The following is a 137866-nucleotide window of genomic DNA, read 5'->3' on the forward strand; positions in this document are numbered from 1 at the left end:
TATGTTTACACGATATTTGATTACTGAACTCGCTGAAACTTGAACTTGAACTTGTGAAACTGAAATCAGATGTAAGAGTGACAATTCTTGGCAGTCACCGGAGCTGGATGGTGTGAAATGCAGCGTGCATGTTTAGGTAAGAGGATCCATCGGTGTATCATGTTCATGTTCGCCGGCAGCCAGGTGGGTCCAATAATGGCAGCCCATCTGTAACATGGGAAGGTTCTGAGAGGAAGCCAGGGTGGGCGAGTAATTGGAGTTAGGGAACGAGGGATCATGTTATTTGTTGCGTAATTGAACTACAAAGGGGGAGGATTAGTTGTGCAGGATAGTGCACTTGATAAAGTGGAAACAGTTGAGTCAGTTGGAGCTGACTTTTTGAAGGGAGGACAAGGGTCCTGTTGCTGCCTGTACTTTTCAGGGCTTGTTTATAACCTGGATGTTCCCCAGAGCAAAATAATGGCTGCTAGACGGCAACTTTTTACATGTCTAGCTACAGGATGAAGGATGACTAGTACTCTAGCTAGTAGTATGGTGCTAGTAGCTACAGGATGAAGGATGACTATAACCTGGCTTGTTTAATCTTCTTGCATTGTTCTTGCAGTTTCTTTCCACTTTGATTCATCCTCAAAATGTTATGGACTTGTGCCAAAAGCCCAAAACTGTTTGATGCAATCATAATTGACATACAAGTATTACAGACAGCGTAATGCTGATTTCAGTGCAGGAGTAAGAGTAACCCAGATACCCAGTTGCTATTTGCAAAACCCAAAGTAAATCAGCAAATTTTATCAGCATAATTAAAATGATTCAGCAATTGCCCATTCCAAGAACGAGAGATTGATATTTTATATTGCAGGTGTGTAACATCAAAGCAAGTCATCCGAGCTAGACTCCCCAAGCACACAAAAGGAGGCAGCTCATGAAAAGGAATAGACGACATGATGACGCTGATTGAAGTTCTTGGACTTGCTTGGGTGCTAGCTTTGCTTCATCATGTAACACCTGTTACTGCATTAGTAATTTACTCCTAGTGCTTCGTCATGCCAGATTTCCAGGATTCAGATCTTTCCGGAGAGGACCATTTACGATAAACTTTACAAGATAAAATACTGCTCTGTTCATGCAGATAACAGCCGTCTCATTCGTAGGAACGTTGTTGAGTGTGACAATTGAAATTATATGGAACTTATCTAAAGCAGCTACCACTAATTAGTGCACACGCTAAAAATAAATACATAGAAATATGCAAAAAAGAAAGAGGCTAATCTAATGAAGGCTGGCTAATTAATCAAGTATTTGCATACTGTATAACCAGTATTTGGAAGACGCACGAAAAGATCAAATCAATACCTAGGTGTCAAACAGTATTTTAATCTCTCTTTTTTTTTGCGAATTCTTCTTTTCTTAAATACTGTTTATGAAAACAAAAGTGTCGAAGTGCAGGACAATGTCTTATTAAAGGTAAAGATTCCCTAAAATTGACAATGTAGCACACCTGTGTGCTACAGGAAACTAAAGCCTGATGTCCTCAAGAATCTAATCAATAAGAGAGAATAGGGCTTTCATGTGCTGGAAATAATTTAGCCTGGTCAAGTTGTGCATATGCTTCTGTACCTTTATCGTTCAATGACTAACTAAAAAAAAATCCTAAATCTGATGTCCTTCCATGCCACCTTTTTTTCAATCGTTTGCAAATATGTGCAATTTCGCTTGAAAACTTTTACAGCTCAGATATAACAGGGCAAGTTTGCAACAAGTGAAGCCTTGTATAACGTGCTTTTTCATTAGGTGGTGCAGAAATATTTCTCGGAGAGGTACCTGTAAAAAGTTCACACCACTGTTGTGGCGTTGAAAGAAACAGGCCACAGATTACTGCATATAATGCGTTATGAATCACTGAAATGGCTCTGCAATGGATCGTTACAACCTCAGTATCATCGCTGATTAATTGATTTAGAATAAAGCGTGATTCTTTGTTACCAGCAGGACAGCAGGCAAGCCTAACCAGAAAAGGATAGAAGATTCCTGCTCACTTTTCACTCCTTGTAAGCTTGTATCAGAAATTTAAAAACATGTCCTACTGATGACACCTGGAGCAGAATCTTACAGTGCCTATAGATTTCCAACCTGCAAGGATCACTGACACAAGTTCCATTGTACATGCAAGATGAGATTAAAGTACAAGGTTCAGAATCAGTGATTTGTTAAACACCCACAGCACGCTTGCTGCTCTTCCTATGTAGCTTTGCCTCCTTTGAGTAGTACATTATACTAACCCAGAGGCAACTAAAGTAATCTTGGCGTTAACCATGCCTGCCAGAACTCACATTGTTCAGATTGGAAGTGTAGAATGTGGATGACAACGCTTGTTCAGATTTGTTTTTCCAAAGCTCCGATCGAGTTTCGTTTCAGATCTTAATTTCCTCCGAAATGTTGATAGAATTGGTTTGTTGCCAATATCAGTATTTGAAATGTTGATAGAATTGGTTTGTTCCAAATTCAGGACATAATATAACTACTTTATTACGTACCAGTAATGTCTCATTATGAAATTTTAAAAAATTGAATAATCACCAAACTCAAATTCCGTAAAATAATAATTGCTGAAAATTCGGGGGTGTACTTCAGATCTTCAGCAGAACACAGTACTCCAATTCAACAGCATTCGTAGCTGAAAAACAACTATGCCTGCAAGAACACAGTAGGGAATAAACTCCAATGGAAGCCCCCATGTTCTGTGTTACACAATCATTGCAATCCCCTTTGTTTAACCCAGCAAGACAAATTTCTCTCTCCAATGACGAGTGACCAATCTGCCTTTCACACATTCCCTTCACCACATGGGCCATGTCTCCCCAAGCTCTCAATAATTCCAAGAGCATTTCCAGCCTATGTCCATGCCTCCTCCCAACCTTTACACTCTCATACCAAGCTGTTCTTGTGCTATCCCCAGGCCCCACAGAGGCTACTGAACCATGTACCTAACACTACAGCAACACAGCAGTATACCAATGCAGTAGCATGCCACCATGCAGTATTTTTTTTAATCACCCAATCCCTCTCCAAAGACATAAATTAGTCCATTAATCTGATCCTAATCATAGACATGGACACAGGCTATATACTTTCCTGCAAGTTTCCCTCCATTTCTCTATTGCTTCAAACACGGCAATGAAAACACAATACTGCTAGTGAAGGAGAGCAGGAGACGACGGCAGAGGAGTGAAGGAGAAGGGAAGAACTGAAGAACCGAGTATGACAAGTGCTACACCAAGGCTTGGTAGCACTTCAGACTTGTTCTTCCCTTTATCCTTCTCCTTGGCCCTCCTGTGCTGCATTGCCGTGTCCAATGCCACCGGCGACGAGGCCGCGGCGTTGCTTGCCATCAAGGCGTCGCTCGTCGACCCCTTGGGGAAGCTCGGGAGCTGGAATTCGGCGTCGGGCTCGTCACATTGTACCTGGGATTGTGTGCGGTGCAATGCCCGGGGCGTGGTCACCGGCCTCAACCTCGCCGGCATGAACCTGAGCGGCACCATCCCCGACGACATCCTCGGCCTCACTGGCCTCACCTCGATCGTCCTGCAGAGCAATGCATTCGAGCACGAGCTGCCGCAGGCGCTCGTGTCCATCCCGACGCTCCAGGAGCTCGACGTCAGCGACAACAACTTCGCCGGCCACTTCCCCGTCGGCCTCGGTGCATGCGCCTCATTGACATACCTCAACGCGTCGGGAAACAATTTCGCCGGCCCGCTCCCCGCCGACATCGCCAATGCCTCCGCGCTCGAGACGCTCGACTTCAGGGGTGGCTACTTCTCCGGCACGATCCCGAAGTCCTACGGCAAGCTCCGGAAGCTCAAGTTCTTGGGCCTCTCCGGCAACAACCTCGGCGGCGCTCTTCCAGCCGAGCTGTTCGACATGTCGGCATTGGAGCAGCTGCTCATTGGCTACAATGAGTTCTCCGGCGCCATCCCGGCCGCAATTGGCAAGCTTGCCAACCTCCAGTATCTCGACCTGGCGATCGGCAAATTGGAGGGGCCCATCCCGCCGGAGCTCGGCCGGCTGCCGTACCTCAACACCGTCTACCTCTACAAGAACAACATCGGCGGCCCGATTCCCAAGGAGCTCGGCAACCTCACCTCCCTCGTCATGCTCGACGTCTCCGACAACGCGCTCACCGGCACCATCCCGGCGGAGCTCGGGCACCTCACTAACCTGCAGCTGCTCAACCTCATGTGCAACAGGCTCAAGGGCGGCATCCCGGCGGGCATCGGCGAGCTCCCCAAGCTGGAGGTGTTGGAGCTGTGGAACAACTCCCTCACCGGCCCGTTGCCGCCGTCGCTCGGCAGCGCGCAGCCGCTGCAGTGGCTGGACGTGTCGACGAACGCGTTGTCCGGGCCGGTGCCCGCCGGACTCTGCGACAGCGGCAACCTGACCAAGCTGATCCTGTTCAATAATGTCTTCACAGGCCCGATCCCGGCGGGCCTGACCACGTGCTCGTCGCTTGTCCGCGTGCGCGCGCACAACAACCGGCTCAACGGCACGGTGCCCGCGGGGCTCGGGCGGCTCCCGCGGCTGCAGCGTCTCGAGCTCGCCGGCAACGAGCTGTCCGGGGAGATCCCAGACGACCTGGCGCTCTCGACTTCGCTCTCCTTCATCGACCTCTCGCACAACCAGCTCCGGTCCGCGCTGCCGTCGAACATCCTGTCCATCCCGACGCTCCAGACGTTCGCTGCCGCCGACAACGAGCTGACCGGCGGCGTGCCAGACGAGATCGGCGACTGCCCGTCGCTCTCCGCGCTCGACCTCTCCAGCAACCGGCTTTCGGGCGCGATTCCGGCTAGCCTCGCGTCGTGCCAGAGGCTTGTCTCTCTAAGCCTCCGGAGCAACCAGTTCACCGGTCAGATCCCGGGGGCGATCGCCAAGATGTCGACATTGTCTGTGCTCGATCTCTCCAACAACTTCTTCTCCGGCGAGATACCCAGCAACTTCGGCACCTCACCGGCACTCGAAATGCTCAACCTGGCGTACAACAACCTCACGGGCCCCGTGCCAACGACGGGTCTTCTGAGGACAATCAACCCCGACGACCTCGCCGGGAACCCGGGCCTGTGCGGTGGCGTCCTGCCGCCGTGCGGGTCTAGCTCCCTGCGGGCTTCTTCGTCTGAGACGTCTGGCCTCCGGCGATCACACATGAAGCACATCGCCGCCGGGTGGGCGATCGGAATCTCGGCCTTGATCGTCGCGTGCGGCGTCGTCTTTATCGGCAAGCAGCTGTACCAGCGGTGGTACGTCAATGGCGGGTGCTGCGACGACGCCGCCCTCGAGGAAGACGGGAGCGGTTCATGGCCGTGGCGGCTCACGGCGTTCCAGCGGCTGAGCTTCACCAGCGCCGAGGTGCTCGCCTGCATCAAGGAGGACAACATCGTGGGGATGGGCGGCACGGGGGTGGTCTACCGCGCCGACATGCCGCGGCACCACGCCGTCGTCGCCGTCAAGAAGCTGTGGCGCGCGGCCGGGTGCCCCGAGGAGGCCGCCACGGCCGACGGGCGGCAGGACGTAGAGGCCGGCGGCGAGTTCGCCGCCGAGGTGAAGCTCCTCGGGCGGCTCCGGCACCGCAACGTGGTGCGCATGCTGGGCTACGTGAGCAACAACCTGGACACCATGGTGCTGTACGAGTACATGGTGAACGGCAGCCTGTGGGAAGCGCTGCACGGGCGGGGGAAGGGTAAGATGCTGGTGGACTGGGTGTCGCGGTACAACGTCGCGGCGGGCGTCGCCGCCGGGCTCGCGTACCTCCACCACGACTGCCGGCCGCCGGTCATCCACCGCGACGTCAAGTCCAGCAACGTCCTCCTCGACACCAACATGGACGCCAAGATCGCCGACTTCGGCCTCGCCCGCGTCATGGTGCGCGCCCACGAGACCGTGTCCGTCGTCGCCGGCTCGTACGGCTACATCGCGCCAGGTCAGTAGCAATTGCCACAACATGAACAGCAAGTTAGCCTCGACGCGCTCGTACTGATTTTAATCTGCTGGTTACAGAGTACGGGTACACGCTGAAGGTGGACCAGAAGAGCGACATCTACAGCTTCGGGGTGGTCCTGATGGAACTCCTCACGGGGCGGCGGCCGATCGAGCCGGAGTACGGCGACAGCACGGACATCGTCGGGTGGATCAGGGAGCGGCTGCGCAGCAACAGCGGCGTGGAGGACCTGCTCGACGCCGGCGTCGGCGGCCGCGTCGACCACGTCCGGGAAGAGATGCTGCTGGTGCTGCGCATCGCGGTGCTGTGCACGGCCAAGTCCCCCAAGGACCGGCCCACGATGAGGGACGTGGTGACCATGCTCGGCGAGGCCAAGCCGCGCCGCAAGAGCAGCAGCGCCACGGTGGCCGCCACCGTCGTGGACAAGGACAAGCCGGTGTTCACGACCTCACCGGACTCCGGTTACCTATAGATGAGCCCGTGACCAAAGACGACTCTGGCGTTAGCGGATTTGTATGTTCTGTATGTAGTTCATGCCACTGTACAATCTTTTACATAGTTTTGATTCATACTTTGGTTATGTTTAGAGGGAAAGGAGATTAATGTAACCAATGTTTATACTTTTACAATTTTAGGATGTAAAGCAATTGGTCCCTTTGAATAATAGAAAAACCATTTTAGATTACAAGCCGATAACACTTACTGCGCTCTGTTGCTGTTGGTGGACGCTGGGTCTCGGGCTCTCGTCGTCCCGCCACAAGAAAACATGCTCGCTCCATCAGACAGTCTGCAGCTTTTTCTCCTTTCCTTCGCTTTTATTTTTGAGGGGGCATAACTCTTTATTCATCAACAGAGTTATAAGAGTTACAAACACTTGAAATGGATTTAACAGCCAAACTTGCTTACCAATCTCAGCATAAATCATATTCAGAGTATCCACATTGGAATGCATGTTTTCATGAACAAAATCAGCAGTGTCAAACTGCACTGTTGTAGTCTTTTATGGGGAAGAAGGTCCGCTAGATGGGCTGTAACACGGTGGCTCTGTTCTCCTACGGGCTCAGCCCATTATTCTTTTTAGGAAACGGCCCATTGTTCTCTACAGGCCTCTTGGGTTGTCACGGTCAGTATTCTACAATTACAGCCCGTTCTCTTATCACGATGCCCGTGCAAAGTTACAAGTTAAAGAATCAAGCTGCGACAGGGAGCTGCTGCTTTTCCACTGTACACCTGTTAAGCATCACGCTAAAACACCTCCTGAAGAAGATAGAAAAGAGCGGTGGGATAATATATCAGTCAACAGCATAGTGACATAGTTCTCCTGTTCCTCCTAATTTACGGACTTGAAGCAAACACTATATATATCACAAAACCTCTTAAAAACATATCCAGATTCAAGGTTAGAGCCAAACTTGGATCAGTAAGGAATGTTAAAAGCAAATGATTGGCCTAAAAGAACTACCATGCACAATAGAATAATAATCCTTACGCTTTATGCCGTCAGTTCTCAGTTGGATCCATGCTTTCAGATGACACCATCCCTTGCTTTGCATGGGTCCAAATTCGAGTCACAAACATCGGAACAATGCCGTGCTTTTTGGTGCCAAACTTCAGCAGCAACCTGCCAACATGGAGGACATTATTGCCTTTACTAGCTTGCGATGCCGACGGCCATGTGGCCTTTTTGACTTGAGTCTTGAGCTCCTCCACCGACCGATGACTGGTTGTTCATCAGCAACAGACCCTGAAATTCCTCATGAAAGGAGACGGGGCACCTGAAATTTTTGGTACCAAAAATGTGCTCAAGGATTCTGCGCAAATTTGCATATATTAAAAATAACAATACTAGGAAAATAATCATTTGCTGCAAGAACAAACAATATGTAACATCATGCATCTATTTGCAGAGCAAGAGTACAGTCCATGGCATGAGGAAGATAGACACAGAAGGAGGAGGACGGCAGTCAACATGAAAGTTGAAAGGTGTGCCTAGCTAGTACTCCTGAATAAATGAACACACTAGATTCTTCTAGACAGTGAAACCTTCAACAATCCTTACACAGAAATTTCGGTAAAAACAATTTTCACAGAAAGCATGCCGTCGTCAATTCATCATCTGTAGAAATTGATTGCCAGTAGTGTACAGTACCAACTTCAAATAAACCAACCCACATTTATATCAGCAAGGACCACATTGAAGAGAAAAGAAGAAACAGATGACCGACAGTTAACACGTCACCCGACAAACCAACAGCAAATACTGCACTATGGGTAAATAGAGAATTAAAATTCAAAATACCATATCCTTGTCAGTGGTCCATGTCGAAGAGAATTAAGGTAATATTGCCATTATACATGGCAAATACATGTACTCCTAGGCAACTCACGGGATACTGTATTTCAGCTGTTGTAACTATTTCTTTGAAGTAAGATTGCGTGTAGTAACTTTTAGTAGAGGAAGTTCAGAGATGATGTACCTGAGGTTTAGGATCATATTTTCTTCTACTTCGTCCTTCACTCCTGACATCTGGGAGCCATCATGTGCTCGTTGACGAACCACACATTGACAAAGAAGAGTTAAAAGTTTGTACCCAGCTTATTTGAAAGAAGGGGCGTCTTGGTGAAACAAATTCAATTCACAGCAAGATAACGGGAACTTATATATGCTTCTGATTCTTCAGTTAGATGAAAGCATAATTTGACGAAAAGAGATAGTTTCAGATGAGCTGTGGTCCAACATGGTCACATAGATCTTGCATGATCCAAGCAGGCAAAAGAACTCGTCAACAAATGATGGAATTTTGCCCACTCTTTCCACTTACCAGTCCCAATTAATAAGATCAAGTCATCAGTACTTACAGAACTAGCATAGAATCATCAATCTGAGAACACTACAGGCAGGCCCCTAGTCCTGTTAAAGATTAATAAGAATAAAAAAACACAGGCTGGCAAAATTATAAGATAAATAGTGATATAAGTTACTACAAACAAACAAGAAATGAGCTGCCATTTTGTAAGCAGAGTTATCTCAAATCTCATGTTTGCAAAACACTTCCTTCTAACTGAACATCAGAGCATCTTGTATGAGGAAATTTGTCTCCATGTGTCCCTCTTTGATTGATTACATACTAACTGAACATATGAACAGACTGTAATAGTGTATCCACAGATCCAAGACATAGCTCTAAACACGACAAAAAAGGTAATACAATAACAAAATCGATATACCTCTAAATCCTGTAAGAGCTTACAAAGGATTATTGAGCAAAAACATCAAAAACAAAAATTAGTGTGGAAAATGGTATTTATAAAGGTAAGCAAAGGGTGTGTGCCAAATTTCCCCGAAGCATTTTTGGTGGAATGGCTTCGTACAACTGTAGGGTGAACTAGATCATCAGTGATGCTCATGATCACCATAACTACTGGATCTTGACCTATGTGCAATGTATTTGCATCACAGCATCATCAGAGAGTGTAGCTAACTCTGCCCCCTTTATCACATCTCCAAGATGATATGGCTTGTGGTTTAATTCTGTCCTCTTTGTTCACTTTTCCAAGAATTCTTGGCAGCTTCAGCAGATGAACTGCTAGAATCTCCACCTTTTTCTTTGGGTTTTGAGAAGAATGGATCCCATTCGTGAGGTCCAATTGTGTGCTGTCCATCTTCTAACAGACTATACTTCCAGCTATTCTCTTCAATAAAATCTTTATCTTCGTGGCCTGCGATGATATCTCTTCTCAACTTCGTCACTTTGTTAATGATTGCCTCTATGGAAACATCAAATGCATCTTTCAAGGTTTCCAGTTTCGATCTTGGATCAGCATATATCACCCTTGGTATTAGATTGATGACCTCCTCTCTCATGTTCTTGACCACATCTGGGTGAAAACTTTTTAGCCTCTCCTCAATGCTGGCATTTCTCGTACGGATGTCATCTTCAGGGATGAAGACAGAGTACCTTGTATAGTTCTTTGGAAGATGCCATGTATATTGGACGTACGCTGAACCAGGATGGAAGAAAACAGGTATGCAGCCAGCCAACATGGAGTCAAAGGCAGATCTTCTTGTGTAGGAGTCACCCTGAGGCTGCAAGCAGAACAAAGAACTCTGAAACATTTTCATGACTGTGCTCGGGGAGTGGCACTTGCTCTCCCCAAGGTCACACTCCAGCAATTTACAAACACTTGAGCTCCTGCATTGATCTATGAGTTGTCCCCTGATGGACATTGGATCACCAGGACGTGGAGCGCCTGCAAACGAGAAGAGCCATGGGCGTTCCAAGCTCCTCATTCTATCCTGCCAAAGGAAGACATCAGCATCCTTGGCAGGGTGGAAGTATGTAGGATATGGTATTCCAAAATCATTTGAATTCCACGGGCTCGACTCCACCACAAGCATCGACATGTTCTTTGCAGCCGGCAAGAAAAGCAGCTTGCTGCCCCAATCCGACTCTTCCTCCGTCAGCCTTCTGAAATCCCAAGTGATCCTCCCTGCGACCAAGAAATGGTCACGCCCACCCATCACATTCCACTCAGGCTTCTTCATCAACCAATCCACCAAATCAAGCGACGCGGCGTCCCTCGTCGAGATATTATAACCCCAGAGATATCTTGCGATATCGAAGCCAGCATAGAATGGCACAAACACCGCAGCGGCAATGGACGAGTCCTTGGTCAGGCACTTGTACTGCTTCATCCTGTTGCCGAAGATAACATCCACGGAAAATTGGTTGGTGCCATACCACCCGGTGCTGGAGAAGACACCCTCATCGTCGCTCAACGGCGGGCCAAGCCCATCGTTGCTCATGAACCTGCACATGTTGGTCCAGACGCTGAGCTTCTCGCAGTCCCGGAGCATGTCCTCGTTGAACCGCGGCGGCAGCTCGTGCACGTAGATGTACCGGCCGCCGCACGGGTCGCTCTTGTTCTCCGCCGTCTTGAGCGCCCGCTCGAACGGGTACGACACCGCCACCTTGGGCGGCGGCTCCTCCTGGCGGGCTCCGGCGGCGGGCTTCACCTCCTCCTCCTCCTCCTCGGGGGGCGCGACAGAAGGCGGCGGCTCCGACGCACGCGCGGGCGGCGCGAGGGGCAGGTCGAGGCGGTCGGCGCCGTCAGGTAAGGGGAGCTGGAGGCGGGCGCGGGCAATGCGCACCTCGGCGGCCTGCGCCGCGGAGGCGTCGGGCTCGTTGGAGACGACGGCGAAATGGAAGTAGAAGATAAGTACCCAGAACATGGCGCAGAGCGTGGCGAGGAAGCAGAGGCGCGAAGACGCCGGCTTCCCGCCGCCCTTCTCCATGTCGTCGTGGTGGGACGGCAGGACCGGGCGCCGCCTCATGGAGGGCCGCCGCGCCCGCGCCAACACCACAAGTCCACCACCACCCACGCACCGACAGCTTGAAATCACCGCCCGGCGCCCGAACCACGCCACATCAACGACACCGGCGGAACGCCGATTGCACCCAGAACAAGCGGCGGAATTGGGGTCGGATTGGCGACCGGGCGCGGAGAAACCGGATCGGCGGATCGCGCGAGAGGAGGGACTGAGGGAGGGAGGGAAGGGGAGCGGAACGGAGGGGGAAAAGGGAGGTTTTGGTTTGGCTTTACGGGGGGCCGGACCGCCCGGACGGAGGCTTATGACGAGCGCACAAGGCTTTCGTTAGCGGCCGGCGTGGGATTTTGTATCTTTCCTCGGATTTGGAGGGGTTTGAACACGGGCGGTTTATTATTGCCGGAGGAGGGTGATGGCGTTGTGGGGGCCGGGAGAGGGCGGAGTGGGGACGGAGGCGGGGTAGACGTGGCGCCTGGCCGCCTTGGGTTGCCGCGGAGGTGGGGCAGTAGTGGCGTGCGCGTAGCCGTGGCCGCGCTGGATGTGGCGGTGGCAAGGGGGACGGCAGGACGCAACGAATATGTGCGCGCGCAGCACAGGTGGAAGTGTCAAGTGTGTAGGTGCAGAGATTACCCGAACTGTTAAATTTTGCAGTCACCTGCGTGAATCTCTTCACTGATTATACTGTCTTGTCTACTAGTGGTCCACAGCTGTGACATGCGAACCAGCTCATGTTCTGCGACGAAATGTGCCACCAGAAATTGGCCTATAAGATAGAGACTTCCCATACTGGGGGCTGAAATTTCAGGACAACGACAAGGCTTGCAATTGCAAGGTGGTGGAGTCATAGACGAAGGGCAAGTGTCAAACAGTGTTTGCCACTGGAACGGCGAGCGGAGTTTACCCGCGAGCGCGAGACGCGAGATAGCAAATCTCCTGAATTTTAGTGAACGCCTTTTATGCGTGGTTTTGTTGCGTCAAGCTTGATTTAGGTGGATTGTGGTTCAACAGGATCGTCGGAACGTTGGTGAGGTGCAGACCCGACACCTCTTTCATGACCCTTCTCATGCGCTGACCACCGAACTCAATTAATGGAGCACAATGCATGTATAGTTTAGCAGCATCTGTAGGTTGTGGCCGTCATGTTAGTGACAACTGACAACAAACTCTCCAAAAAAAGTGCTTTCGTCGTTAAACATTGCAAATTGCACCCGAACACATACGCATGACGCATCATCAAGTTGACCTAGAAATTAAGCAAAATAAAATGTATGGAGTACGAATTAGTAGTACTATAGTAGACTTTCACGTTTCACCGACCTACATTCTGTCTCGGACTTTGTCGTACGAAGAAAAGAACAATTGATCGCTTTTTTATCATTGCCGCTGCGCTTTGTTTACACCTGTTTCAGGGCGGCAAACAGGCGAGCCGGTCACATGGATCCAAGGGACAGGTGCGCGGAAACCACAGGCTCCGCGAGGCCGAGGCGACCGACAAATAAACGGGATCGGGACGCGGCCGGCGCTCCCCACGCAGACAAACGTGCGGACGCCGGCGGGTCCGTCGGTGGCCCGTCCTCACAGCCGCGTGGCAGCGGTCGCGAGGCCCGCAGGCGGTGACGCGCCGGCCGGCCGCAGGAGGCTGGACTGGAGCCCAGGAGGAGCAGGGCAGAGGTCACGCCCACGCCGTGCCGGATCCGCCGCACCAGATCCCGAAAGGAAATGGGGGCAAACACAACGCTGTTCTGCCGACACTGGCGCTGATGATTCCCGTTTTTTTTTTTCAAGTTGAAATATGCCTTGGTCTATCTGTGACGAGCGATTGACTCGATGATTTTGAGATTTTTCTGATTGAGTCCATATTTTATATGTGCATGATTATACTAGCGACTAACCGGAAGTGTTGTGTTCTGTGTGCTGTGGTGTTGTGTGTAAAACATATCTTATGTGTTGTGTCTCTTAGCTTGTGATGTGCACGTGTTGAATGTGACATGGTGGTCGGCGGCATGAGGTGAAGGTCAAGCGAAAGGTTCGTGCCGATGTATTAGGGCTGTGAAGGGTAGACACGAGTAGACTTGTACCAAGGGACCTGAGAAGTCCGGGCGGGGTCACGGATGATCCACATGGTGCACGGAAGAGCAAGAGTACACTGGGATGAAGACGGTGTCGGTCGAGTCAAGCAGGATGGAGGTGAGTTGAGTAGGCGTCTTCAGAGCCGGGAGTGAAGGACTTGGAGGCGTTGAAAGCTTAGTGGAGGCCGGACACGCGTCGAAATCGGTGAATCATGTCGTGCGAGGTGTGCAACACGCCTGGCGGGGCGTGCGAGAGGGTTCGAGCGGTTTGGCCTCAAAACAGGGGCGAGTCTGATGCGGCCGGACAGCGTCGAGTCGGAGTACGCGTGGCACCATCACGAAGCTTGCGTCGAAGCTAAGTGAAGTCGTGAAGGTGCCGAGTGCGTTCAATGTGTTGGACGGTTTTACCTGCTGTGTATTTGTTTTGCATGCTTCGTGTATATCAGATGCGTAAGATGAACTATCTCGAGTGAAATGTCTCTTTCGCACTACAGTAATAGATGATGAGGCAATCATTGCATATTGTTTTAGGTTACTGCTTGAGCATTGCTTTCAAGCATTGCTTATTAGCTTTTGTCGGTCAGCAGCTTGGCTGCTTGTTTTGGTCTCTGTTCTTGAGCAGTTGTTAGTCTCTTGATTAGTTCAGTTCGCAGTAACTTCTTGTGCCTCCTGCTAGCTCTAGTTCTTAAGCTTTTGCTAGTCTACTAGACTGTACAACTGCTTCTCTGAAGTAATGCTTTTAACTGTTAATTCCATCATCTTAAATGGTGGTTTTAGTAGTGCAGCAGCAAGGTCTTATGAGCGGCTCTTTTCCTTTTCATTCAATTTGTTTCCGTCACGCTTTGAGCTATTCTAATCGTTTGTGCCTCCTTCTAGCTCTAGTTATTAAGCTTTTGCTGGTCTACTGAACTGTACAACTGCTTCTTTGAAGTAATGCTTTTAACTGTTAATTCCACCATGCTTCAACGGTGGTTTTAGCAGTGCAGCAGTAAGTTCTTGTGAGCGGCTCTTTTCCTGTTCATTCAATTTGCTTCCGCTACACTTTGAGCTATTCTAATCGTTTCTAGAATGAGTTTGTCATGAATTGACTTGTATCATCTCGGTGATTAGAAACGAGGTGTGTTTGGAGTGGCAATCGGGATATAGACCTTGTTCTCGGAGAGAATTTTAAAGGTTCCCATTCACCCCCCTCTAGTCACCCGTCCCGAGTCTTCAGTTTTTGGTTTTTTTGAAAGAACGATGCACAAGATCGTACGTGTTTCGTTGATATAGTAGAAAAGTACAAGACTAGTAGTCTTGGGAGGTCATAGGCATGAAAAGTAAAAGAAAAGAAAAAAAACTCGCCCGGTTGTATTGGAACATCAACGCAGGTAACCACTCAACTCAAAACTGTCACTCCCGGCTGGTTGGATTGGGATATCAACACGACCTCCCGACTCCAGTCACCACGACGGCACCCACCAACATTTTTTGGTCTGGGGTAGAGTAGAGTAGTTTAGCTTTCTTCAGCACCGAATTTTTTGGCCCCGGTGCAAGGCCTGCCGCGCTTGACCCGGGTCGGGTCCGTCCCGGTCGGGGAGGCCCGTCGTAAACCGGGAGGGGAGTTTTTTTTTTAAAAGCCATAAAAGGCATGTGGGCCCCGGAGTTCCAAGGGGCAAATGACGTGTTGGTAAATTTCAAACTGCTGTACCCAATTTGATTGTTTTGGACCGAGCTGCTAATGCTCTTTGTCTTGTGCCATGCAAATGGCCCCTACCGAAGGATGCAAGTCTTTGTTTCATCGGATGAACGTCGCGATCGGCAAGATACCGGGCATGATGACGAAACGAGAACCGGAGGAGTTACTAGGTTGATCAAAGCTCCAGAGTCCAGAAGATAATCAGAGGACACCGTAGCATAGCGTCCATGACGCATTGACGCATCGCGCTGCGCATCTGCTCCCCCATGCGGCCATCTTCCCCCATCATTTCGGGTCCCCGGGCGGGACTGTCCCCTGGCCTGATGGAGCCCCAAAGCATTTATCATCTTCGGATATCCGTGGCATCTCATGGCTCCGTAGTGGGCCTCACGTACGTGGGTACCGGGACGTCTCCCATGTGTCTGCGACTCGTGGAGACTGTAGAGCAAGTCTCTGGGTTGAGGGTTGCCCTAATTGCACGGAGAGCCGCCATTTGTCAACCCTGCAACCTCCAAATGATGGTAAGGTTTAGGAGCATAAAAAAGTGTCATCAGTCAGGTGCGGACCTACCGGAAACGGGAAAAACAATGGCACTAGGCGACGTGTGTTGGGTGCACGATCACCGGCGCGCCTATGGGCTAATGGCAGCGACTTCAAAGCCACAGGCCGGGCCATGTTAGCGTGTCGAGGCGCGACAGAGATGTCTTCAGATTTACTGCTGCTTGACGGGATTCTAGATAGGATGTTGCTACTGGCTCGTACTACTTGTATGTAAACTATGTAACCAGTGCCGCCTCGAGATTTGGTTGCAGAGATGCCCCTCGGTCCCCGTTTAATTTTCTTTTGATTGGAGATGCTCATGAATCCTGATGGTTTTGGTACTTTTGCCTCCTATATATACCTCCACGCACCAAGCTCGATTGATCAGGTGTCAACCTGCTCATCCAGCAGCCTTAGATTCAAAGAGGTATTTGTAATTTTTTTAGCTAATTGTTCTTTTGGCGGTAAAGTGTTCCTTTTTTAGCTAATTGTTTGTAGTAACTCGTTTAGCTCGACTGGATCCTCTCTTTTTCAGTTAGCATAATAGACAGCTCTCCCCGTCGTTTTTTTTACCTAAACATGTACCGTAACTGCAGGATGAGAAGCAAATCCTGACCACATTATTCACTACTACCAATTAAACAAACGTTGATATATGGTTACCACTGTAAGACAACTGCTAGACCGATAGCATCACTGCAGCCAGCCAGCAAAGCCTGCTGCGGTGTGTGGTTCAAATCCTATTGCTCACAGCCGTGACTCATCTGCGTTAAAACTGTTGCCAAACAGTAAAGCAACCCATCGCATCACAGCTTTTCTTTTTAGCGAAAGGCAGGAGCTTATTCATTGCTCGAAACATTTTTACATGTAGATCAATGATACATTGTAGGCTCCAGCATCCGATCCATACATGGCGAAGTGGACTGAAAGAACAGGCTAGCTTTTGCTTTGCTGTAAATTATGAGCAACACTATTTGATTTCCTGCATTCGTGACTGGAACTCCACATGCTTGAAGCTTTCTCGTCTGGACCTAAACTCCTCCAGGACTGCCTGCCATGTACTTGCACTTTGGTTTTCCTTTCATGCTATTAATTACCTCTAGGACGCATTTCTATTCGCGAGTGTGTATGTTTTTATCTTACCCCAAGCGGCCTGTAATTATTTTTTCCCATCTAGGAACATCTACTTTTTAATATAATTGACAGCTCTCCTGCTGGTTCGTTTAAAACAAATTAATTACCTCTAGGGCAATCTGAGGCCACACGGAAAAACTGTTCATGTCGAAGTTTTGCGCTAAACACATAGCTTTGCTCGCTGATCCCGGCTGGCTAACCACCCAAACTGTTCCCTTGATACCAAACCCTGAAACCCAAGCTTTGCTCGCGTGACTGCTCCATCAACACTCAACTTTGCTCGCAGACTCGTAGCAGCAGGCTCCTGGTAATCAGACACATCCGCCGCTTCTTCAAGCTTGGACAAGTACGAGTGGACGAAATGGAAGGTTGAGAGCGGGGTTTGAAACACATCGCTAGGAATCACATCAGGAACGCGCGCTAAAAATAAGAAAATTGACAACATCACAGCTCACAGGATACAAGCAGCGGGCCTGTTTGCCGAACGGTTGGTGGGCTTTTCGCGCCGCATGTACGCGTGGATGATGATGGGTGGGCAGTATTGGTTTGGGCCAAAAATAGGCATTCACGGTCCGTCCTCCGCAATGGACCAGCAGTGAGCGGATCTGTTTGCCGAACGATTGGGCTCCTAAATCCAGCAAAAACAGGACTAAAAAGATCGGGCCTGCTGCGTGCGTATTGAAATGAAGTGCACTGGGCCTAGTGGACTTATTTGGCATCGAAGCCTTGCTATACTACCGAAGTGAACCGGGCCCAGTGGACTCCCTATTTCCGCTAGCAAAGTAGTCTGCGCTGCCATCGTCATGGACTATGCACCGGTCTCTGCGGTTTACGGACGAGAATGAAAGGTGACTCACGATTCACGATCTAATTATTAGCTAGCTGTAGGTTTTTACAGAATCCAAAATTTGCTTCATCCATTCAAAGCCAGTGTCAGTGGTACAGCACGCCTCTGCAGACTGCGACAGAAATACACTGAAACCTCAAGAGCGAGCATCGCGTCCTATACCCGTCATCGGACATTCGATCTCCTTTCCCCCTTTTTTCTCAATGTGCTAATGCATTTCTATCAGCTGATAATCTCTCCCCAGCTAATTTTCCGATCTAACTTTGCTGAGCACTTCCGCCGCCCATCTCCTCCCTCAGCTTGTTGACCCTGGCGACGATCGCCTCCACCGTCACGTCCACGGCGTCCCTGAGCGTCTCCAGCCTCGACCTCGGGTCCGCGTACACCAGCCTCGGAATCAGCCCGATCACGGTCTCCGTCATCCGCTCCGCGACCTCCGGCGGGATCCTCCGGAGCGTCTCCTCGATGCTGACGTTGCCTGCGCGCACGTCGGCCTCGGGGATGAGCACCGAGTACGTCTCGTGCGCCTCCGGGAGGTGCCACCTGTACTGCGTGTGCGCCGAGTCCGGGTGGAAGAACACCGGCACGCAGCCGGCCATGATGGCGTCGAACGCCGACCGCCGCGTCATCGTGTCCCCCGTCGGCTGCAGGCAGAAGCGCGTGCCCTGGAACACGCGCATGAAGGTGCTCGGGATGAGGCAGTTCCGCTCGTTCTTCCGGCACTGGACCAGCTTGCAGAAGCTCGACGACCCGCATTGCCGGATGAGGTGGTGCCGGATCGAGTAGGGGTCGTTCCGCGCGCCGCCGGCGAAGGAGAAGAGCCACCGGCGCTTCATGGCGCGCATCCGCCGCTGCCACTCGAGGATCTGGGCGTCCTTGGCCGGGTGGAAGTAGGTCGGGTACGGTATGGCGAAGTCGAAGTCCGTCCACGGGAGCTTCTCGACGAAGAGCACCGTCATGTTCTGCACGGCGGGGAGGTGGAGGAGCTTGCTCCCCCACTCGGAGTCGCTTTCCGGCTGCCTCTGGTGGTCGTACGCCGTCCTCCCGGACAGGAAGAAGTGGTCGCGGCCGCCCATGGCGCGCCACTCGGGCCGGCGCGTTAGCCATTCGACGAGGTCGAGCGACAGGGCGTCCTTCTCCTTGGCCGTGGAGTTGACGCCCCACAGGTGCTGCACGATGTCGAAGCCGGCGTAGAACGGCACGAAGACAGCGGCGGCGCGGGAGGGGTCGTCGGTGAGGCAGTCGTACTGCTGGACGCGGCGGTGGAAGATGATGTCGAGGCCGAAGTGGTCCGTGGCGTACCAGCCCTTGTCGGCGAACACGCCGTCCGCGTTGTCCACCGGCTCGCCGAGGCCGCCATTCTCGAGGTACCCGCACATGTTGTGCCACGGGTACCAGTGGGCGCAGTTGGCGAGGATGTCCGCGTTGAACCGCGGCGGCAGGTCGTGGATGTACACGTACCGCCCGCGGCAGGCGGCGTCGTCGCCGCCGCGCGGGCGCCGCTCCGCCACCGCCGTATGGAGCGCGCCAACGCTGGTTGACCCGATCTTCTTGAGCTGCTGCTGTTGCCGGAGTAGGAAACGCTGCCCGTCCTCGGCGCCATCGGACGGGACGGCGACGATGGACGCGTGCGGCGCGCTCACCAGCGGGGCGCGGAACACGGCGAGGTGGAAGTAGACCATGAGGAGCCACGAAAGGGCGGCGAGCAGGAGGAGGCGTGGCAGCCACCGCTTACCGCCGTGGGCGCCGGTCTTCTCCATGCTTACTGCTAGTCTGCTACGCCGTGTCGTCGAGTTCCTCGGGTGAGCTTATTAGAGTATAGTGTAAGCATGCGGAAACCGGAAATGACAACACATGTGCAGGAGAAGGCTAGTGTCTGTACAGTGCAGACCAGTTGTGAAGAATCGAATGGAATCGCGCGTCAGGAACCGGAGACTGCACGAGCCACGAATCATCGGACCCCCAATCGAAGACGAGGCAAATAAGGAAAAAAAGAATGCGTCTGCCGACGGATCTAATGCAAGATCGTACTGATCTGATGGAGCGGAACACGGAGAGGAATGGAGAGGAGATCCGCGCGTCGGCGTCGCACTGGAGTCATCGGCCAGCGACGACTCGCTTGCCGCCATGGTCAGCATCGCGAGGGCTGCACTGCACATGGGTTCGGGGCAGTCGCGCTACTTGAGGAGTTGACGCGGGGGTTAAAAAATTCCATTAGCGGATCGTGGATCAAGGTTAATAATGGCTTAGCATTAATCAGGCCTGCTCAGTCCTCGGGGCGCGCGCCATCGAGCGTTGCATCGCCGGCCGGGCCGCGTGTTGCTGAAGCAATGGAAGAAGAACGGAGTGCTCCGACGCGCGACAGCAGCATGCACCGTGCAAGAGAACTACAGAAGCATTTGGATCGAATGGCAAGTTACAAGGTTCAGTATACAAAATCAGGCGCTTTCTGCGACAGTAGTCTCATCAGACGTTTGGGCCCTGTTTGGATTGAAGGATATCAAAGGGAAATCATAAGAATCCCAAAATGGATGAAAGGAAGATAAATAAGCGTTAAGAATGGAGGAAGCGGCGATTCATTTCCTTAGGAATACTGTAGCCAGATGCTCATGTCATAGGAATGAGAACATCCATTCTAATATCTTGTTTTTCATTTCCTTGGCTGAAGCCCGAGGCAAAGCGCGTGTAGAAGAGTGAAAGAACAAGCCAGGCAACATAGCGACTAGCAAGAACTTTGGTTGTTCCTTGGTCGCCAACCGTTTCGTCCTCATGCAAATCGGTCTCGAACGCAATTGTTGCTGGGACCCAGGACTACCGCTCTTTTCCGGCGTTGGTCTCCTCATGACGCACTTCAGCACCCGCCTGCCCTCCCCCCCCCCCCCCCCCCCCCCCCGGCACCAGATGCTAAAACAGAGAGAGAGATGCATTTGCAATCCACAGCTTGTTGCATGGTTACTAGCAAATGCTATTCCTCGCTCGAGTGATTTGATGCTGATCCTCACTCGATTTTAATTCAACCTAGCTGAAGGTTGGATTCGAGCTCTAGCAAGTCGGCAAGTAGCTTCGACGAGATTAGGGGTTCAAGGTTTATGGGTTTGGGTTTTCGGAATTGGGAGCTCACCGGCATCCCGCAACCTTAGAGGGAAGGCCCGGTAAAGGTGGCGGGCGCACGGCGGTGAGGCATGACGACAATGTTACTGCCGGCCGAGCAGTGGAGGAGGTCGGTTGGGCTGGGCCAGGACGTGGGCAACGATGGTGGTGTCTGATTTGGTAGCCCGTCAGTCCACCAGGGGGTTACCCAAGTGGTTGATTTGTAGGCGAGGGCGATTGTGAAACCAAGAACTCGAAGGTGATCACGAGAACACGAGGGACACGAGGATTTTAGACAGGTTCGGACCTTCGGAGAGTAATACCCTACGTCCTGTGTGCGTGGATTGTATTGCCGATATGAGATAAGATGCCCTCAGGAAGCTCCCTTGGCCGTCTTATATAGGTTGACGATATAGGGTTACAAGTCGGTTTGAATCTAATCTATTCGGTAGTTACATGGAAATTAATCTGAGTTGGACCACAATACGCTTTCCATGATATCTGGGCAGATTTGGACTGTCTTCTTGCCTTGACGTGTACTCCAAGCAACTTCATGTCCTTGGCCCGCACGCCCTGGTTGGGCGGGCCTACTTGTCAGGTTCGGCTAGTATCCTGATCGGTAGTAACCCATAGGGTACCCATATCCCTTATGTGGTGATAGCTAGCACGGTGATGCAGTGAGACCCTAGCCCGTCTGTGGCAGAGTGGAGGCACATGAGGCGGTGATAGGGGCAAGGGAGCTCGGGGAGAAGAAAAAAGGCTTCGGTACCTGAAGGTTGAAGATGATAGAGAGATGTCGGATGTTCATCCAACTGCTGAAAAATTCAGGTGAGGAGGATCGTTGTTTCACTCATGTGACACATGAATTTTTTTTCTTTATGAGTCTAGTTTAAATTAAGTTTCCTCCTATGTTCCAAACACCTAATCTTTCTTTATTTTGCCATATCATTTTTTTACTATTCATGTGTCTTTCAGTTCCTATATTTTTCATTCATTTTGTTCCAAACAAGATGTAAGGTTGACCATATACTACAAGATTACATGGACTCCGGTATTTTGACGATTCTCTTAAGTTTGCCATTCTAATTTTTTGGTGCATATGTTTTTCTCCCTCGGACATGTTTCATATTGTCTTTTATGTGTTAATTTTTTATATTTAAAAACTACATGAGTGAAGTTGTGTGGAAATATAAATTTCATAAATGGAAAATCGCATGCTTCCTCGTGCATCAGGTCTATCTTTGTCTGCGAGCGCATCAGAATCGGCCATTTTTAATGGGAGTTTCATACTTATTTAATAGAGTATCGTGATAGCATTTTTTAACGTGGCAAAGAGTTAACGAAGAGATTGGTAAATTGAGTTCATGTATACACTATTTTCAAAATTGTTTGTGTCTTGTATGTGACCAAGGAAACAACAATGAATAAATTAATGCATTATATAAAGTTCTCTCAACTACGAATTAAATAGTTTTTTTTTGCTTATGTGGTATTTTGAAAGGGGATTGCTAAATCATGTGTGAGTATTTCTTACCTTCCCACACCTGAATTTTCTTCTCTCCCTGTATAGCTGAGATTCACCATCTCCGGCAAAATTCAAATCGTCTTCCACTTCTCCGGTGAGCTCTGGCGAGGACAAGGAGTTAGGATTCGGGTTAGATGTTGGGGGTTTGGGTTTCAAACTTCGGCAAGCTTTTCTCTTGGAATCTTTGGGCATAGAGGGATGGTCGAGGAGGAAGGTGGGTCCGGTGGTGGTTGCAGTTGGTGGGCGGGAGGCGAGGCGGCGGGGATACTGCCAGCCGGGTGGTGGAGGATATCTGGTGGGGTGAGGTGGGGCAGGAGGAGCTCATCCCAATAGGTTAGCATGAGGAGGGTGGGGGCGGGGAGTGCTGCAGGGAGCTGTCACCAATAAAAACTGGCTGCCTTGAGGTAGAAGAGGATTAGGTGGAGAAAAAACGCGTGGAGTGTTGAATCTTCATCCTATAGCTACAAAATTCGAGTGTGCAGGGTTGTCAAAGCACTCGGGCACCACCTAGACAGCCACTTTTGAAAATATGAAATCCCTCATTGAAAATGGCCTTAGGGACGTGGTAATTTAATCGGTTGTTAATTTTTGAAAACTCAGCATTTGAACTGGCTGTAGACATACTCCTAGTTCGTCGAATAAGAAAACGTTTCGCGACCTCGAGTGCTCAATTTGGGACTGAAAACTCAGCTGAACCCAATATACGATATAGAACAATAATGTGTAACATTGTACTCACCCAATTAATGTGTAAACGACTAATCTCGTGAACTGATTCGACTATCCAGCATTTCCCCCCCTTTTTACACTGTCAGCGTTAGCGGCGTCCCTGAATCCATTGTTTAAGCGTCATCATTATTCTGGAAACGACGGATTTAGGCCCGAACCTCGACTCCGTCGAGACGTACAGGTTCGGCGGGTCCTCGCTGACCGGCCGGCCACTGTCCACGTACTCACCTTTCTTGATCCGCGCCACCGTGTCGAGGACCCCCTCGACGGCGACGTCGAACGCGTCCTTGATGGTCTCCAGCCTCGACCTGGGGTCGGCGTACAAAACCCTCGGGATGAGCTTGATCACCTCCTCCCGCATCCTCTCCACCGTGTCCGGCGGGATCGCCCGGAGCACGGCCTCGATGCTGACGTTGCGCCGCCGGACGTCGGCGTCTGGGATGTACACGGAGTAGTTGAGGTGGTCCTTGGGGAGGTGCCACCGGTACTGCTTGTACGCCGACGCCGTGTGGAAGAACACCGGGATGCACCCGGCCACCATGGAGTCGAACACCGACCGCCGCGTGCACGAGTCCCCCGGCGGCTGCAGGCAGAAGGTCGCCTTCTGGAACAGCCGCATGATGTCGCCGGGGGCGTGGCACTGGGGGCTTCCGGGGGCGCGCGCGCACGCAAGCAGGGCGCACGCGCTGGACGCCTTGCACTGCGCGATGACGTGATCCCGGATCCGGATGTCCATTCGAACGTCCGGCCGCGGCGCGCCCACGAACGCCATGAGCCACTCCCGCCGCTGGCCGCGCACCCTGTCCTGCCACCGGAGCACGTCGGCGTCGGACCTGGGGTGGAAGTAGGTCGGGTACGGCACGGAGTAGTCGTTGCTGTGCAGGAACGTGGACTCGAGCACAAGCACCGACATGTTCCGGCCGGCCGGCATGGCGAGGAGGTCGTTGCCCCAGTCCGGGTCCACGTTGTTGCTCCTCCGGAAGTCCCACCCCGTCCGGCCGGCGACGAGGAAGTGGTCGCGTCCCCCCATGCGCCGCCACTGGGGACGCGCCATGAGCCACTCCGCCAGGTCCACGGACGCGGCGTCCCTGGTGGTGTTGTCGTAGCCCCAGTGGTAGCGGGCGAAGTCGAAGCCGGCGTAGAACGGGACGAACACGGCGTTGGCCACGGCCGAGTGGTTGGTGAGGCACTCGTACTGCCTCATCCGGTTGTGGAAGATGAAGTCGAGCGCGAACTGGTGCGTGCCGTACCACCCGGCCTCGCCGGTGATGACGCCGTCGGCGCGGTCGGCGAGCGGCCGGCCGAGGCCGGCGTTGCTCACGAACCCGCACATGTCGCCCCAGTGGTCCTCGGTCTTGCGGCAGTCGCGGATGATGTCAGCGTTGAAGCGCGGCGGCAGGTCGTGCACGTAGACGTACCGGCCCCGGCACGGGTCGGCGCTGTCGGCGCCATGGCTCACCTCCTCCACCTCCACCGCGGCGCTGAGCACGGAGAATTGCAAGTAGAGGAACAGGGTCCATGCTATCACGGCGAGGATGGCGAGGAGCCGCAGCGGCGGCAGCGCGCTCGCCGCGGCCTTCTCCACTCCCTTCGCTCCGCCGACTGCCCGGCGCGACCGAACGCCGCCGCCTTTCGCTGCAGTTTTGGACAGCTGCAGGCGAATCAAGAAGCATTGATATAATCCGGGGAAAAGGCAAAGAGAAACAACTCGTGCTGATGATGAAGTGCATTTCAAGCATGGTATGACCAATTCGAAACGGAAGTAGGCTCAGCCAAGATCAGAGGAAGGGAATTGAGATGTCTCTCACCAGTTGTATGATGGAGTTAGCCACGCTTAGTTGCATGCTGAAGTGTAGCTAGAATCATGCACAGTATACTATAGCGAAGGATCACTCTGGAGTCTGGACTGGATGATCAATTCCAGTTGAGGAACTGAGGATGACGAAGGAATAAGGATGCAGTCTTTACAAATGCAGACGAGTGACGAACTACACACCCTATGAATGGCCTACACCCGTGCTCTGAAGTTTCTGGAATTCAACGGGAATACCGATGCAGATCAGTCAGCTTTCCTGTGCAGACTGCAGAGGCGGGCCGCGGTTCGGAGCAGCGTTGACAGCGGAGTGGCATTAACTGCAAGATTGTTTAAGGATTTTTAATCGTCCGATTGTTCGGGTAATTATTTTGATAATTGATTGGTCAATGGTAACACTTGTGCACTCCCTCGTATAGTATGTACATCGGCTACGTACTGTATGAACTTGCACGATGGCAGTTTCTGCACAAGTGCACATGCGTGCTACTCGAAGGTCCATTTTGTGCTCCTTCTGTACATTAAATAGGCCTGGTTTGGTTCCATTTGCTTATTTTTAAGCAAGTGTCACATTAATGTTTAGATACTAATTAGGAGTATTAAACGTAGACTATTTACAAAATCCATTACATAAGTGGAGGCTAAACGGCGAGACGAATCTATTAAGCCTAATTAGTCCATGATTTGACAATATGTTGCTACAGTAAACATTTGCTAATGATGGATTAATTAGGCTTAATAGGTTCGTCTCGCTGTTTAACCTCCACTTATGTAATGGGTTTTGTAAATAGCCTACGTTTAATACTCCTAATTAGTATCTAAATATTGATGTGACACTTGCTTAAAAATAAGCAAAGGAACCAAACGCCCCCTAATTATTCCGCTGTTCTACTGGATCGTTAGGTCCACCGGTTGCTAGTTTTACATTAGGGGGGATCGTTGACCAACTTTATTCTTTTTCATTTTTCTTGTTAGGAGATGGTCATTAGGTCCTGTACGTGCTGCAGTACACATGGCAATCTGACATGAGTCTATTTTTTCACTAGAGACTTGCGCCGACCATGTCATGAACAGAGATCTACTTGCAGGCTTTCAAAGTTTGCTATACATAGCATCCCTTGCCATTTGCTGCTGTACGCTTTGACGTTAAAAAAAAATACTGTTACAAAAGTTGAATATGCTTAGCAAATAACAAAATAGGAGTATGTTAATAGCACTAGGGATCCCATAGTATACTACTGTGACAATGCTAATTCACAGTGGCTAATTAAGAGAGCGTACATTTCTATCTGTAGGCTGTAGCTAGGCCTACGCACGTTCCTCCTCTCCACAAATTTCGCATAGCTTTCTGACAATGGCTTTCGTAAACAAAGCGTCGATCTCTTAGAGCGCTCTCACCATTGCATATTTCTGCTAGCAACTTGCTTGTCACCAAGCAGGACGTTGAGCTTGAGCACGAGACGAAGACGACGTTAGGCCGAACGGGCTGATAGATAGTAAGGCCCATTAGTATTTAATTTTGTGGTTCAGGCCCATTGTCCGCCGCCTCCACCGCAACGACAAGCCCAAACTTTTATTGAAGTAAATAGCAAGCCCAAACTAAGAAATACTTTCTCAGTCCAATTAATAGTGGATGGAGCGCGGATGACTAACGGAAGAGGCGGGAAACGGCAAAACCAGCCAGCAGCCACGCGCCGTCCCGGGGGTGCCAGAGCGAGCGAGCAATGGAGGTCGACGGCGGCGGCGTGCCGGTGGGGAGGCGTGGCGACCTGGAGTCCCTCCTAGAGACGATCAAATCCTCCGAGGTACGCCATCATCTCCTTCGCTTCTCGTCGAGGCGCCGATTTCGCGGTTCCGCTTCGTCCGTTCCGTCCCGCCCATTCCCCTCCCCCTAGGGTTTGATTTGGTCCAGGCCGCCATGAATTCGCGGTGGTGCCCTGATTGGTTACGCGCTCGTGAAACTTGGAATTAATTGGATTGCCAATCAATAGACGCTAGCAAACGCGTTTTGCGTGGGTGGATGTGAGTAGTGTTTTCCGAGCTCATTTGGTAAGCTCCCCATTTGTATTGGAGGTCTCATGTCTTATTGTTGTGATGCTAGTTAGCGATTAATTGTTCTGTTCATTTTTATTTGCTTTCAGAGTTCAGACATTGCGTTTTTCTTCTGAAACAGCGAATGTCATGTTAATATGAGGCTTAATATGACGTTTGTGCAATGAAGTCAATTGCAGCATGCTAACTTTATATCGATTTTTAACAGGTGCTGGAGAATAGAATTGCCCTTATCAACCAACTCGAGAGTTCCTTTGAGTATTCTCCAGATGATCTGAGCCTAATACTTGACAGTCTTACTGTATCCTTGTCCCCCTTGATTATTATTTCATTTAATTCTTTAGCCTTTACTATTTGCAAATAGAGATCAGATGACAAGTCTCACCACCTAGAAGCTGCTGCTGATTCAGTTAGTCCTAGTTGATGCTCTGAGCATTTGCTGTTACTGTGCTTCGGTGTATTACCTTCACAGCATTTTAGGTATCTTGGGATGATTCTGGATGTTCAGGTGTATTGCACTGCGTGCTACACAAGTCAATTTTGCAGGTTGCTCTGAAGTGCTCATGTATAGATACGACTGATTGTCTGGGGCAATTTCTTGCTCTTATTTCAAAGGTAATTTTTACATTTTTTAAGTGGAGTTCGTTAGGGACCTTGGGAGGTGTTTGCCAACTGTAGTGGCTATCTGCAATCTTGTTCAACCAATGAAACCAAATTTAATTGCTCGTATATCTATACTAGGCCAGCTCATGGTGTGGGAAGCATCTCCTGTGGTCTGTCGAATCTATTGAGGAATCTGAAGAGGTCCAAGAGGAAGAACACTCCAGAATTCTCCCAGAGGTCATTTGAAATGTGGAACTGTGCCTTTGACATTGCTTAAATTGTTTGTGTTAATTTGATGGATTATAACAATATATATTGATATATAATCTGCTACCCCTTTCCTCTGCCCTTCTTCTGTAAGGTTGTAGCCTAAAGCAGACCATATATCCATACATGTTTATGATATAAACTGAAATCTTATACCAATGCTCGTGTATTATTTGTGATTCCACTTTATTTCCAGAGTTCCAGAAGAAATCACTATTAAAGACAGTGGATGGTAGAACCTTGCAATTAGCACATGCCAAGTTTCTTTGTAGCTATCACTGTGGGTTATACAGTACATATCATATAACTTATTGACAGAAAGTTGCATTACGACATGAATTTAGTTACAACAGAACTTGTGGACAGAATCTTTGTAAGGCAAAATAAGTGTCTATAAGCAAAAGTTGAAGCTAATTGTATAGTAGGACTATAAATTTTCACATCTCTTCACTAACTTGGCCATTTTGCTTTTATACTTCATGTTACTATATCTGGAGTGCCACTGCATCCTTGATTCATTTCTGGTATCCTTCTCATGAGAAATCTAATAGAAACTCAACTTCTGAACTCCAGATAATTTCAATGGCCTTAAATATCTCGATCAAGCTCCTTCCTTCCGCGGCGAAATGCATTACTCTAGATATGGTGCACACTACCGGTGATTTTATTTCAGAGTTGCTAAGTCTGACGGAAAGCTCAATAGTTGACAACAAGGTAAACTTTTATCTAGTACAGTGGTAGAATTAACTTGTTGAAATGGCAAAGCCAGTGGCAAACTGGCAATATATCCTGTATAAGTCAAAAATCAATTTACTGAGAAAGAATTCTTTTAAACTCTTTCGCTAATCAGTTCTTTAGCAGAAGTATTGGCATATATGTGTATGATTTCAGCCACACTTTGCCTAATCTTGTATTATACTCCCTCCGTCCAAATTACTATTCGTTTTGGCTTTTCTAGATACATCACTTTTGCTATGTATCTAGACATAGTATATATCTAGGTGCATATCAAAAGGAATGTATCTAGAAAAGCCAAAACGAACAGTAATTTGGGATGGAGGGAGTATTAGGTAATTGTATGTGTTATCTTTTCATAGATATTCTCCCCTTTCCTAAGAGTAGTGCGCTGCTTATTAGAGTTAAATTTGTTACCATTCATTTGATGCCCATATTCAAATTACTTACATATCTTTTAGCAATTTCAAATGGGATATTACATGGAATATTGGAAATTCATCATTGTAATGAACTTCCTAATCCTTAGTCTTGATATATCTTATCAGCATACTCTGATCATATGAATATGAGATAGTGGCGTTCTTTTCAAACTCTTGCCGTGTTAATGTTGCAGAAATGATGTCATTGTATATCTCTCTGATGGATATATGGTCACAGAAAATTCATGGAGCTGCACCGGATATCGCTAGGGCTGCCCCTGTTTTTCTAGATGAAACAACCAAGCTGTGCCGGGCATACTCTGAGGCTGCAAAAGCAGATAACTGCAAAATGAGCATACCTGATGAAGATACTACTGTGAAACACATTGAACAAGGTCTTGCTAGTGATGTGACCAGGATTACATCATCCACTATTCAGACTTTGTGTAAATTGGGAACCTATGCAGCATCCGGTGGTGGAAGCCAGGTGACTTTGCTGAATGTATCATGGAAGGGTGTAGTCTCCTTACTGCAAAATGGTAAAGGAATGATTGAAGAAAAAATAAATGTCAGAGAAATCATCCTAACCCTTCTCTCTCTGTCCATAGAATCTCTGAGAGTTGCTGCCGAAACATGGTGCACACCGTTACCAGAAGCCATTGGTACCTCTGAAGCCAGAAGGGCATTCCTACCAATCAAGTTTTTCTTGATAAATGCTGTAAGGATTTGTTCGGCATATCCATCTGAAGCGATGATTATACACAAGAATATAATCAGGTGTGCACTAGTGATCACATCCGCAAGCATTTTATTCAGCAAGAAGCCACAATTGAAAGCAGCAAATGAGGCACTTGTTGAGTTGTTGGAGCCAACTTTATTTGTTTTACTAGATACACTTATGAAGTCATCTGAAGTAACACCAGATTCCAAATGTCAGCTTGCACGTTATTTTTTTGAAAACGAAGAAGCTAATAGTTCAGATCACATGAGACAAGCTAATCAGATAGAGATAAATTTGGCTTCATTGGATTGCATTTTCTCTACGGATTCAGATGTTGATCATAGAAATAGAGCACTTTTACCTGCTGAGTTAGTTGTGTTTTTGCACCTTCTCAATGCTTCCTCGTGGTTGACAGAAGAGGTGGTAATTGAGTTATCTAAAAAGCTACAAACTCTTCTTAATATCTTAACTTCAGAAGACATCTACTCATATGTCCTTGGCTTCGACATCCCTGCCTTATATGGTGCAGACCATTCTCCTGCAGTAGTTTGGCAACCTGTGTATACTTCTCTCATACAAGCCTTGAAGACTTTTATGATTTCTGCTGTTGCCTCGAGTGCTGCTTGGAATGAGCTGGAAGCTTTCTTACTTGAAAACCTTTTCCATCCCCATTTCCTTTGTTTGGAAATCATTACAGAACTATGGTGTTTCTTCATGCGTTACGCTGAAACTGAGACTTCAATTAATATGGTTAGTCAACTATTCCTCCTGTTACAAACTGTGGCATCACCAGAGGAAGTTCTTGTGCCTCTCAGTACTTTGCGGAAGGTTGCACGTTCATTGTGCATAATCTTGAGCTATGCATCTTCTGCAACTGTTGATCAAGTATATACATGTGTGCTGAATGATGAAAACTCTTCCAAGTCCTCGATCTTACACTTAGCATTGCTGATGGAAGGTTTTCCTTTCGATTCATTATCTGGTGGTATAAAGGAGCTTGCTGTGAAGAAAATGTTTACCTCTTTTGCTGGTTACCTGGAGAACTACTCCAAGAATCATCGAGCAATCAATGCTCCACCTTCTAGCTGGGGTGTGATAGGATTTCCTGTACATGCTCTAGCCTCTGTGTTGCAGCGTTGGTAAGTCCTTTCCCTTACTGGTAGCATTTTTCAGTCTGATGATGATGGCTTTCTTTTACATCTGTACTGTCTTTTTCACAGCGAGATAAAGGATGTTGGTATCGTAGACGAGAAGAGCATCGCCGCTATGTTTAAGTTCACCATCTCTCTCATAAACATGTATGGAACTGCACCAGATAGTGTTAAGGATCACCTTGCCAAGCACATTAGCTCCATGTTGGATATTATCTCAAACACGAGGCATCTCTGCGCATTCAGTGAGATGGAGAAGTTGACTTTGCAGTTGCACACTCTGTTCTTGTCCACTTCAGATAACTCAAATGCAGTGCTGTCTCAATGCAAACCATCGATGGCTTCCTTCATGGCAATTCTTGGTCACTTGAACGTTACTGAAGATGACGCTAACGAACTTTGTTCTGCAATGTGGGATCTGTATCATCTCCTGCTGAAGGAACGGCACTGGGCACTCATTCACCTTGTAATGGGTTCCTTTGGGTACTTTGCTGCCCGCACATCCTTTACACAACTCTGGAAATTTGTTCCTGGAGATGCTGCCCTTTCATACAATGCAAGCACAGGGACGAGCATAGAAGAGAACGGATTCATGCTGGAGCTGAGGGCTTATCTTCAGAAAGAGGCTGCCTTGCACACTGACAGATGGTCTGAAGAGCAACTCCGGTTCCTAGTTTCAGAGGGGAGATCGCTGAAGAAACTGGTTGAAGCTTATTCTGAAATAACAGTTGTCTCTGAGCCTGAGAAAGTGGTGATTACGAAGGATGCCAGCACGAGGAAGAGGAAGGTGCCGGATGGAATCTGCGAAGGGATGCTGTTGCTGCAGAATGGTCTCAAGGTTATGCGAGGCGCCTTTGATGAAGCGGATTCTGCAGAGCTGAAGGATAGGTTTGCTGCACACTTGTCTCGCCTTGAGGATGCAGTTTCCCAGATTGCTACTTTGTCTGACGAAATCTGATATGGAAGCGTACCGTCTCAGATGGCATTCGTTGCCGTGCTGTAAGAATGAACTCCCCTGTAAATGTGATTGAAAAACAAATACATGTCGACTGGTGCATTTCAATTTGCTGCAAATCGTTCACTGGTTCTAGATAGGCGAAATTGTGAAGATGCAGACAGTGTAACACAGGGGATGGATCATGCATGTTTGACATGCATGTCGGAATGTTGCAAGCAGGTGTACGCGAGATCTTTTGTATAAGTAACCACACAACAATTTTTTACTGCTTTCATAATTCGTACGCCCCGCAGACACAAATACATACTTGCAGTTACAGCATCATATGATCCATGAGACGCGAACACTGCACGCATGCACCGATATGACAGGTTCGAAACAACCAACTCAGGCTATTGCTCGAGTACAAGTGCAACCACGAGAAACGCAAGGCTTGCCACTACTTAAGCAAGATGGACGGTGATCCTCAGCAGCGTCTCCGCGCCGTCGGTGACGTGCTGGCCGGAGGCGATGAGCGGACGCACCTCGGCGAACCCGCAGGCGCCCTTGAACTTGCCGGTGCCGCCGGTGATGGACAGCCGGCACAGCGGCGTGCCCACCTTGTACACCCCGAAGAAGTTGATGGTGTCCCCGTACTCGCCGCCCTCCATCATGGCCGTGAACGCCATCATCTGCGACGACCCGTCGGCGGAGCTCGCCACGTACACGCCCTGCGCGCGCCCCAGCGGCTGCGCGCCGAGGTCCGGCCCGCTCGTCAGCACGTCGTCGATGACGGTGATCGTGCCGAACCCGAGGCTGAGCCCGTCGGGGCCGAGCTGCACCTGCGCCGGGGCCGCCGCGGCCGCGGCGCCGCTCCCGGGCTGCAGGAACCCTGCGCCGGACAGGCCGGTGTCCAGCGGGATGCCGTTGTTGCCGTTCACCGTCGGCACCTGCCCGTTGGCGTTGGGGATCGCCACGCCGTTCCGGGGCGCGCTGAAGCCGATGGGGCGCGCGAAGGGGACCTGCCCGTTGTAGATGTTGCCGAGCAAGCCCGTGATGGGCCGCGCCGTCGGGCTCGAGCCGCCCAGGATGTCGTGCATGTAGAGTTCCAGCGGCGCGTCCGGGCCGCCGACACCGCCGGCGCTGCCTGACTGCGGGTTTGTCGCGGCGACCGCGGCGCCGGTCGTTGCCGCGGCAGGTATCTGCGCGTGGACGGCGGCGGCGTGGAGCGTGGCGATGAGGAGGACGGTGAGAGGAACGGCTGGTGATGGGAAGCTCAACATCTTGGGGTTTTGTTGGTTGGATTGGACGTGCTCGTTTCTGGAGCTCAGCTGTGTATATTTCTATGTGTTTCTTGGTGGTTAAACGATTGGTAAGAGAAGGTTTTTATACATGTTGTCATGTTGAAGGATGTTTGCATGCAAGTATGCATCTGAAGGCATGAACGAGTGAAGTAGTTGTGTGTTCTTCCCAGAACATCTGGAGCAAGAGTGAAGCAGTTGAGTTGTGAGGAACTGAAGTGGGTCTACCTGAACCAACAACCCTGAAATAGTAGCCGGTCTCATATATCAAATAAGGAAACACTGAAATAATAGCTGCGAAAAACATGCTGGCTTCAACGGCCTGGTGAGACGCTGAATGCTGAAGCTTACTCGTCCAAAAGCACTTGTCAGTTGTCACTTTGTCAGTGACAGCGATCTCAGAAACTGGAATCCTTGCGGAGATTAAAAGGCCGTCGTGATTGGTGTCTGCTCCCGTGCTCCGTATGGCAATCTAGATAAAGTCTGAAGTGAAGATGCATAACTTCGCTAGCAAGGAAATTTTGACATGACCAGGATTAGTCAAATGCATGCCAGCATGACAATGAACACCCCTTATCTGTCATGTGCGAAACTTTGATCTCAATGTGCGACTATACTTGCAGCAAAGAGGCCGTATGTGTTTGATCGATTCGTTTAATAAAACATGTTGCGAAGAGAGCCCCATGTATAAGAATGATGGGAAGTGGTTAAGGAAGAAAAACACACGTCGAAGTGACACGAAAAAGAACCTCTCAAGAGATAACACAATTTGTTAAGCTAATCTGTTTGTCAAACATCAAATACGCTTTGAGAGCAGTTTGAGAAATACGGACATAACAATACCCATGAACTAGCTTACTAGCAGTGAGTCTTCTGGCTCAGCTCTTCATCTGTGTACATTTTGGTTTAGTTAGTAAAATCTCAAATTTGATAGTAAAACTTGCCAACTCAGGATCATGTTTTCTTGAGATCAACACTGACCCTAATTTAGATATACAACAAGCAAGCGCATTCTTTTATTCAAGTCCAGGGTTCACCATTCATATGACTGCAACTACATACTTTACAACTAGCTTACAACAACATAACATATGATCTATCTCACATACAAGAAAGAACACATCCACCTGGGAAGCCGGTCAGGTGGCTCTTTGTGGCAATGTCTCGAAAGCAGAAACGGTGTTCATAAACTTCATACGGTGAAGAGGTGCCCCACTTGGCTTGATAGCACACGCAACCTTGTCCTCAAGGGGGCAGCGTGCCCTCAACATGGAGAAAACATGGTTATTGAGCCTCCTAGCTTTCCTCATTGCTTCAAGGATGCCCTCATAGCCCTTCTCACACACATCATATGTAGAGCAATGAATTTCCAAATCAAAGTGCAATAAAGTATTTAATAAATTTCCTATTTCAGACAGGCACAAAAAAGGCAAATAAAGTAACATGTGAGAGGCGCCGATTACCTATGGGGCATATGCTTTGTTAACTATACGGCTTTTGGACACCCGTGGACCAAGGGTAAAGTATATAAACATTTTTTTAAAAAAAACAACTACCAGGCATACAGCAGGGCATGGTCCACACCCGTTCAAAATTTTCAGTTGGGAGTTCAATAGCATTTGGAAGATATGAAAAAGACAAATGATTACTATCCTATCCATGCATGACTTGTCTTTCCAATACCTTGCGAATGGAGATGAATCCACCAACATGTCCTCCCTACATCTAGTAGTTTTTGTTGGGAATTTTTTTTTAACATATGTCCTTATTTCTATGTCATGACCTCATGAAGCACAACCGTTAAAATAAAATTAAATAACTACAGAAAAGTAGCAAGTTTAAACCAATAAAATGGAAGTTCCCATAATAAATACAGTAAGAAATGATCTCACTTGCAACAAATTTGGACTTTTAGTCCTCTCTGATGATTGATAATGTGAAATTGTTGCGCTTTCTACTTCTGCCACATTGAGAAATTGATAGGAGAAATCAAAAAGCTCGAAGTGCTGCTGCTGTCCCAGTAAGTACATGATTGTACAACCAGCCCATGCTACAGAATCGCCCAGCATTTCTTGCTTCTTTGAGGGATAGTTAATGCTCTCTTCTAGGTAGCTCTGGATGGGAAAAAAAGGAAAATCTGTCAATTCAAAGCATGAGGAAGAAGCGCTAAAAGTTTAACGCTCATGGGAACATATAAAAGCATAAGTAGCGTGGAAGCTACATTATACACCAAAAAAGAACCGCTAAATGGAAGAATACTGGAGAGTAAGGATCAATTGCTTGATGATAATATGCCCAAAAAAAGAACCGCTAAATGGACGAAGACAGGAGAATGAGTAAGAATCAATCTTTTGATGATGAAGTCAAAGACTTCAAATAGCAATATCCAAATTCCTGAAAACCCTTGCCCACACACCCACCAGTAGCCTGCTCCTTAACTGTTAGGTGTTCAGTTAGCAAGTAACGTACTTCCCAATAACAAACAACCAGAATCAACCACAGATTCAGGATGCTAACATTTGTTAATGGTACAGGTTATGGTTCTAGTTTCTGAAGAAATACAGAACTTGAATTAGTCAAAGAAAACCACTAACAGAATTATTTCGTAAAGAAAATATTTGTATTATTTTTAAAAATAAAATTAGCCCATAGACATGAAGTGAACAAAAGGTTCATTGGTGTCCTTAAAGCGAGAGAAAACAAAATAGGATGTTTTCATCGTGTTCATTAATCAATCCATATTCTTATGACAATAATAAATGTGAAATAAGAGTTTTTTTAAATGAGATATGCGGTGAGTAGCTGAAAACATATAATAGAATAAAATCTTCTTTTACTTACATATTGAAGACCACTAAAAATGCGATAGAAGTCCTTTGAAGTGGTTATGTCAATAAAACCTGTCTTTGGAGTTGCACTCCATTTGCTGTAGTGTCTATCCAGGGCGGCACTTGTGAAAGCAAGAGCATACTCCAGCACACTACCAGAGTTGAGATTTGATTTGTACAGTAGACCTGTCGAAACATTTTTGTTATTGAAACTGATAACAGGGTATAACAGTGAGATGGAAATCACAAGTTTGAACACTTCGAGGTGTCACTTGTATGGGCCAGCATGGTGGGGTTGCAACCCAGTCCATTTGGATCTTAATCCATTCTGGTAAGGCCTAACTAAGCATAATTGATTTCACCAAAGGTAGCACCATTCTTCCTATGAATAAAATAAAATAACCAATGCCATTTACAGCTAAGATGGTCATTTGCGTGACATTCACAACCTGGAAGGCAACAGCCACGAATAATGATCGACTTTTCTGAAAATTTCAGTCAGCATGCAAATCACTAGAAAACACAGCCCAGTAAGTTATGTATGGACTTACTGGCAGCTTCAGCTTGCTTTGACATCACAAGAAACGTAGATGGATTTGGGCATGCAGGGCTTGATGTGACAGCATTGGTGGCAGCATTTAAAAGTGTGGTAAATGGAGTATTATCAGAGTAGGCATGCTTCACTTGTCCGTCATTTCCTGGAACCAGTCCCAGCCATGGAGCTGACTGCATGAACTGTGTAGTATCGATTTGTCTCTATTGGAGAGAGAGAAAAAACATATGCATGTCAATATTCAGTAAGATAAAGAGAATGCATTGCAACAGTACAGTATGAGAAAGGCAGAAAAATGTGACTGAGTCAAGGGGGAATCTGTGACTGAAAGACTGAAGCTTTTTAAGTATATGCAAAATACACAAATCAATGTCAGCAATATATTATGCTATTTACACAGAGCATCATAAAAGTGCAGAATGCACAGAGAACATTAGTGCAACAGTTCTGGCACTGAGGGGAGCGCCACATAAACTTGTTCCAGAGAAACCTTCTGCTCCTTGTGTAGCCAACTAAACTAACATTCAGTAAAGGATTCAAAGGATCCTGAACCTCTTACTTGAACTAGATAATGATAAAATATAAATACAGGATATATTGAGAAAAACAAATGCGGCTGAAACAGGGGAGACTGTTAGCATCTCCATGACTGGGATGAAAACATCATTTGGACTGTCCTACGCACGTCACGTTTAAAACTACCCACCTTGGTGGATCTGACTTTTGTACTTGACATCCTTTTGTGCATGGATCAAGGAAACTTATGGCCCGCTCTCAATAGGTGTACTGCAAAATTGTGCCACTTCTCTACAATGGTACTGTTTCCAGCCGCTTTACTAAAGTACCTTAAAGTTTTCACGACAGCAGAAGAAACAGAGTACCAGATCACAAACTGAACAATCTGCTAAAACACCCCTGTGAACAATATGCTTACCAAAACAATGTCTAGAATGCTCATCCAATACAAAGCACTTCCAATTTCCTTAAGGTCATGAAGAACTTCAGTTTTCACTTCAGACTTCGCTTCCCATGTCAATATTTCATGAATTATTTTCTGGCAACCTACAATAAAGGCAGAACACAATTCATCCTTCTTAGAACTTAAACTAGAGATGTTTTGTTGGCTTGTAACTATTGCATGCTGGTGTATGTACTAAATACACTGGAAACTAAACATATTGGGCTACACAACCATGCTTGCGAGCCCAACCTGTACATGATAGCTAAGAGAGTGTCCTACCAAAACTAACATGACGATTAATGAAATTGCGGCCAGTAAAAATTCTAAAATGGATTTACCAAATGTACCCCAATGTTTAAATTAGAACACATACTGTAGCTAATAGCCTAACACTGCCCACCACATTGACAACAACAAAAGAAAATATACTGTCAAGATAGCTTTGTTCTGAAGGGGAGATGCTCATGACTAGCACATGATCAAAAATAGAACTTCTGTAAACATATATTTTACTTGTAAAATAAACAAAAGTAGATAGTTTTGATTGTACAATAAGCGGAGGCAATAAATGATAGTGTAGTACATTAGGCGACATTTACAATGGGATTTAGAACCACAATTGCCACCAGCAAACATTACCTGCTATACCACCATCAAATGAAAGAAGTCCAATAGATTTTGGCAATGCTTCTTGCAGTGCAGTTATTTTCGGCACCATACCTGTAATCTGAAGAGGAAGAAAAATAGTTAGTTTCTTAATAAATTTGATCATTTCTAGGTATGTCTTCTTCTGGTGCATGACATAATAAAATGATTCTTACTACTCACTTTACTTGATATATGATCCAGTAAAGCACGGATGATTGCAGGCAAGGATCTGGAACCAAGCAGTTTAACAACAGCGAACATATGAGGGACTCCAAAAAAGTCACGGTACAACCCAGCAAGACCCTGGTATGCCATGGTCAAATCCTACAACGGAAATGAGAGCATGCATTAGCACAAATTAAGGTAAAGCTTGTTGGCAGGTATGGATTGGAAAACTTCGGTAAAAATGGAATAGTAAAGTCCAAGATGCTTATATAATATCTTCGAGATTCATGGTATTCAGCTCCTAAACTTTGAAGCGTGAGTTTCAAATTTATACCATGTGTGGTTAAGCATATCCGTCAACCCAAGAAATAGATGCCCAAGAGCAGCAATAGAGTACAAGGCTTAATCAGCATATGTTGTGTTGATTGTTGCATTACCAAGAATTTGAATTCACAAGTTGACAACTGTTATGGCAACCTGCCGATTTAATAAAAAATGCTTACATATGACCCACAATAGAAGTAGGGCTTCCCAGTAGAAGCACTTGATCTCTGAGAAGAGTGATGAGTTCCTTTTGTGGATCGAACAAACCGCTGTGTGGTATTACATAAGATGAAATTGGGCAAGAAATCTGTCTGCATCTCACTCCATATCTGGACACCAGAAAGGTTATCAAATTAGAATAAAATTTAATTAGGTGAAACAGCCAACTTTGCAAGAATAAGCACAAACATGCATTTCATAATGCAACACAACCCTTCATAATGTGATTTCCGAGTAAGATTTTGCTATCAAATTGTTGCTTTTTAATTAGTAATTGCCAAAAACAATACACATCATTCACTGGTTGCACAATCCAATAATTGAAAAACCATCAATGATCGGTAATTTCCATGCCAACCAAAGAAACTACTAGCTGACACAAGCACATTATAGATCATGACCACCAGAAGTGGCGAGATGAAAACACTATCGTGTGTATAGTGACTTAAAATTGGAATCATGAAAGTAACATTTTTTATAAGGATAGTAACATTATAGGGCCCCAAACCTGAGAAGAGATGCGACTTGAATAAGAAACCAGAGAAAGATTCTCCTGCATCTCACTAAGCATAAGGGAGTAAGAATCCAATTCAAGAAATCTTGATATTGATTGGTGCGTAAGCTCCAAAATATCCAATAGTTGTTGCAGTTCCTAATTTGAAAAGACAAAATGAGGGGTTCCAAAAATTAATTTATCAGATCAGCACGTAGATTGCATAAAAAATCAAGAGAGTAGGACTACAGACTGTATAGATGAGAATAAAACATTCTTACCACAACACCACACAGATCTCCATTTTCAAAGCGCTCAAGTAGAAAATCAATATTTTCCCGGAATATTTTGTTCATTCTCTGAGTAATTAGGCTTCTTAGGTCAATTGTCCTCCCCAAAACCTGGGATGTAAAATGAAATCCTTCAGTAATGATGCAATAAAGTAGAGGCCAAATGTTATAAATCTTCACAGGAGAGTAATTGCATGCACTTGGAAGAAAATAAGTTGAGCTTATAATCAAACAAATTTGTTTCCTTGGAAAATAAAAAAAAGGAACCAAATGTTATCTGCTGATTCAGATTTCAGAGGCTGCAGCAAAGTTAAGAGTAACAAAAGGCCAAACTTAGGCTGAAGCTTGATACAATGGTCCAAATTCAGGAATGCACAGCATAATCATGATACAAGAAATCAAATTAAGACATCCAATGAGAGCACCTTTGGTCCTAGTATCGTTACGGTATGTAAGGTATGAGCTAGTTTTTTTTTTCTCTTGAATATGTAGGCGAGCTGTGTATCTTTATATTAAGAGAAAGTTAAAAGGTCTGATTAAAAAAAACATCACCCCATCTTGGACAAGAAATGGGAGGCGCGTGAAGTCTGCCGGAAAAAAAAGTGTTATTGAAACACAATTTTGGAAACAGAAGTGTTATTGTTGCACTCTAATTATAGAAGTAACTGTACAACCTCATATTAAGAAGCATACCAACCGACTAGATTACAGAATATTGAACTCTTGGAAAAACTACATATTATTATTCCAATTTCAAAACACAGGAAAAAATTGTTATTGATAAAATAATTCTGGAAGGCATTAACATAAATGTCAGGATAATTTTATTTTTGCTATAAGGGGACCCCCAATTTTGCTTCTGCCATCTATTTTTATCACCTTTGGGATTTTCAACTCGCTTCTCATTTACATGTTTGCAAGAAACGTCAACAGTCCAATTGATAGCAACGACAAAAAACAAACAGGCACCAAATGGTATAATCCAAAAAGGCAAAAATGACAGGTGATAAAAATGGATGACAAAAACAATACTAAGGGCCGGCTTAATGGCAAAAACAAAATACCCGAACCATATTGTATGAGCTGAGCCCTTACCATTACTCTTCTTAACTTGAAAATCGCATCAAATCGCAAAGGTTTGACAAAGTACTTCTCACCATCATCGCATGCATAAGTAAATGAACTATCAAGAAGAGTACTGCATATGAAAGTGAAAGATCAGTACAAGAGACATTTAGACTCGATCAAATTTTTATACAAAATTCTTGGTCACATTTTTATATAATGTTGAAGTACAACTCCTTTCTGTGTATGCAAATAGATGAAACAGATGAAAAGGTTGATACCTTGCTGCACAGCTCTTGTAATATGTAAAGATTATCTCATTAAGCTTCTGAGCAAGAAGATCGAAACAGAGATCAACCTACAAGTCAGCGCATAAGTAGTACAGGTAAGATGTTTGCAAATGCCAAAACAGCAGAATTTTGGATGTATCACCATTGGTAATCCCAAGCCATACCAACACCAAGCTTTCTTTGCTTAAAAAGAACTGGTTCAAGATGGTGATTTGTATGCAACTAGACTAACTACATGGGACTTCAAACAACCACTCCCAGCCAAACATGTACCGAAACGGGTCTGGATGCTACATCGCCGAGTGGACTAATATTGTTTAAATTGGTTGAATATGTTCAGCAACAAAGCTACAGTCACGAAGAATGCAGTCAAGAGGGGGAGCATGTCTTTTTTTTACGTAAATACAGCGAGGGAGGCCCCTGCTGTGTAGGATTTTATTTAAACAAAAGAACTAATGAGGGAACCAGAGGGGTGAGCTGATTATCTATAGGAGGTCTATCTCCAAAATATGGCAGTGAAGGAATGGATAGGAAAAGTGTAAACTGTAATTGCCTACCTCAGCTTCAATTTCATCATAAAGAAATCTCTGCTTGAGACAAGTTAGTGCATGTTGAGCAGAGTCATTGTAAAGGTCAAATGGTATCAAAATGCTTTCAAGAAGACCAGCATCTTGTGATTCAATGACGTGGTCCACCAGCATCCATGGGAGTGAGCATTCAATTGGAAACTGTCACCAAGACATAAAATTAGTATTGGCCTGCAATATAATTTACAACAAGCTGCATAGACATAAATTCTACATCCAAATTCTCACTAATTGTTCCTCCCATCTAGAATTTCATTATACTTCACAAAGGAATACAAAATGCTCCACCTGGATAACACGGGAAGATTCCAGGTAAAATTCTCTGAACCAAAGAAATCCAAGATCAGTTAGAGTACCAATAGTCGCTGCATGCACCCCAAAAAAAGGTAGGAGTTAATTGCACACTCCAATGGAACGAGTAGTGAAATGAAGGCAGGCTAAATATGAAACATATAAAATGAACAGCAAAACTCTAAGCGCATGCACCTGTATAATCCAAAATATGCAAGAAAAAACTGAGCTTGTAGAAAAATGTCTCTAGTTGTTTAAGATCTTCCACAGGTATTCCGGAACCACTATTCCCAAATAGCCCTCCAGGTTTTCTCATATTACCACCAGATACAAGCTCACAGATAAGAAATTGCAAACAATGAATCTGTTGATATTGGTAACAACAATAATAGTTAAGTCAGTAGTACAGTGAATAAAAGATACTTTAAGTAGAATAGAAAAGAACAGTGAATGTTACAGCACAATATATTGTAAAATTTAAAAAATAAATGAAATTTTACAGTTGTCATGCACCACATTCCTACTAAAAATACTGGTGCCACATGAAGCACCAAAACATACAGATTCAAAAGCGTAAAATAATAGACCAAACCTATTAATTTACTTTTCCAGTGAGTGCAATAAAGATGTGCATTGAACGACTTTGACAGTTAAGAGAGTTTTCCAGAACTCAAAAAAGATTAGTCAATTCTAGATGTTTTACATCCTTCTCTTGTTTTTCCATTTTATACTAATGAAATCAATAAAACAATAATGCTGTTTCGAGAAATCATTGCCACCTAGGCACCTACAAAGTTGAAATCTAGGATTGTATTAACATTGGAAAGAAAGTGAAATTTGCCAGGCAATGCAGGGATAAGAACATAACAAATTGATAGATGATTGCATACTAGAAAACCATGATTAAAACCTGTGCAGCTGTTGGTGCAACTGGTCTAGGGTAAAATGTGTTTTGTCTCATCTCCTCAGTTTCTTGGTGTAGCGAGTTTTGCTCTGGGTCTGCGTTGCTAGTCTTGGCCATCCAATCTGCTGAAAGGGTTCGCATATCAGAGAGAATCCTGAAACAATACAAAGGAATATGAGAAAAACTTTTTGGTTTTCCAAATCTGTTCTCAAAATAGGATTGCAATGTCACACATGATCAAGTTCAGATACTATCGATCACAAAATAAATAAAACAGAGAACCAGAACCATCTGAACCTCTTAAAATTTTTAAAAAAAACTAGACCAACCTAGGAGGAACTAAGTGACTTTTATATTAAGAAAATAGGCACCCAAATTCGCCACGACAAGGACTTTGAACTTGGCTGGTCCGGGCGCACGTCCACACCCACAACCAACTGAGCTAGGCTAAGTTCCTCATCTGGCATCGTATTTTACTATTTTTTGGATATTAAAAATAATCTCAACTGTCAAGTAAAAAAAGGATGGTTGCGAAAGCCAGAATAAGTTACCGAGAAAGGTCCTTCTTCTTTCTAAATGTTGTACGAAGCATAGTATCTAGTTTATCCTGTACAAAATCTTGGACCTCCATATGTATTGTTTCCCACAAAGCTTCAGACACTAGAGTATCACAATGTTGCATCATCAATCCGACACTCTTTATGTAACCAATTAATTCAAGCAGAGCCCTTCGTTCTTCTGCAGTATAGTTCCAACGTACTACCTGCATTGCAAATAAGAAATAAATATGAAGTCATGAACACAATAGTGAAAAACTCATATTGTTTGAGTTGCGAGGAATAAGGAACAATTTAACACTGCGCCAAAAATAAGTTAAGAAATACAAAAGAGAATAGCACAAAACTAATGAATTTCTAGCATAACTTCTCGAAAATGCATGTTTAAATAGCAAAGCCCGCATTGGAGTGGAGTAAACTATAAGCAGCAGAATGACAGAACATTTAAGATGCTATGAGGGGCCCATCAAAGTGAAGGCACAACATTAGGAGGTTTACTAAAGATAAAATCATTCATGTAAATAACTCCCAAGGTTCATAAAATATTGTTGAGGCCTCAAGCATGTTCTCAAAGAAAGAGAGACGCATATATTCGGATAAAAGAACTAAAGAATTAAAAGATAGAAAATAAAAGAGAAAGATTTCTTTTTTGATTCTAACGGAATGTTATCCCTTCATAGGGATGGCTTGACCTGGACCTCAATTAATACTCACCTATAATATAGGGAATTATTTAGAAAGGGAACAGACCCAATAAATAAGGAAACTAATTACTATGAATCTAATTCCCAGTTCGCACTGCACTGGTGCATCCCAAATGAACAGTGGAGGGGTGCCATAGTCCTTAACAGCAGCAATTGACTAGAAGGAAAGGGAATGGCTATAGTACATAATTGTTTTCCTACAAAGGTTTTCCACTTAAGCATCCTTTGCTTAAGCAATCGGCAATGTAAGGAGATGGAAGTTCTGTAGATTGCATTAAAAGACAACATAGTAATTCAAGAAACTAAAAAGAATAAAAGCTTCAAAAGCCAAAGCATAAGTTGTAATAAAAGGTAAGAACGGCTTGCAGTGAAGAGGGGAAGACCTTTTCATAGTCAAAAAATGTCGTGGAGTTTTGTTGAGAATCTGAAATAGGTGGTTCTTTACAGGGGCGAGAGAATTTCCAAGCACACTGTTCCCAAATCCTGCCAGTCCAACGACTAAGAAGCTGGAAGCCTTCCACGACGATATCATACATGTTCCCTTTAATATCCCTAGACCAGTCATTATCTACACCATCTGATGACTTTAACATTATCATCTGAAAGAACAGATCAATGTCAATGCATGCAACAGTGCATCAAATAAATATAAGTCTCATTATTTTAAAGCTAAATGAAAGATTTTTTTTAAAAAAAAATCTTTTGCTGACTCAATGAACATTGTATACTGCACTTATATGTTTTGTCAACCCAAAAGGTAGAGAACCCAGTTGAAAGGAATATTTGGAACAATGTTTTAACAGTGATTACTATGCATAAGGACAACAATTATGGCTTGTCGTATATCAATTTAAAGTTATCATAGAAAAGACTAAGGGGGTGTTTGGTTCTTTAGTCCGGACTAAAGTTCCTGTCACATCGAATGTTTAGATACTAATTAGAAGTATTAAACATAGACTAATTACAAAACCAATTGCACAGATGGAGGCTAATTCACGAGACGAATCTACTAAGCCTAATTAATCCATCGTTAGCACATGTTTACTGTAGCATCACATTATCAAATCATGGACTAATTAGGATTAATAGATTCGTCTCGCAAATTAGCCTCCATCTGTGCAATTGGTTTTGTAATTAATCTATGTTTAATACTCCTAATTAGTATCTAAACATTCGATGTGACAGGAACTTTAGTCCGGACTAAAGAACCAAACGGGGCCTAACAAAATAATGGAATGAAAATTCATATGTTCAGTGTTACCTGATTCATAGCTGAGGCAAAACGTATAGAGAAGTCGTCATGCTCGGCTCTGATAGTTCCCATGTGATTCAAAATCAAGTAATGCCTCTGATAAGTGGTTTAGTTAAGGAATTTCATGCATGCTATGACCTGCCATATGCTGATCTAGTTCATTCTGATGGTACTTCATGCTCTAAGAAAATCCCATTTGATTTTTATGTGGAATAAAGTCATTGGAACATGCTTTTTGTAAATAAATATATAATAGTTCTTCTGTTCAAAACCAACATCTGTTTGAACACATTTGTGAAAACATGCTTAGAAAACTTAGCAGAAAGGATATTCTTGTAGCTCTCGAGGAAGAATTTCATGAGGTGCTGGAAGAGTAAGGAGACGAGTTTGACTTGAAAAATTTTGAAAATATGATGATAACTCCTTCAAAATTGCAGCGGGAGAGAGATGCAGATCTGGAAATGCTGGGATAACTGGGTCATTCTGTAAAAAGAGAAGGTAAGAGCAATAGAAAGTGAAAGTGTGAAATATTTACTAAATAACATAATGAAGTAAACATCAACTCCAAATATTATAATAATAAGTAGACTTAAGTGGATTTCTACAAGGAGAAACCAAACCTTAAAGATGTTTAGAAGACGATTTATCTTCACCCTCTTATAAAGCGACTCGCCCTCCTTCTCTGATGAGGTTGCTAGAACAACCAAAACTGGGAGGACACGAAGTAGAGTATGACGCTCAGGGAAAAGGAGAGCAAAATCGAACTCCAATGACTCCACGCAAAATACTATAAGAACCTGTAGGATATCCTCGACACTATTGTTATGGGTTAAGAAAATCAATACCAGAAAGACAAATAAAATGAAGCAACCATGGTTCAGAATATTAATTTGTTCTAGTATAGAAGAAACATGCAGAGTTTATAGCCATATGAAATTTTACATGACTAACAGTCACCTACTCAGACAGCTCAAGTGCTAGTACAAGCGCACAATCTACGAGACTGGTGTGCAGATTTGTGTTATCGGCATATAAAGAAGCTGTTTGAATAAGTGAGCTTGCAGTAAAAATTTCAAGTGCAGAATTGTGTTGCTAAATTCTTATCATGCTCTGAAAAAAAAAACATATTTAACTTCAATCAACCATACCAAGTAACTTATACTTCCAACAGCAAAACTTAGCAGAGACATGATCTTTGTCATAAACATATTAAAAAAATAACAATTTTGGAATTGCGTATTTTTCCTTTTACAAGCAACAAAATCATCTAAAAACTCATGTAGAATGTTTATAAAAAGCAAACAATTGTGATACTCAAACACAGAAAGTGGGATACGTATTCGTCCGAAACATTTCGGCATGTAAGTTTAACAAGATGGCCCATCTGGTGCTCAGAAAAATCTGCAGATGTGAGCGAGAAATCAAGTTAAAAAAAATGCATATATATAATACATATCATATACCATGATAAAAACTTGCATATGTCAAACAGTTCACTGAGAGGCACTTGTGTAGTCCATTTCTGTCCCTTTGAAAATTTAAAGTGTTTTTTCCTATAAGTATGTTTATAAAATTGATTATATTCTATTAAAGATACTTCACAAAGATTTAACCCATCCGATGGACCAGTAAACAATAGCATCACCTACATTGTCAAGAGAAAAACATCTTACTACGGTTCCTGTAATGCATGTCCATACATCATATTCCTATAAATTCTACTGTTTTTACTGCCTTAAACATGGTATTGTTGAGCTTAACACAGTGGGTACTTAACTTTGTAAGAAGTACACTGACAATGATGGGAATCAGTTCATTAAAAGGATGCACAAATAACCAGGAAAGATTTAAAAGTTCCAATATAACAAGAAACTGTAATAAAGAGATATGACAAACCAACAACCTGAAGGTCATCTAGCTCTTCTCTCATGGTGTCAGTATCCTGCCACTGGCAGCTTACTTGAGTAAATGTTCTGCATGAAATATTAGAAATAATCAGTTGCTTGCTGCATCTATGAGGACATGGGCTAAGAATTAAACATGAATATATTCTAGAATCCATAAATCAAAAGAAAATAAGATTTGCCATCAAAATATCAGGATGTTGATACATGATCATGCTCTAATAATTAAGTTGCAAAGTGGTAAAAGTGAGAATGCATTAATTACTATATGATATCCCTTTTAGGCCTTTACTGGAAAGTATAGCATGTCAAAATTATGCTGCAAGTGAATTCGTAACTTTATAGCATCTATAATAAATTTAGTCCATTGAAAGTTGCACGCGTTACTCTACGCCACTTAAAACAGTGCCAAGAAGTCACGTAGGTTCCTAATATCCACTCGTAACCAGTTATTTGGAGATCAAATAATTTGACTTATCCAAAGATTAGTGTCATAGCAACTTGAGGCAATACTTCCGATACAACTGCATACAAACATCAGATCACACTACAGCCACAGAAACATGGATATAAGAGCATGTCATTCTTTTATGGTAGTTTGTGAACAAAGTAAAGGGGAATGCTGACAAGCTATACTTACTAACTTCAAGAAAAAAAAACAACAAATGGGAAAATATAGTATCGAGGTGTGAAAACTTTGGAAATCAACTTCGTACACACGAATTTTTTGAAACGAAACTTGGTACACAAGAATTGAATAGCAAGGTAATCAACTGGCAGTCAGCAAATTTTAGAGCAGACACAGTTCCACATTCATTTCTGCCACTCTGCTACAGATGCTCTGAAAGACTGCGTGACCATGTACCTCTTGTACCATGAAAAATCATTAGGTATGCTTGCTTTTGCATTCTTGAGATGATCAAGCTGCAGTAGGACGTCAAGCAACTTCAGCATAGACCTGCATTCGCGGAGGGAGTATTGAATATATGTTGGCTTCAAAGCTATGTGTTCCTATACAATCTGAGACAATATCCAAAAAAAAACATAAGCTAAGCAGTGGTGACCAGGAGAAATAACAAACCAAAAATGAGTGATCGTGGGTCCATTAACCAGTCTCTCTGGCCTAGAGAATCTCTGCATGTCAGCTGCCAACTGCACCAGATGATACAATGGTGCGAAATTCAGAAAGAAGTGCTGTGAGAAGTGCCTTTCAAAGGAAAATACCCTATAGAAGAGATAAGTATCTTAAAGAAATTCACAATGCCATCTCTGGAGCTATTACCTTAGAAGCAGCCGATGCTTGCCATCTCTGAATTTCACGTAAACGACTCATTTCCAAGTCAAGAACTTGATAGGTTTCCAGATACAAGTCTGCTTGGCTATGCTTCATTGAATCAGGCAGCTGCATTCAAGGTTATATAATATATTATTCTCATGGCCATAGAAACTGATAGGGAGTTATATGCCTCATGTTGGAGAATTTAGGCATCTCACAAGAACTAGATAACACATACCAGATAGCAGTTTGGCATCAACAATAGAGATAACAAAAGAAGTAACAGATGTTCTGAAACACACTTAGTTAGAAAGAAGAGATCTAGCTCCAAAACCAACAAGATGGCACTTCAGCAGAGTAGAAAACTCAGATCAGAAACCAGTAAACACCTCGCGGTGGATGTGATTCAATCAACAAAAATAAACTGATCGAAGGTTACCCAAATTTTGATTGATTGGCATGGAAAGTGGAAAAGAGACTAGTTGTATGCATGCAAAATGACTTCACATACTTCATGAACCAAAAATGGCATTGGGATAAGAGAATCACAGCAACAAAAAAAAGGAAAAGGTAGAAAACAGGGCATGGCAAGTAGTTTCTTTACATAATTAACAGTGTATTGGCCTAATGCAACAATAACTCAGACACAATAAATGAAAAGAGAAAGTTAACTAAAGCTAACCTGAGGTAGCGCTTTTACACAGCTACGGTATGTGTACAGCAAAGATGCCATTTCTTTTCCTTCTTGAATCAGCGTATTCTGCAATTCATTTTTCCATCCACAAGACAGTGGAAGAAAAAAAGTAAACATGTTACATGTCTCATTTAATGCAAGATGAAGAAGCGCAATTACATGAAGCAGAGGGGATGCGGATTAAAAAAGAAAATAAAGGAATGTGCATATGCCTTAACTAAATTCATGAAATGAGTAAATTAGTAAAACTCTGCACTCCAGCAAAATCAAAATATACAAATCTGTTACATAAATATTTTTGTTCCTCCAAATGGTCAGACAGCACAAGTTTTTCTCTGACAAAATAGGGACCATTTGGAACGCAAGACCTTCACAGGAGAGTTATATTCCCACAGGAACGGGAAATAACTCACGCATTCCATATTTCATCAAAAGGCAGTAAGGTACTTGCTAACCATTTCTACAGCAATTAAGCCTAGCTCTAAGACCCAGATAAACTTCAAATCCTCAATCATAAAAGAGAATAAAAGATGCCAGCAGAGTTCATACAAGTGGCATTAAACCTGTTGAATTGATGTACATGCTGCTGGAATATAGTGGTTACAAGAAGCAGGACAATGGAACATTTTCGAAAATCATGATGGCAGATAGTATGTAATACACATTAGCCCATATATTCACAAGGAATTGATTATCATAGAAAGAAAATTTGTGTCTGCGCGCTTGGGTGCAATTTCATGATTGTGTCTGTGTTATGTGCTCTAAAAGGGGAAGGGCACAATCCAAACTGAAACAAAGTAGTTTTATCAAGAAGGGACATCCTTAGGGTGCCTTGGGTAGGCAACAGGAGCATAGACTATATTGAGTCAATGACTGATATTGCCTCCTTGATTAAAAAGTTCATGCTTTATCTAGACAATTAGCAGCGTAAGTTTGCAACGACATCTCTTCAAGATGTCGGTTCCCAAACAGCATTGAAACAGTTATGGATAGAGAAGCAAAGAGGATGTTCAATGCAATCGCGGAGAAAATAAGGAACTACATACCATCTGGTTGATTGCTTTTGTATCTTCTCCCAGTGATAGACGATAAGCAGCAACATCGCTGTACTCTGGACACACAGTTACAAATTTCAGTTGACAATAGGGACATAAGAAATTGTGGGAAAAGTTAACATCAATTCAATTACCAAAGTTTTTGCTTAGATAGTATAACATTTCTCTAAGCTTAGCACAACAAGGAAAAGAAATATAGCGTGATGTTTTGTTCCATCAGCCTACCAGACATCACCATGACAACTATGTAGTACTTCAAACCAGCAGTATGAAAGGCCTCATTATGCTTATGTCACATACCAATAGGACTATTAGTTGCATATCTTTCACTAGATAGGAGCACAGCTAATCCCTGCACATCTGGTTGCTCATCCTGAAATTTGAGATATAGCAAATTAATTTGAAAGCTGAATCCAGCAAATGCAACACATTCATATGGATACAAAGAATTCATAGCACATACCACAGGATACCAATCACGGGAGGTTAGAAAAATGTATGATCAAACACAAACTACAAGTGGGAATGCCAGCATGCTCCCAATCAGTTCAGAGAACCATCAATTGAACTTCTCTATAACATGATTCGAACCACTGGAATACACCTAATAGTCGCTTGGATTGACAATGAGGAGCTCCACAACCACAAGAGTTGGCAAGCATTACAAATCTCTAGAACAGCCTTCTTCTTGTCATCTAAACAGTGCACTACAAGTAAATCATTGACTAGGGGGTGGATATTAGCAATAATTCAAGAGTGCAAGCATGCTTTTCTATTTTTCCCCATCACTGCCTCACAACACCTTTACAGTATGATTAAATCTAAGAAAGTGTAGCAATTCACAAAAATCATCCTGGGGAATAAAACTGAGCATCTCGGTCAAAAGCTGCGAGCCATTGGTCCAATTATCCCCGCATATTCACGTGAGCGACCACCAGGCACTCCTTATAGTTCCATTCGGACTTTGCGCTAACATAATTTTAATGCCAAAACCCCTCCCACTTCACCGAGCGTTCCAAACTTTGAACACAAGCAAGCTACCAAAGACAATTCGCAAACCCCACGGCTGGAGGAGACGCACGGGCACCGCATTTCGCCTACGCATTACAAGGATGCGCAGATCGGGTGCGAAATCGAGGCGGGGGCGGGAATGGGGGCGAGAGGAGGGGGCGGGCGTGCGTACCTCGAGGGAGAAGGTGGAGAGGGCAGCGATGGCCTCCTCGACGGGGATGGCCATGTCGCCGGTGCTGGTGCCGGCGCGGCCGAGGCCGCCGGAGAGGGGGCGCGGGGCGCAGGCGAGGCAGTAGTGGCGAAGTGGTTGGGAGTGGGAGCGAAGTGGTGGTACCGTGCTAGGGAGAGACGAAACCGAGTTCGTGCAGGTGAAGGCGTGAAGCAGAGGGGAGGAGACAAGGAGAGATGCACCAGCACCAACTCGTCCTCTACCGTGAGCTGTGGCAACGGTGGGCCAGAGTGGAGAGGTGAAGAAGACGTGAAGTGCACTCGAAGTGAAAGGGGGAAAGAGAAAGTTACCGAGTGATTACGGGCCGTCCGAATTCCAGTGTACCGTAAAGTGGGCCTATTTTGTTGGAGCCTATTTTAGTACGGGACTAAATGAAGTTGGTCCAAAGTGGGCCTTGGTTTTTAGGGACGAACAGAGAGAGTTCTGGGGCCACAAAAGGACCAAATCAGGTTTGGGCCCATTTTATTTTAAGAAAGGAGGAAGTCCATCTGAATTCCATTAACTATTGGGTCTATCGCCTCGAGCCAATTTTGCGCAATGTTAATTCTACGCTCGGTCGTTGCTTTCCTTCCTACCGATCAGCCCGGGGCTTTCCTTCTCCTCTCATCTTCCAATTTCTACCATGAAGTTTAATTTCTACCACGCACTCTCCAGACTATAAATATTCCGATATTTCATCAAGCATGGAGATGAATCTACCGGAACTCAACGAAACCAAAGGCGTACACCAGAGGGAGCTGATGGCCGCTGCAAGTCCTCGAAGTCACCTAGGAGATAGCTTAGGCTAGACCCTAGCCGCCATGATCGTCCCTGCGCAATGAAGCTATGGTGGAGTTCTAGAGCCGAGCCTTGTGATCACCAAGGCTTATGTACACACGATAGTGATATCAATCTAATTTTGTCCTTACTTTGATCTACTATGATGCATGCTTATTCTCATATGTTTAGCTATCGTATGTTCTTAGTAGGAATAGATGTAATCGTGGTGATTAGTCTATGTCTTGCGGATACATCTTAGTAGTGCATGGGAAGTTGGTGTGTTTACCTTCGTGTGATGACAGCATGCGGGTAGGGAAAACGCTGAACAATTGCATAATATCGAGTAGGATCGATGGCGAGTATTGTGAGAGTCGTTGGGATAAAGCTTTGGGAAACCGAAGACGTCAACACACACACCTCGTAGTGACGACCACAAGAAAGTAGGCTGCTTGCGAGCCGCCTTTCTGAAAGATGACTCTTTATCAAGATACGAGATACGTTGGTTACCACTTTAGCTAGAGCAGCAACTAGAAGACGATAGGTCCTTATTGCCCCTGGTAGTGTTATTTTATTTATATATATGGATGTGATCAATCTTTGCTCTATCATTCGTATCTATTAAGGTTACCCTTCTTATGCAATCTATACTTCATGTTAGGATCAACGGATTGATAAACCTTGGATGGAATTCTCTAAGGGAAAAGTTACGATGATCCGTGCGCTTGCGGTTCACAAATTGATGTGCTAATTGCCGTCAACGGCGTGCGCGTTAGCAAGGCCCACAATTTTGTCCCCTCAACTGCAAAACCACTTTTTTCGCAAAATACAATACTAGACGCTCATTTACATGCATTTGTTAGAATAAATTCAGAAAAATACGAGCATCCGTACCAAGTTGAAAAGTCGAACCTAGGTGAACAGGTTTCACCGCAATAAATATTACCAACTCAACGATTGTCAATTTGCAATTGCAAAACCACATTAATATGGTGCTAGTGGATATCATTGAACCAATGAAAAGTAAGCGCATATAGAACATGCTATTGGACATTGCAAGCAAAATATCAAGTTAATAGAGGTTAGCAAACATGAAATATACTATACTTACAATAAGCGATATATCAAAAAAATATACTATAACATTGCTTGATATATAATTGTGATCGGTAACTTTTAGTGTATGTAGCAATGAGTGAACGAGGGATCCAATAAAATCCAAATTGTAGATCTGGATGAAATTTCGTTCTCACTAGCCACTTCTGAACTCTTGCATTTTTTAATCATTGATGATGCATCTCGAAATGTTACCATTGAGCCGTTTGACTCTCTTCATCTTACTTATGCATTACCGATCCATCAATTTTGTGAGACTAATGAAGAACACACGTTTAAGCTTCTCATTGAACAATTCGTGTCACCAGCGCACCTCTTCAATAAGGATGAGGATGGGATCACGGGTCTCTTTTTTTAAATAATGGAAGAAAATTCTAGCTTCAACATCCTCAAAGAGAAGGAATCAGTCCTGGCTAAATTCCACCGACACTAAATAATTGAATTTAACAAAATTTCCAACTCAAATACAAATTCGTAAATTAAAAGGTCATCCATGGGAACTAAGTGCAGAATCTGCAAAAAAAAGTTTTAGATTGGTTTTTATCAAAAACAACATCATTTCTCATTAGCCATACGGCCCAACACAAAGTGACCCTCAACAAGCTAGTGTTCGACTCCTATCCCCCTTGCTTACCCATAAACCAAACATGTTAGTCACTGATGTTGGAGGAGCAATATATAAAAAAGATGGTTAATGGTAGTCACTGATGTTGGAGGAGCACTATATAAAAAGCACGCCATAGAATTTTGGCATAATGACATTTAAAGAAGAGATAGTTGATGGTTTCCTCATTGCTACAAAAGCTGCAATATCTGTTCCCATTTCGATTCCTCTTAGCTAGGTTGTCCTTCGTGAGTATGACTTTTTTTTTAAATACCACATGAAAATTTTAATTTTAAGTGGTAATTTAGTTTTCCAAAATTCCCGGGTCTCTAGTGTTAGAATTGGATCCCCGGTCCAATTTCCCCAGCCCCAAGCCGAGAAGAAGGCGTGAGGAGATCGAAGAAGATCGATCATGTTCCCTACACTCGATACCATCACCAAACACGAGATGCAGATGGAGTTTGGGTCTCTTTCTCATTAGCAATTAGATGATACATGGTGTAGTACATATACACCACGCGACAGGAGCGGATCCACACTGGGGCACAGAGCCCAGTATGAGCATATGCCCCCATTTCGATTTCGATTTTTAGTGGACTTACCAAAGGAACCTCGTACATTAGCAATTTAGCATTCCCTCAATCTCGGGAGCAGCTTACCAGCTGATAACTTCCCGTCCTCGTTGCCGGCTCTCTGCCTCTCTGCCCTTACGTTGCTGTCTTGTTGATCTCAATCACGCTTTCTCCTCTTCGTGCTCTCGACGTTGCCGCTGAACGTTCGTCCACCGTAACACCACTGGATGCGTCGCCAACTCGCCATCTCGTGCTTTCCGATTCGTTCAAGTCACCCACCCCACCTCACACCCCTTACCGTTGCGTTCCAGTCCTGCAGCCAATTGATGTGCATGCAGTGACGCCGGCCCGGCCTCTCCATTCCAGCCGGTGGCAGCAGCGCAGCACTGCACATTGCAGCAGTCGCCCGCCGCTCCATGCATGTGGGATGTGGCCCCGTTCCACGCTTCGCGATCAGGCAGATGGGCGCAGCAAAAGGACCTGTACCTGCGAGTGGATTCAAGCCCGCTCTGGCGTCGGGGCCATGCATGATATGTCGATCGATGCCGCTGTCGGGCTGCACGGTCAGGGCATTCAACGCGGGTCCGGCGCAGGCTCTACAGTTCCAGGATGGTCCTGAGCATGTTGCTCGCCTGGACCAACAGTGAGATTAGTGCTAATAAAGACGTAGTGTGCTGATATTCCACTGACAAAGCTAGGTTTCATTGTAGATTTCATTCATAGAGTGCAGTTGTCCACAATACTGTTGACCCATGACTTCACTTCATTGCTGAATCACAGTAGTGTGCAAAGCTTTGTAATTTCTGAAAGACCTGCAGAGCAGATTATAACACTCTGTTTTTCTACTAGTCAGGCATGAACTTCAGAAGGAACCTTTTTTCAGTCAGGCCGTAGAATCATCTGAGACCAAGTTTTTATTTGCTGTCCAAGATCTTCAGAAGAAACCTTTTTCAGTCAGGTCGTAGAATCATACGAGACAAGTTGTTTCCTCCAGTGACCCTGTCCAAGAAGCTGCTGAGGAATGAGCCGTTGTAATCAGAAGAGCAGCTAGCCCCAGAGAACGACATGGAAGAGGAAGACGACGATGCTTTTTCTCTTTTTTTTGGTCGGAAGACCAGCCCCGTCCACAGCGGTCCTGCTCATTCTCCCGGGTGGAAGGAGAGCACTGATGCTTCATCTCTGGGTAACACACTGGCAGCACCGCAGCAGCAAGGGTAAAACAGAAGTTCAGAGGTGAAGTAACTTGCTGCATGAAGCCATACGTGGGTAACCGCAGATTCTTCTTCGGATAAAAACCAAGATTATTGGCCCAGACCTTCATTTTGGAGTAAAACGGTAAGAAACTGGCGTTGGCGTCATTTTCCTTTGCTGGATGCTTCCACGAAACACGAATTAAGTGTTTCATAATTTTCTTTCGTCATCTCACATGCTCCACAAATATATAAAACCAAAATTCAAGCATCGTAGCCATCTAAAACACTCGATCGACTGTGATTTATTAGCTTTCCTCGATCTTCTAATAAATTAGTAACTAAAAAAAGGAAGCGAAAGAAACTAGTAGGTCAATCTGCGCCATCATGGCATTATTAACATGCAATCCGGCCGTTGGCGCACCTGCTGATCGATAACACAAATTAAAGCACGCCTTCGACCATGTTAATCCATCAAACAATGCAATGGGAGAATCCGAGTCTGCGTAGCTTCTCATTGGACTCCTCCCGCCGCCGGATCATCTCTGCCATAAAGATGGGAAACCGGACCTCAAGAACGTCGCACCTCGCGAGCAGCTCGACCAGCTCCGGATCCTGTCGCTCCGTATCCGACTTGCCGTCGTTGCCCTTGGCTCTCTTGCCCGCCTCTGGCCACGTCCGTGGGCATGTCCAGGTGTCGCCGAAAGCAACAATTCTGCTGCCGTCGCCTTCTGTCCAGCACCCGCGAGGGGGCGCGGTTATATGTCGCGTCTGAATCTGCGTTTGTCACCTTCTAATTAGCGCGTCCGTCCACCACACGTACATATGGATTGGTGGGCTACTTTCAGCCAATAATTAGCGGATATATTGGGATCTAAACAGGACCACTAACCTCCGCCTTGCGGATCTTTTCCCGAAAAATATGCACAAATATATAAAACAGGGCCAGGCCCTTAGGGTCGACCCTCTAAACAGTCAACCCGTGTCGACTGAACCTAGCACTATGCGAAGGTCCTACTCTAGTATACTCGTTCGCCCACCTTGGCCCCTTGGGATGGATGACTAGGTTCAGCTAGCGTGGTTTGAATCAAGGCCTCACATGAACGGGCACTCCTGAATGTTGTACCTTTTTGGCATGTATAACAGTATGTGTCAAAAGAAAGACTCTCCCAATAAACTAGTACTTACATGACCAGGGTAAGCGTTAGGGTAGTATGTCCTCCAAGAGGTTGTCCTCTTACCCGCGGGCCCAAAATACACCCTAGGGTTTAAGTTACTATCATTTTATAATTAACTCACATCTTCCCCAAAAGGAAAACCCTTCCTAAGTCTTTTATAGAAATATAAATTTTATGGTGGGGTGTTAGATCCTCCTTGTAAAGGATCCAACCATGTTTTTATCTCCAATTACGAGGTGTGACTCAACTTTGCCTAGCATATCTACTAAAAGAGTGGGCTTGATGAGGAGTGGGTTGCCTAGGAGGTTTGGCTTGTGGTATTTCAATAGTAAAAAGGGTTAATCTAGCGAGCACGTATTTCTAAAGAAATAGTTCTTAAAAGACAATAATGCAGTCCGTATTAGGTTGGTAATATTATAACTCTCGCACTCAATAGGATAAAGTATGCGCTAGGAGTCGGGACTTGCCTTCATCGAAAATCCTCAACATCTCCTAGGGTGACCAAGACCTTGGCTTCTCATCTTCTGGATCCTTAGCTTCGGGGTGGAGTCTGGTCAACTACCGGCTGATAAAAGCGTATAAAATAACAATCAATAAAACAATACACCAATCAATTCCTAAGAAATGAAAAGAAAGGAAAAATGATGAGTATTTTGGGAACTACCTGATAATTAAAGGTGAATTCCTGGGTATTCGAAGAATAATTCATTAACTATTTAGAAATGGTTTCTAAATAATTAATGGGTTGGTAGCTGATTTTCAGGAAATTTCTAGGGAATTTTATGATTAATTCCCTAAGGTTTTAGTTGGGCGGCATAACGGCTAGGTTTTGGAGGTGGTGGCCCGTGAATGGTTTGAAAATGTTTTCTATTTGTTTGAGTAGAGTTTTGGATTCAAATTTGAATTGTATTTCAGATTTGAAATAGGGTTTGGAGCATGGACTTAGAAATGTGTTCTTCTAGTGAGGTTTGAGCTCTAACAAATATTGTTAAGATTGAGAAGGGACCTTTTGGAAATATGGATGTATTTCGTATTTAGATTAAATTTGATTATTAGTTCTAAAACTTGTTTATAGGGCGAATAAATATTATAACATCATGAACAAATATTATAACATCATGAACAGATTATTTTTATTATCAAACAATTCATTATATAAAGCAAACAAATATTATTTAGCAAATCCACAACTTCGAACAACTTAGTCTACAAAACTCAACAAATTATTTAGCATCACAATAAAATCAATCTAAAAAAACTAGAACCATATGCAAACTAGTTATTATTACATACTAATAATTTAGATTGTATAGAGAATAAATAATTAATATCGCGAACAAATATTATAACACTGTAGAACAATTTAGTTTATAAAGGGAACAAATTATTTGTACTATTGAACAATTTAGTATATAAAGCAAACAGTATTATAACATCACGAACAAATAAATCTATAAATGTGAACAAAATGTATACACGCGTGAATAGATAATTTTATGTATAAAACATACATGCGCATTATAAATAAATTATTTTGATACATGTAGAACAAGTTGATATATAAATAAAGATAATTTTTTTTGAAGAAGTGAAGGAATAAATAAAAAAATAAATAGAAAGTTAAAACTTAAAACCAAAATATAAATATAAATTAATAAATAAAAAATAAAGAAAATAAAAAAATGAAAAAAGAGTATGGAATAAGAAAGGGAAAGAAAAAATATGAAAGGGAAAAACAAAAAACAAAAATGAAAAAATGGAAAAGATTAAAAAAAAGATTTGAAGAAGTAACGGAAGAACAAAATAGTTAGAAAAAAATGAAAAGAAACGAAACGGGAAAAAGGAAGCGGAAGAAACCTAGGCCATAAATACGAAAAGAAAAAAAAAGAGCAACTCAGTCTCAAAGAAATAAAACAAATCAACTTAATGTGAGCAAAAAAATAATAAAAGAAATCCACCTACGCATGCATGCATGCATGACATCTCTGTTGCCCCAGCATGCATACAAATAATGGGTCCGACTGTCCTGACACGCATGCAAAGGCCTGCTAACTTCCACCCACGTCCGCGACGTCCCTGACCTCGTCCCAACCCAGGACGTTGGTCTCCGTCACGCTCCTCTTCTTCCTCGTGCTACTGCTGCCGCCGTCGCTCGTCGTGCCCACCTCCATTGGTCGCGCCGCCATCTCGTGCTTCCTTGCTTGATTTGATGCATGCTAAGCGCTGACGTTCTGATCGATCTCATGGACTCTTCTCCCTGCAGCTACCCGCCCGACCCCTCTCCTAATTTTATCGTCAGTTTCTATCCGTCCCGTCCCGGTCCCGGACTCGACTTACAATCCCTCTCCATGGCTCCATGCAATGCATATCCAATCCGTTCACTGATCGACTCCGACACTGCTCCAGTTCGCCCGTGATTCGCGTCCAAAGAGCTGCCCGGCCGGCCGGTCCATGCATTCCAGCCGGTATTGGCATGCGGTGCATGTAGCCCTGTTCAGTGTTCACGCTTGGCGAGGCTGATGGACGGCAGCGAAAGGCCGGCCCCATGAGGTCATGCATGATTTGCTGCTCGATGGCGCTGTCGTTGGCTGACGGCTGTACGCTCCTGCTTGCTCCGCATGCACGGTCAGTGCATTCAGCAGCGAGGGCCCGGAGCTAGCTCTACAGCTTCAGGACCTAGATGGTCCTGATCACGTGGCTCGCCTGGACCAACAGATTAGTGCTAATAAAAGACATGTAGTGCTGATGTTTCACAGTAAGTCATGGGGTTGCAGTTGTCGACAATGCCGTTGAGCCATTGGTTTCACTTCATCGCTGGAGCAAAAGTTATGTGCGAGCTCTGTAATTGCTCCTCTGCTTATTTGTAATACTCTGCACAGTACAGAAAATATTACACTGTATTCTGCCGCGGTGATGAGATCTGAACTTCAGAGGAACACAACCGTTTTTTCAGTCAGGTTGTCGTAGGATCGACCTGACAAGGTTTCTTTCCTCCAGTGATCCTGTCCAGGAAGCTGACGGTGCCGTGCTGCTCATTCAGACAAAAAAAAAAACTCTTCACTCGGTTTCACAGATCAGATCTTCACAGCAGTTCGATGGTGTCGTGGAGAGAGCAGCCACAGCCAGACCGCCTACGGCCTACCCACCTGAGGACATTGCCACAACTGTGCAGAGAGGCACGTCCTGACGAACGCCCAGCACTGGACAGACAGGACGTGGAATCTTCACCGTCGTGCCAACGAAGGACGAGACAAAGCGGAATGAGCCGTTGTAATCAGGAGAGCAGCAGCAGCCCCAGAGAGCGACCTGGAAGGAAGACGACGATGTTTAATGTTTAGGAAATGTTTATCATCGAAAGATACAGTCCAGCAGCTCACTCTGATCTGATTCCTCATTTTCTGGATGGATAACGCTGAGGCAGCAGCAAACGCAAGTTCAGGGCTAACTTGCGACACGCATGAAGCCAAACATTGGCAACCGCAGGTTCTTTCTTCAGATAAAAAGCTCGCAGTACTCTCACCCCTGGACATTAACTGAAACCAAGATTGATGAAGCAGTAATTCACTTGGAGTAACACAGTAAGAACTCAAGAGCAAAGCACCTGCCGTTGGCGTAATTTTCTGTTGCTGGATGCTTCCAAGAAACATGCATTTAGTGATTCATAAATTGCTTCACGCGAGTGGCATGGGCCGAACGGAAGTCGGAACCACAACCCCCCATCCACAATTCTGTACTTGCAGCTACAGCAAGCTTTTAAACAGAGTACAGTAGCTCGTTATTTGCTAGTCATATCTGCAGTGCAACTGCCCATAACCTGACTAGAGAGTATACTTAATCCAGTTAATTACTGCACAGTAAAACTATATGACAAGCTGGCGCCGTAGTTAAAGAAAGAAGTTTGCCAGGACAGACGAAAACAACTGCTGCTATTGCCTGTCTTATCGAAACCAACATTTCAGGTAAGCATCCAAACGAGCAGGTGAAAGTTAAGCTAACCGGAAGCCAGTTAACCGGTGCAATTATTCAGCCTGGAAGGGACAGAGAACTTGTCCAGGGCATACATAATTAAGCTGTCATATAACACGGCATGGTTAGTTGCAGCAACCAAAAGATTCAGAAAGTTGACCAGTAGCACCGCGTGTACAGCAGAGAACTGGAACTCTGGAAGTCCTGCATTTTTCATGGACCGCCACCGGCCCACCGCGACCGCGAGGCCCAGCGACCAGCGCTCGACAGATCACATTGCGGGACCACACCCACAGCAAGCAATGGCGCCGAGCTGGCACGCGAGTGACAGCACTTGGAAGAAGGCAAAACAAAACAGATGCTACTCAAACAAAGCACTAGCCTAAAGATGCTACTAGTAGTACTACAGATCAAGGCAAAAAAAAAAAAAGCAGCTTAAAAGCACATCTGGGAGGGTAGCCATTGGATCCATAAAACAATGCAGGGATTCCCCCCACACCAGTAAAAAGGCTGTTATTCCCCAGAATGTCAATGGATTTTGCTGCCTGCATGCCCTTTATTAAATTCACCCCCTCAAGAACTTGCAGATTGTAACCTTGCTGCAAGTTGGATTAACAAACTGATCAAAGGCAGAAGAGGACAGCAGGATCAGTAAAGAAATGCACTGAAAGGTGGTGCATTGGTTGGACTGCTGTAGGCTTTCAAGGAAGGAGGCACATGGCCTCTAATCATGCTTGCTTGGAAGTGATAGACAAAGGTAATTATCCTCTAGGAGCCTGCAATTAGCACTAAGGCTGCACAGCACAGCGCTTGAGGCCTCCAGCTTTACATACATCTATATTTTGTCACCACATAGCAGAGAACAGAACATGTGGCGTAAAGAATTTGAAATGCAGCAGCTGTATTCATAAAGTTATTGCTGTGAATGGATCGATGGTGATGAGGAACATTTGAGCGGCATACAAAACAGTTATGAGGGCAATATACACACAAGAACAGCTCTGGGTAGTGCAGATCAGCCTCAGGGGACGGTCTCCACCAGATTGGAAATAAAAGCAACAGGTGGACGCCACAAGCAGGGAAAATAAAGCAGCTTCAATGGCACTCAGCATCAGCAAGCTCTGAAAATGCCTCCCCAACCAACTCGCTCAGGACATCCCCGCATATCTCCTTGCTGATTTCATCCACCTCGGACCGCAGCATTTCAGACCACCCTTTGCCATGAATCTCCTTATCGACAACCCAATCCGCTGCAAGGCCTGCATTGTCTCCCAAACCGGCAATATCGTTCTCATCATCGAAGAGCCAACTTTTCACTAACCTCCATGCTTCATCGGTTACTAGCACATCACATGTAGCAACTCTCGGTGCATTGGAATACCGTGCAGTACAAGGGTATGCACCCCAAAGTTTACGTTGGCCAATGTCTAGTAGAGCAGCATTGACAGAATCGATGAGGAGCCTCTGGTTTGACCGTCTCTCTCTGCACTTGGCATCTTCCACTTTGCGCTCCAGCAGTTGGTCAAGCACAACTGGGTCCAAAGGGCAGTCAAGTGAATGCCACCGGACAAAGATGTCTTGGGCCTTCTCATTACAGAAGCCAACAGACGTTAGAATCTTCTCAACAAACTCATACTGTTCTTGCTCATGGCTATCATCTTTGGTACAGCACAATGAAGCCTCTTGAGAAGCATCATCCCATGATAAGGTCCTTGCAATTGATCCAATTGGAAGCGACCTAGATAGAGGTTCTGCAAGCAAGATAATTGCACTTATTGACCTAGCCAACAATAATTAAGAACATTATTGATACTACAGCCATAACTTCATGCCCAAAATAAAACAGCTCATGGACACGCCAATAGAGTTAATCATGGCGTTCAACAGTTAGCATGCTAGAAAAGCTGCAATGATGCTTTACCTTGCTTAACAGTAATTGCGCTCTCTGATGAAATGGGAGATTTCTCATTGACATCATCAAATTGTGCATCAAGAACTGATGTAGGGCTTGGCTGATCGAAGTGGGAATTGCGGATCTCAAATGGCAGTGCTTTCTCAAGGGAAACTGGAGACTGCAAAGTGAAAATACAAGCATCCAAGTTAAACCAATATTAATCACACTCCAGATTGAAGAAAGCTAAACTTATTGTGGGTAAGGAAATGTACCTTAGAAGTAGAGGGTGCTTCGAGTTCATCAAGCGGAACTACAGTTGGTCCATTCTCGAACCGCTCTTCCAAATAGCCGAAAGCAACACCGTTTTGTAAGTTAGTACAAACATGTTCTGGAACATCTGATTTATCAATTACAACAGTACTGGCTGACAGAACTTGACTATTCGGGGTTCCCAAGGGAGATGGGTTAACCTTCTCTTTTTCTGTTTTCTTACGTTTTGAGAAGAAACTTGAGATCTTTCCCTTCAGAGATGACTTCCCATTCTTAGGTTTGACATCCTTCGACGCTGTAGATTCTTTGTGTTGAGCCTCTGAACATCCACCATCTAACCTTAGGCTGTCAAAAGCTGATGAAGAGACCGGAACAGATCTTGACCTTGAGATCTTCCTGAGAGAGCTTTCTCCCTCACCATCACCAACAGCACAATTAGATGATACACCAACTGTTGGCTCATTGCTGCACAATTGGCTAGTAGCATCCGGAGATGCTTGATCAGCAACCTCTTCTTTCTTCATATCAGGCATGGCAAGCATTTCACCAAGTGTGCTCAAACTTCTTCGCACTAGCACCTTTCCCTGGGTTATCTCACTGGACGGAACAATTGCCCATCTGTCAGAAGTATATTTCTTAGCCTCCTTAGTCACATGTGACTCGGGAGAACAAGAAGCATGGCTCAAAGATGAGCCAAAGTAAGGATTGCTAAACCGGTAGATGTACTCCCAAGAATGACGTGATGTTGGAGTTCCAATATCCGAGTCACTTAAGCTAGCGCCCTCTTCTTCAGCATATTGATCATATGGTCTATATGCGCTCATAGGATTTGATTCATTGTGGCGTCGACACATCCCATGCACTGACCAATCTATCTCATCACTCAAACGCCTTGATATAGCAGGTGCTTCAGAATCATCCAGATCAGCATGATAATTTTGGTCAAATTGCTCCATGGAAGCAATTGCTGAGGTTGGTTTCAAGACCACTATCCGGGTGTGTTTCGGAAGCCTTTCGACTTTCACATGAGCAGCATCAGACTTGTGACTATTGCTTCTTTCTACCCTGTTTCCATCAACTGCATGGTTTTTCTGCCTTTTAATTGCTTTGTCATCCCTTGTGTCCACTGATTTCGAGGGCTTCAACACGGTAATGCGCTTTCTTTGAGGTGATGTTGGTGCAGAATGAAGTTCTCCAGATTGCTTTGCAAAGAGCGAGTTAGGTTCTTCGAGAAATTTGAGAAACAAATCTTTGTTTGAATTCAGAACTTCAAGAGCATCATGGAACTCTTTCGACTGGAGGAGATTATCATGTGATGCTAGCTGCTTTGCTTCAACAAACTTCTGGCGGACAAGATCCATCCTTCTCTTGTCGTGATCTTCATTGGGCCTCCTTCTTGGAGATTCATTGCTCAGACATTCACCTCTTGGTGGCTGGTATCCAACTTCATATACATCCTTATACTCCACATCTTCCATGGAACTTGCACGCTTCTCAAATGACATTTGGTTGTTAACTCTTGCCAATGTAGCAGATAAATGGCCATCCGGGAAAGTCCTCCTGTTTGAAGGCAGAGGCTTAGGAAGATCCGCATTATCGTCAAGCCCCATCAGCCTTGCTACAACATTAGTAGTCTTCTGATTTGCGTCCCCCTCCTTTGCCATTTCCTGAGCTATCAGCATTTTCATTGGCGTGCCACCTGACCTATCCGACGAGCTCCTCCTTGTGCAGCCAGTCACCTGCCGACATGGATCATGCTGTGATCAGCAAGTAGTAAACATTTCACAGAGAGCGCTGACAGGTACAGGGTCGATAAAAATCAGTAGCAGTAAAAATTGCACTTACTGTCTTTGATCCAGCGTACTCCTTCCGTTCTGATTGAGTTCCTCTCACCGGAGAGCCTGCCAGGAGAAGATAAGATCCATAATTAGGACATCTATATCCCACTAACTGAAGAATTATCACGGAGCTAATCATATGGGCAACTGCTGGAAGCAAAATCATTGTCACTTAGTTCGGCAGTTGCATAATAATACCATCTCTTGAGGCGACCTTGGCGCTGGCTCCAACGCTCAAATCAAAGAGGTTGATCATTCTTTATTCCTTCAGTCCACCACCCCGGAAGCAGCTGCGAAGAAAATTGCCTCCGCTAAATCATGGCAAATGCCTGAGAGAGAAAAAAGCGCAAACAAGTTAACACTTCAACCAAAGAACCGAGCGGCTGGAAAATGGAAGGGGGAATTGAAATGACCATCAAAGCATAGAGGGTGGGATTGAACACAGACGAGCTGAGCAGACTGAACGCAGAAGAGAGAATTTGAAAGGCATCGACGCCCGTGAAGCGGCCGGAACAATAGCGAAAAAGAGGCGGCAATTTTACCGCAAAAAAGTGTCCAAACGCGTGCCAAGCCGGCAAGATCCCATCCCCTCTCGGGCCAATTGGCCACAATTCCGCCCGGAGGAGCCCCAAGTCACAATCCCAGGGCGGAAGCAACACAGCTCAGCGAGCAACGCGCAACGAAACCGGATCAAAACGTCCCCCCGGACGGGCGAACGGGAAGAAGCCAGGGAAAAAAAAACAACAATAAAGAGGCGAAGAGAGGCACGGGGCGCACCAGTTCGAGAATGCGGGGGCGGCGAGGAACGACAACGGCGACGGCGGCGGCGCCCGGTCGCCGGCAGCCGCGGGGGCCCCCCACCGGCGCTGTAGCGGGAGGTGGGGTGGGGAGAGCGAGACGTGGGGTGGGTGGGGTGCGCGCGTGCGTGGGTTCTTGAGCTTTTGTATTGTAGTGGGAGGGGGTGCGAGGAGGAGGGGGGCCTGATTGCCTGATTAACGGTGCGGAGGAGGGTTAAAATAAAAAATTAATTAATTAATTAATTAATTAATTACCGTTCATCAGTGATGGTGTGCGGTTGTGCAGGTGGCTGTTAGATGGTAGTAACGCAGAATTTCCAAGCGTAGAAGAAGTGTGCGGTGTATTAAACGACGTCGCTGTAGCTTAGCGGGACAGCCCAAGCAACGTGTGGATTTGGAACACGTGTGACGGCGACTGCTGTGGGAGGCAGCTAATCCGATCCACACCGTCAAAATGCAGTTGGAAAGTGAAACCATAACGAACTAAAATTCCATGTGCCACAAAAAAGAGTGAGAGAGGAAAACACAGCTGAATTTCGTGTGAATTCAATGAAAATTATCCAAATACTACAACGAAAGGAGTATGTTGTATCCGGCACGATCCAGATGGGGTATCTGCCGCGAGGAGTTGCGTGACAGGTGGATCACCTGTCTCCATCATATACGATGGCCAATGCCATATACGAAACGCAATTGGCGTGTTGTCCGTTTGTTAGTCTACCTATAGCAAGGCCCAAGAGTGGTTGGTTAATCGCTCACCGGCTCACACCGCTTGCAGCTACAGGCATTGCCACTATTTTCCATTGGCCTTCCTTTGGCCTTACGTGAGAGACAACGGCGAGGCCAACACACAGCGCATGAGCGCAGCATGGAACGAGATCGGAATATCTTGACGGTGACCCAACACTGCCTTCTCCTCTTGTAATCTCACACAATCTCCACGCACACTGCGATTGAAAAGCCGAGCACGCTGTACGGAATGGGTAATTTTACGCTGTACATATTAGTTTTTGTCGGTGGACATCACTCAAGGCTGTTTAGATACTTAGATTAAATTTCAGCTCTTATCACATCGAATGTTCAGATGCTAATTAACAGAACTAAATATAAGCTAATTATAAAATTAATTGCAGAAGTCCTAGGCTAATTCGTGAGACGAATCTATTAAGCCTAATTAATCCATCATTAGTAAATGGTTATTGTAGCACCACATTATCAAATCATGGACTAATTAGGGTTAATAGATTCGTCTCGCGAATTAGCCTCCATCTGTGCAATTAGTTTGTAATTAGTGTATGTTTAATACTCCTAAGTAGTATCCAAACATCTAATATGACAGGAGTTAAAGTTTAACATGGAACCAAATAGACCCTAAATCTTGTCACACGTCTTTCAATTGTGACCATTTGCTCCTCATTTCTTGAGGTAGAGGAGAGATACAAGTATAAAATGACCATACAACCCCTAGCTCAAAAACAGTAACCGGCTTATTTTGACACACGACACACCTCACCCGATGCGCAGAGCAAGTTAGGCCTCCTTTGGTAGGCCTTCTCGACCGGTTTCACCACCGACTTCTTGAGAAAGAGCTTCACCGAACAAGCCCCGGATTTTGCGGTGACTGGAGCCGATTGAGGGAGCGGGAGCTAAAAAAAATTGGTTCCCCACGGCTCCATCCTGTCCACAGGGCCACTCTTCCAAATTTGCCCAAGAAGACGGGCGAGGTGGCCGGCGAGGGTAGAGAGGTGGCCGGCGGCGCGGGTGAGCCGAGCCCTGAGGTGGATGGCGGCAGGGGTAAAGTGGGTGCGGTGGTCGGTGGCGGCAGATGCGAGGCGGGGGAGGAGGTTGACGGCGGCGTGGACGAGGCGGGGACAGAGGTCGACGACGTGGGGGTGAGGTGGGGATGGAGCACGACAGCGGCGGGGGCGACGGTGTGGCCCGCGGGGAGAGGTGGCAGCGAGCGCGGAGGCGAGGTGCGGCCTCCGGGGAGAGACGGCCGGCAACGAGCGCGGAGGGTGCAGTGGCGAGGCGCGGCCTGCGAGGGAGAGGCCGCCGGCAGGGAGGTGGGAGGGTGCAGAAGCGGGGAGTGGCCTGCGGGGGAGTGGCTGTCGGTAGGGAGGTGGATGGCGTCGGAGGTGAGGGAGAGCTGAAGAAAGAGATGAGGAGAGGATAAGAAAGAGAGAGAAAGAGTGGGAAGGAAAAAGGAGGAAAAAAGAGGAAGAGAAAATTTGGAAAAAGAAAAGAAAAACCTTAAGGCTGGTGAAGCCGTTTTACCAAACATTTTTTCAACCAGATGAGTTGAAGAAAAAAAAACTGCTCCACTGAAGAAGCCACAACCGAAAAACTGGCCTGCCAAACAACCTCTTAGGGCGCGTTTGGCCGGGTTCTGGGAGCGACTCCTCGAGCAGCTTCTCTCGAAGCCGTGCCAAAGGGCGCGGGACGTCCGAAATGGCTCTGACTCCGCAGGCGGAGCCCCGGAAATCTGGCTCTCTGGAGCCGTTTCGGGCCGACGTAGCCAAAAAAAGAGGCTCCCGCGGCTCCTCCTCCTCGTTGCCCACCGTTACCCTTAGGGAGGGCCCGCAGGCAGGTGGAGGGACCTCTGGGCGGGCGAGCGGCGGCAGACGGCAGAGCTCCCGCGGGCGGCGACCGATGGCGACGGCGGGGGCGGAGACGACCGGGAGGCGGGGGTGGAGATGCAACGGCCGAGAGGAGGCGGGAGGCGGGGGCGGCGACGGCCAGGAGGCGGCGGCGGCGGCGACGGCCAAGAGGCGGCGGCGTCCGGGAGGAGGCGGGAGGCCGGGAGTGGATAGGAGCGACGGTGGGAGGATAGGGAAGAGAGAGAAGAATGGGAGGCCGGTGGTGGGAAGATAGGGAGGAGAGAGAAGGAGAGAAAAAATAGGAAAAGGAATGGGAGGAGAGAAAAAAAATAGGAAAAGGAAATAGGGAGAGAAAAGAAGGAAAATAAATAGGAAGAAAAGGAAGAAGAGGAAAATGAAAGATATTATGGGTATTTCATCTTATCTAACCATTTTAAACTACACGGAAGAGCCATTTTGCCAAACATTTTTTCAAACGGAGGAGCTAGAGTCGGAGAAACCACCCCACCAGATGAGTCAAAGTCAGAGCTATTTTCAGAAGAGCTGGAATCCTACCAAACTTACCCTTAGTCCGCACTGGTTTGATCGCATCGAGATGCAACATGGCCTACGTAGGCACGTAGCCCTTATTCAGCTTCTAACATGGGCCTGCAGGAGGCATTTCAGTCTTTTCTCATGTTTCCTCTCCCCTCTTCCTAAGAAAATTATATTTTAATAGTCATAGTGTTCAGGAGCAAATAGTCACATTTGAACGGGGTGTACTGGCAAAGATAAACTTGAGCGATGTCCTCTACCAAAAACAAAGATTGATGAGTGTCCTACAAGTTTGGCCCACGGGAATAGCTCCATGAGCACGAAGAGACGAGGGGCAAGGCGATGCTGTTGCTGCTGTCTTTGCAGTGGGTTTACTGTTGCGGCCTGCGTTGCTGTACGCAGGAGCCGACGACGAGCGCACGAACCAATGCGTTCAAATTGGCTGCTGCTGCTCGCTGCATTTTCCCTGGGCGTTGTTGGCCTGGCCGCCCCGCGCCCGCGACACAGACGGTGCCTTTCTCACAGTGTCGACTACCGCTGGGCCTCTTCTGTGTTTCTGCTCAGTTCTGTCGCTGCAGAGAGCCAGCGAGGCAGCAGACACACCCGTCCGCAGACTGCAGGGTGCAGACCCGGACGGGAGGGGAGGCCAGACCAGAGTCATCTTTTTCCAGAGTACTACCCCACCACGAAGCTCACTTTTTGGCCACTCCCCTCCCGAGATGACTGCACAAAAACGAAAAAAAATGCACGAGCTTTTCTACCTGCGCTTCTGCCTTGTCTTTTCAAATAGGTACACGAGTGCTTCAAATTGAGTCAAATTGTCGCATCATTAAGCACATGCTGTATTTAACAATTAATCCCTTCAATACAACCTTCAGTACAAACAGGCGTTTAAAATCACCTAATTGGCATACCTTAAGGCTTAAACATCCATGCAAATTTAAGTATTTTATTCACCTTATATTTTTCTTTTTGAGAAAGGGTTGGATTTTATTGATATAAAACTATTACAGCCAGCCCCTTAACAAGACACCCCTGACTAACAAGAAAATTACACATAGATCCTCTACAAGAGCAACTTGCGCCCGTCGCCGCCATCAGCCTTCGTTGCCGGCTTGCCGCGGTCCTCCTCCACCTCCCGCAATGAAGAACTCACGGCCGATACTTGTATCCAACAGCCTGCCTAGCTGATTATGGCCCAAAATAAGCCAGCCCTCTTCTTCTCCCGCCCAAGTCCAGCCCATGTTCAGGTTCAGGCGGAAGTTGCTATCTTCAAACAATGGAAGTTCACAAAAGCTCGCGGAACTTCCAACTGAATATGTTCATTGTTCAACCCGGAAGAGCCATCGAAAGAAAAGCAGAGTCCGCAGTACACCAGGATTCAACCTTTCCTCAGAGACCAGTAAAGTCAATTGATTGCACATGGCATGCTTGAAAACCCATACATTGCAAAGGGCAGATTGAAAAACCGAGTTCCAGACTACCCAATCGCCAAAAGGCAATGAAATCACTCACCGACTGCATTGCATGGTCCTAACTCTAAGAGGTCTAGGGCACTCCTCAGCACCATAGGAGTAACATGTACAGATCACTGGATCTACAACGGTATGCACTGTCACAAACAGCTAAGAGCAACAACATTTGTTACCCAACATCAACAACCAAGGTCTACACACTAGTAGAGCGGCATGAGGAGCGAATATCATTTGCCCTTTCGCTTCTTCTGGAATCCGACACAACTTGGGCAATACCACTTTCCCTTGGGCAGCTCTTTCACACCCACACAGCCAATGTGATACCACTCGATCTTGCACTGCCAAATAGATATGAATGTGAATATGTGATATAAACCAAGCATGAGTATGAAAATGGAACACATCAAACTGGAGTGTAGCAGTGAAACAAAGGAGGTGTTACATACATTAGGATTGTCACATGCGACCATCTCACCATAGCTGACTTGGTTGCAGATGCAGTATGTTGGTTCATTAGGATCCACAGGCAACTCTAAATCAATAGGCGGTGCTGGTGGCTCAGTGGGTACCTTAGCCCTGAAATGAGAGTTTGTGTGTTACACTGAGAAACCATTACTGGATTGAACTTACTCTAGATGCAAAACATACTTCTTACGACCCCCTCTGCCTCTTTCGCCAGATCTTCCAGTTTTTGGAGTAGCATCAGCAGTTGACACTCCAGCACTCGCAGCTGGAGTAGCAGCAGCAGGAGCAACAGTGCCTGCAGCAACAGCTGCAGCTGCCTCCTTTTCTGTTAATCAGACCACATGGTATACAGGTAATCAGTATTTTCTTTCTAAAAAGGTAACTGATAAGGTATGTAACTCAAAAGGAAACGTAAAGTACACGAAATTCAAAAATAACCAGTGTCATGCAATGGGTAATTGCATACCTTGTCGAATTTCTTCAAGCTTCCTCAAAAATTGATCTAGCTGTTGGATATGAGCATCAACCTATAGATCAGGACAATCAAAATCCCGCACATTCACAATTTAGGAACATCGCAGAGGTGTCATGAGACATGTTTATGCAGCAGACCTAGCAAAGCATAAACTAGTAATGTAAAATTATTGACAAATCTAATTAAAATGGTATATACTGTTACATGGAACCTGAAGTGCTATTACAGGAAATATGGCAGATATGTTGAATTCTGGATTAAACAAACAAAACTTGGCAGCCTATCTTTGCATATCGGTGGAGGAAAAAAATCACAAGCACAAATCGATAGCTATCTCTCCAGAAATGATGAAAGGAGAAATAAATGGAAAAAAAACAATTCATAAGGATTTTGTACCAGTTTCCATTTCTTCTACACAGGACTATAAGAGGAGAGAATTAATTCTCTCTGTGTTCCAATTCATCCACCGAAACTAGAGCAATAATTAGATGCTCCTGGAGCAATCACCAAAATTGATAGTGGACTTACCAGGTCATAAGTCTGAGTGGCTAAAGCCACCTTCTCGTCAGCGATTCTAACACAATGTTTCTGCTCCTCAATAGCTTCTTCAGAAAATTTCAGTTTTGCTGGGTCATATGTAATACTTCCAGATTCAAGTCCATGCTTAATATCCTCTATTTCTTGCTGACAGCGCTGTTCATTTTCAAGTTGCACACCTAATGAGAAGCACAAAAGGGAGGGGCTATTATCAGAGCCTAAGGCTAAAAAACTTTAGTTAAAAAAAGATTGCAGTTCCTATTGAGAGAAATAAAGCTAGTTGGCATTTCACTCACAACAGCATAAACAACTTTCAACCTAGTGCATAGTCTGTACAATGCTATTAACTTCCCAAATTATCCCATCAAAAGTTTATTTGCAGTGAATTGTAGGTTGCCATCCCTTGCCACAGCCCATATAAACACTACATTCTTCAAATATTGGGAAATGAATCATAAATAACAGTCATTTAACATGACATGCAATTGAGAAGCAGTTCAAGTAATGAAATGTAGTCGTCTACAGAAGAATCAGCAATCCTACATAATACTTGTGCATCTATCTGTTTTAAAGCAAAAGTACACATGTAATCACAAATAGAGCAGTATATTGAGCATTCTTCCAGCCAATGAAAACTTATACATAAGGTAGAACCACCTTTGCAACTTTGCAAGCATGGGTATAAAATGTTCTCTTAGTGCATCTGGGCACTGAACCTTTATCGTGGTTGGATTTTGTTTCATATGTATATTTTTAGAGATGAAGAAGAGTTGGTAAAATAATATATCATTCAAAAGTCGAAATGCTGCTACCTTGCAAACTTTTGTCTAACTCTCGCATTAATGAATAGTTCCGGTGCAGCATAGATGGCAATGATTCAACACCTGAGAGTAATCAATCAAACAAGGTAATTTGTAAAGTGGTAATGTTACCATCTGAAGGGATAAATCAAATCAAGAAAACGAAACAATATTTACAAGATTCTAGCATATGTTATATTCTCTTGCAAAACAATACTCCCTACTACCCAGTTCAGCTATAACCTCCACATTTCAGTTTATCAATAGGTGCAAGGAAACATGGACTATTCAATAGAAACAGAATTGAATACCCGTGAAATGGTGCATGGAACAAAAACCAGGGCTGCTAGTGCCACGTTGCAATAATTAATCAAATCTAGCAACTAATGAAATAATTGTTTTGTCAAGGCACAAGTGATGATTTCCATCAAGGAAAGCTAATGGCTGTATAAGTTGCCAAATAAAAATATACAGCTGGAAATTCTAACAAGAGAGAATTTGCATAACCACTATGCAGGTAGGCTAGTCTTAGGGATCATTTAGCACGCCCTTGAAGTACTGACATGGCAATATCATCTAATCATGAAACTCAAACACTCGTGTATGCCAAATAAGCAAACATCCGGAATTTCTAGGCTAAATCCCGATTTATTTTTTTTAGGAAAAAATCTGTGTGGCTGAGGAAGCTCGCGACCTAGGCGGGCGGGCGGGCGGGCGTGCCCTAGCGGGAGGAAGAACACTCACTGGCTTGGAAGTCCTCGAGGAACCCCATAGCGCCGGAGATCGGTTGCCGCGGCACAGATCTCTCCGGTTCCCACCCTCTCGCAGGCCCTCCCAAACACAACCAGGAAATCGATGCGATGGGAAGGGGAAGGACCGGAGGAGAGAGGAAGAGGCTCGCCGGCCGGCGCGATTCGGAGATTCCTTTTTTTCTTTCAGATAAGCCCTCGACGCGAAAAGGTAATTTCAGTTTCCGCCGCGTTGTGGCATTTTTCCTCAGGCGAGCCCATTGGTCAACACGACCTGGCCCACAGCGCTCGGCCCACTTTGATCGCTTGGCGGCCCAGAGACCTCGAGCCACGGCATTATTAAAACCCTAAACCCCTGCAAAACAAATGCCTCCGTCCTCTCCAATTCTTTCCTCTTCCTCAAGCAGCTCTCCTCCCCTCCTCCACCTGTCGTCTCCTCCTCTCGCCCCCAGAACTAGCACGAGGGCTAGAAGCAAAGCCTTCCGTCGCCATGTACCGCGCGGCCGCGAGCCTCGCCTCCAAGGCCCGGTGAGTGATCAGCCGATTCGTTTCTTCCTTGTTCCGCGCACGCTTTCTCTCGTTCCGCACTGGGGGCATTCGGAGTAATCACTCGTGTCGCTGAAATTTGCTGTTTGCCTTTTGGAGCAGGCAAGCTGGGAGCGGCGCTCGCCAGGTGAGAAGATTTCTGTGGTAGTGATTTGGTAATGCGGTTTCGGTTTGGCTCCGGCCTTGTGGTTTGGGGCGTCCTGGTCCTGTGCAGTTCAGTGATCGGCAACGCTAACTTGCAAAAAAACTCTTTTTTCAGCGCTTTCCCGTTGATTCAGATTTGGTTTATGACTGACTTGTGCGCTCGGTTGTTTTGCATGTGGTGCGATCTGATAAGGTGGGGAGAGGTTGGCCTGGAGCAGAAACTATGCAGCCAAGGACATCAAGTTTGGCGTCCAAGCTCGGGCCTTGATGCTGAGGGGTGTTGAGGAATTAGCTGATGCGGTCAAAGTGACAATGGGCCCCAAGGTATACCCTTGTGCATAAGCATATGCAGAGTTCATGATCTCTGAATTTTGAATGTACTGGAGATTTACATGCTGTTTATTTGAGTTCATATAATTCTGTTTCCAGATAATTTGTATGCTACCACTCATAGTGGCACGAATCATCACTACCACAATAATTGGACTGTTTGCTATGCCTATTGTTATAGCCAATATGGGTAGTAATAGTATACACTTTTTTTTTGTGTGCGATAAATTACATCTGGTAATTATCGAGATCTAAGTGACATTGATGATGCTTGTATGTAGTTAGCTTACTTGGATGATCTTATCTATAATCCTCTTGTACATGCTATGAGACATCGATGATGCTTGGGGCCCATGGTAGTACTTCACTGTGTTTTTCTTAGTAGCGACCGCTAAAATAGCTTTATTTTAACAGTATGCTATGAGACTTATCATGTTGACATTATCGGGCTCAATGTATTTATGCTACAGGGGCGTACTGTTATTATTGAGCAAAGCTTTGGCGCTCCTAAAGTTACAAAAGATGGAGTGACCGTTGCCAAGAGCATTGAATTCAGTGACAGAGTAAAGAATGTTGGTGCAAGCCTTGTAAAGCAGGTCGCTAATGCTACTAATGACACAGCTGGGGATGGTATGCCATATGCCTGTCAAGCTTATGACTTAGAATTTTCTATTGGCTTCTCTTCTGAATGCATCATAGGCAATGTTCAAACTTGAAACTAGCAATATTCTGCATTAATATGTGAAAGTTTTTTCAGTTAAATCAATGTTTGTGGTTGTTTTCGTTAGACTTGTGTTTTTGACAGACTTTCAACGCTGTACATATCTTTTATTTCTAAGAACCATCTTGTAACACATGTTGTAAGTTATCCACTTTGACTTCTCCGGACTGGATGATTGATGTACTTTGCACATTGCATCGGTCTTGGTCCTAGGGTTACTGCACTGTTAAGTCAAATTCTTGCTGTCTTGTCATATTATGTGGTTCCCTCCGTTTAAGTACTCTCTGTAAATATTGCTTATTTGTGAGCATTGGTAAATTGTTTCATTTCCCTGTTCTTATGCTCAAACACTTTCAGGTACTACATGTGCTACTGTTCTGACAAAGGCTATATTCACTGAGGGTTGCAAGTCTGTAGCGGCCGGAATGAACGCCATGGATCTGAGACGTGGCATCTCAATGGCTGTTGATGCTGTGGTCACAAACCTAAAAGGCATGGCGAGAATGATCAGTACATCAGAGGAAATAGCACAGGTATTTGTTGAACAACAAGTCAAGAAACTAGAGAGCTTTTTAATATGTTTGTTTTGTTCTCCCTAAGGCATATGTGCTAATTTTTTTTATTACTCAAGGTGGGTACTATATCAGCCAATGGGGAAAGGGAGATTGGTGAGCTAATCGCAAAAGCTATGGAGAAGGTTGGTAAAGAGGGAGTTATCACCATTGCGGTAAGTAAAAACACTTTAAAGAACTTACCTTAATGCATTCTATGAATCTCGTCATCTCTGTTTATTTTTTTTAATGAGTATTGGTGAAGCTTCTTAAATCTGTCTTTGGATGTATTGTCCTTACTGGGAGCTCTACCAATATTTGAATTAATTTTTTTGGCAGTTCCAAATATGATTTACACACTCCCATGATGAGTACCCTTGTTTATGTGCCCATTTTGAAACATATTGGAGTACACCACAAGGGATTGTTATCATTGTTTTTTCATTGTTCTTATAACTAGCTGTGAGAAGATTTCTATGCCAACTTTTCTCATCTGGGGATTTGTTCTAGTGTATATTCTGTTTATGAGCCATAAAATCTTGATAGGATGGCAACACTCTCTATAATGAGCTTGAAGTTGTGGAAGGCATGAAGCTCGACAGAGGTTACATCTCCCCGTACTTTATTACCAACGAAAAGAACCAGAAATGTGTAAGTATATCTTTTTTCTTTCTTTATTCATCTACTGCAGTAACTTCGATTTGTTTTATTATATCTTTATTTTATTTGTTGTAGGAACTAAATGATCCCTTGATACTGATACACGACAAGAAAATATCAAACGTGCACGCGGTGGCCAATGTCATGGAGTTGGCTATGAAGGTATTTCTTTAAACTTTTATTTTCATGGGTTGGTTGATGTTGGGATGTACTTATCTTGATTGCAATCTGTTTGTTCTTGTGGGATCATGGCTGATGTTTGTTTGTCTTGACGTCAATTACAATCTGATTGCCAATGATCTATTTTTCTGCTTCTACAGAAGCAAAAACCTCTGCTTATTGTTGTGGAAGATTTGGAAAGTGATGTGTTGGGTACCCTGATTCTTAACAGGCTTCGTGGAGGCATTAAGGTTGGCTCTGTCTCTCTATATGTTTTTGTTGCTTGGACTTTCCTTCAGCTCTTTCTAATTTGACATGAAATGTAGGTCTGTGCGGTCAAAGCTCCTGGTTTTGGGGACACCAAGAAAGCCAACTTACAGGACCTTGCTATCCTTACTGGGGCAGAAGTAAGTCATAGATCACTTTGCCTAAGTCGCAGTTATCAGATATCCAGATCCTCATTTACACCTTCCTTGAACTAGGTCATAACTCAAGAACTTGGGATGAACCTTGAGAACTTTGAGCCTCAGATGTTTGGCACTTGCAAGAAGGTAAATATTTCCTGTTGATGAATCTACACTTTGTTTCAAATCCTATCAAACTGAACTGTTGTCAGTATAAAGTATTCACCTGTAAAGTAGTTATGTTTTAGATTACATGATTGAACAATAATTTTGAGCTTTTAATAGCTTCAGTAGATTATCATACAACTATTCATTCTTCAGAGGGCAATTTCTTTTATTAAATGAAGTGATTGAAATGCAGGTTACAATATCCAAGGATGACACTGTCATCCTGGATGGAGCTGGAGATAAGAAGGCACTTGAAGAGAGAGCTGAGCAGGTTCATTCTATCAGTTTAGCTTCCATGAGACAATTTGGACTCTTATGTGCTTATTGCCATAAATTTCTTTTTTTTTCCAACAGCTGAGATCTGCGATTGAGCAATGCACTTCTGACTTTGATAAGGAAAAGCTAAAAGAGCGATTGGCAAAGCTTTCTGGTGGTGTTGCTGTTCTAAAGGTGAAAAATACTATCCATTTTAAATGATGTAACTCCAGAATGTTGATGTCAATATTAAACTGATCAATCTATATTACTTTAATATTAGTCAACTGACAGATTAGGTAATGTGTAAATTGGCAGACAGGCTGGAGTATAGGTTCTTAGTTGGTATAGTATTTCTGATAAGAGAATTGGCACCGCAGTTAATTTTGATTCGGATGCCCTGTGTATAAGTAGCATTCTTTATTTCAATCTTTCTTTTAGATTGGTGGAGCAAGCGAAGCGGAAGTTGGTGAGAAGAAGGATAGAGTGATTGATGCACTAAATGCAACCAAAGCTGCAGTTGAGGAGGGTATCGTGCCAGGTACTGTACTGGAGCTCCACTGTTGAGTTTTCTTGTGTAAGCATGTTTCAGCATATCAGCATGAGCAGAAAGTCTTATTTGTTTATGATACACATAGGTGGTGGTGTTGCCCTTCTCTACGCGTCAAAAGACCTGGATAAATTGCAAAGTGCAAACCTTGACCAAAAGATTGGTGTTCAAATCATCCAAAATGCTTTGAAGGTTTGAAAGTTGATTCTTTTTTTAAATGATTCTCTCATGTTTGCATCATCTGACAATTGGAGGATTTTGCAGACGCCAGTCCAGACTATTGCTTCAAATGCTGGCGTAGAAGGAGCTGTTATTGTTGGCAACCTTTTGGAACAGGAAAACACTGATCTAGGCTATGATGCAGCTAAAGGTAGGGTGCATTGTTAATCACCTTGGCCCTTGAGGACTCAGGTTAAATCGTGTTTCTAACTTTGGTTATGCAAACTGATTTAACTCTGGTTATGCAAACACTTCCAATGTAGGTGAATATGTGGACATGGTTAAGGCTGGTATCATTGACCCTCTTAAAGTGATCAGGACAGCCCTGATGGATGCGGCAAGGTCCTCTCTCTAATTTCATACTTGTTTTCTTTTTTTATCAAATACCGAAATACATATGGGTTGTGGTTAAACCATTTAAATGTGAAGAGTAACATAGTAACTCCTCCAGTCAGAAATCTAACCGTCTAGGTTTCTCGTAAGCCAAGTTTTTTTACCTTTGACTGTGAGAATAAAAAACTCGTATTGATTTATAAAATCAGTTTGGTATTTCTAGATTCATTATTCAAAGATGTTTTCATGGTATATAATTATTTCCACATAAGATGGTGTACTTTTATAGTTTTATAGATACCGTTAGTCAAAGTGCAATATTAGAGACCATCGATGCCCTAATGGACTTGTACTTCCGTCGAAGGAAGTACATTTGAAAGATAGTGAGACTGCATTGAAGTAGCTGAACCAGATTACTGAATTGTCAAATGTTAGCTTCAATTTTCAGGCTGTTGCATACACACTCAAGCAGCCTGAATCTTGGTCTTAAAAAAAATCTGTTATGATATATTTTCCCCTGCTTTTCATCCACTGACACACTTTTGCCTTCTGTTTTCTATCGCAGTGTATCATCTCTGATGACTACCACAGAATCTATCATTGTTGAGAGCCCTAAGGAAGAGAGCAGTGCACCAGCGGGTGGGATGGAATACTGACATGCCGATGAGGTTGTCCATTGCAAAGAGGATTGCTAACTTTAGGTAGCGTTTGAAGTTGGGATGAACACAATCCCCTTATACCACCATCACCGGGTTAAATTTTTGGGTCAAATCGCGGTTGGCCCTTAGCTGATATCTTCTGTTTCATCGAAACACCCTGTAACCGCACGGTTTTGCCACTTCTCCCTGGAAGTGCACTTGCTTACTGGATCCGGTGCGGCACTGGTTTCAAGTTGAATGTTAGGAGTAGATGTTGACTCGATGGTCCGGGATCCGATTTCCCTCGTGGTGATGGTTGCAGTAATATATGCTTTATGCTTTCCATTTTGTTTGTGCGTGTGAATTACTCCAAACTGTACGGTGATCAACCGAATGTGCTGGGAGAAAAGCTCTATAAAACCTCAGGGTTCTCTTGGTAAAGTTTATGAAATTTCCCGGCTGCACAGATTAAGGATTAAGGGTGTGTTTGGAACCGCGCCGCTCCAGGTTTTGCAGCTCGGCTCCGAAGTTTCTGGACAGGTCACCAGTGCGAATTTACATCTGTCCTCTGCGGCCGTTGGCTGCTAGCCCGTTGCCGTGATCTCAGCGGCTTCAGCGCGTCCAGCTCCAGCCTTCTCTGTCCCTTCCAACCCAACCATGGCGGCGAAGACGACGCCGGATGTACGTCTGCGGCCCGCCAAGCACGGAAGCACCCGCCGCGCCGCTGGTTCCACGACGCACGCCGACCTCACTTGTGCGCCGTGCAGCAGCGCGGGCGAGGGACGCGGTGCTGCTGCTGATGGTGCACGTCGTGGCGGGGCTAGTGGCAAGCCTGATGCACCCCAGGGGTCAGGGCTGCCATGAGCGAGAGCGATGAGCCCATGAAGAGGGGCACCATCAACGGCGCAGATGCACTCAGGGTTCGAACCGGACACGCCTCTGTTTTTTTGCAAATACTAACAATTAACAACCAAACCATCGAACTACGTACTTGGGTATACCCTTGCCCTCGCCGCCGCCACCTAGCCCGCGATGGAGACCCGCGTTCCCTTCCACGCCGCCTCCGTGCACCCCTCGGCCATGCCGGCCCCTGGAGCAACCGCCGCTCGGCCACGCGCAAGGCTTCACTTGCGCCGGCCATGCCGTCCAGGTCTCCTTCTGGCTCGCCGACCCGCCGGGCCACTCGCATCTGTGCGTCCACTGCCCCGGCCTGGAGTCTGGAGAAGAGCGACTTCGCCGCGGAGCCCGCCGTCGTCTGCTCGGAGAAGGACATCGCCATCTTGCATATCCAATTCTCCTCCTCCAGCCCCAACATCAACGCGGCCCACCGCCGCCACCAGCCGGGGCAGCACCAGCACTTCGTCTACAAAGCCGACCACGAGCACCCGTCGCTCGACCTGCTCCCCGTCCCATCCCCGATCTGCTATGGTAGTGATGAGTTCGACCTGTTGCCCGGTGCCGATGGCGAAGACGGCTACCGCATAGCTGTTCTCCGCCAGCATCGGCTGGCGCCACTGGGTACAGGCGATTATGAATACGATCTCCACACCTTCTCTTCCAAGACGTGGACATGGAACACACGGCTTGCGCAGTTGGCGCTGAGGGCCATGGGTGCTTCCCGGCTGTGCCATAAAGCTAACAAGGTGATCGTGCTTGATGGGAGCACGCTGGTCGATGATGAGTCTCCTGTTCTGCCGCTGAGACACATCCGGTTGCCCCCTCCAATGCACATCAACAGGGGCATGTCCAGTTGTTCATCGGGTATCCGGGATGTCATTTGCATCAATGGTGTGATCAAGTTTGTTGAGATCGCAAACAGGAGAAGGATGCTTCTCTGTGAATCAAGTAATGATCTCAGCCACGAGGGCGTACTATGGTAGTGATTGTTTTCCTGCACAGACCCGGTAATGCAGCATGCACGTGATTGGATGCCTGCACAGCTCCTAAGCCTGGCTCCGGTAGTGCAAAAGAGGGGGCATTGCCCGGCTTCCTGGGAACGCAGCGAGCGTGCGTTTCGACTAATGCAGGCTCGCACAAGCCCCGGCGGTTCAAGTTGACAGAGTCGCCTCACCCTCCCGTCTCCCCTGCTGGAATACACCGTGTACCTCGCCTTCCCGGTAGACCTACGCGAGCACCTGCGCCCCGCCATCGGCCGCGACGGCGGCGGCCCCCGAAGCTCCTCGGCGCATTAGAGCTCCTGCGTGCGTCGCAGGGAGGCGGCGCTGGCCGGGACGGAGGTACCGTGGGTGGAGCGAGTGGGGCATGTGCCGCCCGGCTGGCTCGTGGCAGTGGCGGAGGCCGCTGACTTTGGGTTCGGCAAGATGATGCTGGCGGGGGCGCGACGGCGAGGCGCGGCTCGCGGCGGCGGGGCGCGACGTCGAGGCGCGGCTCATGGCGGTGGGCGCCTAGCCGGCGGGCTGGCGGCCCCAACCGGAGGGAGCAGGCGAGCGGCGATGTAGGCCCGATTCGACCATGCTTGAGGTCGATTCGACTGCGGCGAAGCTCAATGCGGACATGAATCGATCCATCACCCAATTTTGGGGTGCTTGATAGCTACGCTCCGCCGGGAGCAGGCCCCGAGGGAAGCCTCGGAGGCGGAGCTCGTCGTACGCGGTGGTGGTGGTGGCGGCGGAAGAGAGGAGGAGTCCGAGCGGGCGAGCAGGAGCAGGAGCGACACCGCGAGGAGGACGGCGATGCGGCAGCGCACCATCGGGGTTGGGGATTGGGAGGAGTAGTAGACGCGGGGAGGGACCGAGGGAGGAAAGGACCGGAGAGGACGGGGCGGCGGTAACTTCACCTGCAAATACAGGATCATCTTATTATAACCAAATATGAGCATAGCAAATTAGAATATCTTTAGTCATCCAACCAAATATGAGCATTTTGTATTGTTTTAGCCTAGTTAAAATTGGTCTGGATTAGAGAACTATACAACTCGGATTTAGTCGAGTCGCCAACAATGTGGTTGACACCGAGGATCCGTATGCGTATGCCTATGATGGTTGGGTGGCCGTCACATGGGACAGGCAGACCGGCTCGGATCACTGGCTCAGGGACTACGAGGTTGATGTCGATGATGTTACGGTCAGCAACCCGAGGCATTTAGCCCTTGTTTAGTTGCTAAAATTGGGAGGGCCAAAATTACTGTTCCGGCACTGTAGCACACTGTAGCTTTTCGTTTGTATTTGTGAATTATTGTCCAAACATTGACTAATTAGGCTTAAAAGATTTGTCTCGCAAATTACAACAAAACTGTGCAATTAGTTTTTAATTTCATCTACATTTAGTACTCCATGCGTGTACCGCAAGTTTGATGTGACGGGGAATCTTCTTTTTGCATAGTGCCAAAGTTGGGAGTTGGGGGTGAAGTAAACAAGGCCTTAGACGGGTGCGGTTGGCTGAGCTGTTAGAGTTGATTCTCTGCTGAATCTAGTAGGAACTCTGCCAAACAATTTTTCAGAGAGAAGTGATTATTTACTGATTTTGTGAAGTGATTATCTGAAATGAACTAAGAGACTGGGAGCTGAAAAAATTAGTTTCTCATGATTATGTAAAGTGATTCTTCATCTTAATTTTAAGAGTTTATGCTAGAGAATCAAAGAGAATCATTTTCAGCTACAGAATCATTTTTCTCAGAGAATCAACTCCCATAAAAAATTAGAATCAGATGAAACTCTACCAAACAGATACCGAGAACATCCCAATGTCTGCCCCTACCTTTGTTCTGCAAGATGTTGGCGTTGTTTATCTGATGTGCCGCTTGGAAATCATGGACAAAACTGCATGTGTCGCACTTGCAATCAACACAAGGGAGAAAACCTTGGAAGATCTGTTCTTTTCCACATAAGGACACTCCTACTTCTATAGGACCTACAGTCCACATGCACTCTAGAAACATATGAACATGGCTCCACGTAATTGTAAAGGTACTTCTTCTCCCCTTTGGGCGGCTTATGATTGCATTGTGTGAATGGTTTTCCTTCATTATTTGATTTTACATACTTTTTTTCTGTATATGGACTCTATCTTGTGCTAGAACAATTCATATTCCAATATCTCGTGTTGTGTGTCAAACAGCGATGCAAATTGAGTATGTTGTGTTTTGGTGTGTCTATGCTCGTGTCATCATTGGCATTGGTGTGCATTGAGCGATAGCATGCTGATTAGCAATTGAGCATGGCTTCTTCATGCATCGGTGCTGATATTTTCTTCATGTGTGGGCGCCAATGCCATCACCGGGCTTTAGGATTGAACACTGACAATCTTTTTCGGTGTATCTTTTGAATTTCTCAGAAGTATTTTTAATTGGTTTGCTAACTGTGTTACGCCAATGCATCGTAAGCTAACCAATTTGAGATGGACTGCATCTTTGGCACGGCTTAGTCCGCTGTGAAATCCTTGTTTGTTACCATGGTTGATATGAACTGATAGTTGTCCACATGTCATCATTGCAGTTGGTTGCAGTGTCAAAGAAAGAGATGATGCTAAAACAGTTCCGATTGACACAACTGTAAGTACCTCACAATTCTCGATCCCCTTCTGGAATTGAGTCATTGCTGCTTATTAAGTTACCCTTTCACTGCTGGCCAGATCCTTGTGCACGGGTTAGATGCTCGTTTTACTGAAGACCAGCTAGTGAACATTCACAATGTATGGAGAACTCAGTAGCTTGAGCATTCCTGCAAACCAGCCTTATGCATTGGTCCGATTTGTTACCAGGTTTTCAAGTCTTAAGCCCTTCACTTGTTAGTTTGCCATACTGTTTCTGTTTGAGGTATTGGCTTTGACCGTGTCGCTTCTCTTCAGGGCATGTGCTGAGGAAGCCATGCGTAGAATGAACGAGAACAAAATTTGTGGGCAGGAAGTGGCTATTTCCTGGGGAAGCGACACTCGAGACAAAAAGGTAATGAATAAGGATATACGCAATGATGCTGATGCTGCCTTAATGTCTATTGACGATGAACGGTGGTTTCAGCAGATTAACTAGGAGATATGGATAGCGTTTGCAGCCACTGCAGGCCAGGGCAAATGCCAACCAGTGTAATGGAGACGCAGCTGAAGCCACCAAAACCATCTTACAGCAGCTCGTCTAGTGTTAAGGACGAGTCCCCGCCGGATGCATTTCACCTGCCTGCTCGCTCATTCACCGAGCCCGTGCACCCATGGCCAGTTTCTTGCCTCACCGACGAGTTTTCGTTTGTTGAGTGGAGACATGGATGAACATTACGGCAGCTCACAAAAAGAGTAGGCAGTGTGGTTGGGTTAGGCGTGGGTGACGAATCAGCAGCAGTGAGACATGGGACGGGTCGGATGCTATATTCCGATCGAATAATTTGCCTGTGACGTTCTGATGGGCTGCCACTGTTTCTATGTAAGCTACTGCACCAGCATTTCACTGAATGTCTTGAATGGAATGGCCTTCATCTGCGTGCTGCTGGTATGCATACAAGTCATAAGCCGCCACACTAATTTGTGACAAACTCTCGTTTGTTTTTAACGACCCTGATCGGTTCTCCGTTTATTATTTTGATCGACCGATGTGGACTTTGGTCAACTGGAGGTAGTAGAAGCATTTTATAATAAATTGTCAGTTGAACATGCCAAAAATGGCCTGGCTGCATAAGACGGTTGAGGCCAACAATTGCAGCGCGTTCTGAAATCATTCAACTCCCTTCACCCTAACCTTTTTTAGGGAAACTTTTTTTAAACAAAAGGAGGAGGAGAACCTTCATTCTAACCTAAGTCATCTCTTGTTACAATCCAATCTCCACTGGCTAATTGACTGAGAAACCTGCAGCCGTTGTGCTTTCCAACTGTTCAAGGAGTCGTCGACAGAGGTGGAAAAATTGCCTCGTGCATTACCGATACCACCTCAATTTAAGTGACTGCAAAAAGACGAAGAATCAAATTAATGGAAGCAGTGGGAAAACATAACGAAATAAGCTGCCTGGGTGTGAATGGAATTTGGTTTTGCTGGCACCGGTGCCGCAGGTTTGGATCGGCAAATAAGCAGTGCAGTTTCAGGTTTCACAATGGTGCTGATGTTTGTACTGATGCCTCGATCGATTCAGTCTCCTCGACGGCGCCACGACGCCCCCACAATCTCCAACGCTAGGGTGCAGTGGCGCACCACCATCCGCGTCTCGGTCTCGGCAGCCGCCGTGCCCGTGGACGCTAATCCCGGTCTCCGACGGCACCGCCGCCGTCGTCCGTCGGAGGCGACGAACGGCGGCGTGCTCCACCGTCCGCTCGTCCCGCTGTACTCGGACCCGATTTGGCAGGGAACTGCACTCCGACCTATAGTAGCCCCATCCACTGATTTTCGCGGCATTCTCCAATCCACCGCAACGCAGCCGCTCCCTTTCCTCCTCGTCGTCCTCGATTTTCGCGGAGGTGGTTGGACAACTCAGCGTCGTACGGCCACCGTCGGAAGTGCCTGCTAAAAGCTCCGTCCCCTTCCGCCGACGTCGAGCTCTTCTCCGCCGTCGACATTACTGGGCTTTTTTTAAAAGATTATTGGCGGAGCACTGCCTTGCATTTAAAGGAAAAAAGTCCAGATTATAGATAATTGTCAATTACATAAATGAGATAGTCTCTCTTGAACACTAGAACATAAAGGTAGGCAAATAACAAGTTCATCTCCTAACAAAGAATTCCCACACGCTTGCCGGCGTGCATTGATGTCATCTTGAATCAAACCGAGAACTTAGTCAGACCAAAGATATTTGTTGTCGAAGACTCTTCGGTTTCTTTCCTTCCATATTTGCCACGTCGTGTACATCATGATAGCTGCAGTGGATCGTCGTCGCTTGTCATTCAGCTTGGCCAGAGATCTGTTCCACCATTCTTCAATTTCCTCGTCATCCCCTTCCTGCATTGTTGCATCAGCACTTGTCCAATTGGCAACCAGAAGCCATACTTCCTTTGCATATGAGCATTCTAGACATAGATGAGACATTGTTTTTGGAGCTTGATCATATAAAGCACAAATTGGTGAGCATGGCTAGTTCCTTGCCATGAGTTTATATGTTGTGAGGATTTTGCTCTAAACTAGCAGCCATGCAAAGAACTTATGCTTTCCTTTTGCATGAGCTCTCCATATATTCAGGGCTTGAAAGGATGAGTACATTCCTTGTAATTGTGCCATATACGCAGATTTTGAAGTGTATGCACCAGCTGATGTCCATCTCCATCGGATGCTGTCCTCCTCACCGTTTAACTGAGCATTCCGAACCAAGTCCCACAATGTGACGAACTGAATCATTTCTTCAAGCGAGTTCATACGCCATAGTCCTCTTGTCCAATTGTGATTAGTTAAATCTTCCTGCACCGATCGATTTTTCCCCGAAGCAAGCTTATAAAGGTTAGGTGCTATGTCGATCGGTGTTTTGCCATTGAGCCAGCTGCAATGCCAAAACTTTGCACGTGTTCCATCTCCAATTGTCACAACAATGCTTGCTCTGAATAGCTGTTGATCTATGTTGCTACAAGGCGTTGTAGTTCCTACCCAAGACCTTTCCGGTTCATTCCATTGATACCACAGCCACTATTGGCCTAAACAGCCGTTTAGTCCGTTTAAACAGTATTTAAACGCTAAACAGAGGCCTCTCGTATTGTTTAGATCCTCAACGGTGAATTAAACGGACCAACCGTTTAAACTCGTTTAAACCGTTAAAAACCATCTAAACTGTCTAAACAGAATTGAGCTAAACATGATTAGATGCGCTAAATGACCATTTAATTCATAATTTAGTCAATAGGAGGATTACAACTACCACAATCAACACTAAACTAATTAGCATCATAAGTATATGAAGTGTTGTGGGATTTAGATTTCTTCCAAAAAGATTATTTGGTAGAATACTTACATTTTACATTTGTAAATATGTAGACTTTCTAGCATATTTGACTTTTATATACATAAATATGTATATTTTAGTGTTATTATAAAAAAAGTGTTTAGGTCGTTTAATCCGATTTAAACACCGTTTAAACAGCCTAAACGTTAAACAAAGGGTGACCGACTGTTTACCGTTTAGCGTTTAGGATAACATTCCCATAGCCACCACAATCTCAATGCCCTACTGAAAATGTCCAGGTCCAGGATTCCAAGTCCACCCTTGCTTTTAGGCAGCACAGCCTTTTCCCATCTCACAAGACAGTGACCTCCTTATGTACTATCAGAGTCCTTCCATAGGAAACCCCTTCTCAGCTTGTCAATCTTTTTGAGAGCTCATTTTTGCAAGGAGAAGACCGAGAGAAAATATATAGGCATCGATGTAAGAACTGATCTAACAAGAGTTAGTCAGCTGACCTTATCAAGAAGTTTGCCTTTCCAAGCAGGTAGCTTTGCTGCAATTTTATCAATGATAGGTTGCACTTCAATTCTCATTATTCTTCTAAGACTCAATGGTAGTCCCAGGTACTTGCATAGAAAAATTTTAGCTGGCAAGGCATGTTTTGCAGCACCTACTCCACTTGAACGCCTTCACATCGAATAGGATATGCAGCACTCTTGGCAATATTGATGTTGAGCCTTGACACTCTACCAAATGTTTCAAAGATTATTCTGATAGTGTCAATTTCTTCCTTGACAGGATTGACAAATACTGCTGCATCGGCATATAAACTAACTCTAATTTTTGCAGCTCTACTGCTTATAGGAGATAGTGCAGAGCTTTTCTCAGCCAAAGCCAGAAGTCTTTCCGGTGGCTCTAGGGTCAAAATGAACAGAATTGGCGACAAGGGATCCCCTTGTCTCAGCCCCTTCCTATGTATGAATTTTGCTAATTGGGAACCATTTACCAATACTGAAGAAGTGGCAGTGTACAGGAGTATAGTGATCCATTCTCTCCATCTTCTGCCAAACCCTATGTGTCCATCACCTCCATCAAGTAATCCCACCAAACCGCGTCAAAAGCTTTTGCTATGTCTAGCTTGGGAAATAAAGCCGGCCTATGTGTCCTGTGTCCTCTTATGAAATTTTGAGTGTAAAGAAAGTTGTTATGAATACTTCGTTTCCTAATGAAGGCACTTTGGTTTCTTGACACCAGCACATTCGGTGAGTGTGAGAGACGGTTGGCTAGAATCTTTGAAATTAGCTTTGCTATGCTGCTTGTTAAGCTGATCGGCCTGTAATCAGTTATCTTTATTGCCTCAACTGTTTTCAGTATGAGCACAATATGAGTCGAGTTCAGTATGTTAAAATGCTGCCCATGTAGGTTTTGAAAGTACTGAACTGCTAGAATGAGATCATCTTTGATAGTGTCCCAACAGGTTTTGAAGAATATCCCATAAATCCATCAGGCCCTAGTACTGACTCCGGCTTCAGGTCTATTATAACCTCTTTAATTTCTTCCTCGCTGAAGTCAGCTTCTAAATGTTGCAAGTCTTACCTTAGCAGGTTGACTAGTCCCAGTTTAGTGTTTCATTTCTTGCTATTGTGCTCCCAAGCACTGAACTGAAATGATCCAATATGGCTTCCTCTTTCTCTTCTTATCGGTGTAGTACCCTGACCTGTGTGCAATGTCTTGATAAAGTTTTTACTTCTTCTACCATTAGCACTGAGAAAGAAGTATTTGGAATTTGCATCTCCTACTTTAATGAAGGTGATTCTTGATTGTTGTCTTGCTTGTAGTTTTTCAATTGCTGCTATGGCTAGGATTCTATTCTTCAAATCTCTATTTAGCAGTAACTCTTGAGGGGTTAACATTCTATATTCCTGGACAACATCGAGGATCAATATCAGCTGCTTCGTAGCAGCCAACAGGAGTCTGTTATCTCCAATTCTTGATCTCGCCCAAATCCTCAGCCTCGTTGCAGTACGCTGCATCTTGGTGTACAATTTGAGGAAAGGGTTATGCAGTGATAGCTGCTTGTTCCATATATCACTTACTTGCTCTCTAGATCCTCTTATTTTCGGTCAGAATGATTCAAATCTAAACCCTTTGAATATTTTCAAGTTATTTTCTGCAGTCATCAACAATGGGCAATGATATGAAGATAAGGAAGAATCTACTTGCAGTATACAGTTAGGTAGCATGCACTCCCATTCCCCTGAGCAAAAAACTCTATCAATTCTAGCATGGGTTACATTATTTATCCAAGTGAATTTCCTTCTTCTCAGGTGAATCTCCTTTAATTCCATGGCATCCACTGCTGTTCTGAAGGCTCCCATGATCCTCCTATTAATGTTTGTGTTGTTTTTATCTTCAGTATTTAGGATCATATTGAAGTCCCCTAACAGGAGCTATTTATCTGAGTTTGCCGACTTACAAGATGTGATCTCATTCAGGAATAGAAGTTTGTCATTGTCATCCTGTGGGCCATACAGTCCTGTTATCCACCAACTAATTGGTGCCGTTGTAGCTTCTAATTGAGTGTGAGTGTATTAATTTTTGGTTCAGGATGGGATAGGCTGTAGTAATCCTCATGCACTGCAAGCAGAACCCCTCCTCTGGTTGCTTGAGCCGGCAAATAAGTGTAGCGTCTTGCAAAATGTGCCCCTAAAGTCTCCCTTACCACAAATTCATCTATGATTTCTATCTTTGTTTCTTGGAGGCACACAATAGTGCAATTGTGCTCTTCCACAAGATCCTTTACCACTTTTCTTCTAGCTCTTCCATTAAGTCCCCTCACATTCCAGTTTAGAATGATGTATTTCTATTCATTCATTTGTAATTTGGTTCCCTTTGCTGTCTATGAGTGTCCTTGTTTGGCTAAGAACCCCTGAACCCCCTTCCTTGACAGCCAACCTCATCTTACTCCCAAGAGTCCATACAAAGTAACCATAAAAAAGACAGCCCACATTGGGCTCTCCCTCCATCCACAACACCAACTCAGCTCTGAACTTCTGAACACCTTTCCACACTGGACACCACAAACACCACATCCACAAACACCATAACAGAAAACACATTGAACTGATACAAACACACACACACACACACCCCACCCCCATTCTATGGATGGAGTGCAATTATTCATTTACCTCCAGCGCCACTGTGCTAAGAGGCCCTCCCTATGGATCATTTAGACCAAATGCATCTCGAAAGCCATCCACTGCACTGTCTTGGAGGGGATCCAGAAGCTGAGTCCTAAATCTGTGGTGATTTGCTTCATCAGCCACCTTTTTTGGATTAAGGATTCCACACTTCTTCATGAGCGACTGTGCGGCCTGTTCTTGCATAGACAGATCAGTCTTGGGCTTGTTGGCAATTCTTTCGCTCTTCCTCTTGGATTCTGTTGCACCTTGGGACAGTGAATAGCTACCCTCATTTTCTTTGCCAAACCCCCTTCTATCGGTTTTTTTTATCTGAGGTGTTGATAGGCTTCCCTCTATGCAGGACTTGTCTTCATTCAGTCCCCCTTCTTCTTCATTTGTAGATTGTTTAGTTGCTGAGTCAATTGCTTTGATAAGTTTCTCTTCTGCCTTCTCTTTCCCCTTGTACTGGTGGGGCATCTTTTGCTGAACCGGTAGAATCACATGTGGCTTAAGGATTCCTTTTGAAACCGGCTTTGTAATAGGGGTTTGCATTCCTAGTAACAGGGTGCCCGTGTTGACTGTAGCTTATTTGACAACTGGCGGCTGCTCAGCAGGAATCAACTCTGGAGCAATCCGGACTCCTGCCTGGGTTAATGCCAGCTCGTCATCTCTTTCTGTGAAGAACACTTCATGAAGAACCAAATCACAGTCAATTAGCTGATGATCCTGCACCTGGTCTTCTCCCATTTGTCCTCCAGATTTCTGTTGGCCCTCCCTGGTTTCCGTTTGCTGCTTCCCTGTCCGTTGTGGCTTGTCTGCACTGTTCACCAGGCTGGTGTGCACTGTGTGGTTTGCTTCCCCTTGTTGCGTCAGTTTTGTTGTCTTCTCCCTGTCTCCTAGTCTCTTGTACTTATACTTGTAATCTAACGCTGCACAGCTTTGCCCATGAGGCTAACCTCCTCTCTCATTGGGTCGAAGGTGGGTCCGTGCACCAGACTTTCATCGGAAAGGAATGCAGGTTCTATGTTTTCCAAAGGTGGTGTTAAAACCTTCTTCTTTGGTTGTATCTAACCTGCTCGCTGTTTATCTTTCCGGAGCCCCCTTTATGGTTACTGTTGGCCATGAGGAGAGTGCCTTCACCGGCACGCTGGTGACGGTGACCATGAAAGCTCCTTCGCCCATCGTCCTGACTACTGCTACCACCATGGAACCCTCGTGCCTCGGCCCTTCTCAAATCATGCCAACTTGGATGTGGCTGCTACATTGTCCCCCGGCCTCCTGCACCTCCTCATCCCGGTGGTGATCTGTCTCACCGCCCACCAAGTCTCTCTTGAACTGGCACTCGACGCCTGATAACACGATCATCAAGGACCCCATATTGCCACACAAAATGATGTTTCACTAGCCATTCTTCCTCATAGAGATCATCAGGCAGACCACTAATCCCATTGTGAACACTTTCATGTGAGGGACTGCTTGGCAAAGGCGAGTAATCCAGAACCCTGTCTAGATGGATAATCACATGGTACTCTAGCATCTCAGCAGGACCAGTTCTAGTTGTTGGCAAATCAATTTCCCCCATTTGCCAATAGTACTCCTCTGGAAAAGTTAGAGGTTTTGCAACTTGTAAAGAGACCATTTTTGCTAAACCATCAGGATTAGCTATCCATACCCATAAACATAGACAATTTCTCGATTTCATGCTCATTATCAATCTCCTCTATGAATGTTGGGGCATTGAAGAGCTTAGCTATGGTTTTAATCTGCTGAGCATGCTCTAGTATCCCTTCTATGCAAACTCTTGCGCGATACATGAGCTTGGCAGCTGAGGCGCTGACCTGACACGTCCATGGCATGAGCCGCATAGCGGTTTGCTTGGCAGCCAATCCTCCAAGGCGAAGCATCGCGGTGCGTCGCTCCAGGGTGGCGAAGTGGAGGAGGAAGGTGGAAGGCGTCAGGCGCTTCACCCCCAACTTGTGTGCCGGGATGCGAAGTTGTTGTAGAGCATCCCGGCGCACCACTTCGTTGGAGATCTTTGCCCGAGCATCAACCTACACTCCGATGAGCGCGGTCAGGGAGAGTTGTCGCTCCTCCTCCCTCACCGCAGTCGAGCGTGGTACACAGACCGAAATATGGTCCGGTCTGTTATGTGTTGCACCAGGGATGAGTGCTGGGTCATCGTACTCCATGGCGACCTTCGTCGTGGCACTCTTTGGCACAGTTGCGGTGCTCGACCGTGGGGGAGCAGCCACAGGAACTCTGGGTTCTTGGCAACGAGTGATGCTGGGGAAGGATGTGGCAAAGGATACAACAACAGGGATGGCGGGGGAGACGGAGGTGGCTTGGAAGCGGTGGGAGCGACAATGGCGAGCTTTGTGTCCTGAGCACAAACACAGAAGGCCTAATTCAGAATCAGGGTTTTTTTTAAAAAAAATTTGGATCGTGATTATTAATAGCGATCCAATTTAGGGGGTGTAAAATATGGATCGTGATTATTAATTGCGATCTATTTTAGGAGGTTTTATAAAAATATCTAGAGGTGCATATGTAAAATATTTATCGCCGACCTCGCCGTCCCGGTCCCCTTCCGCCGCGATCGCCATGACGGCCCTCAACGCCGGCGGCTTCGATGGGGACAACGACTATTCGCCGCGGACAACGCCGGCGGCTTCGATGGGGACAACGACTATTCGCCGCGGACAGGCTCCACTCATAGCTGAATACCTCCCTCGCCGTGGCCTTATCCACTAAAACCGCCTCCCCGGTACAGCCCCCGCCGTCGCGGGCTCGTCATCGCCGCCGCCTCTACCCGCTCAAACCTTAGTCCTCCTCTCTGATCTACTCCTCGTTTCCCTTACAAGCCAAGGACCGAAGGGCGATATCCTCCGCCTCCGCGAGGAGCTCAGGCTCATACAAGATTCGAAGGTGGACAACTCCCATTGCCCGATTCGTGTGATATGAGCTGAGATGGGGGCACGGGGCGCGTCTTGGCGATGGTGATCTGCACGTTGAATCGCAGGATCTTCTTTCCGCAGGAGTTAGGGGATTGGAGGGGTCTTCGCCGCTGCTAAACAACTCCGTGACGTCGGATCTCTTGCTCGTCAGCGTCGGCCAGAGGACTCCATGAGCACCGTTTCTTGGTGCCCATGTCTAGTCGCGGCCTCACCAATCACACACCAAATTAAATCACACTCGACAATGCAACCTTTACACACACATACAGTCACAGATCTCTCTTGCACCAATCACAGATCGAAAGAACCTTTTGCCCTCGTGACAAGAGGAGAAAAACAGAGACTTATGTTCTCAAGTAGTACGGAGATTTTTTTTTTCTTTTTCAGAATGAGAAAATCTGAAGACAATCGAATAGCCAAGAATTAGACTTGCCTATAGCTTGCTGCAACAATACATCGGCTAGCTCTTGCCTCTCTTGTAACAACTCACTGCACCATCTTCTGGTTCTGCAGCGGTGGCCTCCATGCAAGACGGTTCCCGTCGGCGGCAGCGATGATGATCTTGGCACCTGTCCAACGACGCCGGAGCTGACAGCGCCGATGCCATTGACCAGGATCAGCGAACAGGCGCAGAGGGAGTCTTCACTCTTCAGAGAACTTGGGATAGAGAGCAGGTGGTGGCCTCTTTCTCGCTTTCCTCAAGTGTCGCGCGCTCTCAAGCCAGAGGGAGAGGAGCAAGTGAGGGTTACACATCACTGCTGCAATTTAAGGGCAACACATCACATCATCTACTGTAACTAAATCAGGTATTCGGTCCTGACATTTCTGTCAACATGAATGCAGTCATGTTGTTTAAGAGCAATAATGGATGGAGAGGGCACCAAACTTCTCCACCAGGCTCCTGCTTTTGGAATTGTCAAAGCTGCTGTTCTTCAGCTCAAGGTACTCGGTGAAGATTCTTTCGTTTGCCAAATAGCAATCTTAAATGTTTGTTTCTTTAGTCACTCCTAAAATTGATGTCATATCGAATGTTTAGATATAAATTAAGAGTATTAAACGTAGACTAATTACAAAATCAATTGCACAAATTAAGACTAATTTGCGAGGCGAATCTATTAAGCCTAATTAGTCCATAATTTGATAATGTGATGCTACAGTAAACATGTGCTAATGATAGATTAATTAGGTTTAATAGATTCGTCTCGTGAATTAGCCTCCATCTATGTAATTAGTTTTATAATTAGCTCATATTTAGTCCTCCTAATTAGCCTCTGAATATTCAATGTGATATAAATTTTAATCCGGATTAAAGGTCCAAACACGCTAAGGTCTGGGTCCTCTCCTCTGTGCTCTATGTTCCGTACCATCCATCCTCTGTGCTTTGCGTAAGGTCTGGGTCCTCTCCTCTGTGCTCTGTGTTCCGTACCATCCATCCTCTGTGCTCTGTGTTACAAAACGTAGGTCATGTCATGTCCTTGTTTGGTCCTGCAAAGTTTAATGCAATCTTGTTTAGTTACCTAAAATTCCAACTTTGGCACTATGTAAAAAGAAGATTCCCCATCACATCAAACTTACGGTACATGCATGGAGTACTGAATGTAGACGAAATCAAAAACTAATTGCACAGTTTAGTTGTACTTTGCGAGACGAATCTTTTGAGCCTAATTAGTCAATATTTGGACAATAATTTACAAATACAAACGAAACGCTACAGTATGCTACAGTGCTGGCGCAGTGATTTTGGTTGTCCAAAATCGGGCAACTAACAAGGCCTCAGAGTAATAGCTTGGCTTCTCCTGAATATGGATCTCTGCCGAGAATCTTTGCTAGATTTCACAAGATCAATAGTGATGCAATGTGTTTCCCAAGGGATCTTATCTTCCTCTGAAGAAATTGCACATGAGAACAGTCTCGTAATGCAGCGGTACCCTCAGGTGGACCTGTGCTTCAGTACATGCTTGACAAAAGATTATCATCTCCTTTTCCACTTGATTATCAAAGAACAGATCGACACTACTATTACAAAATATTCTAGACAAAGCATGGCCTCTGGTTCAACTTGCATTGTTATCAATGGGCATCGCAGAATGTCTGTGTAAAGGCACTTGTTAATCTTAACATGCTTTTAAAAAAAACGTAAAGCTGGCAGGAGATTTGCCAGATGCGTTCACAAAAAGAATGGATGAAATGGCAAGGATCCCGTACTCTCAATCACAAAGAGAAAATAGAATCTTGGGTTGAATACTTGAATTCATCAGCTAGATAAACACAGAGAACTCGATACCCTTGGGTATCAGCAGGTTATCATTTCATTCCCACTTCAGAAATAAAAGCCGAACCAACCGGTGAAGAAACCAGGTGCTAAAGCTGCTGGATTACCACACCAGGAAAGAGCAAATTGAACAATCCCTGTTTCTAGCCGCATTGCATAACTAAAGTTTTCTCTTTTCGGCGGATCTCAGCCGATGTAGGGTCCGTTTCTGATCTCTTGCAGATTCTACGTGGGTCATCTCTGAAGTATATGTGGCGCCAGCTGAAGGGAAAGCTATGCCATGTGTGTGTCAGCGTGTGTAACCTTTTCAACTTCAAGTAGCTGTCCCTTTTTTTAGTGCGGAAAACAATGAGGGCTAGAGCATGGTCACTTTGGATCACTAGGACAAGTGAGGATCATCAAGGTAAAGTGCCGCGCATTTTATCCGGTTCAACCTACTGCTCTCCTTTTGCCTTTGGCTGCACCAAGAGCCGGCTTCTTCTGAACCCTGGTTGGCAGAATTGGTGGGTGTACTCGTCAGAAAATTCTGAAATAAGGGTGGATGTTGACCACATCAGCTTGATACAAGTATATGTTTACAACATACTTTACAAGAGCTTTCAGTCGCATCAGAAGTAGGCATAGCTAGTAAATGAAAAATGGTAAAGATTTCTCGATCCGTGTCTCTGAAACCGCATATGCGGCCTGAACCTGGTTCAGCTAACAACTGCGTGGTGATAAAGGGAGAACGTGGGCGGCAGCTCCATCAAACAGCAAGTCGTCGTCGTCGTGAGGGATTGGATATAAACCTACTGGAGGTCTCATGTCATGCCGTCCCGTCATCGCTTTAGAAATCCAAATCAGGCCGGGACCCTCGCATTCGGTGGCATTCCCTGTCCTCCTTTTTCACGCCGCTCCGTGTCAGGTGCATGAGGAACGCCGCAGGTGGCACAGGATTTCCGCTGTGCTATGCACATGCACTGTGGGCGCCCGGCGCGCGAGGACGATTCGAGGATAAGAGCGACCGTGCGGAGCGCGTATGCTTGGCACTCGCATTGCATGATCCTTAATTATCCGACCTGCGAGGACGATTCGAGTGTGAGAAAGTGAAGTGGAAGCATGAACTGATGAACCTAGCTTGGGTCTCGATGGCGTTCTGTAGAATCTGACGACTATGTCCAAGCATGGCCTGCTGGAAACGATCTGTAGCCGTGAAGAAGAAACGGCACCTTTTTTTTTTGGAGGAAAAGAAAAAACGAGACCTGAGAGGGCGGAAGAACAGAGAGACACGATCAGCCCATTCCTGGTCACTTGGCCCAACTAACGGACGATCAGCCCATCTTGGCCCACTAATCCTGGCCTATATTATCTTATGTCTTTCTGGGCCAGGCCCAGCGGTAAGGAGGCCCCCGTGCTCTACTGTTCCATTTCCAACTGTTTCTCCTTCTCAGCCGTCTCAATCCATCTGCAGCGTCTAGCAGCACGGTCATCCCCTTCGCTTCGCCTTTTGTCGGTCGGCGAGAATAGCGGGCACGAGGATGTGTACGAAATGAGTTACTGTAAAAGACGAGCGCGGAAAAGATTCACCTGAAAAGGAATCTCGTGTTTTGCACCCGACACGCAAATTCAGCTACTGAAACTCGCAAACTCCTGATGCGGTAAAACAATCAGGTCCTGCGGCTTGCTGCAGGGGCAAGATCTCCCTGCTTCTTACTACAACCCATCAATGGCAACCGACCCATGATACAGCGTCGCCAGATGCTACCAAGGGGGGCGAATCGTCTGCTACTCCACCACCCAGGTCACGGCGATGGGGCTCCTCACGACGTGCTTCCCTTCCCCGCCGCTCTGCTTCCACACCAGGTACCCCTCCGCGCTGTCCTTGGCTGCCGGCGGCGATGGCGCCTCCACGTTCACCCGGAAGCTCCGCTGCTCGCCGAACTCCACGAACGACAGCGTCGTGGGCGCCACGCTGATCTTGACCCCCGGTGGCGCGGCGACCTGCACGGTGTACGCCGAGTTCGGCGTGCCGACGTTGGTCACCGTCCGCTGGAGCACGGCCGACTTGGCGCCGTTCTTGAACGCCACGGCGATCGAGGGGTAGTTGAGGCTGAAGCCCCTGTTCTTCTGGAGCACGGCGCTGCAGTTGACGCCGGTGTGTGAGATCTTGAAGATCTCCATGTGCGTGTACCCGAGCGTGCACAGGTGCGTCACGTAGTCGCCGGGCTGGATGTCGTAGACGAGGCCCGGGTCGACGGCGCGCGCCGGGTTCACGTGCCCGGCGCCCATGGCGAACACGTCGGCCCGGCCGCCGTCGCCGTCCATGATCGCCTTGCCCCTCCGGTCCGTTATGTCGGCGGAGGTCATGATCGCGGACCGGACCATCGCCGGGCTCCACGACGGGTGCGCGGACCGGATCAGCGCTGCGATGCCGCTGACGTGGGGCGCCGCCATCGATGTCCCCGAGAGCACGCTGAAGTTGGACCGGCGGGCGTCGCCCTCGAGCCCCGACGGGCCAAGGTTGCCGGGCCATGCGGCGATGATGTTCACGCCGGGGGCGATCACGTCGGGTTTGAGCACCGACGGGTTCGTCAGGCTCGGCCCGCGCGCGGAGAACAGCGCCACCGCCGGCGCGCGTGCTTGCCCGATCCGCGTGCCGCCGAACACTATCCTCGCCACCGGCCGCGGCGTCGAGCTGATGTACTTCTTGAGCTCGACGGCCTCTCTGTAGCCGACGAGCGTTGCGGGCAGGACGTGCACGTCAATGGAGTCCTCCTGCCGGTTTACCTCGGTATTTGCAAGGATCATGGCCGCGCCGCCTGCTTCTTTTACTGCCTCGCCTTTGTCCGCGCGGCCCGTGATGCCGCGGTTGCATACGACCATCTTTCCGGCGACGGCGGCTTTATCAAGGGACCCCTTGAGGCAGTACTCCGATTCCCGGGTCCCACCGACGGCGTACACCAGCTCGAGGTCCTTCCCGCCTTTTTTCAAACTGGTTTTCACGGGGTACATGGACTCCCCGTACAAGACCCGGCCGTTGCCGAGCCGGACGTATGCCGGGAAGCGGCGGTCCAGGGTGGCGGCGCCGACGGTCAGCACCCACGGCGCCTCGTTCGCCACTGAACTCCGCGCCGGCCCGTTGTTCCCCGCGGCGCACACGACGGAGACGCCACGCGCCGTGGCACGGAAGCTGCCGATGGCGATGCTGTCCTCGAAGAGCGGGATGGGGAATCCGCCGAGGGAGAGGGACAGCACGTCGACGCCGTCGCGCACCGCGTCGTCCATCCCGGCCAGGATGTCGGAGCTGTAGCACCCGTTGAACCAGCACACCTTGTAGGCCGCGACGTGCGCGCCGGGCGCCACGCCGCGTGCCTCCCCGGCCCCGGCGCCCAGGACGCTGGCCCCGGTCACTGCCGCGCCCGCCGCCGTCGACGCTGTGTGCGTGCCGTGGCCGTGCGCGTCCCGCGGCGACACGTACTCGAGCAGCGACACCGCCTCGGACGGGTTGGTCGGGTAATTTGCGCGGTGGCCCTTGGAGTAGAACCGCGCGCCGATGAGCTTCCGGTTGCAGTTGGAGGTGTTGAAGTGCTCCCCGCCCTGGCACACGCCGGTCCAGCGCACCGGCGCCGGCGGCATCCCGCGGTCGTCGAAGCTCGGGCTCTCCGGCCAGACGCCGGTGTCGAGCACCCCGACGATGGTGCCGCGGCCGTACCCGGACCGCGCCCACGCACCGGCGGGGCAGAAGTTGAGCCCCAGGAACCTGTACGAGTAGGTGGTGTGGAGCTCCAGCCGGCGGTCGGCGCGCACCGACGCGACCCCGGGCAGCGCGCGCAGCGCCGCGGCCTCGGCGTCCGCGAGCTGCGCCGCGAAGCCGTCGAACACGGTGTGGTAGGAGTAGAGGAGACGCGAGGACGGCCGCCTCTCCTGCTCCCACGACACGGACCGCTCGAGGAAGGAGCCATGCCAGTCGAGCCTGGACTCGGCGGCGGCCACGGCCTCGCGGCCGCCCTCGTGCGGGTGCAGTTGCACGATGTAGGTCTGCAGCGTCTCCGCGGCGGCGAGGACCGGCAGCAGCAGCAGCAGGAGCGAGCGGCAGATCATCAACACCCCGACGGCCTCCATTGCCGCCGCTGCTGCTCGAATATTGATGGCTGGTTTGGTCTGCGTCTTTGTTGGCGATGGTTGGGGAGACGATGAAGAGAATTCGGTGTGGTATTTGAAGCGGGGTTGCGGAGCGCGGGAGGGGGCGTGAGAATTTGAGACGGGGAGGGAGGTCTCGTGAGGACCAGGCTCGCGGTCACACGGGATGAAGAGGAGGGAGTAAATTCCGCGCCTCGGTCACTGCGGCTGCACACCTCCGTGGGCTCGGCCTCGGCTCCTCCTCTCCTCTGACTGAGTTCCATAATTACGCGGGCGCACACGGGTGGAGAGAGACGGGGAGCGTATCCGCAGTAATTGAAGGATCAGCGCGCAAAACGGATACACACTGTACGCTGCTGGTACTGGCTCGTATGCCTGGCATTGGCATTGGCTAGACGACGACCGTGTTCTCTGTCTCGTCGTTCTGCCGTCTCTCACGCCATTGGATCATGCCATTTATGATGTTCTCCTTAAATTTGCTTCTGTTGCCGAGGTTGCACGCCTCACAGCACCAGCCAAGGGCATTCAGGGATTGCATTGCAGCGGAGGGGAGCTGGGAGCCCGGGATGCGCGAGCAGGGGGGTGGTGTGCGTGCAACGCCCGCGGCTCATTGAATGGTGCGCTTGCGCGGCGCGGCTGGCCGGCCGGCCGGCCACAGCCACAAAGAACTATTTACGCCGATGGCCACAGGCCGGCGCGCGCGCGGCAGGACGGCAGGGGGAGAGGAGCGCCGAGCCCGCCTCTCCAACGTCATGGGTGGGCCGCGGCCGCGGGTTGCTGCAATGCCATGCATTCAAGTCAACACCAGCAGCGAGCGCTCCTCGCCGACCGTGCGTCGCGTTGCTGCGTGTGCTGCGGCTCCGGTTGATCCCGCGCGCCTCGTCCCCCGGTCATGGGTTTGTGTTTCCGCTCCTCATGGCGCTGTAGAGCTCGGCATCTGTATGACTGTATGTCGGTATGCCATCGGAACTGTGATGGGTCGTCAAGCTGTCCTGTGAGTCCACTATGCGTGGCGTGGTACAACAGTACAAGTGTGTATTCTTCAGCCTGGCGCGGTGGCGCCAATGCTTGTTTTTGTCAACGAAGCAAGACTTGTAAAACACTTGCCAGAAAAATCTGGGCACCGTAAGATGGACAAGCAAAGCAAATACGAGTATGTTTCTAAGGGCCGTTTGGCTCCATGGTGTTAAAGTTTAACACCCGTCTCATCGAATGTTTGAATGCTAATTAGCAATATTAAACATAGACTAATTACAAAACTAATTGCATAGATGGAGTGTAATTCGTGAGACGAATCTATTAAGCCTAATTAGTTCATGATTTGACAATGTGGTGCTACAGTAACCATTTGCTAATGATGGATTAATTAGGCTTAATAGATTCATCACGCGAATTAGCACAGGGTTCTGCAATTAGTTTTATAATTAGCTCATGTTTAGTTCTCCTAATTAGCATCCGAACATCCGATGTGACACGGTTAAAGTTTAGCACCTCGTATCCAAACACCCTATTTAGGTGCTCCTTCATGTTTCTTACATGCGTGAATATCTGATACTGTAAACTACTTTCTTCTTTTCGAACAATTGAACAATTCGTACACTAATATCTTACGGTAATGCTAAATATTAAAAAAATCGGACGGCTCCACATATGTTGCAATAGTTAAGCATCGATGTTGCAATTATTGTTTCAGCATGTTTCATGATAAATGTTGTATGAAACATAGTGTTCATGTTGCAACGGAAATTTTCTATCCCAGAGTCGAACAACGTGGTTATTTTTTCGCATATTTTTTAATGTTGCAACTATAAATTTTCGATGTTGCAGATACTTTGGTTTGATGTTGCAACGAAACGTCCGATGAAAAAATTCGCATCAGACGTTCGGACGCTAACAGTGCCGAATATCTTATTGACTACGTGTAGGAGCTGTTGGTATGCCTCCACCATATGCAAGTAACTGCTGAAGTAATTCAGGCACATGTTCTTCTCGTTTTGCAAAGAAGACCGAGTAAAATAATTGCCAGAAAATCTTCTAGAAATGAATGGATTTCCATCAGAAACTTTACGGTAGCGTGTGCATAACTGCACGCACTCGGCAGTGGGAGCATGGTCTCGCGGGCCGTGGCTAAATAGCACGGCCTTTAGTTTTCTCTAGAAAATATTGGCCCAAGCTCCAGATAAGCAGATGGGCTAAATTACATACACGACAGGTTTAGATGGGCCAATTTTCCGTCTCACTGCTCAAATTTCCCGGTCCAGCACGAATCGATCCGCGACTCGCGAAAGCCCCGCGACGAGTCAGTCGATCCGGCAGACCGCCGCCGCCGCCGCCGCCGCCAACCCTCGTTCCAGCGAGCGCCATGGCCGCGGGCGAGCAGCAGCCGCAACTCGGCGCCACGCGGGTCTCCTCCTCCGCCTCCACCGGCTCAGGGAGGCTCGTCACTCCCTTCTGGAAAGGTTCGCCGCGAAACTCAAACCAACGTTTCCTCTGTTGCGAGAACTGCTTCCTCGCCGTGTTTACATGCTGTTTTTCCTACCGATGCAGAGAAGTACGAGAGGGATGCTAAGAGATACTGGGACATCTTCTACAAGCGCCACGAGGACAAGGTTACACTCCTGGCCATGCTTCGTACTTCCTTAGCTAAAGCTTGAGCTTGCGATGGAGATTTGGAATCTGGAGTCTTGTCGGATAGGATCAGCCGAGGTGTTAGGAAGGATGTACTTGAGGAAAGCCACATTCAATTGTTTTGTTTATCAGCATGGGTTGAGCTGGCATATGGTGCTTGAGTAATTGTCTGAACTCTGAACAGCAGAGATTGTGGGGGCATGACCTTGTTGTTACTACCTAGACATGTTGCCTTTTGCTTGTGCAGTGCCACTTATACTAATTTATCATACTTATTCATGGTTTAAATATCAATTGTGGCTGTGGGCTAGGTTTTGCTTTCCTGATACACAAAATGCCATCCTCGATTAGTCCCTACAAATTCTGGTGTCTGAACAAACTTCCTCTATGTTCAGGGTATAATACCTCTCAATGCTAAATTTGTTTTGATGAATCTGTTATATAGTGAATCATGTGAACCTTTGGACCTTGGTTCAAGTTTGCTGTAGCTTTATGTTGCCATTGTCTAACTCCAGTACTTTCTCATATTGCAAACTTGTCCTTCTTTATATCTGTTCTGTCATGTAAAATTTGATTTTATCCCTTGTATTTGTTCAGTTCTTCAAGGATCGACACTACCTGGACAAAGAATGGGGGAAATACTTTGAGGTAAACATAAGAAACAACAGTTTGCCCCCCAATTTTGCCTTAAAGTCCATAATATACATGAAGCTAATATAAGTGTGATCAACATAGGGACAAGATGGAGAAAAGATGGTGATGCTAGAGGTATGGTTGCGTTCTTGTTGGTAATATCAGTGGTCAGTGATCCTGTAAGATTGTTTTCTGTAATTATTGATGTATTGTTGTATCTGATAATCGAACTGTGCAGAAATTTGAGTAGCATCATAAAGAAACGAAATAAATTTGTATATGAACACTCTTTAGTATGAAATTTGGAACCTGAGTGTCTGAATCTTTAACGCATTCCACATTCAGAGCAGCATAGAACCTATAACATTCAGCTTTCAGTCAGTTTTATGCTATAACTTATTATTTCATACCTGCAAGTAGCAATTTGTTGTTATTTCTTGCTTGCATAGAATGTTAGCTTGACTAGTGTGAAGTTCAGTGCAGGTTGGTTGCGGAGCAGGAAACACAATCTTTCCGTTGCTGTCCATATATCCCGATATATTTGTTCATGCCTGTGATTTTTCTCCACGAGCTGTTGACTTGGTCAAGGTATTTGTTTATATAATTCACAATAGGAGCTGAGACGCTGAACAATTGGTCATGTGCTTAGTGTTGTTTTGCCTATTGATGTTATGTCACCATTGTCGGAATGGTGTCTGCAGAAGCACAAGGACTTCAGACCTGACCGGATAAATGCATTTGTTTGCGATATTACATCAGAAAAACTAACCGAGAGTATGGAACCCTCTTCCGCTGATATTGTAACAATGGTAACATGCTATACTCTGATAATGTTTTGTATAATCCATTTGACATCTATGGCCTTTTTATGCATTATTTTCAGTATTTATGAGTGTACAGTACAAACAACTAACATATTAAGCAGATCTTTGTGCTCTCTGCAGTCGCACCAGATAAAATGCCTTTAGTTCTGCATAATGTTAGAAGTGTCCTAAAAGTAAGTACTCCTTTTACATGTAGGCCTTAACCTTTCATTTCTCAGAAGTTATCATATTGACCTAGGGAACTGAGCTGCTGTCTTTTGTATCAGCATGGCGGACGTGTTCTCTTTCGGGACTATGCCTTTGGGGACCTTGCACAGGTTTAATCTCTTTCGTGCTTATTGATATCTTGATATTAGAAATTTATGGCTTTAAAAAAAATCTTATTCTTCTCCTCTTGGCTGTGTGCATTTGTATATCATCATCCATAATCGTGTGTTAAAGGACAGTGTTTGGAAATAATTGAAAGTATAAGCCTGCTTATCTCTATGTTATTTTCAGCTGGACTTCTTGTTAGAAACATTGCTTGAAACACAGGAGCTACCTTATTTTTTTTCCTTTGTTTTCTTTCTCCCCCTTCCTGTAACCTAGCCTTCCCTTAGGTAATCATGCATTCAGAAAAAAAAAATTACCAGAAAACTGTGTGTGTTGCCTCTCTGTGTGTGTGTGTGTGTGGGGGGGGGGGGGGGGGGGTATGCAAATATATTTTCAACCACGCCTTTTAAGGCCATTAGTTGCTCTACCCCAACTTGCTTGGGACTAAAAGCCTTTGTTGTTTTATGTCAAATTTGAATTCATTATGCTCTTATAATATCTATGCTCATCTTGTTAACCAAAATGTAGGAAAGACTTATGTCAAAAGGCCAGCAAATAAGTGAGAACTTCTATGTCAGAGGTGATGGTACGGTGAGTGGATCTCCCAGCATGTATGCTAGTTTGCAAATGATTACCTTAATCATTGAAACACATGTTCTGTGCAGCGTGCATATTACTTTTCAAATGAATATCTGGTTGACTTATTCTCAAAATGTGGGTTTACTCTTGAGGAAATATGTGTGCACAACAAGCAAGTTGAAAACCGTTCACTAGACTTGGTGATGAACAGGTGATTTTTTTGCTAAGTGTTGCTGATGATTTTTACTATATATCTTCACTTGTAAATGAACTCGTACTGAAATGAGTAATCTGTATTCTTTATCCCAAATAATGATATTCTCTGTAACATTTTTAGAATAAAAATTTAACAAGGAACCAAAGTCGCTGATCGTATATGCATTTCAATATGGTAAATTGAATTTGCAGAGGGCTGTGTACATTCTAAAAAATGTGTTATTCTATTATTTTCTTTTGCTTAGTCTTTGCTTTCCTCTATCATCAAATTGCATTATATTAAGTTTTACGTAGCATAAGGGGTTGAGGAAATCAAGTATCTAGTATAATGTATATGTATTGTGCTGGGTCCTAGCTTGCTTACATTTAATGATTTAAATATGTCAAGTACCCTTCGATTGATAGTAGATAGCATGTACCCGGTTCCTTTCCTGCATTTGCCAGTCTTTTTCATGCGCCACTGTTATTTTTCTTATATTTATATGTGCTGTCTGCAGTTAGTTTTACTAACTCTTTTGTCTTTTCTGACAAGTGCCTGAAATTCTGTATTGTTTATCTTATTTAGGAATTGGATCCAAGCTACCTTTACCCTCAATTCAGCTGGTCCTCAAGGTCTGAATGATCAACATGACCTCACCGATGTGTGTGAAGGAAAAGAGGACAAGCTAGTTGCTGACTCTTCTGAGAAGAAAAACAGTAGTGAAGAAATTGATCTTTCCGAGGATTTTTGCAACATGTTTGGGGCATCACACAACCTTGACGAGGTAAACAGTATTTATGGTTCCTGTGCTTTATTGTCGTCAAATTCAACCTTGTACTGCGGTGAAATTATTAAACTGCATGAAGGAACTAATTGAGGACCACATTATACCGGTCTCGTCTAGACTAAATATTTAAAGTCAAAACAAAGATCTTACTAGGAACACTTTGCCTGAAAAAGAGCAATAATTCAGGAAGTTTGGTAAGTGGCTCTAAAGACAGGAAGTTTGGTAAGTGGGTCTAAAGAAGCAGAACAAGAGTTTGAAAAGATAACCACAAGAAATAGGAAAGAAACTGAAAATTTCTGTTCTGAATCCTTCCCTGTTCATCCGAAACACGTTAATGAACACAGTAGATTTGCTATTAAATTTGTGGTTTGGGGGATGATGACTCACTTATACAATGATACATGTCCCTCTTTGGTTTGCACCCCCATGGGCTATGGCTGCCAAGGCATGCAGATGCAGGCAGCTGCTGATTTTACTGCAACTGCAGTCTGCTGTCTTCTAGATCCTTATTTTGTCTTGAGTCTGTTTGTACTTACAGCATTACTTCAGTTGTTGCAGATCAAAATTCAGCACCATATACATAAAAGTTAGATATCCATTTCTGCCAAAAAAATCTGAGTTATTTTTCGCTTTACTTTTCCAGGTTTAACACTGTTATTGTCTTTTGAAGTTATTTCACATGGGCTGTTTTATAGGTACAAATCATTGGGGTCAAAGCAAGAGGTCATGACTTCAAAATAAAAATGCTCACGAAGGAATACCAGCACACCTGCAAATTAACTGGCTTAATGCTTTGGGAATCAGCTCAACTCATGTGCGGTCTGTTAGCAGAGAATCCTTCCATTGTTGCAGGCAAAAGGGTCCTGGAGCTGGGCTGTGGCTCGGCTGGCATCTGCTCGATGGTTGCTGCAAGTTACGCTCAGTTTGTTGTAGCTACAGATGGGGATGCAGAATCACTGGACCTCCTTAGACAGAATATCTCCTCTAATTTGGAGTCTAACTTGCTTGACAGAATTATGATTAGGAAGTTATTTTGGGGCAACAAAGATGATGCGAGGGCAGTCAGAGAGCTTTCTGGCAATGACACAGGTTTCAATTGCATAATAGGCACTGACGTGACCTACAATCCCGATGCTATACTTCCTCTCTTCAAGACTGCCAGGGAGCTCATTTCTGACAAATCTGACGAGGATTCAAGGGCTGCTTTTATTCTCAGCTACATTCAGCGCCGTGTTGATGAGAATTCTATCCTTTCTAATGCAATGGCCCAGGGTTTCAGGCTTGTGGACAAATGGATAAATGGAGTTCATGACAGTAATGGTATTATTAGCTCCTGGTTCTCCGGTAATGATGTTTGCAGTGCTTACCGGAACATAACACATTCGATATTGTATTTTGAATTGTGAGAGAGAAGGACGTCTACCAGGATTCATGGTTCCTGTGTAATCTGAAGTATATTTTGTACCAACTGCACTAAGCATATGGGGAAACGTTTTGAGAACTGTTTTAACAACTGTATTGTTACTGTAATTATTTTTTCTGCTTAAGTTAAGTTATCGGTATCATGTACGAAATGATTTCTAAGTAGTTTGATTTTACCAAGTTTTTTTAATCAACGTTCAGGTGGCCGGGACCTATACCAGAAGACATGCATATGCAGATATGCTGAATCTTTGTTGCGTGCTCAGAAGTTAAAATGTTTTTGTTAGGATAGATTCAGCGTCAGTTTCTGGAATAAGACATGCTTATGCAGATGATCCTTTGTTAAGGTGTTTGAAGAGAGGTCAGGTAGAGTTCGTTGTAACGTCGACAGGTCCAGAAAGGCTAACTGAGTAGAAAAGGCAAAAGCACACGAAGACGTTGGTGTTTCATACTTCATTGATCTATAGAATGGAGATTATTACAGAGAACAAGAAAAACACGGAGGAAATAAGATGAATAAAACAACTACCCTAATGTCAATACGTTACAGAAATAAAGGAAAACGTAGAGTAATCCATGCTGATCGCCAGCCTATAGTACAGGGATCAGTCGTAAAGATCATCTTCGGCGTCGGCGTTGGCCGTGGCAGCAGGCTCCGCCGCTTGGGGCTGCTTGGAGAAGCGGAACTCGCTGCCGAATCCCCGCGACTGCTGCAGCGTCTGCGCGAACGCCTGGTACTTGCGGACGTCCGCGTAGCTGACGCTCCTCCGCGCGAACCTCATCGACTCCTCAAAGTGGATGGCCTTGATCTGCGCCGGCTCCTCGTCCTCGGCGCCGTCCACCGCCATGTCGTCCGGCCTCTCCTTGGCCTGCCTCTCCCGCTCGATCTCCTTCTCGATGTCCTCGCGGATGGCGTACTTGCACGCCCTCTGGCAAATCTCCGTGATGTCGGCGCCGCTGAAGCCCGCCGTGAACTTGGCCAGCGCGCCGAGGTCGACGTCCTTGGCGACGGGGGACTTCCTCAGGCACGCCTTGAATATCTGGTGCCGCGACGCCTCGTCCGGCAGCGGGATGTAGATGAGCTGGTCGAGGCGGCCGGGGCGGAGCATCGCCGGGTCGATGATGTCCGGCCGGTTGGTGGCGCCGATGACGAACACCGTCTTCTTGGCGTTCATGCCGTCCATCTCCGTGAGCATCTGGTTGAGGACCCTGTCCCCGGCGCCGCCGGCGTCGCCCACGCTGCCGCCCCTCTGCGTCGCGATCGAGTCGAGCTCGTCGAAGAAGAGGACGCACGGCGCGGACTGGCGCGCCTTGTCGAAGATCTCGCGGACGTTGGCCTCGCTCTCGCCAAACCACTTGGTCAGCAGCTCGGGGCCCTTGACGCTGATGAAGTTGGCCTGGCACTCGTTGGCGATCGCCTTGGCGAGCAGTGTCTTGCCGCAGCCGGGGGGCCCGTAGAAGAGCACGCCCTTGGAAGGGGACATGCCGAACATCTCGAACTTGTCCGGGTGCTCCACGGGGTACTGCACGGTCTCTTGAAGCTCCCGCTTGACGCCCTCGAGGCCGCCAATGTCGGCCCAGCTGACGTTGGGCACCTCGACCATGGTCTCGCGTAGAGCGGACGGGTTGGTGCCGGCGAGGGCAGTCTTGAGGTGGTCGTTGGTGATGGCCATCGAATTGAGAATCTCCGCGTCGATCGTCTCGTCGTCGAGGTCGATCACGTCCATCTTCTCCCTGATGCACTGCAGGGCGGCCTCGGTGCACAGGGCGGCGAGGTCGGCGCCGACGTAGCCGTGCGTGTCCTTGGCGACGACCTCGAGGTCGACGTCCTCGGTGAGCTTCATGTTCCTGGTGTGGACGCGCAGCACCTCGAGGCGGCCGACCTCGTCCGGCACGCCGATGTCGATCTCGCGGTCGAACCTGCCGAACCGCCTGAGGGCGGGGTCGATGCTGTTGGGGCGGTTGGTGGCGCCCATGACGATGACGTGCGCCCGCGCCTTGAGGCCGTCCATGAGCGTCAGCAGCTGGGAGACGATGCGTCTCTCGACCTCGCCGTGGGTCTTGTCCCTGTTGGGCGCGATGGAGTCGATCTCGTCGATGAAGACGATGGACGGAGCGTTCTTCTCGGCCTCCTCGAACGCCTTCCTGAGGTTGCTCTCGCTCTCGCCGGCCATCTTGGACATGATCTCGGGCCCGTTTATGCAGAAGAAGAAGGCCCCGGTCTCGTTCGCCACCACACGGGCGATCAAGGTCTTGCCGGAGCCGGGCGGGCCGTAGAGAAGGATGCCCTTGGGAGGCTTGACGCCGATCGACTTGAACAGCTGCGGGTGACGAAGTGGCAGCTCGACCAGCTCCCTGATCTGCGCCAGCTGCTTCCGCATCCCGCCGACGTCATCGTAGCCGACGTCGTCGAGCCTCTCCTCGTCCTCGCGCTTGACGGGCTCGCCCTCGCAGACGATCTCGGTGTTGTTCGCGACGATGCAGTACTCGGCGGCGGGCTTGATGTCGACGACCTTAAAGTCGACGCTCCTCATGCCGCCGCGCACGAGGAAGAGGTCGCCCTTGCGGACGGGGCGGTACGCGTCGTCGAAGTAGGGCTTGAGGTAGGCCTGGACGAGGTCCCCCGTGATGCCCTCGACGGTATCGTCGAGGGGGAGGACGTGGACGGCCGCCCCGTACCTGGCGTCATGGCACTGGTGCACGGACACGACGTCGGCGAGGCGCACCCGGAGGTTGGAGCGGACCACCTTGTTGATCCTAATCTTGTTCTCGCCGCACTCCTCGTCCAGCATGGCCATGCAGATCGTGTCGCGGCGGCGCTTCCCCTTGAGCAGGATGATGTCGCCGGAGAAGATGGAGAGCTCCTCCATGGTTGCAGGGTGGAGGTTGCAGACGGAGTTTTCGTCGGTGGTGGCCTCCTCTACCACCAGCCGGTTCGCGGCTCTCTTCTTCGTAGCGGTAGGAGTAGGACAGGACGACGCGGCGGCTGCGTCGTCGGCCATGGTGTTGTGTTAGCGAGACAGGCTTTTGTTTCTCGACGCTGCACGCTCTCTTTTGTCAAGCGCGCGCCTCTCGAATCCTTCGATTCTGGCTGCGTTTGGTAGGGAGGGCTGGGGGCTCGGGGCTTTTTATTGCGGCTGGGCCTCCGTTGGCAAGCCGACTCGGAAAGGAAGAGAGAGGAAAGGAAGAGAGAGTAGTAGATCGGGAGACGGCTGGGCCGGAGGAGAGGAGATCAAAGACGTTCTCGGACACGGCTGGGCCTCCGGTATGCAATGGCGCCAAATAAAACTCCGCCTTCTTCTTGAAAATTATACGTGTAAGTATTTGTCATCGTTCATATACTATTCCACATTTTTTTTGAGCGCTCATATACTATATTCCACATGTGCGGACGCAATAGCGCCCGGTGGATGGCAGCGCGAAACACGAACAATTAGGGGGTGACACGGACTCGTTACCAGCTCCAAGTCCCGAGGGGGATCGGAATCACACACGTTTCGCGAGCTGACGCCGACTTGCGAAAAATCTCCGATGGCGTCGGCGTCACACATCGCCCGCGGGCCCGCGTGACAGAGTCCCTTGCACGGCACGCGCGAGCATATTCCCCCCAGCCCCAGGCACCCACGCATGCAGACGGACGGCTGAGCACTGAGCAGTAGGCGGCGCCGATTATTTCCAGGAGAGCCCCACCGCCGAGCCTGACCCGGGCGTCGCCATCGACCCCGCGGCCAGCCAATGGAGCAGCCCGTCGCGCTGGACCGGAGCTCGGGGATGCCGACCCAGCCGCCGCAGGTTTGACCTGCCGAAAAAATAAGAAGGGGAGCGGAGGGGGTGGACTGGGAGAGGAGGGGAAGCAAGGAGCGAGTCCGCGATGGGCGGGTGGGAGTGGTTCTGCTGCGGCCGATCCAACGCCGGAAGCGCCGAGGTCCGGCTCCCCGAGCCGTTCCACCTGCCGGCGACCTTGCCCAAGTGGCCGCAAGGTTTGGGGCTTCCTCTCTCTCTCTCTCTCTCCTTCTCCCTCCCTGCGCCTTTCCTTTCCCTGCTTTCGTTCACTGAGCGTGATGATTTGGTTGTGGAACCAGTTGGTGGGTTGCTGCTGGCTGTTGGGCTGGGTGTGTGTTTCGTGGTTGAGTTGCATCTGATCGGTATGAATTACTGCTAGATTCGTTGCGGTCCGTTGATAATCAGCCGATTCTGTGTGTTCGTTTCCCCTGTTTCTCACGGAGAGATTGATCCATTATGACTGGTAGGATTGGTTTGGTAGTTGCTTCAAATTCTTCCGATCTGACTGCAGTATGATGAAATCCACTTATTGACAAGTTCTTCGAAGTTAAGAGCGTTGACTTAACTGTAGTTGAACCTATGGAAATAAAATAAATACAAACCCACAGAAGATGCCAATCTTTGCAATTTGAGTGATATTTTGGCTGTTTGCGCCATCGATTTCCTTGATCCATGAGCTTAATATACATGAATTATTGCAGTATTATCATGGTACTGCCTTGTTCCTATGTTATTTTGTGCTAGCTAGCGACAAAGATGTTAAATGACTGAATAAAGTGGTGAAACAGTTTGGCTATGATCAGTCTGCTTTACTTTGAAATCTTGGCAACTATCTTGCAAGGTAGCAACTAGCAACCTGTATACTCAAAGGTTTCGCTCCTCTTGAGGGGGTCTGAGTATTTTTTTTTTTCAATCATATAGTATCACTGTATAAGAAATATCTACCTGTTTACTTATTTGCAGGGAGCAAAATATGTGATTAACTTATTTTGTACATGCGACTCAGAATCGTTTGTTTGCATTGATTTAAAACTGGAATCCTGTTCCTAGTCAGCCAACAAAAAAATAGATATATGTATTGCAGCGCTTGGCTTTATTTTGCCGGATGGATTGCTTTCCTGAGCATTAGAATCTTTTACTAACTTTCTTGAGCAACTCCTTAACAGGAGGGGATTTCGCTAAGGGCACAATCTGCATAGGAGGGCTTGATGTTGTGAATATTACCAAATTCCGGAGTATATGGAGCTGCTCAGGAGCTTCATTTTATGAGCCAGAAGGAGTTCCTGATGGTTTCCACTGCCTTGGGCACTATGCCCAACAGAATGACCGACCCCTACAGGGATTTCTTCTTGTCGCAAGGGAAGCGGCTAGCCACCTACTGATTAGTAGCAAGCCGGCCCTTGAGAAACCATTAGATTACTCCCTTGTTTGGACCAATGCTGCCTTAAATGAAGATGACAACAGCGAATGTGGTTGCGTCTGGTTGCCATCTCCACCAAATGGGTACAAAGCCCTTGGCTATGTGGTTACTAAAGGACCCAAGAAGCCCTCGCTGGAAGCAGTTCGATGTGTGCGAGATGACCTAACAGACACGTGTGAAAATTTCCACTCAATTGTAAATCTGGAAAATGCATGCCAAATCTGGAAGACAAGGCCTTGCCACAGAGGGGTGAAAGGACATGGTATACCGGTCGGTACATTCTCATGTGAAACTGATCCAACGGAAAGCGAGGAATCAATAATTCCCTGCTTAAAAAACTTTGACTCGAATTTGAAAGCCATGCCTAATTTGGAACAGATCAATGCTCTGATCAAGCACTACGGCCCTACTGTTTTCTTCCATCCACAAGAGACCTACTTACCATCATCAGTTTCTTGGTTCTTTGAAAATGGAGCGACACTGCACAAGAAAGATATAAAAATGGGAGATGCAATACTCCCTGGTGGCTCGAACCTGCCTGCTGGTGGGATAAATGATGGTGAGTATTGGATCGATCTCCCTGATGATGATAGGAATGAGTATGTCAAAGTTGGCAATCTGAAGAGTGCTGAGCTATATGTTCATGTGAAGCCAGCTCATGGAGGGACCTTCACTGACATTGCAATGTGGGTATTCTGCCCATTCAACGGGCCCGCAACGATCAAGGTTGGAATTGCAAGCTTTGCTCTACAGAAAGTTGGTAGGCATATTGGAGACTGGGAGCATTTCACCCTCAGAGTGAGTAACTTCTCAGGTGAGCTGTCATCTATCTACTTCTCGCAGCATAGCGGGGGTGAATGGGTGGATGCTTGCAAGTTGGAGTTCATCTCAGGAAACAAAGCAATTGTGTACTCGTCGAGGAATGGACATGCAAGCTATGCCCACCCAGGCTGCTATCTGATGGGGTCTGAGAAGCTTGGTGTTGGAGTAAGAAACGATGTGGCCCGAAGTGACTTTTCAGTTGATTCAAGCACACAGTATAAAATCATCTCTGCAGGACATCTGGGAGACGCTGTTGTCGAACCATGCTGGCTGCAGTACATGAGGGAATGGGGACCGACCATCACATACAACTCGCGTTCAGAGATAGACACGGTTCTTAGCTTCCTACCGTTCTTCCTCCGGTTCACAGCGGAAGCAATATTTAACAGCCTTCCGGCGGAATTGTACAAGGAGGAAGGTCCTACAGGACCTAAAGAGAAGAACAACTGGGAAGGCGACGAGAGGGGCTAGTCTTTGTGGCCTTCATTATTTATCCCAGCTACCTTTATCTGTACCTTAAAGATGTATTTGATGAAAGATTGCTGTGCTATGATAGGACATTTTAGTTTGACATATTTTTAGGCCAATGGTGGTACAGCTTGAGGATACAGTGCGCTTGTCAGGTTAGATACATTGCACTGTTTATCTAGCTCAACACAGTGTGTGACTGCCAAATTGAGCCTTGTATTGTACTGCTACTATATTTTATATTTGGCAAGAGCCACAAATGTAGTTTGGAATCAATGATCTTGTGAGTTCTTGTCTTCGAGTAAAACATTTTGCAAAGCCTTTCTCTGATGCATCATCAGTTTTTTTACTGGGATGGTTAAATAAACAAACAATGGATTGGTTCAATGCTATAATTTGAAATTCTAACAAAGGCACGTAATAGAACGGCAAAAATGACGAGTACACAAGCACCGCGCGCGGTGGCCTGCGTTCTCCGTGGGTGACTGGATGTGGGTTGCCTCGTCTCCCTCGCCAGCCATACACGCTGCCCACACTGAGAGGGTGTTGGGATTCCCGAGCTAAATTTTAGCTCCTGTCACATCGAATGTTTGACACTAATTAGGAGTATTAATATAGGCTGCCCACACTGAGAGGGTATTTGGATTCCCGGGCTAAATTTTAGCTCCTGTCACATCGAATGTTTGACACTAATTAGGAGTATTAATATAGTCTAATTACAAAATCAATTTCACAACCCCTAGGCTAAATCGCGAGATGAATCTATTAAACAATTAGTTCATGATTTGACAATATGGTGCTACAGTAAACATTTGCTAATAATGGATTAATTAGGCTTAATAGATTCGTCTCGCGATATAGACTAGGGGTTCTGCAATTAGTTTTGTAATTAGCTCATGTTTAGTTCTCCTAATTAGCATCTAAATATCCGATGTCGGACTAAACTTTAGCTCCAGGATCCAAACACCCCCTAAGGGATGAATATCAGGTGCTAAACTTTTGATGTGTCACATCGGATGTTTGGATGCTAATTAGAAGGACTAAATATGAGCTAATTATAAAACTAATTGCAAAATTCCTGGACTAATTCGCGAGATGAATCTATTAAGGCTAATTAATCCATCATTAGCAAATGGTTACTGTAGCATCACATTATCAAATCATGGACTAATTAGGCTTAATAGATTCGTCTTACGAATTAGACTCCATCTGTGTAATTAGTTTTGTAATTAGACTATATTTAATACTCTAATTAGTATCAAACATATGATGTGACAGGTACTAAAGTTTAATACGTGAGAGCCAAGCAGGCCCTAAGACAATTCACGAAATGGCATCAACCTATCGCACTCCATTGTTGCATTACGGATATTATTTAAGGAAGTTGCCTTTTGCATCTGACAAGGGCAGAAGTGATATGTTCGAATCCATGTCTTGTTGTCCCAGTGCCTGCTGAATCGTCCCACACTATTCTTTGCTAGCATATTTTGCAGGCTGTAACCTGGTTCCTGCTCGATCCCAGTCAGAGGCAAAGTACTGTAGCACCAGTGTCGCTTTTAACTTCACCAGATGATTTGGTTTACAAAAAGAGAGGTGATTAGCAACGGAATCCACCCGTCGGCTGCACAGGAAGTATTGTATTGTTTTCAGGTCTTGATAGTGAACCTGACATTGATGATGACTCTATTTTACAATGGATGAGTTATTAACCTCGGTACTGAGTCAACTGCGCTACTAACCTCGGCACTGAGTGAACTGCTGATTCATGAACCTTTACCTTCTGACTGGGTGCTTAACCTCTCATGCAAGGATAGTGCATTGACCCCTGTGAATTTTGGCAGTGAAATACACTAATGGACACAGAGAACAAGCACAGCAATCTGATGCCAAAAAGAAATCCCTTCCACTCTTATTACGCACGTTATTCCATTCATTCTCCACTTTGCAAGGGAGAAAACAGTATGCTATGCATTGTTGTTATACATACATACATACGCATCAGCTTCGGGTAATGTACTAGTGTCACCAACTTCTCCGGTAGCCGCGTTCCCTCATCGATTCCATGGTGGTTCAGGTCAGGGAACGCCCAGTGTTCCTCCCGCACATATACACCTCGTTTTCTATCTCGCCCTATGGTGTCGGTACGGACCTCTATGGTGTAAGTACACTGGCAGATATGGCTATTTTACCTCCCAGACTCTATTTCTTGGTTTGGGGTGGGTTTAAACTAAAGCCTCTCTATATACAGCTCGACCGAGTGGAGTATTCAGATACTAGCTGCATGAACATAGATGACTTGTCCTCTAAAAGCCTCTGGGGCGTGTCGAACTCTGCAACTTTACCTGAAATCAAGACAATGAGATAAGTTATTTGTAAAGACTTCAAATTCACGAATTCAATGACAAGTGGCAAAGAAGTGAGCTCAAGAAATCAAGCTACGGACAAGAAAAGGAAGCAAGGTTAATTCGTGAAAGAGCTCGTACCATCACTAAGGACCAGGACAAGGTCACTGTCAATAACAGTGGGTATACGATGAGCAATGGTACAGACTGTGCAGTCCTTGAATTCACTACGAATGATCTTTTGGATAAGATTATCTGTTGCTGTGTCAACAGATGCTGTTGCCTCATCAAGCACCAAAATTTTTGCCTGCTTGAGCAGCGCCCTACCCAGTGCAATAAGTTGGCGCTGTCCCACACTCCAGTTATCCCCATTTTCTAGCACTGCAAAGGTAAAAAAAAAAAAGAAGTCCAGGATGAACAAATTTTGCATGAAAAAGCCACACTCACTCTTCAAAGAAGTGCTTGGCAACCTAAAATATCAAACCGACCTGGACTGTCAAGTTTTTCTTCCTTGGAACGAATGACCTCTCCTAGCTGACACTTCTCTAGTGCCTGAAACAGATGTTTCTTTGATAAGAATCACACATGTTTAACGTGAGTTCAGTACCAAGGTGACCAGGATTTACCTCCCAAATTTCATGATCAGCACGCTCTTCAAGAGGATCAAGATTCATTCTTATAGTACCCTCAAACAATGTAGGGTCTTGTGGGATGATGCTCAACCGTGACCGCAAATCATGAAGGCCAATTGCAGAAATGTCAATGTTGTCAATTATAATCTTCCCTCCAGTGGGTTCAATTAGGCGGAAAAGGGCCTGAATAAGAGTAGATTTACCACTCCCAGTTCGCCCTACAATCCCAATCTTTTTCCCACCAGGAAACATACAGCTTACACCATGAAGAACTAATGGTAGATCATCCTTGTAGCGAACCTTTCATATCCATCAAAAGCAAAGTTAGATGCCAAAACTCAATAGATCATAAATTATATGCATGCGGGGCAATTATATAGTAAAGAGAAAAATGCTAATAAATCAATATTAGAATTATATAAAATTTGCAAGTTGGAAACACCAAGCAGCTTTATAGCAATGCTAAGGAAAGCCTTATCATTATCTCGCACCTTGAGATCAATCAGTTCAATGTTTCCATTCTCAGGCCATGATGATTGTGGACGGCAATTCTCAATAACTAGTGGTGCTTCACTAGGAATCTTGCAGTATTGATAAATGCGCTCAACAGAGATTATCCTGTTCTCTAATTTACAGAAGCTCAATATCCACCTTGACATGCGAGCATTTAAATTAAGTCCATATGTGACAGCGAGGCCAGCCATGCCTGTCAATTTGAAAGTCCATTTAGATACTGGATAAATCAGAGCTGACAAGAGGATGCAAGTTTTCTACTGCACAGAACAAGATGTAGTATAAAGCAGGATAACAAAACACAGTAGAACAGCATGTGAAACATAAAACATACTTGGTTCGATTGTGCCAGGAGGAAAGCTCACAAGTATTGCCATGCAAAAAGCAAAGACGAAAGTCGAGAGCAATTCCATTCGTAGGCAGAGCCACTCAATAGCAGCAAGGCTGGAAAATAGAGGCCGAGCAAAACAGTCAAGAAGGTAAAGATTCCTTTTCATGAACCGTTTCTCTTGAGCAAAGCCCCTTATTGTAGCAGCACCAGCAATTGATTCACTAAACAAATGGATCACTGGAGACTTCTGGACACTCAAAATCCTAGTCAGTTCCCTTGATGAAGCAATATAATACCTCTGCAAAGGTGATGTTAGTTGCAAGTGTTAGTAAAACCCCACTCTAATTTACCAGAAAAATTATACTTCTAAATAGGTAATTACTTATCACTGTGATGGTTCAAACAAAAATATAAGAAAATAGAGCTAGAAGTATATCGTTTAATAAACATAAGCATGCAAACCAATTTCCAAGACATCAACAGTGAACCAATGACATATTAAACAAACAATAGGAAGCATGTTGTGCCTATGTCCGGTGACCTATTGTTAAGGATCAGTTAGCCGAAAGTAAACTCTAGTTATACTACCCATCTTGCAAAAGGTGATTGGAGTTCTTAAAATCTATAGGCTGTCCTATACCAATTTTCTAAATTTCAAGAAAAACAGCTGGTGATGTTAAATCTCAAACTTAGATAAAACTTAATATCCAGTGATCACAACATTTACCTGCATCCACATGCATGCAATAGCCATGGGAACTATAAGAATCAGAACTTGCCATGTGACTTTGCTCATGACAGCAACAATTCCGAGGAGTTGAATTGTCGTTGATGCAAATCCACCAAGCCTGAACGCTATATCAAGGTCCACAACACTTTGATCTACAGAAACCTGATATAAAGTATGAATAAGGACTCTTAAGAAGTACATATTACAGACTTATATTAGGGCAAGAGCAAGACTTACTCGGTTCAAAATCCGCCCAGCTGGTGTGGTGTCAAAGAATGACATCGGAGCTCGAAAGACACACCTAAGCATTTTTACAAAAAGCTTCTGTGCAGCTGCTAAACCAAACGTAGCCACAAGAAGGCTTCTCACAAACACAAACAATGAACTCCCAAAAGCAAGGGACATATAAACAACCAGAAGGACCACACTATCTGTTTTGGGTGCATCTCCTTCTGTTTGTGGGTTTGCCCACGCCATCCACCAGTTGCTCGCAATCTGAAGCACTTGGAACATGGTTTGAGCCAAGATAATTAGCGGTATCAGTGTACCTTTGTAGGCTTCCCCCATGTACGACAAATAAACATTTAAGCTAACTCTTCCTCGTTCCCTTTCCTCCTCTTGAACAGTACGTTTCTTCTTACGCTCCTCATTCTTCTTCTTTTCCTTTATTCCCCGTGTCTTAGATGGTTGACCATTTTCGTGCACCTTGTTTTTCAGGTTATCAATATTACTAATGCTTGGTGTCAATCTTTTGTTAGGAATAGAAGAAGAAACTGTATCTCCATCAGAATCTTCAAAAATGTCCATGGTTTCAATAGCTTCCTTATGAGCGGAAACCAAAGCGTTGAAGTCAGTTCCAGCTTGCAGAAGATCATCGTACTTTCCAGCTTGGGTGATATGGCCATCCTTAAGAACCTGTACCAACACATAAGCATATAAGAGGGATTAATACAGGCTCATTAAGTCATTAGACCATGCACAATCCCATGGAAACTAGTCCTGTAGCCCTCATGTACAGGTCGCATACATGGTTAGCTTCCAAAAGGCAAAGATGGACCAATAGGCAATATGACTATTAGAGAACAATTTTATATGATGATAGGAATTGAAACGGCATGCCCATGTGCATTACTCATCATAATATACATATCGATATGAAAATATGGTTACCACTCACCAGTATCAGATCAGCAGCTGGTAGAAACTCAACTTGATGGGTTACATAAATTACTGTTTTGGTCGCTAATGCACTCAGTATGTACTCCTGCAAAACAGAAGCAGAGGCATTATGCAATAGAAACAGCTTCAGAAACAATTAGAATAAGGCAACAGTGGTACCAACCTTAAATAGTTCGCTACCGGTATGAGCATCGACAGCACTGAAGGGATCATCAAGCAAATAAATGTCAGCATCTTGGTAGAGTGCTCTAGCAAGCTGGACTCTTTGTTTCTGACCTCCACTCAAATTAATGCCTCTATCACCAATAATAGTCTGATCTCCGTATTGGAGCAACTCAAGATCTTTCTTCAGAGAGCATGCCGCAATGACTCTCTTGTAACGTTGTCTATCCATTGGACTGCCAAAAAGAATATTCTCTTCAATGTTTCCAGATTGTATCCAGGCAGTCTGAGGAACATAAGCTGCTGTGCCACTTATCCTGACCTGAAAAAAGAGGTGGGGGGAAGGTAAATGTAACAGAACTCACATATGAGTTAACATCGATTTTTTGTATTTATACTTACATGGCCACACAATTTGGGTATCTCCCCAAGTATAGATGATAGAAGACTTGATTTTCCAGAACCAATTACACCACAGACTGCCACTCTCATACTTCTCACTACACTAAGGTGTATACCAGAAAGTGTAGGGGTTGGAGAGTATGGGTTCCAAGAGAATGTACCATCCTTGATATCAATTGCCTTGTCTGTACTACTTTGTGGAACATTTATAGTTGCATCATCTGGCAGTTCTTCTTGCTGCAGAAAATGAGACAAACGGTCCAACGACACCCTTGTCTGTGCCATCATAGAGATAAGATCTGGGAAGTTCCTCAGAGGTTCTTGAAGGATCCGAAACGTTGCTAAAGCAGAAAGAACCCCTCCTGCAGTGAGCTGGCCACCGAGCAATATGCAAGTCCCAAAAGTTATGACCGAGACAAAGATAGGCGAACTCCAGAAAACGAATGTGACTGCAGCCTGTGAGTACAGAGCCCAGCGAAGCCACCTGCATTCCACATTCCTCATCGTTTCCAACTGCAGCCGGTACCGATCTTCCCATGCCTGCAGCTTCAGAATCCTCATATTCTTCAGGCACTCAGAAGTCTTGCGCATGCGCTCATCCTTGGATGCCATCAACTTATCTTGGTAGTGCTCCTGCAGCTTTGCCACAGGAACAGAGGCTGCAATCGATAGCACAGTTGCTATCAATGTTGAAACCATGGCGATCCCAACGTTCTTGTACAGGATGGCGAGGGCAAGAATGATCTGCAGTGGAAGCATCCAGATGTCATGAAAGTACCATGCATAGTCCCCCACACGCTGCACATCGACGGCCATGTAATTCACAATCTCACCACTCGTGTGGCTCTGCCGTGAGGCGTTCGACAGTCGGAGCCCCTTCCTATACACCATGGCGGTAAGCCCAGACTTGACATGGATTCCCATGATGTCCACACCCAGGTACCACTGTCGAGCAGTGAGTGTCTCAAGCAATTTTGCAACGAAAAATATGGAGGCAAGGATGTAACCTTCATGGGGGAAAGCGATGTTGCCACTGAGATAATCCACAAAGTAGCTGATCAGGTAAGGGCCAACATATGACACAATTGTGTTGACAGCAGCAAATGCACCATTGACCGCAGCCTCTCGCCAAAATGACTTCAGTATTGCCCATGTCAGTGATGGCTCCCTGTACGGATTCTCCAGCCTCTGGCGCTCGTAGTGAGCGCTCATCGCCTTATAGCATGATTTTGCACGGTCCTTGTGCGCCAACAAGGGTATGTCAGCTAGCTCAAGTGGCCGCTGCGCACCAATTGAGAGCAACGGGCTAAGCCATGACAGTGTTGCAAGGCTGAGGATCCCAGCATCAGCGTAGGGAGTGACCCTCAAACACCCGGGCTCCTCCTCTGCCTCTCTTCGCTGCCTACCAAGCAACAGCGGCTCATGCACGCCGTTCTCATCCGTGAACTCAAATTCCAAACCGGTGGATCCCATGACACCAACCAAGCAGAGGAAGCCCAGGGCCGGGACGGACGCGAAGTTGGCAACCATGTGCGCGTAATCCACAGTGCGCGGCTCGTCGCGTATGAGGCGCCTGGAGTCGTCGTACGCGATGCCAACGCAGAGCGCGAAGGAGACCACCCACCAGACCCGTACCAGCGCCGGGAACCTGGCCCAACCGAGGGCGCGGGCCTGCAGCGCGAGCACCAGCAGCGCCGCCCAGGCCACCGCCTGCACCGCCGGCAGCAGGAGCGCCCCCGCCGAGACGCGCGAGCCGGCCACGGCCACCTCGTAGCTCAGTGCGGCGACCTGCGCGAGCAGCGCGTACGCGCATGACGCGAGGACGGCCCTGTGCCAGGCGCGCGCGGTCGCGGCGAGGGTCCCGCCACCGGCGGCGACGACGGCGGCGGGGCCCCGGCGCGGCGCCGCCTTGAGGCATGACGCGCAGCGGGAGGCGAGCGCGCGCGCGGCGCGGAGGAGCAGGAGCAGGGCGGCGAGCGCGAGCAGCGAGGCGTGCGCGGCGGCGGCGGCGGCCTCCGGGAGCGGGAGGGAGGGGAAGGAGGGCGGCATTGGGAGGCGGTGGGGATCAGGAGGGGAGCGGGGAGGGGTTTAAAAGGCATTGGGTTGGGGGGCGCAGCGGCCTCGCCACGGCAGGGGAGGCAGGGCGGGGGTGCGGCCGCGCGACGCGAGGTGGGGGGGAGGAGAGCTTTTGGGCGGCGGATTACGGCATCGGCGGATGGCAACAAACGAGGCCTTTGGCGGTAGCAGCAGCCTCGCCCGCGCCTGGTTCGAGGAGGAGGAGGAGAGAGAGAGAGGCTCGCTGGGGGATTCCGGCTAATGCAGATGCCCCTCCCTAATGCTCGTCTCCTCTGTCTGATCTCCCTCACCAACTCTCTTTCGTGTTCCGGCGCGGCGTCCCTCTCGGGTCACCTCTCCGCGCCCCGCCGTGGGGACGGCGGCGGCGTGGGAGTGGGAGGAGTGGTGGTGGTGGTGGTGGTGGCAGTAGGTGGCGTGCGGAGCCGAGGGGGAGGAGGATTTGGGGGACGGATCGGCGTGGGCGGTGGTGGGAGATCGACGAGGCGGAGGCGGGGGACGATGCGAGGCGAGTACTTGTGGAGAGGCAGGAGGGGGTTAGGGGCGCGTAGTAGTGGTGGTTTTCTTTTCTTTTTCCTTTTTCCTTTCTCTTTTCTACTCCACCGCCCGACGCCCGTCTGGTTTTGGCTTGCAAACAGATGGGATGGAGCGTTAACAGGGGCACGGCGATGATGAGGAGGAGCAGAGTTCGTGGCGGGCTTTGCCTTCCCGCTGCTCACTTCCATCTCTTTGGTGTCATCGTGTGCTGCATGGCGCATTTAATTTAATACCTATAGTTTCTTAAACTATGAAAAGGAAAACACTAGAGCGCATTTATTGTTAGCCTACGAGAGATTGTGGTGCGCGTATTTGCAGGGCTCGCCGGCCTGCCGGAAAACGGAATTTCCTCTTTGCAGAAGGTCCTCTGGCGGCCATTTTTATCTTCATTAAAACCTTGTTGCAATTCACATGACAGATTTCCGGGGGAAAGTAAAGCATTTCAGACCACAGGAATAACGTGCGGGGTGGGGAAAAGGGACTGCTGCTTCGTACGCGGGAGGGAACGCGACAGTGGGTGCACACTGTGATCCGGTTCAGACTTCAGACCGCTGCTACGTTCAATGCTTTGCGTTTTGCCCAGGAACTAGGGCATTTCTTCCAGGTTCCATTCACTTGAAACACAAAAAAGAGCCTGACGACCTCTGCCCACACCAAACCACTGGCATCACCTGCTTGTGTACGTCAATGAGTGGCAACAGAACGCGCCGACGAGCTCATCACTGTGTGTAATGCTTTCGGTGGTGCTGGTAAGTGAACACCGAACAGTGACGAGCGTCCTCGCATCACCGCGCGCGCTCGTGGGAAACGCTCGACCGCGTCCTAGGAACAGACGGGTGCCGAAAAGGCAGAGGGGTTTCACTAAAAGGGCAGGGGCTCCTGCTTTCGTTCCGGCCGGCCAGAAAAGCTTGCCCTTTTCTTCTCCGGTGAGGGCCGGAAAGAAAGATGCCCCTTTCGGTCACTACTCAATCGGTGATGCGGACACAACAAACGCCGCGAAGGAGCAGCAGGCAGTAGTGAGAGTGAGTAGTATACTAGTAGTACGTGGCACATGCATGTGCACCAGCTGCAGGCGTAGATGCCCAGATGGACGCAGCCGGGGGGCGGCGGCGCGAGGGGGGACCCCGGCCGGGGATATCTTTATGATATCTCGCGGTGGGGCACCGGCACCGGAGGAGTCGGCGGCGCATGCATGTGTGCGCGGGGGTTTATTCCGGGGAATGTCTTGAGCTGGCGCGGATTCTCGCACTACAGAAAGGTTCCTGGCTCAATTAATGCAGCGTAGATCTTGATCGGCGGGGTTCTCTTAATTATAGTAACCTTCTCTTAATTAAACTTGGGGGGTGAGGGCACTCTCTGATGGCGACCAGCCGTGAGCAAGTGGCCAGCCGTGCCGTAGCGGTCCATCTCGGTATGGGCATGCCTTTTTTTTAGAGCAACGGTATGGGTATGTTTATGATTTCCGACGTGGATCCGCCACAGTTTTTCTGCTAGCATTGGCACATACTGGGGCCTCTTTGACCGTGCGTAGGATTAAATCGAGCATGCATTGACGCCCTTCTTTATCGACCTTTTCTTTTTAAAAGCTGATCTTCCTTGCGTCGTGTTTGACAAAGTGTACGAGCTGCAACGGAAGATGAGTGGTATGTATACGTGAGCCCTGGCTGCCCTGCTGCTGGCGAGGATGCACGACATTGTCAACGCAATTGGCTGAGGCCCCCCCTGATGAGCGCTTTGGTGCATGGGGGGTGACGGAGCACGCACTGTCCGTCGCGCTGGGGATTGCATGCTCACCACAGCATCACACCACACGCGAACCGCTCTTTTAATTAATTATTAATCCCGTGTCCGTCATATATAGTTGGATCCATCCGAGATGAGGTAACACGATAAGATTGCATAATCGTTTCGCCTCCGGTGGAGTGCTCGGTTACGCGATCACCTTGTCACTGCCGTAATTGGAAATGGTCGCGCGAAGCGCGCGGGTAAATTGGTGGCCGTGGCACCAGCGCAACGCTAGCTTTGGTCTCGGTTCACGTCTCTCGGTTGCGTCTCGACCGCCGCCCATGGACCCAGGATAAAAAGGAGGTCGATGATGAGCCAGTGCGCGGCCGCGTGCCCTGGCACGCAACTCTCCGCAGCTAACGAATGGGATCGGAGTGAACCCGCCATCCCGCCCCCCTCGACCCGCTCCGGGTGCCGCCAGCCCGCCACCGCAGCACCGTCGAGTCGATGGATCCGTGGCCTCCAACCAGCGCCGCGTCCGGTCCGTCGGGGTTGATCGACCGGTTCGTCGCCACTCCCCGCCCACCGAGGCCAATCCAGCCGCACCACCAGGTCTCGCCATCGGCGGCAGCGGCACACTCTTTTTACAGTGGTGCGGTGCAAGAGCACGTCCAGAGACATCCACTGAAAGAATGAGGAGGTGCAGGGCAGCTGGAAGCCTCTGGAATGCTTAGCTAAACATAGTTAGAGAATGCATGCCTACTGCGCCGCTTGGACGGCGTGTGGTAGTCAGGGTCCGATAAAATATCTTCTCTAGACTTATATGCCGTGTGTGTCATATACACTGACATGTACTGCAACCCATTCACCGCCGGCCAGTATGTACAACGCTGCCAATAAACAAGTGTTTTGTTTGTCGCGGCCGGCCTCGTGTGCAGCGCAACACGAACGGACGGTGCCAGTGAATCTCCAGAGAGAAAAGATGGCGCCATAGACCAGAAGCTTTTGCTTTTGCATTACTAGACTTGGCGAATCACGACCGTGCGGGTGCTTACTGTCACGCACAGCCGATGATGTTCCAGACGCGAATACCTTTAATTTCTTTCCTCCATGCCTAATTAGCAGCTTGATTAAGACCCTGCGAAGAAGAAATAAAGGCCGGGGGGATATAAAGAGCATGACACGTAATGGCAGCGTCAAAAAGCTAGTGGGGGTTGCCTTTGTTACCAGTAGCTGGTTCCTTCTTCGCAAAGGCAATGCGGCATCAGAGTGTGCAAGCAGTGGGCAGAGAGAGCGGCGAGGCAAGCCGGCCGACCAGCAAACGGGCGTGTCCCGTCGTGGTTTCCAGCGGTGGTGGTGCCGCGCTGCCGAGCCCGTGTACCGACACGATCGGCGACCGGCCTGGAACGGCGCTGGCCAGGCGAATTCCGGTTCCGGGTGTGGTGTGGGACGGTGCTTGGACGGATGAGGCACCGACACCAATCAGGAGACGATGACGCTCATGTTGCCCTTTCCTAATGGCGTTTTGTTTTTTGAATTTTTTTTCATATCTATTGGTTTGATTGGTTGGCACAAATGGAACCGGAAAAGGAAAGCTTGACACCATGGAGCACATGCGTAAAGGGATGGTGTACAGTTGTACTTGTACGTGCACGCTTGCATGGCATGTGGTCAGGCAGAGGCAGCGGCGAGGGACAGGTGGCTCCCAGCAGACCAACTCACCAACCTGATGCTCAGTGAGATGGAGATGCAGGGCCCTTCAAAATGGTGAAAACTCCCGGGATGCAAGTTAAGGATCATTCCATGGTCCTTTAAAAGTATTGAATCGCTGGGTCTTCGCTTCAGATGGGAGATTGGAGAGACGAGCCGTGTGCATGCGTGCTGGGAATCCAACAGAGACTGCTAAGCCTGGCATGCTTGCATACACCTGTGGTTTCAAATCAAAAGAAATTCTGTGGTGGGATCATTACTGGCCGAAATTCCTTTGCAAAGGGCCGGGGTTACTGTCAGTCAGTCACATACTACGAACACTCGGGCCACCCCACCAGCTTTGAAAAGAAGCCGACAGCTACCCCAACCCAGAAAATGACTTTTGCGTTATTATTATTATTAGCACAATTAATGGAACATCTAAAAATTGCCATCCATCTTAGTTCAATTAATCCAACAATCCCTGTCGATTAGCTATTTAATGCCGCGCAATAGTTAATGTTCGGCCTGAAATTCGGGGAGGATAGAGTTCGGTCCTTCTGCCTGTCTGCCATGTACGGTAGGAGTGGGCGAGTTTGGTTCGTGTCACATCGAATATTTGGAGGCTAGTAGGACTAAATATAAGTTAATTATAAAACTCATTGTACAAATGGAGGCTAAACGGCGAGATGAATCTATTAAGCCTCGCCGTTTAGCCTTCATCTGTGCAATGAGTTTTGTAAATAGTCTATATTTAACACTTCTAATTAATATTTAGACATTCGATGTGATAGGTGCTTAAAATAAGCAACGTGATCCAAACGGAGCAAATGGACCTTAGTATGTGTTTGGATGGGAGACAATGTAGGATGGGATGGTTCCGTCCCAGTTTTTCGGGATGGGATGATCCCATTTCATGTTTGGTTGAATGTGATGGGTCATCCCAATTTTTTGTTTGGTTGGAGAGATTGCAACAGATGGGACGAGCACCGTTTCCTCCTTCCGTCAAACACCTTTTGTGGAGCCCACCTGTCATACTAAGTATCTTCCTCCTCCTCCTCCTGGGTCACGCCAACCCGCCGCCCCCCTCTCCACCCGCCGCCGCCCCTGCTCGCCCCACGCCGGCCATGGGGCCGCCCCTGCTCCACCCGCCGCGTTGCCCCTCTCCACCTCGCCGCCGTCCCTGATCCACCCGCTGCCACCCCTGCTCCAACCCCGGCCCCCCGATCCTCCCCGCCACCGCCCCCACTCACCCCCGCCGGCCATGGAGGGTCGCGGCGGAGGTCTACCTCGCCCGCGCGCCTGCGGCGGAGTTCGCCCTCGCCGGCCATGGAGGGCCGCGGCGGAGCTCGCCGGCTCGCTGTTGCTCCCTCTCGCGTGTCAGACGGGGGATGACGGCGTTGAAGTGGGACGATCCCGTCCGCTCGTTTTTGGCGGACGAGAGCGTCCCGAAGATTTGCGGTATATTCCCTACTAGGAACGACCTCATCCCGTATGTTTTCCACTCAAACACTAGCAAAAATAAGATCATCTTGTCCCATCCCATTTCATCCTCGAAACCAAACGCATCCTTAATGACTTGGAGGCACGGACAAGATCAGCCGGAGTAGCATCGAGGCATCGACTAGCTAAGCTAGCTCGTGCGAGCTGAGCTGCAATGCAGCATGGGACAAGACGCGTAACGTAACCGTGTGCTCCCTGGGTGCGGCACGAGCCGAGCCCCGGGGTCTCTGGGAGATTGGGACTCTGGAGGCGGGGCACACGTGTGCGGCTGCATGGTGGCAAGCGTGTACCAGCGCTCCCGCCTCCCGAGGCCTTCTGTGGCACTGCCTGGTCGTGGTCTCGGCGGGCCCACGCGGGCAGCGTCGGGAGGGAACGGAACAAAAAGCGGCGCTGCAGGAACCAGACAAGAGGGGGCGCCACCGGAGGTGACAGCGGCCGCGGCCGGCGCCGACGTCCGACGTGTATCCGACGTGGATGGCTGCTTAAAGAAAGAAAACTTCTAAACCAGTGTTAGCGACGGGACTGACGGGGATCAGTCGTTCCGGATGATTCCGCAACCCGGACCTAATAATTCGTCAGTGACGTGACATGTACCCGAAAAGACCCATCACCTTCTCTGTGTGCTCTGAGCTTGCATCAGTATATCCGCCCGCTCCTGGCCACTGCCTGCACCGTGCGGCGACATCAAATGCACAGTAAGAATTTTCTGAATTTGTGATAAAAAAAAGTTTTGTGATTTAATAGCTGGACTTTCTTTGTGCAAAGAGTTCGTGCCCAAGTTCGGCTTTGTTTTTGACCGCATGGCGACGAAACTTTCGTCACCAGCTTGTCCGACGGCGTTGTCCGGTTCCAACTTTCAACGCCCACGCGTACCCATCGTGACGTGTGCTACTGCCAGCCAAAACCTAGACTCCAAACGTAACATTTTTTACGAAACCTTTCAAATCGTTATCCTTCAGTTTGCATCATCAGCTGTTTCAACCCATTTCGTCGCTGTCTTTTTAAAAAAATTGCTGCTGGTTTGATCCGGTCCGTTTTTTACTTTAATAATCTTTTTAAAAAGGCCGCTGTTTTGATACGGTCCGCTGAAGCATGTGTACGTTTGCAGGTTGTTGGACCCGTGTCGTCCGCATTGTTTATTGTTGTACATCTGGATCGACCGCGCAGGCTGCTTGCTTGCCAGCAGGAGTCACCCCATGCATGCGTGTGGCAGCGACGATTTCGGCATGGGAGATCCACGCCATGCATGCTATGCTAGATTCTCTCTGGCTACCTACGGCCAAGCACAAGGATGGTCTTCATCAGTGAATATTTATTATACATGTATATATACATAATACATACAGGTACGCATGCATGCATGTTCAACAATAAGGGTCTTGTGCTTCTCTGAACATAATGGCGCCCGTGTTCAATCAACCGAAGCATCTGATGCTTAGGCGAAAACAGATGACCGTGATCACCAGGTGTCCAGCGAAATCAGGTTCAGTGGAAGTACAGGTAACACTGCACAGCGTCTAGAATCTGAAAGCAGGCTAGCTGGCCTTATTCTGTGTAGTGTGTGCTCATCTTGATCTGAAACAGAACAGGCGACGGTGCGGCCGGCAGGCCGATCGGCGGCTCGATCTGCGAGCAACACCAGGTGGATCTTCTGCTTTCCCCTTTCCTGAAGCATCATCATTGCGTTCCTGATTCTCCCCAAATCCCACCCAGCGTTTAGCGAGTGGCCCAGCTATGAGAGGCCTTTGGCTGATTTCTTCAGAGTTCAGACAGGGGAAAGGCACACAGGGGCCTTTGCCTGAAGATGCCCAGGCAGCGGGGGAAGCGATGGATGGCCCGTGTTCCGGGAAAGCGTGGCATTCTGTGCCCGGCGGCGGCTTCTGTCTGCAGGGGCCCTTCTTGGTAATGGTAACGACTCCCTAGTCCCTACCCGGCCTAGCCGGTCTTGTCACTTGTACGAGGAATGCTCGCCAGCCAAAGGCCAAACTGCGGCGGCGAACGTCACGTTCACGTCCCATGTGTCTGCCTGCCTGGTCCCCATCTGATCAAATCAAGGGGCAACAAGGGCTGCTGGCCGCAGGACGCTGAGGCTGTCAAGTGCGAACTCAAAGTCTGAACCTGAGGAAGGTGAACCCAGGGCGATAATTCAGCAGAGAGGAGAATATGCATATATGGGCCACAGACGCATCAGGTGAGCTTTGGGCCTGGAAAACAAAGGCGGGCCTTTTCCCGGATAGGCGCCGATAAACTTTTGGGCTGGGCTGTCCTGAAAGTGTGTGTTGGCCAGGAAAACAGAAGCGGGTGCCCGGTAAGCGTTGATGAACTATTGGGCTGGGCCGTGAGTCGGGACGGACCAGGAGACAACAGACAGAGCCGTATGATGCTGAATTCAAACTGGTACTGCATGTTAGTGGAGGATCTTGGTTCAGGGATCTACCGGCACGTGAATCACCACCCGCCACTACGGCGCTACGCCTCAATATATATAAAACATTCCATCAGCCAAGTGCCAACCACTGGCTATACCGAATCATCCATCCTAGTAAAATGTTAATCTGAAACCTACAAGCTACAGACCTCGCAGCCGTACCCGCATCGATATGCTTTTTCTTTTCTTTTCTTTTCCTTTTTGTGAGGTTACCCACATCATATCCATATCGACCATAAATCTTGGACAACCTCTTACCTTAATTAAAAAAAATCAAATTAAACAGACTAATAGCACAAATAATTAGCACACTGCACAAGTAAATTATTACAGATGCTGCTAGCCTACTGTGATCTTTTGTAACCTAAATGAACTAGGAGGTGGCAGATGATTTTTGACCAGACCTAAACGAATAAGACACCAAATGTTTCATATTTGGCATTAGGAAGTGATGCCAACACGGCATTTCGGTTCACAATCACCTTCCAATTCCAATGGGCGGTCCCTGGTTCTTCTCCTTCCAAGAAGCTCAGTAGCAAAGCTACCACATGCTAGCTCGTCCATACATCCTCCACCAAGTTCCCTTCTAGAAATCAATCAAAGAGGACGGTACTCCTCCCAAGCACAGAAAACAATTCAAGCCTCACCAATCCTTGCTCACATGAATGCTGCATTGCGGATCTTCAGACTTTGGCCTTTCAGAGAGCCGTCCTAGCTGCGCCAGATACTTGCATCCACCGTCAGCCTATCGCCATTTGTTTATTCAGATTTCAGGCAACGTACTGACTGATTGCACCAACCCAAAGCATGATGATCGCCCAGGCCGTGTTGCCACAATTAGCATTCTGGCCTATTTAAACAATGGTGGATCAAGATTTTTTGCTGCGTGGGATCGATGGTTCGGGAAAGCTCTGGAGCTGCAACTGTCCAACGATGCAGTGCGAGAGTTATCTATGCACATCCGAGCATTGTGGTGGGGTCAGCCCGGACCTCTCTGATTACAGCTGCAGGTAAGGTAGGGATGATGGAGTCATCGATGGAGCGAGTTAGCGGTTCGTGTGAGCCTCCAGTTCGATTAAAGTGAAAGAGATGGAACTCTTTTGGAACTGCTTTCTCGAGTCCAAAAGCTAGTTTGGATGGTAGGAGAGACAGAGAAATGGGTTCTGCTCATCTGCCATTTATGTGTCACCACAGTTCTGGTTAGGAGGAAAGCTCTTCTTTCAGTACAGTGAAAAAAACCGTTTTGGCACAAAATGTTGCCTTTCTATTCCCATCAGAGAGTACCTACACTAGATTCGTGTATAAAGAAAAAAATACATGCCCATTTGAGTTTGTAGAAATTAGGAAAATACCAATAATATTTCCTTTTGTATATTGGAAGGCTCTAGATGTGCTTAGCCACCATATTTTCAGTGTAAAATATAACGAGGACGTGAAGGAAAGAGACCCGCTTTCGCTTTACTTAAAGTTTTACTGTAGTTTTGTGTTTTTTTTCTACACAACAGCATATCTTCTATTCTTTCGGTCTTTATTCTATGAAAATTTCTTTGAAAAATTATGCCAGATAATTTTTATCTCTAGCACAAAGATAAAGATCGCTCAGGTAAACAAAAGAATTGCTGACGCATGCGCTACTCAATATTCTATTTATAACTTTTGCTAATTTGATACTAGCAAAATAACGCATTATATCACCCAAAATGTTTATATTGTAAGCCTAATAATGCCAGTTTTGATAGCTACTTTAGCTGGTTTCCTGCCATCTGTATACATTGCCTTTCATTTTGTGAGAGTACTAGGATTGCATACGTGTGCCAAGAACAGCTTTTTGCATATGATGTGCATGGAGTATTCCCAACAGGCACTAGTTTTTTTTTTATGCTTATCGTTAAGAAAATCAAGTACCAATGACATTGTTAATTACGCAATGGCATCAGCACCCGCTTAAACTAATGCAGAACCAAACACAGACAGGGACGAATCGAGTTGTATGTGGTGAGATATCATAGGCCATGTGGCCGTTGTCAAGCCACCACTTAGCCGGACTTTGCAACCAGCTTGGACAATATCTCCTGGTGATGCTCCAGCTACGTATTTTTTACTACTGTGCCGCTGCAGCCAAGTGCCATCTGGAGCCCGTTGATGAAACGGTGTGATCGTCTCGAGATTTTTTTGACAGTCGGATTTGTTGTGATCAATCTTCAGTTTGTTTTATACTTGGGTTCTTGCTCTCTATCTCTTCCTCATTGGGAATAAAGGGGAGCATCAAAAGGTGCACTTTACAGCAGGTGGATCACCTCGAAGGGGGAACGAAATCTTGAAATCAATATACTATTCAATCGAGGATCTATGTCCTGAATTTACTAATCAAGGTTCCATGTTTAACTGTAACGGAGGCTAATTAATATACTACCTCCGTATTGAAATATTTGTCGCTGTTGATTTTTTCTCGTGACGTTTGATCATTCATTTTATTCCAAAACATTTTGATACGGAGGGAGTAATTATGATTGAGATACATCAAGACAAATTACGTGAGAAAAAAAAGTTAATAATGACGAGGGATTAGTAAGGTGGCGTACATTGCACGCAAACCATAAGGGAACGTGTCAAGTACAACTTGAAATTTAGCTTGGCTGAACTATAATTAAACATTTAGAAATCAGATTTGACCCATTTGATTTAGAACTTCATAAACATTTAGAAGAGAAAGCTTAAATGGCAAACCAAATTAAATGCCCTCACCATCCATTGGTTTGCCTCTTCTTTTACAAAGAAATCATAGAAATGAACTGGATGCATCAATAAAAAGGCCCTACATAGGAAAGAAGGGAGAAGAGGAAGAGATAACAAAGAAAATGCGGATGGATCGTTATGCACTCTTAGTATATTGCGACTTGAGGCCTCAAGATGATACGCGACTCGATATTTGATCTTTTCGGTGAGTGATTGTCACATTCTTGTATTCTAGCATATTCTGCGCATGCCGGTGTTCAAATAAGCTTAATAGTTTATAGACCTAATAACTCATATATGTTGTATAGCGGAGTTTGAATTTAGGTCATCAAGCAGGTCCAAGATGCATGGCCATGAGACATTGACTTGGCTTTTTAATTTGTTGGGTTTTCTAGGGTGTGGCGAAGCGAGGCTGAAGCGTTCTAGGGGCCAATCTTCGCCCGTTACTAATTCACTATTTACCCTTTTTTACATGGCGACGTATAATATCCACATGACAATATGAATATATATCATGAGATGAAAACTACTATGTTTTTTGGACGTGCGGATGCGGTAGCAGTGGCATTGTGTTCTCAGCTGTATGATGTTAATTCATGCATGGATACATGCCTTCGTTTTTTTTTTCCTGTGACCTCAGTGAATATATTATCCAGCCGTAGTAGGTGTTCCATGCAAACACTCTAATCAGTCACACCATTGTTAGGATGATAAGAATCTCCACGCACTTCATTCAGAAGATCATTATAGCAACGTCGAGCAGGAAAGAAAAGGTCGGAGACGGAGCAACACTTGGGTAGTTGCATTTGGAGATGGAGAGAGCCTTTTCAGGCCCTGGCGGCTTCTAGACATGCACAAGTACATCATACCACATACACACATTTGTGTGTATATATATAGTATATGGCGTAAACACAAATTATTCTAAGCTGTCGCTCTTTGCTGAAACTGATTAAAGTGTCGCTATTATAAAGCTTGGAGGTGATAGCTAGGGTTGACGCCGATGGAGCTAGCTGGTCAGTCTGACTCGAGCACAAACATGTTGTTAAAAGCAGATGGAGCTACATCAACGATCGCCAGATAAATCGGCCGATCACGAGGGGAGTTAGGCCCGGCTCCGACCTCTGATCTGCGGCCAGGTGTGCGGTCAAACAACAGTAGCCATCGAACGCTTTGGAGCTCATCAGTTCAATTCCCCCCGTCGTCGTCGTCGTCGTCTCCCTCCCTCTTCGCGTTCTTGGCTTCGTCTCTGCATGCTTCGCTTTCGGGGGATGTGGACGCGCACGTCCGCGCGCATCTGTACGAGCTCGCCATTTTTAATCCGCTAAAGCGAGGCGATGCCGTGTTGCGCTGGACACCAGAGCGGGCCTAACAATGGAGGAGGAGCTAGCTGCGCTGCTGCAACCACTGCCGCCGGCCGCCCCGGCCCCGTCGTCAAGCGAAAGCCTCTCTCCTCTCCTCTCCTGGCCGGGGGAAGAAAGGAAAGAAAAGGAAAGGAAAGGAAAGGCTTGTTTAATCGGGCCCTTTTCGAGGCCATATTCGCCTGTCTGGGAGCTCCGACCCCTTTTTCGCTGTACGCTTATCTGATTATCCTGGGTGCGGTCGTGGTGATCGATCCATCCATCCATCCTGCGCATGCAGCAGCAGCAGTAGCGGCTAGCGGAAGGGGGTGATGCATGTACGATAGATTTGGTTCAGATCACAAGGATTGGTGGATGTGCTGATTGCCTGATGGATGATATCTTCTGCACATGATATTCTCTAGAGAACCTTAGCTGTAACCTGCGCTACGTGGCACTTCAGCTGGACGCATGCGACCGACATGTACTTGGCCTTTGAATCTGTGTTAAGTGCTGCTTCATATAGGTGATGTTCTCCTACTTATTAGAGAAACCTCTCCCTTTTTTTTTTTGATTATTCAGTGAAAAAATAGCTTGGCTGAAAATTGCCTACAGACATTCCGTCAGCTTATTGTCAAAATCAAGCCCTGCCAAGCAGGTCGTTTTCGTTTTCATGGACCTCTCACTTCATGTCGTGTTCCATTATTGTCAAGAGTGTTCCTCGCTGACTTTATTAACAGCACTGTTCTGAAGTCTACTCTGAAACAGGCTCAGCTCGATCTGGAAGTCTAACTACGCGGTTAGGCCCACTTTCGGTCGTCACTGGTAATAACCCATTTGAATCTAAATGGTTAGTATCATTTACCACGAGTAGCTAGCAAACATTAGCACCGATCATGCATGGCTTTAACCGCTTCAACTCCTACGTTGGTGGAAAAGAGAGATCGTCCACTCCACTTGCAATAATGCTTAGCGAGAACAGCACTTTTCCTTTATTTGACTCCTCACCAGTTTCAGTAGCTCAGTCCTAAAGTCGTATTTACAATGTGTTTTGGGCATCGAGCTTGCTTCCAAAGTGGCACGCACGCGTAGTAGTAATTAGTAGTAAACAATAGCACCCGTGCAGGTCGACGTCCTATATGCGTGGTAATCATCAGGGAACAGGCACAGGCAACCTCACCACAATTAGACAAACTATACCATGCACGGTAATCACCAAGTGATTCATCAGGAACAGGGACAGCCCTGCTAATTGGGTTGTAACCCAAGTTATAACCCCACCAATCCATTCTCACAAGAAAATAAATATAACTCACCCCAAACCAAACCTCCACCATCACACACCACACCACCCTAAACTTTCCATTGCATAAGTTATACAAACTGCTTGTCAAATATGGTTACAACCCAATAAGAACCCATTAGGTACCAATAAAAACTCATTAGGTAGTCCTTTTGTTTGAGTTTGTATGCGACTCTTGACGCAGGGTCCACATGTAAATCTAGCCACACTATTTTGCACAAAGTAGCGGACTGTCAAACTAATTCATCTGCAACAAGTTTTGATCAATTTCTCTAAAATTTGAAGGTGTGAACGCGAGGTTTTAGTTTTAGGGTCCGACTCTTTGACGCGGGGCCCACATATAAGTCCAGCCGCACTACTTTGCATAAAGTAGCGGACTGTCAAGCTAATTCATCTGCAACAAGTTTCGGTCAATTTCTCCAAAATTTTAAGGTGTGAACGCGAGGTTTTAATTTTAGGGTCCGACTCTTGACGCGGGACCCATATATAAGTCCAACCGCACTACTTTGCACAAAGTAGCGGACTGTCAAGCTAATTCAACTGCAACAAATTTCAGTCAATTTCTCTAAAATTTTAAGGTGTAAACACGAGGTTTTAATTTTAGGGTCCGACTCTTGACAGGCGAGGCTCCAGGCTTTTGAATTCTTAACGGGTTGAGAGCCTTTTGGACCCCAAAACAATACCAAACTCCCAAACACCCTCCAAACTATCTGTTCGTAAAACCTAACCCAAACCAAACCATCTATTAGGCGAACCCATTACAAATCAATCCAAATGAGCTCATTATAGAAACCAAACCAATAAAACCAATAAACCCAACCCAATTAACAGGGCTAGGGACAGGCAACCTCACCACGATTAAACTTAAAGAGTACTACGGTCCATGCGGCATCAGTCTTTGACAGACACAAAAACTATTCCTGCTTCTGTGGGGGCCCACTGTCAGTGACTTGCGCGCAGATCACATACTAGTATACTACTTTACTAAGTGTAGTAATGCTTGACTACTATTTTAGGCCGCCAGCAACGCCCATTTCCAAATACGGTCTACGCTCATTAGTTTACACAACCATTCATTGTACACGAGGGAAGGCTTAGCTTTGCATATAGATAACCATCAGGCAATTAAGGGTATGATTGATGCCGAGGAATTCCGGAATAAAATAACCTAGCTATAGCTGATGAGGCAACACGCTAAAGATGCTTTATTTGCAGCAAGACTAGCTCGCTTGTTGCATTGCATTGCATCACCACACAACATTCTAGTAGGACGAGCACTTTTTCCAGGGTGAAACAATAAAAAATTCGGCGGGAAGCTTAGCCAAGTGGGAGTGGAATTGTGACTCTCCCGCCCGCGAAAATGGCGTGACGTCCATCGCCTCCGCCAAGCTCCCAACTTGCGCGCTCGTATAAATGGCGAGCATGGCCGCCCAGATTCTAGCTGTCATACAAGCCGGGAACCAAAGCCCAGCACTACTACTAGCTGCATAGAGCTGAGCTTGTTGGCTATTAGACACCCAGCGCTTAGCTTGCTGCAGTAGCCATCAGAGGCAAAGGCATGGACGCGATCAGCAGCCTGATGCTGCAGGAGGGGTGGAGGAAGGGGCCATGGACGGCGCTGGAGGACAGGCTGCTCACCGAGTACGTGCAGCAGCACGGCGAGGGCAGCTGGAACTCTGTCGCCAAGCTCACAGGCAAGTGTGTGTTAGGATAATAAGATTTGATTGGATTATTGCTGCAGTTTGATTCAGTAGTGGTATTATTGTTGCTTACGATGAAGACTAAACGATGATGATGATGACACTGCGTGCAGGGCTGCGGCGGAGCGGGAAGAGCTGCCGGCTGCGGTGGGTGAACTACCTCCGGCCGGACCTGAAGCGGGGCAAGATCACCCCCGACGAGGAGACCGTCATCCTCCAGCTGCACGCCATGCTCGGCAACAGGTACATCTCCATCTACGTGCAAGCCACGCAAAGTACATGTACACGTACGCAAACGACACACTCACGGTAGTGATCAGATGCATGTACTTGCGAATTAAAGATGCAGCAGCTACATAGAGCCTAGCTATAGTGTGGGCTACACTGTAGTAGATCAGATTCCCCTACACAGCTACACTACTGTTGGCTATCTCTTTCGTTCCGTCGTCGTGTTGGATTGGAGATGGTGGGCGGCGCCTAACCGTGTGCTTGTGGTGGCGACGCGTGCAGGTGGTCGGCGATCGCGCGGTGCCTGCCGGGGAGGACGGACAACGAGATCAAGAACTACTGGCGGACCCACTTCAAGAAGGCCCGGCCGTCGCGCCGCGCCCGGGCGCAGCTGCTCTACCAGTACCAGCTCCAGCAGCAGGAGCAGCGCCGCCAGTATCTCCAGAGCCTTCACCTCCTGCAGCAACAGCAGAGCCAGCAGCAGAGCCAGCAGCTTCTGATGGGCCAGCAGCAGGAGCAGCAGAGCCCGCCGGAGCCCGACCACCAGTCGGCCGTGATGGCGGCGATGGTGAACAACCTGCAGGGCACGGAGTGCTCCTGCAGCCCGGCGTCGACGGCCGAGCACTGCACGATCCCGGACGACGACGACGCCCTGCTGTGGGATAGCCTCTGGAGGCTGGTCGACGGCAATGGCTGCGGCGACGGCTCCAGCGGTGGCGAGTACTAGCCGGCGAGCTCGTACGTGTACGACGTGTGTGTGTGCCAGTGTAAAGGGAAGGGAAGAGGAGGTACTGAAGGTTTCAGACTGTCAGTTGCAGCAAGGTCGATACTGCTAGCAGTAGTTGTAGTAGAGCCTTGAAATAGAAGAAGAGTTTCTTTTTCTGTTGCTAATTTCCAATGCGCATAGGTGATCATGCTTCATGTTTTTATTTTTACCCACGAGCGATGAGAAAAGTGGCATTGTATGAAGAAGCCTCTGTTTATCTAGTCCCGTTACAAGGCTGCAATAGCATCATGTAATTTTTGGTTTTGAGATCGTGTTTACCAAGGATTTTGTCTGCATGAGTTTCTTCAGTCCATACTTGTCTAAGGAAAAACTGCTGACAGGCTAGCCCCTGCCTGGCAACTCGTATGGGGAAGTTAGTATTCTAATGCACCTTGTCAGTGCGGTAGCTAGACAAAATCAGAATTCTAACAGAGTATCCTTAAGGACAGTGTGCCTACTGGCAACTTAATAGCACCTGCAGCAACATCTTTTGCAGGTTCAAATGCTGTTCTACATCTTTCCAGAATATGCATAGACTGAGTAGGTCTTTGACTCAAATAAGGCCATCAAATTCGGGCTTCCTATACATGACCCAAAAAATGATGATCATACAGAAATTCCATT

General features: G+C 46.8%; 16 protein-coding genes across 16 annotated transcripts; 6 read left to right on the forward strand and 10 right to left on the reverse strand.

The window, feature by feature from the left end:
- The first annotated feature begins 2980 nt into the window (after positions 1–2980).
- LOC117839363 (uncharacterized) lies at positions 2981–6674 on the forward strand. The gene is made up of 2 exons (XM_034719675.2): positions 2981–5968; positions 6046–6674. The coding sequence occupies exons 1-2, from the start codon at positions 3259–3261 to the stop codon at positions 6456–6458; spliced, it is 3123 nt and encodes a 1040-aa protein (XP_034575566.1). The 5' UTR covers positions 2981–3258; the 3' UTR covers positions 6459–6674.
- A 2515-nt stretch (positions 6675–9189) lies between these two features.
- Positions 9190–11678, reverse strand: LOC117839364 (xyloglucan galactosyltransferase KATAMARI1 homolog). The gene has a single exon (XM_034719676.2). It carries the CDS (start codon positions 11319–11321, stop codon positions 9513–9515), a length of 1809 nt encoding a protein of 602 aa, XP_034575567.1. The 5' UTR covers positions 11322–11678; the 3' UTR covers positions 9190–9512.
- Positions 11679–17596: 5918 nt separating this feature from the next.
- LOC117839853 (xyloglucan galactosyltransferase KATAMARI1 homolog) lies at positions 17597–19962 on the reverse strand. The gene has a single exon (XM_072290828.1). It carries the CDS (start codon positions 19341–19343, stop codon positions 17841–17843), a length of 1503 nt encoding a protein of 500 aa, XP_072146929.1. The 5' UTR covers positions 19344–19962; the 3' UTR covers positions 17597–17840.
- Positions 19963–22927: 2965 nt separating this feature from the next.
- LOC117839818 (xyloglucan galactosyltransferase KATAMARI1 homolog) lies at positions 22928–25115 on the reverse strand. Its single transcript, XM_034720245.2, has 2 exons — positions 24736–25115; positions 22928–24578 (listed from the first exon to the last, which is right to left on the reverse strand). Exons 1-2 carry the CDS (start codon positions 24769–24771, stop codon positions 23016–23018), a joined length of 1599 nt encoding a protein of 532 aa, XP_034576136.1. The 5' UTR covers positions 24772–25115; the 3' UTR covers positions 22928–23015.
- Positions 25116–26383: 1268 nt separating this feature from the next.
- LOC117839817 (uncharacterized) lies at positions 26384–31754 on the forward strand. The gene is made up of 7 exons (XM_034720243.2): positions 26384–26545; positions 27001–27093; positions 27273–27407; positions 27534–27632; positions 28236–28376; positions 29058–30679; positions 30761–31754. Exons 1-7 carry the CDS (start codon positions 26465–26467, stop codon positions 31647–31649), a joined length of 3060 nt encoding a protein of 1019 aa, XP_034576134.1. The 5' UTR covers positions 26384–26464; the 3' UTR covers positions 31650–31754.
- Positions 31755–31882: 128 nt separating this feature from the next.
- On the reverse strand, positions 31883–33782 carry LOC117839819 (dirigent protein 16). Its single transcript, XM_034720246.2, has one exon. It carries the CDS (start codon positions 32909–32911, stop codon positions 32093–32095), a length of 819 nt encoding a protein of 272 aa, XP_034576137.1. The 5' UTR covers positions 32912–33782; the 3' UTR covers positions 31883–32092.
- A 141-nt stretch (positions 33783–33923) lies between these two features.
- LOC117839816 (protein PIR) lies at positions 33924–51393 on the reverse strand. The gene is made up of 30 exons (XM_034720242.2): positions 51173–51393; positions 50290–50362; positions 49981–50045; positions 48923–49000; positions 48247–48366; positions 48046–48116; positions 47830–47922; positions 46964–47033; positions 46397–46461; positions 45681–45876; positions 45392–45543; positions 45070–45163; positions 44192–44407; positions 43099–43310; positions 42554–42701; positions 41839–42007; positions 41641–41717; positions 41323–41493; positions 40757–40833; positions 40506–40608; positions 39402–39521; positions 39136–39279; positions 38588–38737; positions 38100–38243; positions 37911–37998; positions 37245–37372; positions 36309–36513; positions 35771–35943; positions 34822–35043; positions 33924–34263 (listed from the first exon to the last, which is right to left on the reverse strand). Exons 1-30 carry the CDS (start codon positions 51224–51226, stop codon positions 34069–34071), a joined length of 3873 nt encoding a protein of 1290 aa, XP_034576133.1. The 5' UTR covers positions 51227–51393; the 3' UTR covers positions 33924–34068.
- Positions 51394–61483: 10090 nt separating this feature from the next.
- On the reverse strand, positions 61484–65543 carry LOC117838414 (uncharacterized). The gene is made up of 6 exons (XM_034718435.2): positions 65391–65543; positions 64812–64942; positions 64621–64676; positions 62778–64514; positions 62533–62683; positions 61484–62362 (listed from the first exon to the last, which is right to left on the reverse strand). Exons 2-6 carry the CDS (start codon positions 64867–64869, stop codon positions 61707–61709), a joined length of 2658 nt encoding a protein of 885 aa, XP_034574326.1. The 5' UTR covers positions 64870–64942; positions 65391–65543; the 3' UTR covers positions 61484–61706.
- A 4426-nt stretch (positions 65544–69969) lies between these two features.
- Positions 69970–73238, reverse strand: LOC117839508 (PHD finger protein ING1). Its single transcript, XM_034719850.2, has 7 exons — positions 73038–73238; positions 72306–72377; positions 71485–71672; positions 70948–71008; positions 70665–70806; positions 70463–70592; positions 69970–70354 (listed from the first exon to the last, which is right to left on the reverse strand). Exons 1-7 carry the CDS (start codon positions 73063–73065, stop codon positions 70244–70246), a joined length of 732 nt encoding a protein of 243 aa, XP_034575741.1. The 5' UTR covers positions 73066–73238; the 3' UTR covers positions 69970–70243.
- A 149-nt stretch (positions 73239–73387) lies between these two features.
- LOC117839507 (chaperonin CPN60-1, mitochondrial) lies at positions 73388–79068 on the forward strand. The gene is made up of 18 exons (XM_034719847.2): positions 73388–73570; positions 73691–73715; positions 73926–74056; positions 74533–74692; positions 75141–75316; positions 75415–75510; positions 75881–75985; positions 76070–76156; positions 76315–76404; positions 76480–76560; positions 76636–76704; positions 76919–76996; positions 77080–77175; positions 77422–77521; positions 77619–77722; positions 77795–77900; positions 78013–78091; positions 78648–79068. The coding sequence occupies exons 1-18, from the start codon at positions 73409–73411 to the stop codon at positions 78736–78738; spliced, it is 1836 nt and encodes a 611-aa protein (XP_034575738.1). The 5' UTR covers positions 73388–73408; the 3' UTR covers positions 78739–79068.
- Positions 79069–96491: 17423 nt separating this feature from the next.
- Positions 96492–99254, reverse strand: LOC117836411 (subtilisin-like protease SBT1.2). Its single transcript, XM_034715835.2, has one exon. The coding sequence runs from the start codon at positions 99029–99031 to the stop codon at positions 96695–96697; it is 2337 nt and encodes a 778-aa protein (XP_034571726.1). The 5' UTR covers positions 99032–99254; the 3' UTR covers positions 96492–96694.
- Positions 99255–101316: 2062 nt separating this feature from the next.
- Positions 101317–106521, forward strand: LOC117835817 (uncharacterized). The gene is made up of 12 exons (XM_034715134.2): positions 101317–101508; positions 101597–101658; positions 102275–102325; positions 102413–102445; positions 102794–102898; positions 103012–103119; positions 103236–103307; positions 103401–103451; positions 103975–104037; positions 104112–104236; positions 104807–105005; positions 105704–106521. Exons 1-12 carry the CDS (start codon positions 101412–101414, stop codon positions 106412–106414), a joined length of 1677 nt encoding a protein of 558 aa, XP_034571025.2. The 5' UTR covers positions 101317–101411; the 3' UTR covers positions 106415–106521.
- On the reverse strand, positions 106518–109734 carry LOC117837233 (cell division cycle protein 48 homolog). The gene has a single exon (XM_034716821.2). It carries the CDS (start codon positions 109430–109432, stop codon positions 107036–107038), a length of 2397 nt encoding a protein of 798 aa, XP_034572712.1. The 5' UTR covers positions 109433–109734; the 3' UTR covers positions 106518–107035.
- Positions 109735–110250: 516 nt separating this feature from the next.
- On the forward strand, positions 110251–113199 carry LOC117837234 (hypothetical protein At1g04090). The gene is made up of 2 exons (XM_034716822.2): positions 110251–110410; positions 111380–113199. The coding sequence occupies exons 1-2, from the start codon at positions 110302–110304 to the stop codon at positions 112924–112926; spliced, it is 1656 nt and encodes a 551-aa protein (XP_034572713.1). The 5' UTR covers positions 110251–110301; the 3' UTR covers positions 112927–113199.
- A 1605-nt stretch (positions 113200–114804) lies between these two features.
- LOC117837389 (ABC transporter C family MRP4) lies at positions 114805–121844 on the reverse strand. The gene is made up of 11 exons (XM_034717005.2): positions 119215–121844; positions 118814–119134; positions 118649–118735; positions 117709–118386; positions 117469–117633; positions 116745–117039; positions 116389–116603; positions 115892–116197; positions 115754–115817; positions 115407–115646; positions 114805–115265 (listed from the first exon to the last, which is right to left on the reverse strand). Exons 1-11 carry the CDS (start codon positions 121261–121263, stop codon positions 115162–115164), a joined length of 4524 nt encoding a protein of 1507 aa, XP_034572896.1. The 5' UTR covers positions 121264–121844; the 3' UTR covers positions 114805–115161.
- Positions 121845–135628: 13784 nt separating this feature from the next.
- Positions 135629–137527, forward strand: LOC117839945 (transcription factor MYB101). The gene is made up of 3 exons (XM_034720385.2): positions 135629–136242; positions 136362–136491; positions 136759–137527. The coding sequence occupies exons 1-3, from the start codon at positions 136107–136109 to the stop codon at positions 137201–137203; spliced, it is 711 nt and encodes a 236-aa protein (XP_034576276.1). The 5' UTR covers positions 135629–136106; the 3' UTR covers positions 137204–137527.
- The last annotated feature ends 339 nt before the right edge of the window (positions 137528–137866 follow it).

Source organism: Setaria viridis, chromosome 9 (genome assembly GCF_005286985.2).
Source record: "Setaria viridis chromosome 9, Setaria_viridis_v4.0, whole genome shotgun sequence".
In the NCBI taxonomy this organism is placed as follows: domain Eukaryota; kingdom Viridiplantae; phylum Streptophyta; class Magnoliopsida; order Poales; family Poaceae; genus Setaria; species Setaria viridis.

What these genes read in the sequence shown, in the direction of transcription:
- LOC117839363 (XM_034719675.2), top strand. Translation starts at nt 3,259, where the DNA reads ATGACAAGTGCTACACCAAGGCTTGGTAGCACTTCAGACTTGTTCTTC. An exon ending in GTACGGCTACATCGCGCCAG is followed by an intron (nt 5,969 to 6,045) that starts GTCAGTAGCAAT and finishes TGCTGGTTACAG; the next exon opens with AGTACGGGTACACGCTGAAG.
- LOC117839364 (XM_034719676.2), bottom strand. Translation starts at nt 11,321, where the DNA reads ATGAGGCGGCGCCCGGTCCTGCCGTCCCACCACGACGACATGGAGAAG.
- LOC117839853 (XM_072290828.1), bottom strand. Translation starts at nt 19,343, where the DNA reads ATGGAGAAGACCGGCGCCCACGGCGGTAAGCGGTGGCTGCCACGCCTC.
- LOC117839818 (XM_034720245.2), bottom strand. Translation starts at nt 24,771, where the DNA reads ATGCAACTAAGCGTGGCTAACTCCATCATACAACTG. An exon ending in CTAACTCCATCATACAACTG is followed by an intron (nt 24,579 to 24,735) that starts GTGAGAGACATC and finishes ATTCGCCTGCAG; the next exon opens with CTGTCCAAAACTGCAGCGAA.
- LOC117839817 (XM_034720243.2), top strand. Translation starts at nt 26,465, where the DNA reads ATGGAGGTCGACGGCGGCGGCGTGCCGGTGGGGAGGCGTGGCGACCTG. An exon ending in TAATACTTGACAGTCTTACT is followed by an intron (nt 27,094 to 27,272) that starts GTATCCTTGTCC and finishes ACAGCATTTTAG; the next exon opens with GTATCTTGGGATGATTCTGG. An exon ending in ACTCCAGAATTCTCCCAGAG is followed by an intron (nt 27,633 to 28,235) that starts GTCATTTGAAAT and finishes TCTGAACTCCAG; the next exon opens with ATAATTTCAATGGCCTTAAA.
- LOC117839819 (XM_034720246.2), bottom strand. Translation starts at nt 32,911, where the DNA reads ATGTTGAGCTTCCCATCACCAGCCGTTCCTCTCACCGTCCTCCTCATC.
- LOC117839816 (XM_034720242.2), bottom strand. Translation starts at nt 51,226, where the DNA reads ATGGCCATCCCCGTCGAGGAGGCCATCGCTGCCCTCTCCACCTTCTCC. An exon ending in GATTTTTCATGGTACAAGAG is followed by an intron (nt 47,034 to 47,829) that starts GTACATGGTCAC and finishes TATTTCATGCAG; the next exon opens with AACATTTACTCAAGTAAGCT. An exon ending in GAAATGTTTCGGACGAATAC is followed by an intron (nt 45,877 to 46,396) that starts GTATCCCACTTT and finishes CCATAACAATAG; the next exon opens with TGTCGAGGATATCCTACAGG.
- LOC117838414 (XM_034718435.2), bottom strand. Translation starts at nt 64,869, where the DNA reads ATGATCAACCTCTTTGATTTGAGCGTTGGAGCCAGCGCCAAGGTCGCC. An exon ending in CAAGGTCGCCTCAAGAGATG is followed by an intron (nt 64,677 to 64,811) that starts GTATTATTATGC and finishes TTCTCCTGGCAG; the next exon opens with GCTCTCCGGTGAGAGGAACT. An exon ending in CGCAATTACTGTTAAGCAAG is followed by an intron (nt 62,363 to 62,532) that starts GTAAAGCATCAT and finishes TCTTGCTTGCAG; the next exon opens with AACCTCTATCTAGGTCGCTT.
- LOC117839508 (XM_034719850.2), bottom strand. Translation starts at nt 73,065, where the DNA reads ATGGGGTTCCTCGAGGACTTCCAAGCCA. An exon ending in CCTCGAGGACTTCCAAGCCA is followed by an intron (nt 72,378 to 73,037) that starts GTGAGTGTTCTT and finishes GATTACTCTCAG; the next exon opens with GTGTTGAATCATTGCCATCT. An exon ending in GCTTGAAGAAATTCGACAAG is followed by an intron (nt 70,807 to 70,947) that starts GTATGCAATTAC and finishes TCTGATTAACAG; the next exon opens with AAAAGGAGGCAGCTGCAGCT.
- LOC117839507 (XM_034719847.2), top strand. Translation starts at nt 73,409, where the DNA reads ATGCCTCCGTCCTCTCCAATTCTTTCCTCTTCCTCAAGCAGCTCTCCT. An exon ending in AGCCTCGCCTCCAAGGCCCG is followed by an intron (nt 73,571 to 73,690) that starts GTGAGTGATCAG and finishes CTTTTGGAGCAG; the next exon opens with GCAAGCTGGGAGCGGCGCTC. An exon ending in TGTTTGGCACTTGCAAGAAG is followed by an intron (nt 76,705 to 76,918) that starts GTAAATATTTCC and finishes ATTGAAATGCAG; the next exon opens with GTTACAATATCCAAGGATGA.
- LOC117836411 (XM_034715835.2), bottom strand. Translation starts at nt 99,031, where the DNA reads ATGGAGGCCGTCGGGGTGTTGATGATCTGCCGCTCGCTCCTGCTGCTG.
- LOC117835817 (XM_034715134.2), top strand. Translation starts at nt 101,412, where the DNA reads ATGGCCGCGGGCGAGCAGCAGCCGCAACTCGGCGCCACGCGGGTCTCC. An exon ending in CCGCTGATATTGTAACAATG is followed by an intron (nt 103,120 to 103,235) that starts GTAACATGCTAT and finishes CATATTAAGCAG; the next exon opens with ATCTTTGTGCTCTCTGCAGT. An exon ending in CCTTTGGGGACCTTGCACAG is followed by an intron (nt 103,452 to 103,974) that starts GTTTAATCTCTT and finishes ACCAAAATGTAG; the next exon opens with GAAAGACTTATGTCAAAAGG.
- LOC117837233 (XM_034716821.2), bottom strand. Translation starts at nt 109,432, where the DNA reads ATGGCCGACGACGCAGCCGCCGCGTCGTCCTGTCCTACTCCTACCGCT.
- LOC117837234 (XM_034716822.2), top strand. Translation starts at nt 110,302, where the DNA reads ATGGGCGGGTGGGAGTGGTTCTGCTGCGGCCGATCCAACGCCGGAAGC. An exon ending in CTTGCCCAAGTGGCCGCAAG is followed by an intron (nt 110,411 to 111,379) that starts GTTTGGGGCTTC and finishes ACTCCTTAACAG; the next exon opens with GAGGGGATTTCGCTAAGGGC.
- LOC117837389 (XM_034717005.2), bottom strand. Translation starts at nt 121,263, where the DNA reads ATGCCGCCCTCCTTCCCCTCCCTCCCGCTCCCGGAGGCCGCCGCCGCC. An exon ending in CAGCTGCTGATCTGATACTG is followed by an intron (nt 118,387 to 118,648) that starts GTGAGTGGTAAC and finishes GTGTTGGTACAG; the next exon opens with GTTCTTAAGGATGGCCATAT. An exon ending in TTGAACTGATTGATCTCAAG is followed by an intron (nt 116,198 to 116,388) that starts GTGCGAGATAAT and finishes TGGATATGAAAG; the next exon opens with GTTCGCTACAAGGATGATCT.
- LOC117839945 (XM_034720385.2), top strand. Translation starts at nt 136,107, where the DNA reads ATGGACGCGATCAGCAGCCTGATGCTGCAGGAGGGGTGGAGGAAGGGG. An exon ending in CTCTGTCGCCAAGCTCACAG is followed by an intron (nt 136,243 to 136,361) that starts GCAAGTGTGTGT and finishes CACTGCGTGCAG; the next exon opens with GGCTGCGGCGGAGCGGGAAG. An exon ending in CACGCCATGCTCGGCAACAG is followed by an intron (nt 136,492 to 136,758) that starts GTACATCTCCAT and finishes CGACGCGTGCAG; the next exon opens with GTGGTCGGCGATCGCGCGGT.